General features: G+C 43.4%; 2 protein-coding genes across 12 annotated transcripts; both read left to right on the top strand.

Moving 5' to 3' along the window:
- Positions 1–11,097: 11,097 nt before the first annotated feature.
- On the top strand, positions 11,098–40,940 carry POU6F1 (POU class 6 homeobox 1). 6 transcript variants are annotated; one of them, XM_032348211.1, is made up of 12 exons: positions 11,098–11,597; positions 15,864–15,916; positions 23,513–23,606; positions 25,828–26,023; positions 30,593–30,714; positions 31,627–31,852; positions 32,371–32,633; positions 33,310–33,438; positions 34,060–34,263; positions 36,855–36,996; positions 37,482–37,650; positions 38,617–40,940. In XM_032348211.1, exons 3-12 carry the CDS (start codon positions 23,559–23,561, stop codon positions 38,960–38,962), a joined length of 1,845 nt encoding a protein of 614 aa, XP_032204102.1. In that variant the 5' UTR covers positions 11,098–11,597; positions 15,864–15,916; positions 23,513–23,558; the 3' UTR covers positions 38,963–40,940. The 6 variants fall into 6 exon arrangements, with proteins under 6 accessions (XP_032204102.1, XP_032204107.1, XP_032204101.1 ...); XM_032348216.1 differs by lacking the exon at positions 15,864–15,916 and having other exon boundaries at positions 32,374–32,633; XM_032348210.1 differs by lacking the exon at positions 15,864–15,916.
- Positions 40,941–47,589: 6,649 nt separating this feature from the next.
- TFCP2 (transcription factor CP2) lies at positions 47,590–105,431 on the top strand. 6 transcript variants are annotated; one of them, XM_032348191.1, is made up of 15 exons: positions 47,590–48,602; positions 86,307–86,458; positions 86,972–87,048; positions 87,947–88,052; positions 91,638–91,744; positions 94,167–94,319; positions 95,177–95,287; positions 95,627–95,715; positions 96,966–97,032; positions 97,431–97,524; positions 98,687–98,777; positions 100,510–100,619; positions 101,051–101,193; positions 103,483–103,534; positions 103,921–105,431. In XM_032348191.1, exons 1-15 carry the CDS (start codon positions 48,481–48,483, stop codon positions 103,956–103,958), a joined length of 1,512 nt encoding a protein of 503 aa, XP_032204082.1. In that variant the 5' UTR covers positions 47,590–48,480; the 3' UTR covers positions 103,959–105,431. The 6 variants fall into 6 exon arrangements, with proteins under 6 accessions (XP_032204082.1, XP_032204081.1, XP_032204085.1 ...); XM_032348190.1 differs by having other exon boundaries at positions 100,510–100,631; positions 103,924–105,431; XM_032348194.1 differs by having other exon boundaries at positions 47,591–48,602; positions 96,966–97,014.
- The last annotated feature ends 4,075 nt before the right edge of the window (positions 105,432–109,506 follow it).

Here is a 109,506-nt window from a genome sequence, read left to right as displayed (position 1 = left end):
TCTCTCTCTGCCTGCCTCTCTGCCTACTTGTGATCTCTCTCTGTCAAATGGATGAATAAAAAATCTTTAAAAAAAATAAATAAAATAAAAAAATAAATAAACATATTAAAGGATGTTCGGCTTCACTCTTAATAAGAAAAAGGCAAATTAAAACCACACAAACACTATTATCAGTTTCGTAAAATCCAAACATTTGCTAACTTTATTTGCAATGCTGTGAATGAACACTCTAATTTATTTATTTTTGTTTAAGTTTTTATTTTAATTCCAGTTAACACTCAATGTAATATTATTTTTTAAAGATTTTTATTTATTTATTTATTTGACAGAGATCACAAGTAGAGGCAGGGAGAGAGAGGGGGAAGCAGGCTTCCCACTGAGCAAAGAGCCCAAAGCGGAGCTCAGTCCCAGGACCCTGAGATATGACCTGAGCTGAAGGCAGAGGCTCTAACCCACTGAGCTACCCAGGCACCCCACAATGTAATACTAGTTTCCGGTGTACATATAGTGATTCAACACTTCCGTACAACACTAGGTGGTACTCAGCACAAGTGTGCTCCTTAATCCCCATCACCTATTTCACCTATCCCCCACCCCCCTTCCTCTGGTAACCATCCCCCCACCCCCTCCCCACTTCTAGATATGATCCCTACAGATATATTTGCATTCCTGAGAAACACTGTATAAGGTGTTCACTGCAGTATTGTAATAGCAAACAATTAGAAATAACCCATATGTCCATGGTGAAAAGTGAGACTTTTCACTCTATGCCTTTTTTTTTTTTAATTTTTGAACTATGTGAGTGCTTACCAAGTCAAAAAATTAAAACAGTATTTGCACACGTATTTAAATGGCTAATATAACAAGCCTGAATATTTCAAGTGTTTGAATGTCGAGCTATTAGAACTCACACTGCTGATAAGAGTGTCAAATGGTACAACCGCTTTGAAAACAGTATGGCAGGATCTTCAAAAGTTAAATACACCCAGAACCACCCTACGACCCAGTAATTGCACCACCATGTATTTACTCAGAGCATACAAAACTACTGATTCGAAGGGGCACATACACCCTGATGTTTACCGCAGCATTATCGACAACAGCCCAAGTATGGAGAGAGCCCAGATGTCCATCAACTGACGAATGGATAAAGAAGAGGTGGTATGTACACACAATGGAATATTACTCAGCCGTAAGAAGGAATGCAATCTTGCCATTTGCAATGACGTGGATGGAACTAGAGGGTATTATGCTAAGCGAAATAAGTCAGAGAAAGACAAATGCATTATGATTTCACTCATGTGGAATTTAAGAAACAAAATAGATGAACATAGGCAGGGGTGGGGATGAAGAGAGAGGCAAACTGTAAAACAGATTCTTAACTATAGAGAACAAACTGAGGGTTGCTGGAGGGGAGGTGGGCAGGGGGATGTTTTAGATGGGCGATAGGTATTAAGGGGTATAAATAAAATAAAAATTTTATTTATTTATTTGAAAGAGAGATCGCAAGTAGGCAGGGAGAGAGAGAGGCACCCTGCTGAGCAGAGAGCCTGATGCGGGGCTTGATCCCAGGACCCTGAGATCATGACCTGAGCCAAAGGCAGAGGCTTAACCCACTGAGCCACCCAGGCGCCCCAGGGGTGTACTTAAAATAAGCAGTGTGTGTTGTGTGTAGGTGATGAAGCACTGGATTCTACTCCTGGAACTAATACTGCGCAGTTTGTTGACCAACTGGAATTTATTTTTTTTTTTTAAGATTGACTTATTTAAAGAGAGAGAGCATGCATGTGTGCAGGGCAGAAGCCGGGGTGGGGCAGAGGCAGAGGGAGAGAGACTCTCAGGCAGACTCCCTGCTGAGGTTGGAGGCCACACAGGGCCCTGAGAACAGACCTGAGCCGAAAGCAAGAGCTGGGTGCCACCCAGGTGCTCCACTAACTGGAATTTAAATAAAAATTTGAAATTAAAGAAATAAAATAACTTTTTTTTTTTTTAAATCCACATACCCTATGATCCAGCCATTCCATTCCCATTAACCCAAGAGAAATGACAGTCTATGAGCAAACAAAGACTTACCAGGATATTTACCACAGCTTTATTTGTAACAGCTCCAAACTGGAAATGACACAGATGACTCTCAGTAGGTGAATGGATAAACAAATCGTGGTATTGCCATACAATGAAAATAAATGAACTATGGATCCACACAACACGGATAATGTCAGTTATGCCGAGTCAAAGAAACCTGACCCCAAAAAAAAGGATGTATACTGTAGGATGCCATTTATATAAAATTTTGGAAAATACAAATTAATATGTGGTGAGAAAAAGCCTGGGGGAGAGGGAGGGACAGGAGGGAGAGATGGACTCTGAGAAACTTAGGGGGTCATGGATATGTTCATTATCTTGATTGTGGAAATGGTTTCGTGGGTAAGTACATATGTCAACATTTATCAAATTGTCCAATTTAAATGTAGCTTATGTGTCCGTTACACCTCAATAAAGGTATTTTTTAAAAATAATGTTGGGGACACCTGGGTGGCTTCGTCAGGTAAGTGTCTGCCTTCGGCTCAGGTCATGATCCCAGGATCCTGGGATCCAGCCCCGCATAGGGCTCCTTGCTCAGTGGGAAGCCTGCTTCTCCTTCTGCCTGCTGCTCCTCCTGCTTGTGCTCTCTCACTCTGACAAATAAGTACATAAAATCTTTAAAAATAATAATAACAACAATGTTAGGATGAGGAAAAGGGAAAGCCCAGGATGATGGTTAATGAACTGTTGATGTGCCTGGTCAGACAGCTGTGGGAGCAAAGTTAGGGCAGAGCTCAGTAAGTGCTGCAGTAGAGATGGGTAAGCTGTGGTCTGAGAATCATCTTGCCTCCTCCTGCAGGGTCCCTACTCCCAGTTAATCAGGCTGGGCAGAGCATTTTTATGTACCTTTCTTGAACACCTATGTTTTCTGCTCTTGACTCATGTACCTGGAAGAACAAAATCACCTCCCATTTTCCAGCCCAAAGAGGGAGGGCAGAGGTTTGTAGAAGAATCCAATCAGGCTCTTTGAAGCAGCCTTTTCAAAGCTTTGGCTGGTGTTTTGTTTTTTTTTTTTTGTAACTAAGGGAACAAGGATTACAAGATATATGACTCAGAAATGGACCCTCCTTTCTTCTTCAGGCCAGCATTTGTAGGAGAGGCACTAACACTGCTCTGCATGGTAATGCAATGGGCTAACTCCACCGTGGCAGGGGCAGCCTAGTAAACCCCAGGGCAGTGTCTCTTCCTCTGGGGTTTCCATCCGTTTTTTTCAATGTACCTGCATCAGAATCATCTTGTGCTCATTAAAAGTGCAAAGTAATGGGAGTCATACTAACACATCGACATTCGCCGGTTTGGGGGTGAAGATTTCATTTTCTTCTTAAAGGTGTGTGTTTGTGTTCCAGAGGTTACTCACTTTCCAAAAGACAAGAATAGAGCCTCATCTGCATCTCAGTCTGGCCAAGAGACTGGAAGGGTTCTGGACTTGGATCCCGGCCTTCCCTAGATCGTTCTGCTGGGTGGATTGTGTGCCAAAGCTCACTGGGACACACGCTCTGTGGCGCTTTTCACTGGTTCCACCACACACACACACACACACACACACACACACACACACACACCCCCATTCAACTCTTCCGGATCAAATTGTCAGATTTAGGGAAATGAACTCAGGGCAGCTGAGGAACAAGAGGGAGGAAGGGCCTGGGGCTTCCCAGAAAGAAGTGGAGGTTTGAAGGAGTTTGTAGGGAGGGAAGCAGACCTGAGGACAGGGAGTCAGGTTAGGGTCTGGGCTACATCCATGAAAGGAACAGACCCTTTAATATCAAGAGTGAACTTCTCAGCTGTTTTTCATCTGGATTATGGGGAAAGTTAAAAGCAAATTTTTAAGCTTTCCCTTATTCCCTGAAATTCTCTTTAGTCTTCCCCCAACCCTCCAGTAAAGAACACCTTGTGTAGTCATGTTGGGGAGAAGTCACAGCTCTGCCTCACTGTGAATATAGTTGCATTTCATCAAAGGAACCACACCAGGTGTGCTAGATTGTGATCAGCAGCCAAGTTAGTGGCCCAGGACCAGAGGGAACAGAAGGTGAAGCAGAAGATTTGGGAGACAGGCATGAGACAAACCTTGCCTTGCGTTCCACTTCCTCAAATACACTAGAGAGAGGTGACCCTTAAAATGGAGGGAAATAAAGAAAAAGAAAGAAAAAATTTTAAAAAGGGACGTAAATGCTGACACTTGGGTTTTAGATACATTATCTCCATCAACACTTATAAAACCTTAGGAGTGAGTGTTATTTTCATTTTACAAATGGGAGAGTATGGCTTAAGAAAGCTAATTTGCCCAAGGTTACACAACTAGTAAGCGATCATGGTCGTGTCTGAACACAGATCCTGGATCTGATTGGATTATGTCTCCTACTTACTCCTGTGGCGATAGCGGTTGGCAGTCCTAGCAGCTCATCCAGAGGCAGTAGGAAGACAGACTATGAAGAACATACTGTGTGAAAGAAAATGTAGGCTCTACTCCTGGTCTGTTCCCTCACCAGCTGTTTGGCCTTAGATAAATCACTTAACCTCTCTGAGCCTCAGTTTCTCATCTTGAATATTATTCCTACCGCACAGATTTGGTGTGAAGGTCAAATAAGAAGATTAATGAAAAATAGGTCTTGAGCTGTAGAATGCAACTAACTATCAGATTTGCTGAAGCTGCTCTTTTATTGCAAGGAAGGGTAGCCCCTCCAGCCACTTCCTGGGCACAATCTCTATGCAAGCAGGAATCAGGGGCCTTTAGCCAAGTTAAATGAATGGTGGGTGATTCTGCCAATTTATTTCCTACTCCAGGCTTGCTTTCCCACTTACCTACACATCTGCATGTCAGGAATAAATTTATTTTTCCTACAATATCATTTTTTGATGGAAACTTCCAGACTTACTCAGATGGGAGAAAGGGTGGGGGGAGAACAAAAGACCACGTTTCTTCAGCATTTCAATCAACAACCTCATTTTCTTCTAACAGTTGAAGTGAACTTCTTATGAATAATGGATGATGGCCTGATGAATATGCACACAGCCTATTATGCCTGTGAGGTTTGGTAAATAATTTATGAGCTAAAATGTTCCTCACCTTGTTACTGTACAAAAATTATGGGGAAAAAAACCCACATATTTACCCTTTGAGCTGGTAGGGTGATCTGTCAGAGTGACAGCAGCCTAGTAATACAGTTCTACTACATCATTGCTAAAATTAAAGTAAATAGAATAAAATACACGCATTTCAGGGTGGGAGGTCTTTAAAAAAAAATGGAGTATGCACAGCCATACTCTGTCACATACAAGTTTTCAAAAACTCTGGCTTCTCAAAAAAAAAATTTTTTTTTTGAAAAAAAGAAGAATATTAAAAAACCCTTCTGGCTTCTCACCTTAAAATATCCCGCATTGTTAACAATACTCAGGGACCTTCTCCTTCATCACCCATTCTCACAAGGGCTGCAGTATGACCCAGGTCAAGATGGACAACAGCTTCCTTGTTTTTGTGAAAACCGGCCAACCACTACAAGCTATAACGTGGTAAAATTGAACACTCCAGAGGTTAAAAAAAAAAAAAAAAAAAAAGCCTCATAGCTTTTGGAGAGAATGAGCAGGTAGCACAGAGGGGAAGACACTGGCAGAGAAGTACTTGGAAATGCATCACTGTCTTTCTCTTCTCTTTTCCTGCTGACCAACCTGACTCCCCGCTGTATCGTCCTCCAACTCACTCTTACCTGCCCACGCCTCATTCCCTTAGCAACAGCAGTGATGCCTTTAATCTGGTGATTAGAGAGGGGGAGGGGCAAGATTAGCTATGGACGCCAGGAAGGTGTTGAGGAGAATATGCGTGGATCCTGGGGAAATTTGATTGTTCCCTGACCATTTCTGAAGACCTGGAACTGGGTTAGTTCTCAAGGCGGGGAAGATGGGACACCAGGGATTATTTGCTCAGATTCCCAGAGCTTTCTAGGAATGGAGTGCAGTGTCACGGGGGACTCTTCCTGTCAACAGTCTCTTGCTGTCCGCCTGATATGCTAAGTGCTTGGAGGGGATCAGACAATAGAGGAAACATAAGGCCCTGCCCCACATCTGTTGGGGAAACCAATATATTCTCCAGAAAAAGAATGATGGCCTATAAACTACAAATTATATAATGAAGTCACTGGAACAATGATGTAATTAAAATAATACTAATTAGAACAATGTGGTATCATTCAAGAAGGTTTTTGGGAGGAGATAAACCTTGAGTGGAGTTTGCAAAGTAAGAATGAACCTATTAAATGGAAAGATTAGAGGTGGATATGACCAGGCCTTCCTGATGCGGGCCCTATCTTCCCAGCCCCATTCTGCGCACTCTCACTTGCCGTGTTCCAGCCATATTGGTCCTCTTTCAGGTTCTTGAACGCCAAGTTCTTCCCTGCCTCATGGCCTCTGCCCTGCCTCTTTTTCTGCCTTTGCTGTTCCTTCTGCCTCCTGCTTATACTGTCTTTTACACTTTGCTTTATATTTGACTGCTTCAGAGGTCTGCCCTGCCCCTCCCCCTCACAGCATGACTCTTTTGTACCACCTTGTTTTCTTAAACATATGTAATGTGTAATGATAGAGTGTTTATTTTTTGTTTCATGTCTGTTTCCCTAGTAGACTATAAATTCCAAGAGAGCAGTCTGTTTTGTTTTCCACTGGACACTTAGCACACAGCCCAGTGTCTGGCATACAGTAGATAATAACTATTTGTTAAAGAAATGCAGGCTTGGAAGGCATGGGAAGTGGGAGTGCAGGAGAAAAAAATGTGCTGGGCTGAGGATACTGCTGAAGAGCTTTCTTTGGCATGGGAAGCAGAAGGAAGCCACTGGCAACAACTCTCTCCACCCATCCATGACAATATTTATATTGTTGGAGCTTTTTTAAAATTATCAAATATATACTTATTCCAAAAAAGACTGCACTGCAATATTAAAAAACAACAACAACAACTGTATTACAAGTATTAGAGGGGATGTGAAACAACTAGAATTCTCATATGTTACTACTAAGGACATAAATTCATTCAAACATTATTGAAAATGCAGACTCGATGAAAGTTAAATATATACTCCAAACCTAGCAATTCCACTCCTCAGTATTTACCCAGGAGAAATGAGTGCATATATTCACCAAAAGACTTGCACAAGAATGTTCCTAACAGCTTTATCCATAGAAGGAACAAAAACAGGAATAGCCCAAATGCCCATCAATAGTAGACTGTGGCATAATTATGCAATGGAATATATACAGCAATAAAAAAAGAACAAATAGTACTGCTAGACACAACAACATGGGTGAATCTCAGGAACATATGTTGAGTGACAGAAGGCAGACACAAGAGCCCATACTGTCTGATTCCATTTATATGAAGTTCAAGAACCAGCAAAACTCATCTGTGGGGATAGAATTCAGAAGATTGGTAACTGGGAGTTTATTGACTATCAAGGAGCACAGGAGAGTCTTCTTGGGTTTTGAAAATGCTCTTTTCTTTTTTTGTAAGTAAGCTCCACATCCAATTTGAACTTGCAACCCTGAGGTCAAGAATCGCATCCTCACTGACTGAGACAGCCAGGTGTCCAGAAATGCTCTATAGCTCGGTGATTTATAATTATGTAAAAATTTAAGTTGTACATTTAAGACTTAGGTGCTTTACTGTGTGCCCATGTTAGACCTGAATTAAAAAATTAAACATATGGGGCGCCGGGGTGGCTCAGTGGGTTAAAGCCTCTGCCTTTGGCTCAGGTCATGATCTCAGGGTCCTGGGATTGAGCCCCACATCAGGCTCTCTGCTCTGCGGGGAGCCTGCTTCCTCCTCTCTCTCTGCCTGCCTCTCTGCCTACTTGTGATCTCTGTCTGTCAAATAAATAAATAAAATCATTAAAAAAAAATTAAACATACAAAAAAGTTAATGTATGCTTATCATAAAAAATTCAAGCAATGCAGGGCTCCTGGGTGGCGCAGTTGGTTGGATGACTGGGACTGGGAGTCCCAGGATGGAGTCCTTTGTCTGGCTCCCTGCTCAGCAGGGTGTCTGCTTCTCTCTCCCACCCGCACCCCCATCTCATGCTCTTTCTCTCTCAAATAAATAACATATTTTTTTAAAAATTCAAGCAATACAGAAGTATACATAGGATAAATTAAAGGTTTCCTTTTTCCAGAGAAAACCACAATTGACATTTTGGTGTATGTCTCCCTCAACCCCTTCCATCACATCTGTTTCTTTCTTCACACTATCTTTTTTTTTTTTTTTTTTTGACAGACAGAGATCACAAGTAGGCAGAGAGGCAGGCAGAGAGAAGGGGGGGAGGCAGGCTCCCTGCTGAGCAGAGAGCCTGATGCGGGGCTTGATCCCAGGACCCTGGGATCAAGACCTCAGCAGGAGGCAGAGGCTTTAACCCACTAAGCCTCCCAGTGCCCCTCTTCAAACTATCCTTGACAGGACACCTGGGTGGCTCAGTTGGTTAAGCAGCTGCCTTAGGCTCAGGTCATGACCCCAGCATCCTGGGATCCCTGCTCATCAGGGAGTCTGCTGCTCCCTCTCGCCTTGCTTCTCCCCGCTGCTCACACTCTCTCTCAGTCAAATAAATAAATAAAATACTATTTTTAAAAAACACTCAATTTTTTGGGCGCCTGGGTGGCTCAGTGGGTTAAGCCGCTGCCTTCGGCTCAGGTCATGATCTCAGGGTCCTGGGATCGAGGCCCGCATCGGGCTCTCTGCTCAGCAGGGAGCCTGCTTCCCTCTCTCTCTCTCTGCCTGCCTCTCCATCTACTTGTGATTTCTCTCTGTCAAATAAATAAATAAAATCTTTAAAAAAAAAAAACATTCAATTTTTTTTGAATGACATTCAAGTCATTCAAAGCATTTGATGTGTGTGTAGCACCAAACCAAGTCCCACAGACTAAGAGTTTCCACTTTTGTTTGTTTGGTTTTTTTTTAATTTTTTTTTTTTTTTAGATTTTATTTATTTATTTGTCAGAGAGGGAGAGAGAGCGAGCACAGGCAGAGTGGCAGACAGAGTCAGAGGGAGAAGCAGGCTCCCCGCGGAGCAAGGAGCCCGATGTGGGACTCGATCCCAGGACGCTGGGATCATGACCTGAGCCAAAGGCAGCTGCTTAACCAACTGAGCCAGCCAGGCGTCCCCGAGTTTCCACTTTTGTATGACAATGATCCATAGCAAGACTGTGCCCCTCCTTCACACAGCGTAGTGGGAAATACAACACAGCCTTTGCTCCTGAGGAATTTACAGTCTGAGGGGAAGAGCCTATAGACAGACCAAACAAAATTCCCAAGAGAAATAATACCATGACGTGTCAGAGTTTCACAAAGCCATTAATACGCATGCAACTATGGGACACTTGGGTGGCTCAGTTGGCTAAGTGTCTGCCTTTGGCTCAGATCATGATCCCAGGGTCCTGGGATAGAGTCTCAAAGGTGGGGGTCACCCGTAGCAGGGAGCCTGCTTCTACTTCTGTCTGCTGCTCCCCTGCTCTCTCTCTTTCTGACAAATAAATACATAAAATCTTTTTAAAAAATGGATGTAACTATCATACAGATATCTTACAACATTATAGAGCTTATAGTTTTCAAAGTGCTTTTACATACAGCCTATTAAACTTCTTAATCCTATGAAGTAGTGATTATAGATAGAACCCTCATTTTATAAAGTAATGAAGAAGTTAAATTACTGGCCTGGACTGTGAGTGGAAGAGTTGGGACTCAAACCTGAATATTCTGACTCCTAATCCATTGGTTTCTTATAAATCTGTTACCAGCCGTATCTCCTCACCCTCAGGTACAAACAGCAGAGGGACAGAACCAGAGCCCTTCTGGCCAGGCAGATGATAATGTTGGGCCTCCAGGGGGAAGCTTCTGTGACCAGGACCTCTGGGTGTGAGCATGCTCCAGGCAACATTCTGGAAAGTGTGTAGGAGTGATGGTGTGAGGCCACTTGGCACCCACTTCCCCACTTCTCTCCAGCAATGTATTCCACCAGGGGGCTTACAGTACAGTCCTGGGAGGGCTGGGGCTCCACTTCCATTCCCCTCAAACTATACTAAACTACACTAAACAACTCTCTCCCCGCTCTCCATTAACCAGCAAATTGGCCGGGGTGGGGGCAGAGGGGGTGCAGTCCAGACTGATGGCCGGAGGCTGCAATCACTGAATTTCCAGTCTCCCTCCTCAACTCTCCTCTCATTCCTTCTCTTCTACTTTTGTCTTCCAACTCCTTCCTCTTCCACTTGTCCACTACTTCTCCAAACTGCTTTACCCTCGGCCCCAAACTCGACGTCTTCGAATCCCTTCCCCTTCCCCAACCTCAAGAGCCTCCAGGTAAACCAAAGCCTCCGTGCCATCACCACCAGCAAAGCAGAATCTCCATTCTACTGAACTGTCATTTTCATTCTTTCTCTCTCTTTCTTTTTCTTTTTTCTTTCTTTTCTTTTCTTTCTTTTTTTTTTTTTAACATTTTCTTGTCTACTTGGACAAGAAGGCAAGGAAGTTTTCTTTAGACAACACAGCCCACAACCAACCGCCACTGGAGTGAGGGCGGAGGGAGCATTCAGGACCAGGGTCCCCTCCCTGAAATGGACCCAGGGCACAACCAATTGGAGGTTCGACGCTGGCTGAACGCCGGTTAAGTCCCCCCACCTCCGCTCCCGTCTCGCACTGGGGTTCTGGCCTGGGGCTCGGGAATGGACCTGAACTTGACTTTCCACGATGAGGAGTACAGTTGACTAACTAGGGAGGAAAGACGGCGGTGGCTGGGAGTCACCGCCCAACCCTTGGCTGCACGGAATGTGGCACAGGTCCCCACTTCGGACTCCCGTGCTCCTGCTCCCCCTCTCGCACCTTCCAAAATGAAACCACCTCGAGCAACCCCTCCAAGGGGGGGCTGCGTGACCCGCCTCACGGACCCTCCACTCCAGCCCGGGAAGAGAGCCCTGGGGCCTCCCGGCGTGACCAACTGCGGAGGGTGCCCACCCCACCCCCACCCCTCCTCGTTCCCGGCTCCCCAGATCCCCTCCCTTCCTCCACCGCCCGCCCAGCCCGCCGCCCCCGGCGGCTGGCGCGCGCGGTGCAGCATGCGGCAAAGCTCTTTGCATAAATTATGCTCATGACGCAGCAGCTAAAAAAATCCAAGTAGCAGAAGGAGGGAAAAAAGGGGGGGGGAGGAAAAAGGGGGGGTTGTGGAAGGGGGGAAAGAAGAAAAATATATATACCTGCCGGCCCCCCCCCAGCTCCCCCTTCCTGCTTCCCGGCCGCCCCCCCCTCCGCCCAGCGCAGCCCGCGGAGTCCCCTTCGGCTCTGCCCAGCCCGGCCTGGGGGCCCGGGGGTGGCGGTGGGTCCCGACCGGCTCCCGGGCCGAGCCGAGCCCAGCCAAGCCGCACTGGCTTCTTTGTCTGCGGGCGGCGGCCGCCCGGCCCCGGCCCCGGCCCCCTGGCCCGAGCTGTGAGATGAATCTCTAATCGGTGGCCGCCGGGCACCGGGGGCGAAGGCGGCTCGGGCTCGGGCTCCGGTAAGTAGCGGGGTCCGGGGCGGGGAGGGGTTTGCACGGAGGGGGAGGGGGCCGGGCAGGGGAGGTTTCGGGTTTGGTTAATATGCAATGCCCGTAATTAGCATAATTTATATATTTATGATAAAGAGAAAAAATGCCGCGGGGCCGGGGTGCCGGGATGCCGGGCCGGGGCGGCGGGTAGCTCTGGGAATGAGACTGCGCGCGGCCGCCCGCTTGGGGCCGGAGACCCCTGGGGCCGCGCCCTCGCCCGCCAGCCGGCCGGCGGGGACCCGAGGAGGGGAGGGGGCTGCCGCCAGGTGGACCCCGTGGGGAGCTTGGACCGGGCCCCTCCCCTGGAGCCCAGGTGGGATACTGACGGGAGCGGACGTTACAGACACTGACCCGGTGGCGACCGGGAGCGGATTCCCGCCCCAGGGGAGAACCCGGACGCCTGGGTTCCCAGCGGTGAAGGTCAACTGAGTCGGCCAGGGCGACCTGTCACCATTCTCCCCAGCGACAGTACACAGGGAGCACTGGTGGGACTCGGGGTTAGGAACCTAGCCGTTGCTGGAAGCGTGGAGGAATAGTGGGAGGGTAACCAACGATCAGAGCATGAGCACTTCATAAATATTTAATAACAGTATTATTATTAATAAATATCATAATAATGGGCCAGATTTGTGCTTCCCTGCCATTCTCACCTGGCAAGGCCAAGGGAGCGCCAGGGTGCCTTGTGATCCCCACTTTAGCGTTGGGATCCCCCATTCCGCGGTGGCTGGAAGCCTGAAACCCCAGAAAAGCCTCGGCCGCAGGGCAGGGGGAAATAAAACAGGATCAGGAAGCCTTTCCAGACAAATGGAAAGAAATTCTTTGCAGAGATTGTAGCCTCATCTGCTTTTCCAGATTCCTTGCTCCAAAAGTAGAGGCTGGTCTTGAATTGTTTATGGACATATATCCCTCCACCCCTTATCTTGGTATTCCGAGGCAGCCAACAGGAATAAGCAGGGCTTTCTGAGGAAGAATCCCATATATTCCATTTGGATAGAAGCCCTGGTGCAGGGTGATATTTCTGTGACCTGTTTTCAAGTTTGTTCATTTTGTTTTTGAGTATGTGCCGGAGAACTTCATTGTGTTCCTTGGTCAAACAAAAGTACCTAGTATGTGCCATGCTCTGAGCAATACAGATAGAACTTACCCTGTCATGGAGTTTTCAGTTTAGGTGGTGGTGGTGGCTAGGGGGTCCAGGGAAGGCCAATCATAACCATGAAAGCTACAAAGTCATACCATAGAGTGATATCGTGTGTGTGTGAGTGAGAGAGAGATGAGCTATTTCTTCTCTTTTGAAGGTATATCTAGCAACTAAGAAAAAGTGAATCAGAAGAAATTTGCTTCTCTAAGGGTTCTCTGCATAATGAAGGAACATGGGATAAGATCATATCCCTCTCCCCAAGATTTATTGCCTATAAAATCATAATAGTAAGCTTTCTATTTTTAACACTTTACAATTGAAAACATTTTTATATACATACTTTATACTTCAATTAAAAATAATAACATTATTTTTATATGCCATGGGTGGTTCTGTCAGTTAAGCATCCTGCTCTCAGTCTCAGCTCAGGTCTTGATCTTAGGGTTGTGAGTTCAAGCCTTGCACTGGGCTTTTTGCTGGGCATGGAGCCTACTTTAAAAATAGTAATAACAATAGTAGTAAGTGTTACATAGTGTTTGCTGTGTGCCAGGCCTAGTTTTAAGTGCCTTACATAAATGTTACCAATTTAATCCTTAGTAACCCATGAGGCTGGTACTATCCTTTAGCTCCATTTTACAAATAAGAAAATTGAGGCTTAGGGAGATTACTTGAGGGGAAGCAGTGCTCAATCTGGGTCTTCTGCCTTTAAGCTCCAAGCTCTTTCTGTGTCAGAATGAGGGTCAGTGAGGCCACAGAGGGAATAGGAGGGAAGCTGGATTGCCACATTAGGAAGGGGTAAGTGTGGTTAGGGTTCTCCAGAACTTATTGCTACTTCTTTGAAACAATTTTTTTTAATTGATTCCTCAGTAATGTATCTTTTTTTCTTTTAAAGATTTTATTTATTTATTTATTAAAGATTTTATTTATTTATCAGAGAGAGAGAGGGAGAGAGAGCGAGCACAGGCAGACAGAATGGCAGGCAGAGGCAGAGGGAGAAGCAGGCTCCCTGCCGCGCAAGGAGCCCGATGTGGGACTCAATCCCAGGACGCTGGAATCATGACCTGAGCCGAAGGCAGCTGCTTAACCAACTGAGCCTCCCAGGCGTCCCTTTATTTATTTATTTGACAGACAGAGATCACAAGTAGGCAGAGAGGCAGACAGAGAGAGGAGGAAGCAGGCTCCCTCCTGAGCAGAGAGCCGAATGCAGGACTCGATCCTAGGACCCTGGGATCATGACCTGAGCTGAAGGCAGAGGCTTTAACCCACTGAGCCACCCCGGCACCCCTCTTTGAAACAATTTTTAAGTAGTCCTAGAACTGTGAATGGGAACAAAAAAAAAATTGAAATAGGGTCTGTGTTTCAAGGGAGAAGGTAGGAAGTATGAGGAGGGCAAGTGATATGACCTGATTTCTTAGTTTATATTTTTGGCTCATAGACACACACACACACACACACACACACACACACACACACCCATTATGTACCAGGTATTATACTAGGCACTGGGGCATGTTAATAAGTGGGTGGATCTTCTTGGAGTTTACAGTCTAGTGGGGAAATACACCTACTCTTTATTTTTCACATTTCATTTGCCTCCTCCCTTCACCCTGCCTGGGATGAATCATGTTTGGGCACAAGGGCATGGGAACAGGAGGAGAAACTAAATCTAAATGTGTCTTTATTAAACTAGTGTTTACTGTTAGCCTATATATGTCTACGATTATACATGAGAGTTTGGAAAGGGGGAATTAAAGTTATTTACTGCTTTCCTATCTTTTTCTCCTTCACTTTTTTCTGGCCCATGTGAATGCCTAGCTGGTCTGTTAGCAGTTTACCAAGCTATTAATCTCTGCTTGTGGATGGAGGGCGGGGTGGGGAGGTGGAGAGGGTTGTCTGGAGGAGAACTGAGAGTTTTCATTTTCAATGTGTCCTGATCCTTGGGGCCCCAAATTGGCCCCTTACCATTACGGAGAGAAAGTTCTTTATTGTTATTGTTATTTGTTATTGTTAGGAGGATACCTGTCTGGGACATGTGAACACTGTGTTGAATTTTGAGTCTGCCATTGACTTTTCTGTGCCCTTGGGCAAGTCACCTGAGCTTTCTCTCCTTCCATTTCACTGTCAATAAAACTAGGATCATAATAAGAGCACCATGCTACGCATTTCACTTACACAATCTTGTATCACCGTTATAACAACCGCATATTTTCCCATTTAATCACTGTTTTAAAGATGAGGAAATTAGGGGTGCCTGGGTGGCTCAGTTGTTTAAGCATCTACCTTGGACTGGGGTTATGATCTCAGGGCCCCAGGTCAGGCTCCTTGCTACATGGAGAGTCTGCTTCTCCCCCTCCTTCTGCCCTCCAACCGGCTCCCACTAATGTGTGCACACTCTCTGTTTTGTTCTCTCCCAAATTAATAAATAAAATTTTAAAAAGAAAAAAAGATGAGGAAATTAAGCTTCGTAGAGGCTAAGATCACACCGAGATCATACAGCTATTTCATGGCCAAACTGGGATCTGAGTCTAGGTTTCCCTCCAAAGCCCATACCCTTACCTCTCTTTAATCCTCAACTTTCTATCTGTAAAAATGGGAGTAATAATAACCAATTGTCCCTAGTGTTTTATACAATAATTCTGAGGTAAGCTCTCTTATTATTTATCCCTGAGAAAACAGAAGTTACCTTCCCCCCATGTGGAAAGTCACACAGTTGGTTCGGTTTCAGTATGGGTTTGCACTATGGTGTGGGGGGCGCCGGTGTCAGAATTGAATAATAATAGTTAAGATACGTTGAACGCTTATGCCATTTACTGTCACACTAGCCCCGTTTCAAATATGGTAACTGAGGCATAGAGAGGTTAGGTCCTTGTCCAAGGTGTCACACTGAAGACATCTTAAAACTGAGAGATGAATCTAGCTTCTTAATTGCTGCACTAAACTCAAATGAGATAATGTATGTAAATTAGGATAATAGCTCCCATTTTCTGAGCCCTTACTGTGTGCCAGGCATCGATCTAAACTTTGACATGCATTAATTTATGCATTAATTTATTCAGTCCAACCCTATGAAGTTGATGCTATTTCTCTCATTTTTTCAGATGAAGAAACTGAGGCACCAAAGTTAAGGCATTTGTCCTGAGGCCCGCAGCTGGTAAATACCAAAGCTGGGATGATGAACCCTACAGTCTCTGTCTCCAGAGGGTGCTTGCTATAATACTATGTATAAAGGGCAGGGATCCCGATAAACTGTAAATGATTATTCTTCTTCAGCACGTGTAAGCAGGGAAATCTGTGTCCTGGGACCAGAAGTAGAGAAGGATGGAAGGGCATGCAGAAAATCCATCAGGCAGTAATGACTTAGAGGTGGAAGCCTCTTTGGAGTCTGGCAATTTAAGAAAAGGGCTGATTATAGTTGTATGCAGGGATGTGGTGGTGTTCCTTCACACCAGGTATGAAAGCTGTGTGGACCGGCGTGGCAGTGTTAAGTGGGGGAATTCTGGGCATCCTGGAAGGGAGAGCCTGTAGGATTTGGTGAAGGAGCAAATGTGAGCCATAAGCGAGAAGGCAAGGATGATGGCAAGGTTTTTGGCCTGAGCATCTGTGGAAAGATGAAGCTGCCCATAGGCCAAGATGGGGAAGGCTGCATGCAGGTGGAATGGGTTTGGGGGCGCCTGGGTGGTGCGGTCAGTTAAGTGTCTGACTCTTGATCTCAACCCAGGTCTTGATCTCAAGGTTGTGAGTTCAAGCCCCATGTTGGGCTCCGCATTGCACGTGGAGCCTACTTAAAAAAAAAGACAAAGAAATTAGGAGTTCGGTTTTGAACATGTTGAGTACGAGATGATATGAACAATTAGTAGGCATTTGGATATCTGAGGCTGAACTTCCCAGATACAGTCCCAATTTGATCCTTGTGTGACTCAGTGAGCCCATCTAGGGAGGAGGTAAAGCCTTGACGGCACCAGTGAGCTCAGCCCTAGTTCCCCATCTCTGCCAGTACCCTGCTGTCCTGTCATTGTGGCCTTTCTGAATAGCAGCTTTGCAAGAGGTAAGTGCAAACATGGTTTAAATACAAAAGAAGCCTAGAGCTGGAGATGCCGATGTGGACAAACAACCCTGAGAGAATTAAGTCAAATTTCTGAAAGGTGATTTCCCACAGTAAGTGTGGCTTTCTTTCAGCTGAATACAGGTAAAACTAATTTCAGCTTAACCAGCCATATTTTAGAGTCCACTGACCTCATGAAGAGGAGATGCCTGCTGCAAAATCGAATGTAGAGTGAGAAGGTATTTTACACCTTGAAAACCTCAACCACATGAAGTGTTAAGGGAGGGATGAAAACCACAGAAAGGAGTCTGTGTTAAAAGTAGGCATCCTGGGCCACCTGGGTCGCTCAGTGGGTTAAGCCTCTGCCTTTGGCTCAGATTGTGATCTCATGGTCTTGGGATCGAGCCCCGCATCGGGCTCTCTGCTCAGCAGGGAACCTGCTTCCCTCTCTATCTCTCTCTCTGCCTGCCTCTCTGTCTGCTGTCATTTCTGTCTGTCAAATAAATTAAAAAAAAAATCTTCAAAAGAAAAAGTCAGCATCCTGCACAAGAATTTCCATTTTCCTCCACATGGCGTAAGATTCTGCATACATAACATTTCATGTTGGAACCACGTGCCACCCTGGAACGAGGGAGAAGGGACCACCCCAGACTGCAGCAGGTATCCCTTCGGTGGATCCTCTAGCCCTTGTCTATCCACCATGACACTGAAACATACTGTACCACAGTTCTCTCTGTTTCCTTAACTCCATGTTAGACTGAAAGCTTCTTAACAAAGCCAGGAAAGGGTTTCTCCCCCGTTGTATCCCCAATGTCCAGCACGTATAGCCACTGAAATATTTGAATAGATGAAGGACGAAACATTTCAGGATTTTTCCTAATAGAATCTCAGGCTCCTCTAGGGGGTTTTGGATGTGTTTGAGATTTCTTTTTTTTTTTTTTTTTAAGATTTTATTTATTTGAGAGAGAGAGAGAGAGCATGGCAGGGGAGAGGTCAGAGGGAGAAGCAGACTCCCCGATGAGCAGGAAGCCCGATGTGGGACTTGATTCTGGAACTCCAGGATCATGACCTGAGCCAAAGGCAGTTGCTTAACCAACTAAGCCACCCAGGCACCCCAAGATTTACTTTTTTTTTTTAAGATTTTATTTACTTATTTGACAGGGAGAGAGCACAACCAGGGGGGACAGGCAGGCTCCCCGCTAAGCAGGGAGCCCAATGTGGGGCTCGATCCCAGGACGCTGGGATCAGGATCTGAGCCATCCAGGTGCCCTTGTTTGAGATTTCCTAATGCTCCTCCTGGGTGCCTTGGAACGTTGCTCTAAGCAGGTCCAAAGCAATTGCCAAAGGAGGTCCCCTGACTCCATCCCCTCCACTGGAACTCCTGGATGGTCCCAGACCTCTGGATTTTCGGATTGTGGGCAAATGCCTCGGCACCAACAGTTCACTCTCCCCTCAAGGTTACCTGTGTTTTTAGATGTTAGTCCAGGAAAGCGAGGGATAAATGAACTCTCTGGGAACCAACTGAGGTGCTTTGCCCGGTTTGAGTCAGGTGTGTTTCACTCGTCTCACTGGAGAAAGAAGACCCAGGAGGAGGCTCCAGGTGGGCTCTGGCTCCGGTCCCAGCTTTACCCAGAGCAGCTCCGCTGTGCTGTGTATGGTGTGGAGTTCTACTGCCGGAGTGATCACAGGAGCCCCTTCTCTTCAAACAGACCAAGGATCATCGCTTCTCACTGGCTCTCAGGCTGTGGACACGGCATGGCATCGTGAGCTTAAAGGAGGCCGTTCACCCCAGTCATTGGGGAACTGGTCAAAATACAAACTAAAGATGGCTGCTGTCTCGTCAGTGAGGCCAAGCACAGACTTAGGCTTGAAAAATGTGGAAAGTTCCTGGCAGGGGCCTGGGACCTGGTGCAGGGGAAAGTCTGCACAGATACTGAGCTAGGAAACACACAGGACAGCGTTCAGAGTCAAAATGCTGAGTGTCTGCAGATTGGAGAGGTGTTTCCATCACATGTATCTCTGATAGGAGCCATCTAAAGCCAAGACGAAGGGAGATGAGTAAGTTCTGGGGTCTGAGATGAGGGAGGCATTTGTCTCTGTACTGCATGCCTTTCTGGGGGGCAGAAGCCTGGTCAGTTGGTTGGTCAGAGTGTGCCTGTGTGTGGGCAGAGGCTCTGAGCCAGGACTGCCTTTTCCCTTGACACAAAGGACTAAATATTGAGGAACCAGGTCCACATAAGGTCATAGAATTTCGAGGATGGAAAGGATGTTAGGATTACCTGAGCCTCTGTACTGCTTAAATCCCCCTAATAACACAGTCACAAAGTGGACACTTGCTTAATCACTCCCTGTGAGTGGCCGTGGTTGGCCCCAAGGGACCAGTGGCCACAAGACTGGGAGCACACTTTAAGCCCCTCTTGAACAGATGGCCCTTGCCCCACAATGACTGGCTACGGATGCCTCCCACCTGAAGGCCTTTGGAATTGGAAAATCCTTTCCCCGTGAAATGTGTGTATCAAGCTATAATGGACCCAAATTTACTTTGCACACCTTTCCGCTCTGTTTTGTCTCTGCCTTTTATTTGAATTTGCAGATGACTTGCTAACTGACTTCTGTATGTTACAAATTTTTTGGCTCATCCCAGTTCCCATCCCAAAGTGGTGGTAAGTTGCCAAGTTGGCAAAACTCACAGAAGATTCCCATGTACAAAATCTGGAGGAGGACATCACCCAGGGATGAGGCCAGAGTCCCAGTGAGGGTGGAAGGTGCCTACTAGGTCTTCCAGCAAATTCCTCTCCCCTTTCTGCCCCACCTTGTCCTTCCTGAAGAGGGGAGCCTTATTTACTCCTTTTTCAAATTGCTAGGTGTCTTGAATTTCTTTTTTTTTTTTTTTTAAGATTTTATTTATTTATTTGACAGACAGAGATCACAAGTAGGCAGAGAGGCAGGCAGAGAGAGGGGGAAGCAGGCTCCCTGCTGAGCAGAGACCTCCCCCCACCCCCCGATGCAGGGCTCCATCCCAGAACCCTGGGATCATGACCTGAGATGAAGGCAGAGGCTTTAACCCACTAAGCCACCCAGGCACCCCAGTGTCTTGAATTTCTTGCCTTTCCTTTCATCCCTAAGCTAGATGGTTAGGGAAGGAAAGGGAGAAAAGGAACCTCGTGGTCCCCCTTGCCTTCTTGGCCAAGGAACATTCTGCCATAGAGTGAGGACCCTAAAACCTATGCCATAGAGTGAGGACCCTAAAACCTCTAAGCCAGCAATTACACTCTTAGGTACATATGCCAAAGAATTGAAAACAAGCGTTCAAACAAAAACTTGTACGGAAAAATTCACTGAAGCCCTATTCACGCAGCCAAAAGGTAGAAACAACTGAAACATCCATCGACTGATAAACAGATAAGCAAAATGTAATATATCCATACAGTGGATTTTTTTTCAAGACATGAGTTTAATTGCCTATTAGACCATCCAGATGGAAATATGTGGTAAATGAATGGAAATCAGGGTCACAAATTAGGAGAGAGGCAGGCATTTTTAGGCCAGTTTAGGTTTAGACATTCACCAGGTTGGACCTTTTTTTTTTTTAATTTAAAATAAAACTTTTTGCCATAATAAACAGAACAATGTATTAAAACTGACTTCCACAATTGTCCAAATTATTTAATCACGATTAAACTTTTTTTCACATTTCTTTAAATGTCACGCTTTCTTTGGCAAGTTTATTCAAAATACTGAATTTTCATTTTATGACTTAGTTTCTCTAAGAGTGCCCTACACTGATGGTCATCAGGATAACTTTCTCTAAGCCCTAATGGTTTATATCTTCCCTTTAAAATGCATAAGGATCTTCAAGGGTGGCTCAGTGGGTTAAGTCTCTGCCTTCTGCTCAGGTCATGATCTCAGGAATGGATGGGATCAAGACCCGCATAGGGCTCTCTGCTCCTCAGGGAGCCTGCTTCCTGCTGCTTTCTCTGCCTGCCTGCTTATGGTCTCTCTCATCTCTCTGTGTCAAATAAATAAATAAAGTCTTTAAAAAAAATAAAATGTATAAGTATCTTCAAAAAGTGTATAAATATCTTTTAATTACATTATCATTTTCAAAAAAATCCTAGGGGAAAATTATAAATTAAACACCGTTTTTTCCTTCATTTCTGCTGGAGTATAGCAATTGGTCATCTAACCCATAGTGGGCTAGCAGCTTAGCAAGGCTGAGTCTTGCTGCCAGTTTCAGCCGGCTGCCCATCATAAAGCAACAGCTGATTACAGCTTCTACACTCCTTTTGGAGCGACCCGTAACTGACACAAGTCCTTCTTTGGTCCGTACATAATGCTAGTTTCTGTCCCCGAAAAAGGTCTTCCTTTCCCTGAACCTGCTTCATCCAATTTTGCTTGTTCTTCATTTAATCCGTGTTTGGGACAGCCTCACTCACAAAACCGTTTTGGAGATCACCGTGTGACCCAGGATCGAGTGCATAGATCCACGTGCATCCATATCCTGAAACGTGTTTTATGGAATACGTCCTTTCTTCACCTTTGCGATCTATGTGTTTTAATTTTTTTTTTTTTTTTTTTTTTTTGGGGAGAGAGAGAGAGAGAGTGAGCATGAGAGGGGACAGGTCAGAGGGAGAAAGAGACTCCCCGCCAAGCAGGGAGCCGGATATGGGACTCAATCCCAGGACTCCAGGATCATGACCTGAGCCGGAGGCAGTTGCCCAGCCAACTGAGCCACCCAGGCACCCTAAAAATGTTCTTAAAATTACAAATAGTTTTTTTCTGGTGAAGATACTGGTTTCTTTGAAAAGGTCTGATAGGTTTACTTCATTCTCTACTTTAAGACATTTTACCATGCTGTAATAGGGATTAAATGAAGATCTTGTTTTCCTTACTCATGAAGTGTTGCACTTAATAGGTTTTTGTCTTGAACTGCTTGTGCGAGGAGGTGCTGGGTCAGGGCCTGGGCCAGGGGAGAACTCGGTAAAGTCACCTCTGAGCTTGATAAACTTTCCATCTTGGAAATTAAATCTCTATTTGCCTCTCCCTGAGCCCGCGCAGACACTGCCAGGAGCACACCCCCGCCCCCAATATTATCGGCTATTCCATAGCTATAAAAAGGATTAAAGTCTTGGTACATGCTACAACATGGATAAACCTTGGGAAAATTTTGCTAAATGAAAGAAGGCAGACATAAAGGCCATTTATTGTATGATTCCACTTATGAAATATGGAGACTAGACAAATCCATAAAGAAAAAAAGCAGATTCGTGGTTGCCAGAGGCTGGAGGTGGCAGAGAAAGGAAGTAACAGCTAATGGGGTTTCCTTTGGGGGATGATGAAAATATCCTGGAACTAAATTGTGGTGATGGGTGCACAATATTGTAAATCTATTATATTCTACTGAGTTTGACACTTTAAAATGGTTACAGTGGTGAATTTTACCTCAATCAATAAAATCATAAAAAAGGAAGACCGATCAACCCACCCACGGTTGAAAGAGGGAGAGAAAGATCTAGAATCTAGAACATGTCTCTGAATTTACTTTCCTCATCTGCACCTGGGTCATAATAATGCCCCCTTCCCCCAGCTGGCATGAATAATGAGCAGGAATAAGTGTTACATAAACACTTAGCAATAGAGGCTCTCAACTCAGTGTTAATTGCCTACTTTTCTATGTAAGTATCTAAACCTGTTTGTCCCCTTTATACCTTTATTTCTTTTTTTTTTTTTTAAATTTTTTTTTTTTAATTTATTTGACAGAGAGAGAGAGAGAGAGAGAGAGAGAGAGATCACAAGTAGGCAGAGAGGCAGGCAAAGGGAGAGAGGTGGAAGCAGGCCTCCGGCTGAGCAGAGAGCCCGATGTGGGGCTCGATCCCAGGACCCTGAGATCATGACCCGAGCTGAAGGCAGAGGCGTAACCCACTGAGCCACCCAGGCGCCCCTATACCTTTATTTCTTAATGACCCTACCAGTTTATGGCTCCAGCCAGCCAATCTGGTCTTCACAGGGGTTCCTCCCACTCCCTCTCCCTGCCTTTGGCCGCTGCTCCGAGATCTGGGAGGTTGTCCTGCCTCTGGTGTTAAAGGCCAGTAGTGTCCTTAGGCCACTGCCACAGAATCACTTGCGAGCTGATTTTGTGGGATCCACCTGCTGAATCAGACTCTCTGGGGATGCTTGCTTCAGGGGAATCTGGTGTCTGTATTTTTAGTAAGTGCTCTAGATGATGATCGTGCATATTCAGGTTGGGGACTACTGTTTTAATATATCCCTGTTTTCACCATCTCTCCCAGGAAGTCTGCTCAAACTTGTCAAAGTCTGCTCAAACTTCCCTGAGAAGCCCTCTGATTAGCCAGAGGGCTCCTTCCCTGTGTCTGAGGTTCTCAGTGTCCGGGCCAAAATCAGCTTGGGTTCTGCTGGGTCTGCCCTCTCCCTGCAGACTGGGGGAATCCCAGGGACAGATACCTGCCCTTCTCTTTCTTCTGGTCACCCTGGCTCCTCCTGAGTGTAGATCCTCCTGGGATGCTGTAGGAAGCGAGACGCTTTAGTTTTAAAGTCCTTAGAATCCTGTTTACTTCTATAGACACCTGAGAGAACTTAGGTTCGCTCTCTTCTTACCATTCTACTCCTGACTTTTCAAGGTGATACAGAAATTGTATGACTACATCACATCAGCCTTTGCTTTTCCTGTCCCATGTCATCCCACAGATGTGCTAGGTGTGGGCTGGCCCCCACCCGACCCTGACAACTGACCATGGATCCTGGAGCTGGGCCAGAGTCATCTCTGACTGTCAATGAGCAGGTATATGCTGGGGCAGGAAGAGGCGGGGGGAGTGAGGGTCATGGACCTCAGCGTGTGTCCAGGGGGAAGATTCCAGAGAACCCATCAGTACCTGTTTCTTACCAAATTCATGGTTACTTCACCCATCCAGATGTAGTTACCAGCTAGGATTTCTCATGGACTGAGTTCGGGCCTTTAAGCTGTGACTATATATGTATATATATATATATATATTTTTTTTTTTTAAGATTTTATTTATTTTTTTCAGGCAGAGAGAGAAAAAGGGAGAGGGGGCATGAGCTGGGGAGTAGGGGCAGAGGGAGAAGCAGGCTCCCCACTGAGCAGGGAGCCCAGGTGTGGGACTCTATCCAAGGACCCTGGGATCATAACCTGAGCCGAAGACAGACGCCTGACTGACTGAGCCACCCAGGTGCCCCTAAGCTGTTTCAAAAAAGTGAAATTAAAATATACAAATATGTATGGGGCACCTGGCTGGCTTGGTTGGTAGAGCATGTGACTCTTGATTTTGGGGTCGTGAGTTCACTTTACTCTTTAGAGTTTACTTTATGGGGCACCTGGGTGGCTCAGTGGGTTAAAGCCTCTGCCTTTGGCTCAGGTCATGATCCTGGGGTCCTGGGATCAAGGCCTGCATGGCGGGGGGGGGGGGGGGGGTCTCTGCTCAGCGGGGAGCCTGCTTCCTCCTCTCTCTCTGCCTGCCTCTCAGCCTACTTGTGATCTCTGTCTGTCAAATAAATAAATAAAATCTTAAAAAAGATAAAAATAGAGTTTACTTTAAAAAATAAATAAAAATTAAAAATATATATATACAAATATGTGTATATTTACATAAGGAAAGATTTGGGCATCATGTCATTTACTCTATTTTTTCTTATAATTTTTTGTAGTGAACATATTTATTATATCATTTTTTATTATTTATTTATTTTTTAATAAAGATTTTATTTATTTATTTGACAGAGAGAGATCACAAGTAGGCAGAGAGGCAGGCAGAGAGAGAGAGAAAAGGAAGCAGGCTCCCTGCTGAGCAGAGAGCCCGATGCGGGCCTCGATCCCAGGACCCTGAGATCATGACCTGAGCCGAAGGCATCGGCTTAATCCACTGAGTCACCCAGGCGCCCTATTATATCATTTTTTAAAAAGAAACAAAAAGACTAACATCTCTTAAAATATAATCAGACTGAAGTCCCTCACAGGTCGAGTTTGCATCGGAGAGGGAACTGCTTTTGGAAGTGTATTTCCCTCATCCTTCCTTGATGGGTTACATTGTCACTTTTTCCAGCAGTCTCTGGCTGGATTCAGTTTTCAGGCTTCAGCACTGTGTGGTAGGAATGCCTTCAGGTACAGGCCAAGTGCAAGGCAGGCCCAACAGAACTTTTGAGTACACAGTGTCCCTGACTCTTGAATGGCCCGATTGAAAGCCAGTCAGTGCTGGAGGTAAAGAGCCAAGGAGTGCTGGCTGTTTGAGCAGGAGATGACCAGAGGTTCTGAGGAGGCCCTGGGTGCTGCCTACACCCCTGGGTGTGGAAGCTCCCTTCGAGGTGGGAGCACGCCCACAGATGGCACGACTGGACCTGCAAAGCTGCCACCTCCAGGATTCCTGACCCACATTTCAGGAAGTTAGTGCACAGGGAAATCTTGGCCTTTCTTCCCTGGGGTTTGGGAAATAAAGGAATCATGAGCTTAGAACGTTTCTCGACAATGTGGAGCTTTCATTTTCCACCCCCTATATCTTTGAGGGAACTTCTATATGGTTTCAACAGAAGTGAAGAGGGATTTGCTTCTTGGCCCAGCTTAGCTGTGGATGCTGTGTCAGGGGCCTTCCTCAGTGCACTCCAATATCCTAGCAACTGAGAGGACATCCTTGCAAGGCTGTGGGTTAGGCCACTTACCACTCCCTGAACTGAGTCCCTAAAGGGGGGCACATAGAAATATCCCCAAGTGTTTTGGTTCTATGGGGCTTTTTTCAGCCCATGTCAAGTCCTTCCCCTGTCACCAGGCTCCCAGGTCCTTTCAGAAGCTCCTCTCCTGGAATCAAGGAGCTGCAGCCTGCTCCAGGCTGTGGAATTGGCCCAGAGCACGCAGCCCTCAGGCGGGAGGTCGAGTCTTGGAGGGCCGACCTTCTCCGCTCTCCCCTAACCGAACCCAGAGCTCTCCTCCCCGGGAGCTAGACCAGCCGCTCCGCCCGCTCCGCGCCAGTGAAGTCCCTGTGCTATGTTTGCAGGTCATCGTGATGTCAGGCCACGAGACCATCCGCGTGCTGGAAGTTGGAGTGGATGCCCAGATCTCGGCCGAGGAGGAAGGCAAAGGGCTGGAGGGCATGGCTGCTGAGGGCTCCCAGAACAGAGGCCCTGGTGAAGCCAGTGAACCTGCTGGTGAAGCCGGGCCAGACAACCCAGACTCTTCTGCAGAGGCAACGGGTACGAGGCCATCGCTCCCATCAGGCACTGCTCTACCTGAGTCCCTTCCTCTGGCTCCTTGGAGAGCCAGCATGAATCCCTGGGCCTAGGCAGCCTTTGGGTCTTGTCTTCCTGTCCTCTGGACAGCCTCTGGCCACAGCTATCCATCTGCTTAGCTGCTAGGGCTGTGGTGTCCTCCTTGTCCCTGGAGCTCTAGATCTGGTTTCAATCACTTCCACACCTGAGCAGGGATGGGCCAGGGTGAGGTGGGCAGAGAGAGGCAAGGCTCAGTTGAGGGGATTGAATTCACCTCAGAGAGGGAGGGCTCTAGGTCTCAGCCAGCCCAATGCAGAAAGTACTAGACCTTCAGGATCCTAACAGCCCTTCCAGGAGGCCCTGTCAGGAGGTTCCAGCAGCTGCGGGTAGGAGGGCATGTTACTTACCCAGGACTAAGGGGTTGGGTTCTGTGGGACGTTACAGAATCCTAGCTCCTTACTTCCTGCTGGGCTGCTGTGAGTCAAACCTGGGATCTTACTTCTTTTCTTTTTTTCTTTAATTTCTCTTTTTTTTTTTTTTTAAGATTTTATTTATTTATATGACAGAGAGAAAGCGAGAGAGGGAACACAAGCAGGGGGAGTGGGAGAGGGAGAAGCAGGCCTCCCACTGAGCAGGGAGCCCAGTGCAAAACTTGATTCCAGGACCCTGGGAGCCAAAGGCAGACACTTAACCGACTGAGCCACTCAGGCGCCCCTGAGCTGCCCTCTGAAAAACAACTTTAGGGCAAGAGTGTGATTCTCTTGTACCGGGAATGGAGAGAGATGATCCCCCCCTGCACAGTCTCCCCTAATACCCTGCAGGGTAGCTGTGACACGACTAGGGAGGGCTGTTCTAGAGACTGGGATGGTGCCAGGTGTGGCTCTCTGGCCATGGGGCATCCTTTCCTGGATTTTCCTCACTGATACCTTATGGAAGAGACATCTTTTGCTGGAAACCTGGGACCTGGGACTTCCCTAGTCATCCCTGACCCCAGAACTCCAAGATACATCTCCCTGAGCTGCTGCTTATCTCCCCTTCCCTAGATCTCTGGGCTGATAGGAGTGGACCCAGAGGAGGAGCCAAGAAGAGAACAAATGAGGACAGGCTTTAGGGATTTCGAGCAACTCCTGAATAAGAAACCTGCAAGGCCTCACATCCCTTGCTCTACCCACATTCATTTGGGACCCTAGTAACCTAGGATTTTTTCTCTTTTTGAATAAAGGAATGGCAAGAGACATGACCATTCTCCCCTAGCCTGGAAATGCTCTACTCCATGTTGAGGCCAGGGTGGGCATTTCCTGGTCCCATGGGGGCAGTGCCCTGGAGAGCAGGCAGTCAAGACAAGGATGTTACACCTGGCCCCCCTCTTCTGATTCCTTCCCATGGTGGGGGTGGAGCCCTTTTTCAGAAAATTCGGGAGGTTTATCCCAGGTTTATCCACAGTGTCCTGATTTCCCTTTTTTTTTTTTTTTTTAAAAGATTTTATTTATTTATTTGACAGAGAGAGAGATCACAAGTAGGCAGAGGCAGGCAGAGAGAGAGAGAGAGGAGGAAGCAGTCTCCCTGCTGAGCAGAGAGCCCGATGCGGGACTCGATCCCAGGACCCTGGGATCATGACCTGAGCCGAAGGCAGAGGCTTAACCCACTGAGCCACCCAGGCGCCCCTGATTTCCCTTTTTACTCTTTTTTCTTTTTTCTTTTTTTTTAAGAGGAGTGTGGGGGAGGGGCAGAGGGAGAGAGAGAATCTTAAGCAGGGTTATGCTCAACCCAGAGCCTGATGTGGGGCTCAATATCAGGACCCTGAGATGGTGACCTGAGCTGAAATCAAGGGTCGGACACTTAACTGATGGTACCATCCAGGCTCCCCATCCGTTTTTACCCTTTAATCTGTCTTCCATATCTCCTTTCTTCTGGTGCCTTGATTCTGTTCCTTGTTCAAACCTGCTCTCAGAAATGGATCCTAAATCAACTATTTATACCCTAGCATGAGTGTTTATGGTAGCGCGTGTTTTCTTCCAGAGGTTTGTATATTTAGGCCTTTCATGAAAGTCCTGTTCTTTGTAAGGGAAATTTTAGTTATCATCTAGAAGGAAAGGAAGGCATTTTGACAGTACCACCTAAGAAGCTGCCAACGTAGACTGTGGCCTTGCTAGTCTTTCTAGATACGCAATAGTAAGAAGAGTTTCCTCTTCAAACAAAACTAAGTAATGGGAAACTTTTTCAGGATGAAAAAGATCGCGTGATTTATATCACTCTAAATTACTATCCTGTCCTTGTCACAGGTATGTATTTTTATGGTCGTGACCACCAAGGGTAGACTATAATAGGACACTTACCACCATATTATTCATAGGCCGATTTCCTTTTTTTTTTTAAGTAAACTTTTTTTTTTTAAGATTTTATTTATTTATTTGAGAGAGAGAGAGTATAAGAGGGGAGAGAGTCAGAGGGAAAAGACTCCCCAACTGAGCAGGAAGCCCGATGCGGGACTCGATCCTGGGACTCCGGGATCATGACCTGAGCTGAAGGCAGTCGCTTAACCAACTGAGCCACCCAGGCACCCCCATTTCCTTTACTGGCATAGATTCACACACCTGATTCTGGGCTTTGCTGTTGACAAACTGTTTGGGTTTTCATTGTCATAACCAATGCTACATTGAGTATTGAGTGCCTTTGTTCTGGTCCTTTGAGAATTTTTTTTTTTTTTTTTTAGATTTTATTTATTTATTTGACAGAGAGAGATCACAAGTAGGCAGAGAGGCAGGCAGAGAGAGGGGGAAAACAGGCTTCCCGCTGAGCAGAGAGCCTGATGTAGGGCTCGATTCCAGGACCCTGGGATCATGACCTGAGCCGAAGGCAGAGGCTTAACCCACTGAGCCACCCAGGCGCCCTGAGAATTTTTTTTCTTTGAGGTATAGTCCACTGGGATTCCTTTTGAAAAGAAGTCAGATGTATGTGTAGGAGGAAGTCATCTCGTGGGAAAATACAAAATCTCTCAATGAGAATTCAAGTAATTGGTGAGAAGGTACCACATACCTGTTAAGCCAAAAAAGTAAATAGTGATAAGACCTAAATTGGGGGCATGGTGGAGAAATGGGGACATTATTGACAGTACTGTGAATTAGTTCAGTCTTTCTGAAATGCAGTCTCACAGGAAAGGACCTAAGCTAAAGGCAGTCAGCCCTAAATGGATGCAAACCCTTGGACCCTGGGTCCTACCTGGGAAATAAATCCTAATAAAATGAATATCTCCTTTCTTTAGATAGTAAGCTTTTCACCATCATGTTAATCACATTCCCATTTTCCCACTTTCCTTTTTTTAATTTTATAAAATTTTGTCAAGCAACATCTTTTTTAAATTTTCATAGATTCAAAATATCCCTGTGCTCTCTGATTTTTTCCCAGTGGGTAGAACTGTATTTCCCTTCCGTGGGTGAGATAAACCTGCCATTTAATTTTCTGTTTGAATTTTAGAAGGCTTTCGTTGTTGCCTATGTGTCTCCTTATTTCCTTAAACAATTGGATTTTTTGTCATTGTATACTGTGGACATCACAGTCCTGAGTTAGGTTGCTGCCTTTCCTGATTAACAGAGGGTCTGGGAATGCTGGGTTGGAAGTTTATCTATTCCATGCTATGTCACAAGTGAGCTTAAAAGAAAGAAGAGAGAGTTCGCTGCCTCCACTCCCGGGCATTCTGATCGGAGAGGCCTTGATTAGGGCCTAGAAGTCTATGCCCATCCCGTATTAAGAAGCCACCAATCTGGTCTAAGCTCCATCACCCCATCCGTAGTCTCACCACGTGTTAAATAATAAGCCCCCTCCTCATTGTTCTGTGGCTTTGAAGAGGTTTCCTGGTGGGGGTCCCCAATACCTATGTCAAGGGAGCAGGAGGGGGCTTTAATGTGGGCGAAAAGCTCCAGTTCAAGCTCAGTGAAGCTTCTCTTCTGGATGTCAGACCTCAGGCCCCGGCAGAGAAACATTGCCCAGCCTGGAGCGCCCCTGGGTTCCGGAGTCCAGTTTTCGGGGCCTGTCACTTCAAGGACTTGCCCTTACGGGAATCCTGGTAGCCTTCCCCCAGGCTAGCAGCTGCTTCCAAAAAGTAGTCCACAGGTGTTGTGAACGGTGATTCCATTACCGGATGAGCCAAGGAGAGTTGCTCCCATCTGTTCTAGGTCCCTCCCTCCCCGCCAGCCTTCACTGCAGGCCCTTCTACTGATTATGTGATAGGTCACCTTGTCCTAAGGAACCGGGAAATAGAAACTGAGAGCCAGCTGTGCACAGGCCTGCGTTTACTTCGACTAGAGGTGGGAAGAGGGTGACCTACCTTGCAGGTCGGGTACAGGGCGCGCCGGCCTCCTGTTCTCGAGACTGGCAGCACTGGGGGAAGTGGTCCCTCCCGGGCCAGGGAAGGCCAGCGATTGACCTGGGGTTATGCAGAAGTACAGTGTGAGGCTGAGAGTTGCCACCTCAGGGTGCAACCAGACACTCTACGCCGGTGACCCCTGTGCATGTACCAGGCTCACTCCTTGTCCTTTCTCTCCATGCCACGTGAAGTGAAGTCTCTCCCGGGGATCCCTCCGAGCCCTGCCCCTGCCGTTGCCACCTTCAGCCAAGCCCCGAGCCAGCCTCAGGCATCCCAGACGCTGGCGCCCCTCGCTGTACAAGCTGCCCCCCAGGTAAGGGCCACCCAGGGAGCTGAGCAGCGGGCCCTGGGCAGGAGCGAAGCATGGGACAGCCAACGTGGGGTGGCCACGGGATCTGGGAATTTCACGGGCAGAACAGGGAAGGGGCTGTGGCTTAGAGGAGGGCTTCCCCTTCGAGGTACCCCTGACCTGTCCCCTACCCCAGATCAGGCCTTCTGGGAAGATCAGATGTGTGTTTGCCAAGTCTTATCCCTCAGCCCAGCAAGGACTGTAGGTAGGGATAACATTGACTCTTTGGTACCCCAGGTATCTCTGTTTAATCTCATGACTAAATGAGCGGGTGCCCTTGTCAGCCCCTCCAGTGGATGCCTGGAAGAGTTAATAGGTCATTCAGAGTCCTCTTTTAGAGCCAGGGGGCAGCCCCAGCACTGTGAAAAGCTACCTCCTGGATCCCCGAGCCGTGCTGAGCTCCGTGTGGCCTTCTGCTTCAGGCACAGATCCGCTGGGCACCTGGCAGGGGTATCTTCCATCAGAGCTTCCCAGAGGCCTCAGTAGGCCCTTGACCACTTGGTTCCACCAGCCCCCACCCCTGCTTCCTGGCCACAAAGCCCATGTCCTGTGGCTAAGGGCCCAGGAAAGGCCTAGGAGCCGACAGGCCATGCCTGGGCCCCTTTGGTTATGCTGTGAGCAGGGCCAGGCCCTGTCTCCAAGGGGGGTGGGCAGCTTCTCTGAAGGCAGGCTGGTCAGGTCCAGGCAGCCCCTCAGGGTTGGGCCTCTGGCTAGGGCTTGTCTCTTCCCCACCCTCATGTGGCCTTCCCCCCCACCCCCCATGCCCTCAGAATGCGTTGTTTGTGCTCATCCGGGTCCTAGAGACCCGGCGTTTGCGCTGTCAATGTTGATTTTTTATTTTTTCTTTTCTTTTTGAAATCTTGTTTGCTTTTGCAGGTCTTGACTCAGGAAAACTTAGCCACAGTTCTGACAGGAGTTATGGTTCCAGCAGGGGCAGTTACTCAACCTCTTCTTATCCCCATCAGTATTGCAGGTCAAGTGGCTGGTCAGCAGGGGCTGGCCGTGTGGACAATTCCTACAGCAACCGTGGCCGCCCTCCCAGGACTGACAGCTGCTTCTCCCACGGGGGGAGTTTTCAAGCCACCTTTAGCCGGTCTGCAAGGTAACGGCCACTCTCCCCAGGACTGCACCAGGCCCCCCCACCACCCTATACTACTCTCCCTGCACGCGCGCTGGCCATGTTGGACTCAGAACCCGCGGCCCACCGGGGCCCCAGCCCTGGAGTCTGGATCCGGTGTCCCAGGCACCCAGCCACAGAGCTGCAGCACCACCTCGGGACTCGAGGCCATGACACCGTGCTGGCCCAGCAGGCCTCTCTTACTTCAGCCAACTGAGACTGCCCCTCTCCCCCCACGCCAGAATTCACCCCATGACCAGCCTCGGGAGAAGGACCGCAAGAAGATTCATCTTCTGGTTTTGAACCTCCAACACCTCCAGGCCCAAGGGAGGGGGGATGAGAGATGTTGTTCTGTGCAAGGATCAAGGGAATCGCAGCCGCCTGTCCCCTCTGCCCCGCGGTCCCAACTCCCCCTCATCCTTGCGCCAGATCCCCTGGGATTGGAGCCGCTCTGGGGCTGCGGCTGGGCGTTTGAGCACCCCTGTCTCTGCCTTGCTCCGTAGCAGCTGCCGTGCTGAACGCCGCGCTCCCGACACCTGTCCAAGCTGTCCCGCCGCAAGCGCCAGCACAGGCCTCGTCGCCCACCCAGCCCCGGCCAGCAGCCCCGCCCCAGACGCTGTTCCAGACCCCACCGCTGCTGCAGACCACACCTGCCATTCTCCCGCAGCCCCCTGCTGCCACCACGATGGCTCCCACACCCAAGCTGGCGGACAACCCCCCACAGATCACCGTCCAGCCTGCGGGCTTCGCGCTAAGCCCGGGAATTGTAAGCCGCTGCCCTCACCCAGGGCTGACCAGGGATGGACCGAATCTCGGGCCAAGGGTGGAACTGGCCCTTCCCACAGGGGAGGAAGGAGGTGGAGGACCAGCCCCCTGAATACGGCTCTTTTCCAACACATCGGCAGAGATGGCTCCCTTGGAGGCCTTCTCCTTACATCTGCCAGCCCGTCCGTCCCAGACAAGAGCGGACAGCCTCCGCCAAGAGGGCTGGGCCAGTTCTCCAGAACCTGAACCACTGGATCGGCCTTGGAGGGTGGGATGGTGTTTAGGGTAGCACGCTTGTGAGCTCTGGCTAATGTGGAGCTGGAGGTGTCGGCCCCACCAGTGTCTATCCAGTGTGGCTCCTGGCTTGGCAGGGGAGCTGTTAGATGTGACCAGAATCACATCGGTCCCTCCCGTCTGGACTTTCTGTCCTCCCAGGCCCGGCCTGAGAGATTAGCCAGAGTTACCCTTCCCTGGTGGCAGCCCCACCCCTCCCCACCAGCCCCCTACAGCCCTGGGCCCTGGATGCTCTTTAGCTGGTGGACCTGGGCCTACAGCCCACATTCACATCTGCCCAGCACCTGTATCGCCCCGACCCGCCAGCCCTCAGCCTTCCCCTCTCTGCCTTGGGCTCTTTCTTGCTCCTTGGCCTCTGAGCAAGGCTCTTTCTCCACCCACAGATCAGTGCTGCTTCCCTCGGGGGACAGACCCAGATCCTAGGCTCCCTCACTACCACTCCAGTCATTGCCAACGCCATCCCCAGCATGCCGGGGATCAGCAGTCAGATCCTCACCAACGCTCAGGGACAGGCAAGTGGTCAAAGGCAGGGCTGAGGGTTGGGGGCTGAGGAGAAGCCGGGGTTGGGGCAGGGGGGAAGATGACACATGCTAAGGGTTAGAGAAACTTGAGCAGGGTGTCCTGTCCCTCATGTGGCAGCCACCTACTGATGCTGAGCTCAGGCAGGGGTGTAGCCACTCCCCTGCCCTCTAGGGACTCCCTCTAGTTGGGTGGCTTTCTTTTGTGGATCCCCCACTTTGTGGCCCCTCTCTGTGTCAGGTGCCTTCTCATACATGACGTCACCTCACTTTGAGTACAGGCCTACCAGGTGCAGATTCTCATTCCCCTTTCACAGGGGAGAAGGCTGAGGTACAGAGAAATGAAGCCACCTGAGAAAATGTGGCGGGGCAGGGATTTGCAACCAGGACTGTGATTCATGGGTGGACCTCTTCCTGCCCCGCCACAGCTCTGGAGGTGGAATAAAGGCGACAGCTCCTAGAGGATGAATCCTCTTTACTGATGAGGAAACTGAGGTCCAGAAGGGTGAAATGATTTGTTTAAGTCCCTTTGCTTGCCAGTGCGGGGTTTTGGGTTGGGGGCGGGACTGGGCACTGGCCTCACCCCCCCGGGGTCCCTGCGTTGTCTTCTCCCAGGTTATTGGAGCCTTGCCGTGGGTAGTGAACTCGGCTAGTGTGGCAGCCCCAGCTCCAGCCCCGAGCCTGCAGGTCCAGGCTGTGACCCCCCAGCTGTTGTTGAATGCCCAGGGCCAGGTGATTGCAACCCTGGCCAGCAGCCCCCTGCCTCCACCTGTGGCTGTCCGGAAGGCAAGCACGCCTGAGTCCCCCGCTAAGAGTGAGGTACAAGGGCTGGGTTGGGGTGAGGGCAGGGGTTGGGGGGGGTGGGCGGCAGGCAAGGTTGTCTGGCGTGGGCTGCCTCCCTTGAGACTGTGGGGCAGGACAAGGTAGTCTTCTGAGGTCCCTGGGAAACAGGGCACCTCTCCAAAGTGAGGGGAAATCCCAGGGTAGAAGGCACAAGCGAGTCTGCTCATAGTCTGTCCAGGGAAGGAGCACCCCCTAGCTCTCCCCACACACATCCAAGATGCATCTTTGTGCCCTCAGAGGCCAGTGGCGGCGTGCTGAGAAGGCCAAGGAGGTGGTCAGAGTAGACGGAGCCTTGATTAGGCCTTGATTAGCTCCAGGATGAACAGACCACCAGAAGAGGCCCAGAGAGTGATTCTGCACCTCCTCCCACTTCACCCCTTCACTCTGCACTGTGGCTTTGATGATTCCTTTATTTGTTCGTTCCAGGAGCAGTGTTTGAGTGCTTACTGTATTCCAGGTGCTGACGATCTAGAGATGAGTAAGATGGACTTCCTAGCCTTACTTAGATAGCCCAGCGCTGGAGATGGCTGCAAGCCAGCGGGACTAGGATTATGATAGGGACTTGATAAGGTGCTGTGGGGAGCTGGAGAAGGGAGCGCCTGACAGACTGGGGAGTTCAACAAGGCTTCCTAGAGAAGGGACGGTGACCTAACCCAAAGGGATGAGTAGTGGGACTACCTTTACATAATTGCAGGAATGATAACGTGCCAGACAGAGCAGGGGTTCTCAAACGGGAGTGGGTGCCAGAACCACCCGGAGGGCTTGTTGGAATGCAGATTCCCAGCACATGCACACATGTTCCCCCACCCCTGAAGTTCTTATTCAGCAGGGCTGGAGTGGAGCCCAAGAGTTTGCATTTCTGGCAAGTTCTCAGGCAATGTCGAGGCCATGACTCTCAAATGCGGTGTGCTGCTTCCAAACTTTGTGAATAACCCCTTAGCCTCCTCTGTAGCATGGAGATTCTCAGAGTGCCAATTCAGAAGGTTATGAATGTTAACGGGCACGTTATACATGAGGCAGTTAACACTCTGGTACACAGGAAGCACCGGGAAAATGGTGCTTTTATTTCATCACTGTTATTATGTAGGAAGGGTTTTTAGTAGGGAAGCAGCTAGATGCGTATTAAACAGAAATTATCCAGGTGGCAGGGGGAGGGGGGCGTGCCTGGGTGGCCCAGTCAATTAAGGATCTGACTCTTGGTTTCAGCTCAGGTCTTGATCTCGGGGTTGTGAGTTGAAGCCCCACGTTGGATCCACACTGGACATGGAGCCTACTTTAAAAAAAAAAAAAAAATTAGCTCTTGTCCAGGTGGAGCTAGGAACTGAACCATGGTGAGACTTGAGTCCTTGTTACCTGTTAGGAGGCAGCCGAAACAGTTCTAACAAGAAATGAGGAGCCCTGACCAAAGGCTAATAAGATTCTGGGGATAAAGAGGGAATGGACTTAAAAGCTAGAGGGAATCCAGGAATAGGCCTCATCCTAGAGAAATTTGCACTTTTCAGGAAGTTTTTTTTTTTTTTTTTTAAGAAAAAATCATACTGGGGCGCCTGGCTGGCTCAGTCAGTAGAGTATGTGACTCTTGATCTTGAGGTCATGAGTTCTAGCCCCATGTTGGAAGTAGAGTTTACTCAAAAAAATCATGCAAAAAATACTAATTAGTTTTTCTTGATGATAAATATGATACATGAGTTTTATAAAAATTCCAATATTAAGTGTAACGGAAAAAGTAAAAATCCTTTCAAGTTCCACCTCCAGAGATGACTTCTGTTGACAACTTGATTTTTAGGCCTCAGATTTTTTTCCCTGGAAGCTCATACGTATTTTTAATAGGAATTATTCTCTAAAAACTGTTTTCACTTTACTTTTTTTTCCACTTAGCACTGTGAGCCAGAGCTCTTTGCATGCCAGTATTTAAAAGATTTACTGTACTCTTTTTATGTTTTGTTTTGTTTTGTTTTTTAAGATTTATTTATTTGTGAGAGAGAGAGAGAGCATGAACAGTGGGAGGAGCAGGCAGACGGAGAAGCAGGTTCCCTGCTGAGCAAGGAGCCCGATGTGGGACTCGATCCCAAGACCCTGGGATCAGGACCTGAACCAAAGGCAGACAATTAACCAACTGAGCCACCCAGACATCCCTGTACTCTTTTTAGAAGCTGCGCAAAATCTCTCTGTAGGGGAGTCCCAGGAATCACTTGCCGGTTCCCTATTGATGGACATTGGGGGGAGGCCCTAGAATCACGTTTCGGTTTCTGCTCTGAGGGAAAAGATTTGAGAGCAGTTATCTCAAGGGGGAAACTTGTGGGGGTTTTGACCAAGGGTACTGAATCTTTCTGAGCCTCTGACCTGCCGGTGTCACAGGTGCCTGTGAGCCTCCAACTTGGTCATGATTGTGGGGTGGGTTCTAATAAGTAGTTTCTAGTCATGCTTTGTGATGGCACATAGGTAGGAGTGTGTGGGTGAGTGAGGATTTCGTGCCCATTTTGCCCTGCCTCTGGTCCTTTCAGGGACTGCAACCCGCCCGAGACAGGCAGGTGAGCAGTAGGAACTCACTGGCTCTCTTCTCATAGGTACAGCCCATCCAGCCCACGCCAGCCGTGCCCCAGCCTGCGGTGGTCATCACCAGCCCAGCCCCAGCAGCCAAGCCATCTGCCTCTGCTCCCATTCCAATCACCTGCTCTGAGACCCCTACTGTCAGCCAGTTGGTATCCAGTAAGTGGCTCCTGGGGAGGGTTGTGGAGAAGAGGAGAGGAGGCATTTACTCACCTACCCCAGCACCTCTAAATGCTGCTCTCCTTAATAAACTTTCTAGAATCCAAAGGGGGAAGGCAAAGGCCCAACACCAGGGATTGACTTTCTTAGTTTCATTCCTGCTGAGCTGGATTCTAGGCATGATGATAGTGGAAGCTGCTTCTTTGAGAACCCAACCCATTGGCTGTCTCTCCTTTGGTCTGTCACCCAGTATCTGAGGAATGTGGATAGCTAAGGTGTGCTTGGGGCTAGCAGTAGGGAGAATGGGGGTGGGTCGGCCATTAGGGCTAGAAGAACCTGAAGGGGTGATGAGGGTAATAAGGGTACATGGCCCTTGTGTCAAATGTTCTCATCTGTCGCTACTTTAGCAGTCAAGGCCAATAAGCTAGATAAGCAGTGATATCATCTGTCTTACACACTCACCCCAATCCCTTCCTCTGGCCTAGAGCCACATACCCCAAGTCTGGATGAGGACGGAATCAACTTGGAAGAGATCCGGGAGTTTGCCAAGAATTTTAAGATCCGACGGCTGTCCCTGGGCCTCACACAGACTCAGGTGGGTCAGGCTCTGACTGCCACAGAAGGCCCGGCCTACAGCCAGTCAGCTATCTGCCGGTGAGTAAGTCCTGCTCAGGCACCTGATGCCGCTAGGCACTCAGTGGGACCCAGGTGCATGGCTCCTTTCCATATTCTTCCTTGGTTCTGCCTCCTTCCAGACCAGGAAGGCTGTTCTAGGGGTCAACATGAGCACCTAGAGTAGCCAAGGACTGATCCAGTCTGCCTGAGGGCCCTCCGCAGTTTATCCTCCAATCCTGAGCATTTATGTGGTCTTTTGTTTGGGGGAACCCAGGACCCTAATCCATTCAGGAACCCTACAGGGAAAGAGGTACAGCTTATGAAGTTAGTCACAAAACTGGGGCTTCGGTACTGACTTAGCTCTCAACCACGTCCCCCTACCCCCCTTATGCTCCCATCTCCCCCTCCTCCAAGGCATGCCTGTAAGGGGATGGAGCTGACTTTTCTGTGTGCAGAACTGGTCTCAGCATCAAAGCAGGGCAGGGGGTTTCAAACAAGAATGAGCACGTGGCTCAGGGATGGCGAAAATGTGCCTGCCGACTCCTTGATTAGATGAGAGTGACCGTTAGAGCGGGCACCATGTTGGCAGTGATGTAGTCACATCTGGGCTTGGTCAGAAAGAGTCGTCTGACCTCGGGAAGCTGCTGGGAGGCTGACTGGAGAGGTGGCACTCATGACATCCAGATGCCATCTCTGAAGGCCTCTCTAGACAGCTCCTCAGAGGACCTCACTCCCTTGGGTGTGAACGTTCTGGAAGAGTCATTCAAAGGGCAGTTGCAGCACTGAACTGAGGCCATGGGAATGGTCTCCCTGGTGTGACCTGGGACCCAGGACAATCTGAGGAGGCCGGGCTTGGCTGGGCCAGGGTGGTCACGGTGGGGGCGCTGAGGGGAACATTTAGTCCTGTGTCACCAGCCCTGAGGGGAGCAGCCCCTCGTGGAGAGTACTCACACCCAGGTGTAGAGAGTTCTTACCATCCCTTCCGTGGGTTCGGGTCACCCACAGGTTTGAGAAGCTGGACATCACACCCAAGAGTGCCCAGAAGCTGAAGCCAGTGCTGGAGAAGTGGCTGAATGAAGCCGAACTCCGGAACCAGGAAGGACAGCAGAACCTGATGGAGTTTGTGGGAGGTGAGCCCTCCAAGAAACGCAAACGCCGCACCTCCTTCACCCCCCAGGCCATAGAGGCTCTGAATGCCTATTTCGAGAAGAACCCGCTGCCCACGGGCCAGGAGATCACTGAGATCGCTAAGGAGCTCAACTATGACCGGGAGGTGGTGCGGGTCTGGTTCTGCAATCGGCGCCAGACACTCAAGAACACCAGCAAGCTGAATGTCTTTCAGATCCCTTAGGGCTCAGCCCCCAGCCCTGCGTTCCAGCACTTTGTACTTTTTCCTTGGCCCCTGGCTGCAGCCACTGCCATGACAGCACCTGTCATTCTGCCGCGTGCAGCTGTGCTTGTCCTGGGTCATGAGGCTCCACTGTGTGCATGTGTGTCCACTGCCTCCCTCAGCTCCTCCACGTATCTCACAGCATGGAGAGGGCAGAGGGGCCCGCTGGAGAGCTCCAGGCTCCAGCCAGTCACGCCAGGGGACCCCTCCCTTAAGTGGTGTCACTTAAAGAAGCACTTTGCTAATGTGGTTTTCCAAGGGTGAATTCTGGTTGGGAACCAGACACTCTCCATCCTTGGGGCAGGGCTGCAGCTGCCCCCAAAGGATCCTTGGCCCTTAGCTCTTGTTCTTGATGGCATTCTCTCTCCTCGCTGTCTTCCCCTTTGCTCCTGTGTGTAAGTGTGGCAGGTACAGCCGCTTGTCCCGTGGAACCGTGGAACCGCAGCCTCACCTCCCACTCTTTGCCTGTAGGCACACTGTCTCCCCAAAAGGACCCAAGGGGCACAATTCCGAAAAGTGTGATGAGCTGCTCAGAAGGTCAGGCTCAGTGTCTGCCTTGCCTTCGAGGTCAGAAGGTTCGCACAACCCTGGGGCCAGAACATGGGATCTCCTTTCCCACTCTCCCTGATTCCTTTTGGGGGGAAATTGCACTAAAGCGGAACCTTCTCATTTGTAATCCATGTTGGAAGGAAACAGCTTTGAAACTGCATTCAGACCAACCAAACCTTCCGAGTGTGGTAAGAATGAGAAAGCAGGCAGGCGCCGTGCCTGCCCCAGCCTCCAATATGTCTCCCAAGGGGCAGGCTCAAGTTTAAGGTTATCTAGCCCATCTGCATGAGATGAGGACCTCACCTGTGAGAGGCATGCCTAACAAGTTTGCAGTAAGAAGAATTAAATATCAGGGTCAGTAAAGGATTCAGTGGCTTACCCTTCAATGAATTAGAGAGAGCCAGGTTTTCACCCTCAAACGCTTGCATTCAGATATGCTTTCTTTTTTGGGAGAGACAAGTGGGTCACAGCTGGAGCCCAGGGAGTAGCATATAATCCGGGGGTGGGGGTGGCCGGGGAGATTCAGGAGGATCCCATCTGTCCTGGTCTGGGAAAGGAAAAAGATAATGAAGTTCTGGTCTAAATTAGGCCTGGCCATGCTTTCTCAGCTCCTCCCTTTTCTAAATCTGTCTTCCCGAGCCTGGGCTAGAATGAAACCATTTTCTCCTCTCCAGGAAGGATGGATCGATCTTTCCAAGGGACAGAATTTTTGCAGGATGAATTCCCCAGGCAGGGGGGGGGGCACGGAGTATCCCTGAAATGGCCCAAGGCAGAGCTCACAGGCTCCCTGTCTCTGCTCCTGCTCTCCCACTGTCAAGTCCTTGGGGAGCAGTTATCTGTACCTGAGGTGGGTCTTCTGCTTTGTTCTGGTAGCACCACGCAATGAAGGGAATTTATATAACGTTTGTTTTGAAAGCACCTTTCTGGACAGAAGCCAGAGCTTACACAGGAGAGAGGGCAGAAATTATTTAAATATCTGCGTGTGGTATTGTTTGTTTGGTTTTGTTTTAAATGAAAGAAAGACTGGAACTTTTTATATGGCCCGGTGAATCAGCTGGGGGCTTTGACCCTGCACTCTCCATGGCATTGTATCTAGTGGGGGCCCAGGAAAGAATTTGGCCAGGTGGATTGAGGAACACACTTGAATTTGGAATGAGAGAGACCCTGACATTTTTTGTGTCCTTAGACCCGCTCACCCTCCTATGCCTAGATTATCTTTCTGTCTCATAGGCCAGGCTCTGACACTGAGGTTCTGACTGTCCCCTGACAAGGAGCAAAGCCTGCTGAGGGCTGGAGTGAGGGGTGGGGAGGGGAGAATGGGGAAGAAGCACTTGATGTAGTTGTGTGGAATAAACAGTATTTTTCTTTTGTATGGGCCTGCTTGTTGATCCTTTACCGGGGGGAGAGGGGAGTATGGCTAACAGAAGCCAGGGAGGTACCAGGGAGCTGTCTCTGCTATCCGAGCTTGTAGCCTGGAAAACCCCATTGCAAGAGGGTGAGGGTCAGTGCCCTGACCTTTCACTGCAGAAAACCCTGCCATGACCCTCCAGCCAGGATCCTCACCAGAGAAGGCTAGGTCAAGAGGACATGTCCTTTCTCCTTCCAAGACCTTAAAATTCCCTGCAAAGCCCACTTCCCATTCTCTCTTCTCTGGGTCTTGACAGACTGTGCTATGGGTGTGCACAGTCCTAGGCCCACTGTCAGAGAGCTGAGTGGATAGACTTTGGATATGCAAACTGGAGTGTTTTATACCCACAAAGCCCCTTGCCGTGGGAGGTGGGGCTGCCGGGGGGAAGTGAAGGCAGACTGTCGGCTGGGGACCGACACTGTGGAACATTCTAACACAGAGCTTCAAGGAGAGCTAGAAGTTTAAACTTAAATGTTGGCCTTCCAGGTTATTATGAAGGTAGGCTTATCATGATACAAGGCTAGACCATTCACACGTAACTTAGACTTGATACAAATTTAGCTCTGTAGTGAGTGGATCTTCATTTGTGCTCTTCCTTAGGCCTGTAAGGTGAGGGGCAGGCCTGGCATTTGGGCTCAGAGCAGGGAGAGCATGACGGTACTACGGGCCCCTCTCTTTACTTGTCTGCCTCCAAGGAGTTGGGTTCAGGCCATGCACTGCTCTCTCCTCCCCCTTCCACCTAGCTGAATTGGTGAGGTCTGGGCTCCATCATCAAAACTGATGAGAGCAAGGCATCACCTTTGATTCCACTCAACCAACATCCCTGAGCCGGGCCCTGTGCTGGATTCTAGATTGTGCTCTACCACTTCATCTCTGCCCAACGGACCACTGGTGTCTAATATTCTGATGCAAGGTTTAGGGATCCAAGGAGCTTGACAGCATTCTGAAATAATAGGGCAGAGGAGTCAAATAGAAGCCAGCGCTTACCTCTGTGTAGATCTCACAACCCTAATGTTAGCTGGCCACACCAGGCTGGGACTCCTCAGTACCCAGGCCAGGAGCACAGAGCAGGTGCTTGATGAACAACAGATAGATGACTGAATGCACTTCCTGTCCTCTCCTTCAAGGAAATCATAAAAGCTGAGTCCCTGACTTCATGCTCCTGGAAGAAAGGTACAGAGGATTCTGCTTAGCTATGTGGGGTTTAGACTGTGATATGTGGGAGTGAATGGAATCTTGGCGGCAACCGGCCCTCACCCACGAAGGCAGCTCCCACTAGGAGAGTTGGTAGAAGCTCGTATCTCTGGCTCAGACCAGTTGAATGTGGTTCCTGGCATTTGGCCCAGGACAGCCTGAAAAAAAGAGGGGTGGGTTTGTTGAGGACTACAGTTTCTATTCCCAGGTCTGAGATGTTCTTTTGGGTTCCTGGACCCAATTCTGATGTGTGTGTTGAGGCTGGGGTAGGGACACCAATAAGCAATTCTCAGACACCAATAAGGTATCCAAGAATTCAACTCAATTATGACACTATCTACCTGAAGATAGCATCACATTCCACAGGTAAAAAGCTCAGTCCCACAAGACCACCCTCCACTTCTGACACCATCACATGCCCAGGTTGTCACCTGTGCTTCTGACTGCCCTGCTGCAAATTGGAGGCTCCAATGGTCCCCTTCCAGCAGGATACCAATTGTGAGTATAGGTTGTTACCTGTACTTCTGACCAACTGGCCATAAATTAGAGGTTCCCATGACCTCCTCTTTGGGTTGAATTAATTTACTAGAATGGCTCACAGAACTCAGGGAAACCCATTCACTCACTAGATTACCACTTTATTACAAAGGTTATTAAGGGATACAATCAACATCCCCACGAACAGAAACATATGGCAAGATCCAGAACAAAGGAGCTTCTATGTTCATAGAGCTTGGGGCCCTGGCACAGTGGCACATAGAACTATTGTATTTCCCAACCTGGAAGCTCTCTGAACACCCTCCTTTGGGATTTTTATGGAGGCTTTCTTACATAGCCATGGTTGATTAATTCATTGACCACTGGGGATTGATTCAAACTCTAGCCCCCCTCCCTTTCCCAGAAATCAGGGGGTGGGACTGAAAGTTTTTTTTCCTGGCAACAGTCCCCATCCTTACATGCTTTCCAAAAGCCACCTTCCTCAACAAACGCGGCTGTGGTGGAAAGGAGCTTATTATGAATAACAAGACACCTGGTTCACTTTCATGGCTCTGAAGCATTTTCAGGAACTGAGGACAGAGACCAGATATCACAAAAGATGCTCCCATAGCTCTATTGTTCAGGAACCTCCAAGGGTTTTAGGAAGTGTGAGCCAAGAACAGTGGGTGAAAACCAAATATATATGAGACTGTATTTTGGTCATCCGGAGAATGAAAAAAAAAAAAAATATATATATATATATATATATATATATATCTTATAAATCACAGTATTGCAGATGTCCACTGTGCTGAGGACTGCTGTGAAGAGGGAATTGATCTTCTATGGACTGGAGAACTGGAGAAGATGTGGGCTGATTTCTGGATTACAGATAAGAGATGCAGGCTACCAGAAGTTGCTTGGAGCTGCATGACTGTGAAAGGCTTTGATTTCCTTTTGTCTCAACTACAGAGTCCTTTAAAGAAACCAGACTGGGGCTCATAGGGCTGTTGGGGGTGGGGATGGGGAGGGATGTTTGAAGACATGAAGAGTTAAAATTAGGTGGTCAGTCCCTCAACAAAGCCTGCCTAGATAATGGTTTCTTCCTGTATCTAGAAGAAAATGCCCACTAATTGACTGGGGAACCCAGCAACAGTGTCTAACTTCAGTATTTGAGTGAGAAGGGAAGCCTAGGGGATGGATGGGTGCTGACCCAGAAGCTTGAGCCCTCAAGCCTCTGAGAGAATTGGTTCGTCTTGAGAAGTAGGCAGGACAGGTGCTAGCATCCCCTTTGTGTCCATCATAATAGCTAACCCTTACTGATCACTGACTATATGCCCGGTACTCTTCTAAGTACTTAACATGCATTATGTCAGTTAATTCTCACCATAATTCTGTAAAGTAAGAACTACTATTATAGTAGTTGAGGCACAGAGAAGATGAGGAACCTACTTAGGGTTGCTTTGTTTGTGAGCTGCAGAACCAGGTTTTGAACACAGGTTAGTTGCTCTAAAGCCTGTGTGCTTAATCTTACCCCATACAGGATAGGACTTGGGAATTGCTTTTCTGTCCTGATCTTATTGGTAGGATTTTCACATGTTTTTACCACCCAGGGTCAGCTCTGCTGTGTTCTGTAGAGGAGGAAGAATTTTTCCTTTACCCTTTTAGGTTTTTTTGGTGGTTCTATTAATCACATTGACATGAAACACACTAACGGCAGAAAACCAAATCTAATTACATATGTACAATAGCCCCATAAGAATATGAGGCCCAGGTCAGGCAATTGAGGGTAATATGCCATCCTGAGCTACGGGGAAGGGGGCTGGGGTCTGAGACTTCAAAGTGGAGGAAGATAATTTACAGGAAGATGGGAAGAGCAAACGTTTGGTAAGCAAATGTTTGCCATGGCATGCAGAGACAATGGAGCCAGAAAGGAACCTGAACAGACAGGCCCTATCGAGCTTCCCATAGCTACCATACTTAGTTCATCTTGTTTGTAGTTATCTCTGATGACAGTTCTCTTCCTGTACTAGGCCCTCTATCTAAATTATTTTAGGCAGTTAAAGGGAAGATAGAAGCTCTTCTTCAACCTTTTCAGACCTTGACTGACTTTAGCTCAAATTAATCCACAAGCCAAAAATGCACATTTTGGGGAGACTTGTTCTGAACACCCTCAGTTCCACCTAAACAGTGTCTTGTTTCAGGACATAATCTACGGAAATGAGCCCTTTGCGGATAAGCCTAAGCTCTATCCAGTGGTCCAGAATACTGAATTTGGAGCTCTGTGCCACAGGTGCTCTAATTAATGTCATATTTATTATATTTAATAAGAACCATGATTTTCGCTGTGGGATGAATTTACCCATACAAAATTTGTTGTATTGATAGGTGGTACTGGATTTCCAGGGGAATACCTGGTGATGTTTTCTTGGAAGGAGAGCTCCCAGGGCTGTTCCTGAAATCCCTGTTTCCAGCCCTCGCACTCCAGTTTCACGCTTAGTTATAGTAAGAAAGAGAGAGGAAGAGAAAAGTCCATTCCCCCAGTCATAGCATTCCAGGAGTAAATAGTCTGCAAAATCTTTTCTCCACAGTGTGGAGAAAAGTTAAAATTAGGTGGTCAGTCCCTCCAGATTTACATCTGGAGATTGTAAATCTGGACACTGATCTGCATTCCACTTGGGAGGGACCAAAGCTTAGGAATTACTTCTCATCTTACCCAGTTTATTTTAGAATTAATAAATGGTAAGGAGGACTTCTGTGGCTGTTAAATTTTTTTAAAAATATTTTATTTATTTGACAGAGAGAGAGACAGCGAGAGAGAGAACACAAGCAGGGGAGTGGGAGAGGGAGAAGCAGGCTTCCTGCTGAGTAGAGAGCCCCATGCGGGGCTCGATAGATCCCAGGACCCGGGGATCATGACCTGAGCTGAGGACAGCTTAACAACTGAGCCACCCCTGTGGCCTTTAGTTTGGTTCAGAATTTAAACTTAAGCTCAAACACGTCTTTTTCTAAATATTTTCCAAAGGAGAGGGCTCCATAAGATTCCTGAATATGATAATTATCTCTTCCAAACATCTAATATAAATATTCCTTGTTTTATTGTAAATCCATTCACTTTGAGCCATTTTTCTGTATATTAAAAAAATGATTCATCCAAGATATCTTCATGTGTGCAGTTTGATAATTCAATATTCTTACCTCCACAAGCTTCAGGAGTCACTTCCGAAAAGAATAGGTAGGAAGCAGATCTTTTTTAGGTTAAAACCGTCCACAGAGAGAGTGTCATGATGGTTAGATGTCCAGACTGTGAGACTGGTCAGGCTTTACCACTCAAAAACTGGGTGATCCTGAATAAGCCAATTAATTTTTCTAAGCCTCAGTTTCCTTATCTATGAAATTAATCTAATCATGGTACCTTTCTGACAGGAGAGATGAGAGAATTAAATGAGCTTCTATACGTAAAGCTCCTAGTCGAGGCTTTGGCACTGAGGAAAGGTTCAGTAAATGCGAGTCTCTCATTATTACACCAGAGATTTAGAGTTACTTGCCCAGATTATGCATGTAGTGATGAAGCTGTTAATTCAAGGAGGCATGGTTCCACCTAACAGGTATGTAAAAATACTCTGGATATAATGTTTGTTTACAAAGGATTTTGATTATGGCATCTCTCTTTTGGTTTTTGAGCCCAGGACCAGTTTGGTTAACTTATAGGCACATATTTTGAGACAAAACCTGGCTTAAGGGAAGAAGAAATGGTTTGGAGAGATATTGAATGTCCCAGGAATGAACCAAGATTTGGATGCCAGGGCTTATTAAAGTAAGCCTTGAGCCCTCAAAGAGAATCTTCTGGCTGAAACTGGGGGCATGCTGTTAACATCACGTCAACCTCTTTCCTTTCTTTCTTTCTTTCTTTCTTTCTTTCTTTTTTTCTTTTTAACAACAAAGATTTTATTTATTTAACAGAGAGAAATCACAAGTAGGCAGAGAGGCAGGTAGACAGAGAGGAGGAAGCCGCGGAGCAGAGAGCCCCATGTGGGGCTCCATCCCAGGACCCTAAGCCAAGACCTGAGCCAAAAGCAGAGGTTTAACCCACTGAGACACGGAGGCACCCCAACCTCTTTCCTTTCTTAATTCAATCAGCATTTTTTAGAAAGTCCTATTGAATGTAGAAACTATACTAGGAGATATGTAGAACACAAGCCTGAAAAATATTTTTTTCTCTTATTTAGGAAATCACAGTCTAGTGAAAAAGGCAGATATATACGACTCGAGACAAAATGTAAAAAGTTCAGTAATGGAATACAACAATGAACCAATACTTTAACATATAGGCAACATTTTATAGTAAAAAATATCAGACTTTGGAATCAGTTCTGAAGTTGGCATGGCAATTTAGCTGTGGCAAATTTCAGCCCCCTAGGCTCCTTTTCCTATTGGTAAAATGAGGTCATCATCCTTAGCTTTAGGACTATAATTCTAAACACAAGGTTGTCTTGAGGATTACTAATAATGTCATAAAGTTCCTGGTGTATAGTTGATGCTTGATCAACAACGAAGGAAGGTGGAGCAGGGATGATTATCCCTACTTTTCAAATGAGGAATCGAACTCAACGAGATTAAGCGATTATGCGAGAATCACCAAACTAGTAAATGAAGACGCCAGCCTAAATCCTTATCTTCAGACCACGACCTTTTAAAAACTCCAACTTCCACCCATCTCATGCTTTTCTGCTCAAATTTATTAGGGAGAACGCGGACGATGAAGGTAAGCGGAGTCTTAACCTTCCAAGAGGCGAGTTTAAGGAAAAAGATTATTCCAGGAGCAAAACAACACCTACAGGGAGCGCGAGGGAAACAGTGCAGACTCCTCCCCGGGCAAGAGTAGGTTGGGTAAGACCAGAGTGAAGACTCCACCCACGCCCTAGAATGAAGACTCCGTACCCAGCGGAAGGGAGTCCTTCGGTGGCCACAGAGAAGGCCATTTAAACCCGAGACACCTGACGCACGCCGGGTCCTCTCCCGGACCGCCCAGCCCATCCTCGGGGGCGGGGCCGTGGCGCAGCTAGCCTACTATCGCTGGCGAAGCCCACGAACTCTCTTCCTCATTGGCGAGCCGCGGGGTGACGTCACGCTCTCCGGACCCGCAAAGGAAGAGGGCGCCATGATTGGTTGGCGCTGGGGCGGCGGGCGGTGGAGGACCCTGACGAGTCCGGGTTTCCCGTGGGTGCTGGACTTTCCCCTTCCATGTTCTCAGGCCGTGGGGCACTGCAGAGGGCGGGGAGTTGGCTCGGCGGAGACCTGGATTTGGTTCTAAGAGCCTCGGGGTTGAGAAGGGGTGACCGGAAGTGATCGTGGGACTGACCGGAAGCGAGGCCTGGAGGGGAAAGAGAGAGCGGGTCCCCAGAGGGAGGGGGGCTTCCCGCAGAAGGGGATAGGGGGGGAAAGGTGTGAAAGCGGCGTGGAAGCGCCGGCTGGGCAGCGGGTCGCTGCTGCTGGTCTGTTTGGAAGGCAGCGAGTGACCCCCACGAGCTCAAGGGGAGAGCCCAAGGATTGAGAGTACGGGAGTCCAGGGCTGCCTCGGGGGAATCTGGAATAGTTAAACCAAGGGCCCCGCGCGCGGCCTCAAGAGATCTGGGTGGGAGGGATTTTGGAAGTCGAGGCAGGAGCTAGGAGCCGAGGGTACGGCAGATTAGTTGTGCGGGCAGTGCGGTTCAGACTTGGGGTTGGCCAGAGGGAACTGCGTGGGAGATCTTGGTTTGGAGTTTTCGACAGTCTTAGCCCCACTGGGTAGAATCACACTACTTGCCTTTGTACAAGAAACGGTGTCTCCTGGGGCAAGGAAGGAGCCAGCATGGCCTGGGCTCTGAAGCTGCCTCTGGCCGATGAAGTGATTGAATCTGGGCTGGTGCAGGACTTTGATGCTAGTCTGTCCGGGATCGGCCAGGAACTGGGTGCTGGTGCCTATAGCATGAGGTGAGTGAGATTTTTCCCAGACCCTGCACCTTCTAAGTAACAAAAGCAGGAAAGAGAATGGCGGGGAGGTGGGGGGATGAGGAGAGGTATTTAGTTAAATAAGCTGTCTGCGGTTAGGGAACATTGACTTGTTTCATTGTAGCTTTGAATAGTGACTATTGTGGAAGAAATGGAACAAGAGATTGTAGGCAGTGTCAAGTCTGTGCAGGATCAGTGGAAGAAGCAAGAAAGGCCCTTGGTTAGCAAAACAGATGAATGTTGAGAGGCTGTTTGTTGTGCCAATGTGGGAGACTTGGAGACCAATAGGGTGGTGTGTATGTGTGTGTCTGCGTGTATGCGGGTAGGTTGGACTGAAGTGTGTGAAGGGGCCACACTGAACATATTAGGGATGTCTGGGAGTTGGGAGCTGGGGCTTAATGATGAATATGGTTGATTGCTTATTGGAAGGAAATGTGAGATGTTGGTTAAAAAGTCCACACATCTGTGCTTTAGCCAGCCTTTTGTGGATAATTGTGGGATGTCTGCCTTTTGAAACATAAACTATGAAAAGAAAAAGTATCAGGGAACTTTTAGATACTTAGAGACTTTAGTGTATCAAGTCAAATGTTGGTAATAAAAATCTCCTGTGAAAGTAGCATAACTTCCCATGTAGTTTATTTGCATGCATTAGCTACTTCATTCCCCCAGTATAGTTTGTTTCATTTATGAGATGCACAAGAATCATACCTGGAAATGTTGAAACATCTGCACCTTAGGGTTACATGGAATATAATTGGGTTTCCAAATGCATTATAAGGCTCAGTCTAAGTAAGTGAGGCAAAAGAGACTTTAGAACGTCAGTTTGAATTTATGAGTTTATAGGGAAAGTATGTTTTTTAATGGGGAAAGTAGACACATTTTGTATTCTGATAGTGAGATCCTTTGAGAGTTATGTAATGTAAAATTCTTGTCTTTTTCCCTGCTAAACCAAAATGGATTTTTTTCAGTGAAGTAAAATAATGAGCTAGAACTTAATACTTCATCTTTAGGAATCTTTGCTTACAGTTAGAATAATAAAGGCTATCCTTGTATACACATTTTAGTGATTTTTCAGGGAAATTTAAGCGCTATCACTCAATGTTCATAGTGTTGGGAAATTTCACTCTAGTTTTGCCTTTCCTTGTTTACATAAGGCTACCCTTAAAAATAGAGATTATCTTGGTCTGAAAGTAAATGTCCCAACCCTGAGCTTGCACAGCAGTAGCTGACATGGTATTTGACAATTCATGCTGTTGTTCATGTAAAGACTAACAGCAGAAAGTTAGGTTTTCTCTGGATTATCAGAGGGTGAAGTTATTAAATATAACTGTACTTGTAAAAATAGTTGACACATCAGCACACTTTCTGTGCATCTGTTAGGTGCTTTCTGTACCAGGCAACCTTACATTTAAAAATGCCTTCCTGTGTCATATCCTCAGTGGTCTTCACTGGTATTAGCACAGTGATTGGTGTATTTACACATTTTTAATTTTTTTCCAACATCAGTTGTACAAGAGTTTTCGGACATCACTTTCTCTTTTCTCTAGAGCACAGTGTGCCAAAATTTGAAGTATTTTTCTTTGTTTTCATCTTACTCTTTTTTATGCATTTTGCTCTTTTCACTCTTCTCTTGACTCTGATACGAATTTAATCATTTGTGTTAACGCATTAATTAGACATCAATTCTCAAACTTTAGTATTCATGAGAGTCATCCAGAGTATCTCTTAAAAATAGTTTCCAGGGTGGAAACTATTGGGTGGCTCCGTGGGTTAAAGCCTCTGCCTTCTGCTCAGGTCATGGTCTTGGGGTCCTGGGATCCAGCCCCACATTGGGGTGGGGGGGGTCTCTGCTCAGCAGTGAGCCTGCTTCCCCTCTCTCTCTGCCTGTCTTTCTGCCTACCTGTGATTTCTGTCTGTCAAATAAATAAATAAAATCTTTAAAAAAAAGACCAAACAAACATAGTTTCCAGGGATATCTGGTTGGCCCAGTGGGTTAAGCATCTGCCTTTGGCTCAGTTTGTGATACCGGGGTCCTGATGGAGTCCCACATCAGGTTCTCTGCTTTGGCTCAGTTTGTGATACCGGAGTCCTGATGCAGTCCCACATCAGGTTCTCTGCTTTGGCTCAGTTTGTGATACCGGGGTCCTGATGGAGTCCCACATCAGGTTCTCTGCTTTGCCAGGAGCCTGCCTTTCCCTCTGCATTTGCCTCTATCTCTCTCTCTGTCTCTCACGAATAAATAAATAAAATCTTAAAAAAAAAAAAAAAGTTCCCAGGGCCTCATCTTTAGTGATTTTCTGGGGCACAGGCCAGAAGTCTGATTTTCAAAACAAGTTCTTAGATTTTGGTGCAGGTAGTCCAAGGACCACATCTTAAGAAACACTGACTGGAGGCGTTTTCATACACAAAGGCGAGGATTCTTTACTCTTTGTGTTTCTCCCTTTAATTAAACCTTGTAATCAATTTTCCTACACCTTTTTAGGGAAAAGGTGCTCTTTGACAAGCTATTTGTTTTGTAAAATACATTCCCTGATGTATTCTTTTTACCCTAGTTTGTTTTTTTGTTGCATCTTACAATGGTTTCACTTCAAATCTATTGATTTATATTTTACAAAGATTCATCTTAACCAGATTTGTTTTGGACTCTCGGTCTGCCATTGTATTCAGTAATGTTCTTTTTCTAAGTGGTTCTTTTTTTTTTTTTTTTTTAAAGATTTTATTTATTTATTTGACAGACAGAGATCACAAGCAGGCAGAGAGGCAGGCAGAGAGAGAGAGAGGAGGAAGCAGGCTCCCTGCTGAGCAGAGAGCCCGATGCGGGACTCGATCCCAGGACCCTGAGATCATGACCTGAGCCGAAGGCAGAGGCTTAACCCTCTGAGCCACCCAGGCGCCCATTCTAAGTGGTTCTTTAATATTCTTATTTTTCTCCTTACATTTTAATACATGGAACAAGTTTTATAGTTGAAATAAAGGAAGTTCCCTGAAAACATGTTAAGGGAAAGGAGCCAGTCAAAAAAGACCACACAACATATGATTCCACTTTTATGAAATGTCCAGAATAGACAAACCTATAGAGACAGAAAGTAGAACAGTGGTTGACTAGAGCCTGGAGAAAGAGGTAATGGAGAGTGACTCCTAATGGTACTAGGTTTTTTGAGGGGGGGGCGGAATTAATAAAAATGTTCTATAATAGTGGTGAGGGGAACCTGGCTGGCTCAGTCGGTAGAGCATGTGACTCTTGATCATGAGTTTGAGTCCTGTATTGAGTGTAGAGATTACTTAAAATGCATATGTACATACATACATAAAATCAGTTGTCATAGTTGCACAATTCTGACTACACTAAAGACAAGTGAACTCTACACTTTAGATAGGTGATTGTATAGTATATGAATTGTATCAAAATAGAGCTGTTATTATTATTTTTTAAAAGATTTTATTTATTTATTTGACAGAGAGAGAGAGAGATCACAAGTAGGCAGAGAGGCAGGCAGAGAGAGAGGGGGAAAGTAGGCTCCCTTGCTGAGCAGGGAGCCTGATGCGGGGCTTGATCCCAGGACCCTGAGACCATGACCTGAGCCGAAGGCAGAGGCATAATCCACTGAGCGGTCACTCAGGCACCCCTGTTATTATTATTTTTTTAAAGATTTTATTTATTTATTTGACAGAGAGATCAGAAGTAGGCAGAGAGGCAGGCAAATAGAGAGAGGGAAGCAGGCTGCCTGCTGAGCAGAGAGCCCGATGCTGAGCTCGATCCCAGGACCCTGAGATCATGACCTAGGCTAAAGGCAGAGGCCTAACCCACTGAGCCACCCAGGCACCCCAAAATGAGCTGTTATTGAAGAAGCGCTCTCTCTTGGACTCTGTCTCACATAAAATCTTTTTTTAAAAAGTAAAGAGAATTAAATTTTGTAGTTTAGTTTGTTTATTTGTGTATTTATTTATGGTGGGCAACAGAGCAAGGTTCATTGAGAGTACAAAGCTCCTGAAGAAGGAGGGGACCCAAGAGGTTTGCCTAGATTTTGTAGTTTGAGAAGAATTCTCCATCTTTCATTTTTTTAAAGTTGAGGTGGAATTCACATCTTAAAAATTAACCATTTTAAAGTGAACAATTCAGTGTTATTAGTATATCCACAATGTTGTGCGACCACCACCTCATCAATCCAAAAGAAATCCAAAAGTTACTCCCCGTTTCCCCCTCCCCTTTCTCCCTGGAGTCTGTAAGGATTTACCTATTCTGGATATTTCATGTATATAGAGTCATATAATGTGTGACCTTTTGTGTTTGGTTTCTTTGACTTAGCATGATGTTTTCAGGGTCCATTCAGGTTGTAGCATGTCTTAGGACTTCTGTATTTCATTCCTTTTTATGTCTGAATAATCCGTCATATGTCTGTATCACAGCTTGTTTATCTCTTCATCCATTGGTAGATGTAGGGGTGGTTTCCACCTTTTGACTGTTAAGAATAATGCTAATTATCGTGCTTATAAAGGAGATCACCTTGAAATGTTTATAAGCATTTATTTACAAATTCCCATGTAGATTTCTTTTAATTGAGGTATAACTGATATATAACATTGTATTAGTTTAAGGTGTGGAACATAATGATTAGATATTTGTATAAATTGCAAAGTGATCAGAACAGTAAGTCTAGTTAACATTTCATCATACATAGTTTAAAAAAATTGTCTTCTTGTGATGACAACTTTTAAGATCTACTCTCTTAGCAACTTTCAAATATGAAACACAGTATTATTGACTGTAATCACCATGCTGTATTAGACATGTTTTCATTTCTCTTGGATATATTTCTAGGCCTGGAATTGCTGGGTTGTATGGTAATTCTATGCTTAACTCTCTCTTATTTTTCATTTGAAGACTTTTAGAGCAGTTTTAAGCTCACAGAAATACTGAGAGGAAGGTACAGAGATTTGCCATATACCCCTTGCCTGCATACATGTATACTCTCCCCTTTCACCAGCAGCCCTTACCAGAGTAGTCCACACTCTGTACCTATATTGATGAACCTACGTTGATGTATCATAATCACCCAGAGCCCCTAGCTTAACCTTAGAGTTCACTCTTGGTGGCATACATTCTATGGTTTTGGGAAAATATATAATGACATGTATCCATCATTAGAGTATCATACAGAGTATTTTAACTGCCTTAAAAATCCTCTTGTGTTCTGCCTGTTCATTCCCCCACCCCCACCCAACCCTGACAATCACTGATTTTTTTTAGTGTTTCCAGTTTTGCCTTTATAGAATGTCATATAATTGGAATCATGCAATATGTAGCCTTATCAGATTAGCTTCTTTCACTTAGAAATATGCATTTAACATGCCTCCATGTCTTGTTATGGCTTGATAGCTAATTTCTTTTTTAAGTGCTCAATAGTGTAGTCCGGATGTATCACAGTTTATTCATTCATCTACTGAAGGATATCTTGTTTCTGTTCAAGTTTTGGCAGTTATGAATAAAACTGTTATAAAACATCCATGTGCAGGGTTTTGTGTGAAGATAGTTTCTGACTCCTTTGGGTAAGTAATAGCAAGGAATGCAATTCTAGATTATATAGTAAGAGTAGGTTTAGGTTTTTTGTGTTTTTTTTCCCCTGGTATTTACCCAGCTTTTTTTTTTTTTTTTTTAACTTTTTTTTATTAACATAATGTATTATTTGTTTCATGGGTACAGGTCTGTGATTCATCAGTCTTACACAATACACAGTGCTCAGCACAACACATACCCTCCCCAGTGTCCATCACGCAGCCACCCCATCCCTCCCACCCACCTCTACTCCAGAGTATGTTTAGTTTTTGTAAGAACCTGCCAAATTGTCCTCCAAAGTGGCTGTACCATTTTGCATTCCCCCTGGAAATTAGTGAGAGCTCCCTTTGCTTCACATCCTTGTCAGTATTTGATGTTGTCAGTGTTCCAGATTTTGGCCATTCAAATAGGTGTGTAGTATATACTAAAGAACTATGAAGTTCAGGAACTGTCAAGCTGTTCAGTTTATGTTCCACCAGCAATGTACGAGTGGTCCTCTTTCTCTACACTCATGTCAGCCCTTCTTATTTCCTGTTTTCTTTCTGTTGTTGTTGTTCTGATGAAATCCATCCTAGTGAGGGTGAAGTGTGATTGTGTTTTGCTATATTCCTTTGTGACCGTGCAGTTGAACATCTTTTCATGTGCTTGCTGGCCATTGGTATCTGTATCTTCTTTGGCGATGTCTGTCTTTGTTTGGGTTTTTTGTTTTTGTTTTTGTTTTTTTAAGATTTATTTATTTTTAGAAAACGAGAGAACAAGAGAGGACATGCATGAGAGTGAGCACCTGGGGAGAGGAGCAGAGGGAGAGAATCTTCAAGCAGACTCCTAGATGAGTGTGCAGCCTGTAGTGGGGCTTGATCCCACCACCCATGAGATCATGGCCTGAGCCAAAACCAAGAGTTGGCCACTCAACTGACTGAGCCACCCAGGTTGCCCCCACTTATTTTTTTGAATATTTTATTTTTAAATAATCTCTACACCCAACATGGGGCTCAGAGTCACCACTCTGAGATCAAGAGTTGAATGTTCTACCAACTCAGCCAGCCAGGTGCCCATCAGCATATGGTCTCCAACTTATGATGGTTCACCTTACGATTTTTTGATTTTGCAGTGGTGTGAAAGTGATAGGTATTCAGTAGAAACTGTACTTCTGATTTTGAATTTGAATTTTTACTGGGCTGGGGAAATGCAATACAATAATTTCTCATGATGCTAGGCAGTAGCAGTTAAGCCACAGCTCCCAGTCAGCCAGGCGATCATGAGGGTAAACAAATAATACACTTATAAATATTCTGTCTGTATACAATCATTCAATTTTTTACTTTCAGTACAGTATTCAATAAGTTATATGATTTTCAACACTTTATTATAAAATGGGCTTTGTGTAAGATGATTTTACCCAACTGTGTGCTAATGTATTTGTTCTGAGTACACTTAAGGTAGTAAGCTAGGCTAAGCTATGATGTTGGTAGGTTAGATGTATTAAATACATACTTGACTGACAATATTTTCAACTTAGGATGGGTTTATTGGTACATAACCCCATTTTAAGTCAAGGAAGATCTGTATGTGTCTTTCATATCATTGGTTAAATTAACTCATGCGTATTTTATTCTTCTCGATGCTATTATACATGGAATTGTTCTCTTAATTTCCTTTTTGGATTGTTTATTGCTGGTCCCTAGAAACAACTGATTTTGTGTGTGTGTGTGTGTGTGTGTGTGTGTTGATTTTATATCCTGCAACTTTGCTGAATTCACTTATTAGCTCAAGTAGTAGTTTTCTGGATCCTATGGGATTTTCTATATGGAGAATCATGTATAGTTCACTTTTACTTTTCCTATTTGTATGCGTTTTTTTTTAATTTTTATTTTTCTTGCATAATTGTTCTTGCAAGGACTTCCAGTACCATGCTGAATAGCAGTGGTGAAAGTGGGTATCCTTATCTTATTCCTGATTTATAAGGAAAGCTTTCAGTCTTTCACCATTGAGCTGTGAATTTTTCATAAATGGCCTTTTTTTAAAATTTTTACTTTTTTAAAGATTTTATTTATTTATTTGACAGAGATCACAAGTAGGCAGAGAGGCAGGCAGAGAGAGAGGGGGAAACAGGCTCCCTGCTGAGCAGAGAGCCCGATGCTGTGCTCAATCCCTGGATCCTGGGATCATGACCTGAGCTGAAGGCAGAGGCTTTAACCCACTAAGCCATCCAGGCGCCCCATAAACGGCCTTTTAATATTAAGGAAGTTTCTTTTTATTCCTGGTCAGCTTTGTGTGTGTGTGTGCGCGCGCGCGTGTGTATGTGTTTTATTGTGGTAAAATACACGTAAAATTTACCATTTTAGCTCTCTTTAACTGTACAGTCAGTTCAGTGGCATTAAGTACATTCACACTGTTGTGCAATTATTACCAGCATCCATCTCCAGACTTTTTTCATCATCCCAAACTGAAACTCTCTACTCATTAATCACTAACTTGCCTAGTCCCTGGCACCACCATTCCTCTTTCTGTCTCTATGAATTTGACACTCTAGGAATCTCATATAGTGGAATCCTATAAATTTGTCCTTATGTGCCTGCCTTATTTCACTTAGCATAATGTCATGAAGGTTTTAGCTGGTGTTTTTATCATGAAGGTTTGTTAAATTTTGTGCAGTGCCTTTTCTGTGTCTGTTGAGATGATCATGTGGTATATTACATTGATTTCCTTATGTTGAACCATCTTGTATTTCTGGGAAAAATCCCGCTTAGTTATAGTGTATAATCATTTTAATGTGCTATTAGATTCAGTTTGATAGTATTTTGTTGAGGATTTTTATCTTTATTCAGGGATATTGGTCAGTAGTGTTTCTTTCCCCATGCTGTTTTTGTCTGGCTTTCGTGTCGAGATAATGCTGGCCCTGTAGAATGTTAGAAAGTATTCTCTTTTTTTGGAAGAGTTTGAGCAAGATTGGTGCTCATTTTTTTTTTTTTTAAAGATTGGTGTTAATTAAATGTTTTGTAGAATACACCAATGAAGTCATCTGCTTCTAGACTTTTATTTGTTGAGAGATTTTGATTACTGATTCAATCTCTTGTTATAGGTCTGTTGAGGTTTGTTATTTCCTCAGTCAATTCGGTGTTTTGTTTCTAGAAAAAGTTTTTCTATCTAAATTATCTTATTTTTTGGTGTAAAATTGTGCATAGTATTCTCTTACAATCCTTTCCTTTCTGTAAAGTTGGTGGTAATAGCCCACTTTCATTTCTGATTTATTTGTTTGTGTCTTCTCCCTTTTTTTCCTGGGCAGTCTACCTAAATGTTGTCAGTTTTATTGATTTTTTGAAGAACTGACTTTTGGGGTGCCTGGGTGGCTCAGGTCATGATCCAGGGTCCTGAGATGGAGCCCTGCCTTGGGCTCCCTGCTCAGCAGGAAGCCTGCTTCTCCCTCTCCCACTCCTCTTGCTTGTGTTCCCTCTCTTGCTCTCTCTCTCTCCTGAATAAATAAATAAAATCTTTAAAAAAAAAAAAAAGAAAAGAAAAGAACTGGCTTTTGGTTTTGTGGATTCACTACTATTTTTTTTTCAATTTTCTGCCTAATTTTCCCATCATCATCTTTATTATTTGTTTTCTTCTGCTGGTTTTGGATTTAGTTTGTTTGTTTGTTTGTTTGTTTTTCCTTAAAATGTAAAGTTAGATTATTTTATTTGAAGTCTTTCTTCCTTTTTATGTAGGCATTTGCAGCTGTGGATTTCCCCAAGTACTGCTTTCACTGTGTCCTATAAGTTTTGGTATATTGTGTTTTCATTTGTCTCAGTATTCTCTCTCTCTCTCTCTTTTTTTTTTTTTTTTTTTGTGATTTTATTTATTTATTTGACAGTGAGAGAGGGAATACAAGCAGGGGGAGTGGGAGAGGGAAGCAGAGGGAGAAGCAGGCTTCCCGCTGAGCAGGGAGCCCAATATGGGTCTCTATCCCAGGACCCTGGGATCATTACCTGAGCTGAAGGCAGGCACTTAATGGCTAAGTGACTCAGGTGCCCAAACTCAGTATTTTCTAATTTCCCTACTGATTTTTTTCTTTGACTCATTGGTTGTTTGAGAGTGTGTTGCTTAATTTCCACTTATTTGCAAATTTTACAGTTTTCCTTTTCCTTTTATTGATTCCTAGCTTCATTCCATTGTGGTCAGAGAAAATTGGTATGATTTTGATTTTTTAAAAGTTACTGAGAATTGGTTTATGGCCAAACATGTGGTCTGTCCTGGGGAATGATTTATGTGTGTTTGAGAAGAATATATATTTTCCTGTTGTTGGTTGAAGTATTCTGTATATGTCTGTTAGGTATGGTTGATTTATAATTGTTCAAGTTGTTCAAGTCCTCTGTTACTGATCTTCTGTCTAGATGTCCTATTTGTTATTTAAAGTGAGAGTACTGAAGTCTCTAACCATTGTAGTAGAAATGTCTATTTTTACCTTCAGTTATTTCAGTGTTTGCTTTTTATATTTGGGGGTCTCTGTTATTTGGTGTGTACATATTTATATTTTCTTTTTTTAAGATTTTATTTATTTATTTGGGAGAGAGAGGGAGAGCCCATGGGCGCACAAGCAGGCAGAATGGGAGGTAAGAAGCAGGCTTCCAGCTGAGCAGGGAGCCCGATGTGGGGCTTGATCCTAAAGACCGTGGGATCATGACCTGAGTCAAAGGAAGACATTTTACCGACTGTGCCACCCAGGAATCCGTATAATTATATTTTCTTAATAAATTATCTTTTAAATCAATATAAAAGTTCTTCTTTGTCTCTTGTAACAACTTTTTTTTTTTTTTTAAGATTTTATTTATTTATCAGAGAGAGAGGCGGGAGAGAGCAAGCACAGGCAGACAGAATGGCAGGCAGAGGCAGAGGGAGAAGCAGGCTCCCTGCTGAGCAAGGAGCCCGATGTGGGACTCAATCCCAGGACGCTGGAATCATGACCTGAGCCGAAGGCAGCTGCTTCACCAACTGAGCCACCCAGGCGTCCCCTTTGTAACAACTTTTGACTTAGGTTCTGGCTTCTTTGATACTTGGTTAGTTACTGCAGGTCTCTTTTGGTTACTGTTTGCATGGAATATCTTCTTCCATTCTTTTACTTTTAGACTATTTGTGTGTTATATCCAGAGTGAGTCTTCTGTAAGCACCATATGGTTGGTCATTTAAAAAAGAATCTGTTCTCTCAATCTGTGTCTTAATTGGTAAATTAATCCATTTGTACTTACAGTGATTACTGATACTGAAGGACTAATTTCTCTCATTGCGCTGTGGTTTTTGTTTTGTTTTGTTTTTGTTTTTTAAGATTTTATTTACTTTAGAGAGAGAGAGAGAAAGACTGACACTCAGAAGTGGGGGAGGAGCAGAGGGAGAGTGACAAGCAGACTCGGTGCTGAGCACAAAGACTGACACAGGACTCGGTCCCACAACACAGAGATCATGACCTGAGCTGAAATCAAGAGTTGGACACTCAACCAGCTAAGCTCCCCAGGCGCCCCAGTGCTATTTGTTTTCTATAGGTCATATATTTTTGTTGTTGTCGTTCCTCAATTACTCTTCTTTTGTGTTTGATTTTTTTCTAAAGCACCATTTTAAGTCCCTCTTTATTTCCTTTTTTTTCTTTTTGTATATTTTTTAAGTTATTTTCTTGTGGTTACTGTGGGGATTACAGTTAACATCCTAAGTGTATAGCAGTCTGATTTGGTACTAGCTAGACTTATTGTGGTGATCATTTTGCAATAGATATAAATATGTATATATCGAATTGTTATATTGTACACATGAAACTAATATACTCTGGTTTCTTTTCAGATCATATAAATCTTTCACCTTTTACATCTCAATTTTAAAAAACAGCATACATTAACTCTTTTCCTATCCAATTCTGTTTCCACTTTTTATGTTGTTTTTGTCACCAGTTATGTCTTTATACATTGTGTGCCTATTACCATAGATTTATAATCATAGTTATATTCATTTGTCTTTTTTTTTTTTTTTTTTAATGTGAGCTCTCTACCCAACAGTGGGCTTAAACTTACAACTCCAGGATCAAGAGTCATGTGCTCCACTGACTGAGCCAGTCAGGCACCCTTATGCATTTGTCTTTAAATCATAAAGGAAACAAAAAGAGTAGTTATATACCAAAAATTCAGTATACTAGCCTTTATATTTACTATGTGACTTGTGTAATGATCTTTTTTTCTTCATATGACAGTGAGTTACCATCTAGTGTTCTTTTGTTTCAGGCTGAGGGATTCCATTTAGCATTTCTTGTAGGGCAGATTTGCTAGTAACGAACTCCCATAGCTTCTGTTGAAAACAGCATAATTTTTACATCATTTTAAAATTCTTGGCTTTTAGTTTCAGTGCTTTACACATGGCATCCCACTGCCTTCTGGCCTCCATGGTTCTGATGAGCTGTTGACTGTTAATTTCATTGAGGTTCCCTCAAAGTATGATGAGTCACTTTCTACTGCTTCGAAAATTGTTTTCCAGTACCTTGAATATAATGCACATCGGTGTGGCTTTCTTTGAATTTATCCTTTTGAAGTTTGTTGAGCTCCTTACATGTGTAGATTTATGTCTCTCATCAATTTGGAAAGGTTTTTTTTTTTGGTTGTTGTTTGTTTTTAATAATTTTTTTAAAGGTTTTTTTAGATTTTGTTTATTTGACAGACAGATCACAAGTATGTGGAGAGGCAGGCAGAGAGAGAGAGGAGGAAGCAGATTCCCTACTGAGCAGAGAGCCCGATGTGGGGCTTGATCCCAGGACCCTGGGACCATGACCTGAGTGAGCCGAAGGCAGAGGCTTTAACCCACTGAGCCACCCAGGCCCCTGTTGTTTTTTTTTAAATAGATGTTATTTATTAGAGAGAGAGAGCACAAGTGGGAGAGGGCAGAGGGAGAGAGAGACACAGATTCCCTGAACAGGGATCCTGACGGGGGGCTTGATCCCAGGACCCTGGGATCATGACCCGAGCTGAAGGCAGATGCTTATCTGACTGAACCACCCAGGCATCCCAATTTGGAAAGTTTTTAACCATTATTTCTTCAAAAATTTTCACCCTCTTCCTCTCCCTCTTCTCCTAAGACTCCCATAATATGCACATTGTTACACTTGATGGTGTATCATAGGCCTCTTAGTTTATATTCATTTTTCTTCATTCATTTTTCTTTCTGCCCCTCAGTCTGAGTAATCTCGGTTTGCTGTTTTCAAGTTTGATGATTCTTTCTTTTGCTGATCTGGTGTGAATCCCTGTAGTGAATTTTTAATTCTAGCTATTGTACTTTTGGGTCCAGATTTTCTGCTTGTTTCCTTTTTGTAACTTTCATCTTTTATTGCTTTCTTTAAATTGTTCATACCTTGTTCTCCTGATCTTCTTTAGTTATTTGTTCATGTTTCCATCAGCAATTTGAGCATATTTCCATCAGCAATTTGAGCATTTAGTTATTTGTTCATGTTTCCATCAGCAATTTGAGCATATTATTAAGTCTAGTATCTGGGCTTGCTCAAGGATAATTTCTCTTTTCTTGTGAATTGGCCATGCTTTCCTTTGTCTTTATATGTTTTGTAATTTTTTTGTTTAGAACTAGACATTTTTGAGTATTGTAATATGATGACTCTGGAAATTATATTCTACTCCTTCCCTAGAGATTACTGTTGTTACTTGATTAAAGCTGAGGTCATATGTTTGTTTAGTGACTTTCCCAAAGTATTTTTGCAAAGAGTATGTTCCTTGTTTTATGTTGTCACTGATGCCTTTTCCGTTACCCTTATGGTCAGCCAGTGATTTGACAGAAATTTTCTTAAATGTCTGAATCTAATAAGAAAAGAGGGGAAAAGAATGTTCTGTTTCTTTAAATCCTCTTGTCTGACTCTGCTGAGGAAGCCACATCAGGCATGGGGGTTGAAACAATGGCCAGCCTCTGTGGCAGCTCCTCAGCAATCAGAAGCAGTGATCAATGCTTATAACCTTGATTTTTGGAGGACAGGGTCCCCATTGCCCACCCTGACACCAGCGCCTATAACAGGATCTCTGTCTACTTTCGGCCAGAGAGCTGCGGGCAGATAGATGGTATGCCGAATGCTGAAATTCACTAAAATTTACCAGCTTCTTTCTTCATCAAACATAACCTTGGATGCTGCTGATGTTTGACTAGATTCCAGATTTCCAAAACACTTGGTTCAAGCATTTCTTGCCAGCTCAGTGGTTACTTTTGGTAGAGGGACCAATTCCTGGAGCTTCCTACTTTGCCATCTTTCATGACCTCTGTCCTTAGTATTTAGCAGTCTTTTACTTGGTCCAGTCTGGCTTCCAGCTTGTCACCCCCACAGCCTCTTCTCTACATAGAAACTTTTATAAGTGAATGTGTATTTTGTTCATAAAAAACAGTAATTTCAGACTGGAAGATTTGCAAAAACACTACAAAGAATTTGTAAATACTCTTCACCAGCATTACTCAGTTGTTAACATTTTGCTATATTTGTTTTATCTTTCTCCCTCCTTTTCTCCAACACCTATAATTTTTATTTTTATTTTTTTTCTGAACTGTTCAAGGGGTACCTCAGTACCCCAGTAGCTCAGTTGGTTAAGTGTCTGACTCTTGATCACAGCTCAGGTCTCGATCTCAGGGTTATGAGTTTGAGCCCCACTTTGGGCTCCATGGGAGCCTCCTTGATTGAAAAATAATAAACCATTTAAGTTGCAGATGCAGTGCCTCTTAACACCTAAATACTTCAGTGTATTTTTTTCTTTAAGATTTTATTTATTTGAGAGAGAGAAGGAGAGCATGTGCACGTGTGGGAGGAGGGCCAGAGAGAGAAGCAGATTCCCCTGCTGAGTGGGGAGCTCGATGTGGGGTTCAGTTCAAGGACCCTGAGGTCATGACCCAAGCTGAAGGCAGACGCTTAACCCACTGAGCCACCCAGGTGCCCCTTCCATGTGTATTTTTTTTTCAAGATTTTATCTATTTATTTGACAGATCATAAGTAGGCAGAGAGGCAGGCAGAGAGAGAGGAGGAAGCAGGCTCCCCCCTGAGCAGAGAGCCCAATGTGGGGCTCAATCCCAGGACCCTGAGATCATGACCAGAGTTGAAGGCAGAGGCTTTAACCCACTGAGCCACCCAGGCGCCCTCTGTGTGTATTTTTTTAAAAAACATGAAATTCTCTTATGTAACTGTAGTATAGTGATCAAAATTAGGAACTTAGCACACAATATTCTGATCTAATCCGTGGACCTTATTCAAATTTTGTCAACTGTCCCAATAATGTGCTTTATAGCAGAAAAATAGCCAAGATCTTGTATGGATTCAGTTGTCATGTCTCTTGTGTTATTAAATCTAGAATAGTTCTTGACTCTTTATTTGTTTTAAAGATTTTACTTATTTATTTGACAGACAGAGATCACAAGTAGGCAGAGAGGCAGGCAAAGAGAGAGGAGAGGAAGCAGGATCCCTGCTGGGCAGAGAGCCTGATGTGGGGCTAGAGCCCAGGACCCTGGGATCATGACCCGAGCTGAAGGCAGAGGCTTAACCCACTGAGCCACCCAGGTGCCCCTTGACTCTGTAATTTTTTTTTTAAACTTTATTTATTTATTTATTTATTTGACACACGGGGGCGGGGGGTACGGGGAGAGCGCGCACAAGCAGGAGCAGCAGTAGGCAGAGAGAGGGGGAAGCAGGCTCCGACTGAGCAGAGAGCCTGATGTGGGTCTCAGTCCCAGGACCCTGGGATCATGACCTGAACCGAAGCAAGACACTTAACAATGGAGCCACCCAGGAGCCCCTGACTCTATTTTTATGACACTAATAACTTGATGAGGACAGGCCAGTTATTTCGTAGAATAGCTCTCAGTTTGGGTTTGTTTGATGTTTGCACATGATAGATTCAGGTTACTCACTTTGGATGGTACTGCTTAAGACGGGATGCTGAGTTCTTCTCTGTGTATCACATTAGGATGCATATGCCGTTCCCCTATTGGCAGTAAGTTCTGACTCTTAAGTTAAGGTGGTATGTACCAGTTTTCTCCATTATAAATTTATTATTTTGCTTTCTGTAATCAGGAAGTATCTTGTGGGGATATATTCTGAGACTATGAAAATATCCTGTTACTTTCAAATTTCACCTACCAGTTTTAGCATTTTTGGATGAATCTTGCCCTAATCAGTTTTATTTATGATGATTGCTAAATGATGATATTCTAACCATGTCTTTCCTTCTGCATTTATTGGTTGGCTTTCTGCTGTAAGAAGGAACTTTCCCTTTTTATGTATTTATGTTTAACAGTGTTGCCTTGGAGATTTTTGCTTTATTCAGCATGTTGTAATCTTCTACTACCACTATATATTTTGATCAGAGTGTTCCAGATTTGGCCAGAAGAACCCCTCTAAACTGGCTGTGCAAAGAAGCTTTTTAAAATTAAGGTCTTAAAAAAAATTAAGATCTTAAGATCTTGTTGTCTGTTGTCCTGAGATAACCCTATTCACTCACCAAAGTATCCCTGTTTAAGTGATACATTTATGATCATTAAATCATCAATAAGGTGATATGATCACCTTATTTAAAACGTAGTAAAAAAATGAAATAAAATGTAGAGCAGATCATTTTACTTTTCTCCTGAAAGCTCTCTAGTGATTTTGCATCTCAGTTTGAATTAAAACCTCAGTTCTGGTACTGACCTGCGTGGAGCAGTTCTGGTCATCCTTCTGTATGAACTCTTCTCATGGCCTGCTCTGTCCCAGTCACCTCTGGCCATCTTAAAATTCCTGAAATGCTATGCAAACTCCCACCTCAGGGCCTTTGCATTTGCTGTTACTCTTTCTGAAACCATCTTCTACTTTCCCCACCTCCATTAGGTTCTGCTCAAATGTGGCTTTATCAGAGAGAGGTTCTGTAGCCAGCTTCACATAAAATAGCAAGCGCCTCCTTCTCACCACTGCTCTGCCTTCTCTCCTTCTCTCTTTTTCTGAACCTCTGATGTCTTACTCATTTATTTGGCTCTTTCCCCAACTCGAATACAGTTAATGAAGGCAGTTAACCCCTAGTGTTTTAGAAGGACGTACCTAACAGGTAGTTTGTGGATTTATTGGGTGTGTGAACTGAACTCACTCACTCATTATTTTGTTTTAAAAGCAACTAGTGTAGCGGTTTCTGAGGCAACTATTTCTCTTTATCAAAACTGAGTTTCGGGGGCGCCTGGGTGGCTCAGTGGGTTAAGCCGCTGCCTTCGGCTCAGGTCATGATCTCAGGGTCCTGGGATCGAGTCCCGCATCGGGCTCTCTGCTCGGCAGGGAGCCTGCTTCCCTCTCTCTCTCTCTCTGCCTCCTCTCCATCTACTTGTGATTTCTCTCTGTCAAATAAATAAATAAAAAATCTTTAAAAAAACAAAACAAAACTGAGTTTCGTTCTTTTTTGCTATGATTCCTTTTCACTACTGCTTGCCTTCTCTTTTTCCCTCTTCAGCTATTACCTATCCATCTTCTAAATCCCCATCTTTTTTGTCTTAGAGTTGGTCAGTTGTTACTGACCGTTCCTTTATTTTCCCTTTTATTCTGGGTTTCCTGTGATGGACAATGTATTTAGGTGAGATTCCTCCCTTTGCCACAAAATTTATCACTACTTTGAAAAAAATGGCATGATGTAAAAATATAAAGAACTGTGTAAGGCACCTGGGTGGCTCAGTGGGTTAAACATCTACCTTTGGCTCAGGTCATGATCACAGGGTCCTGGGATTGAGCCCTGCATTGGGCTCCCTGCTCAGCAGGGGTCTGCTTCTCCATCTTCCTCTCTCAAAGTCTTTTAAAAAAATGAGTAAGAATGTTTAACTCCAGATTCAGGTCACTGTTGCCTCTGGAAATTGGAGGGGGATATAACGGAAGAAGAATACAGAGGGCTTCAACTGTTAGTGCTCTATTTCTTAAACTGAGTGGAGTATACATAGATATTGGTTATACTTTTTTTACCTTTCTGTATGTCTGAAATACTGCATTATAAATTTAAGTGAAAAAGTGTCCAGCGCATAACAATTGCTGGAGAGCTTCCCTCATCTTTTTTTTTTTTTTTTTTTTTTAAGATTTTATTTATTTGATAGAGATCACAAGTAGTCAGAGGCAGGCAGAAAGAGAGCAGAGAGCACAAAGCGGGGCTCAATCCCAGGACCCTGAGATCATGACCTGAGCCAAAGGCAGAGGCTTAAACCCACTGAGCCACCCAGGTGCCCCACTTCCCTCATCTTTTAAAGTTGTCCTATCATTCATTGCCTTTTTTACCAAAGCGTTGTAGATTTTTCTTTGCTTCCTTATAGTTTCTTGCTCTCATAATTCCTAGGAAAGATGACCTCCAGTCAGTATTGCCATTCCTTCCTTCTCCTGCTTTGTTGCCTTCTTTCTTTTTTCCACCTCCTCCTACCCTGCCCTCCTTTTTTGTCCCCTTTTTGGCAGTAATTCCCATTTGTACCTGAGGGTTGGTTCTCCTGATGCATCATCGAGTAGAATCTGGGAGAAAAATAGATTGGGGACTTTGGATACACAGATTGATGTTCTGATTTTCCTTTCATTGCTAGCCCATGCTTATATGCTCATCAAGTCTTGGTTGATTCAGTCACTCAGCAGATTTTTCTTCATTCCACGAATATCTGAGTGCCTTTTGAATGCTAGGTTTTGTACAGCTTGATTGTGTAGCTTTGAGTCTTTATGATATGCTCCTCTATGCAGTGCAGTGTCTACTGCTATAGGATTAAAAGACAGATCAAGCAGGGTTTTGTCTCTCCTTGCTTACAGTTTGCTGGAGAAGATAAGGCATGTGTATAAATAGGTATGATACAGGCTAGAAAGTGATATGCCCAAACACTTACAAAGTGTTGTAGGAGTTCAGAGCATAAAAAATACTACTTTTACTTCCTAAAGGGGCATCTGAAAAAAGAGTAAGGTTTGGTCATGACAAAGATGGAGAAAGAAGATACTCAAGGCAGAAGAATTGTAGGATTAGTGTAATTCCTGGATTATGAAGTTTGTATATTTTTATACAAAATAATACTGAATTGTTTTCCCTGATATACTTAGGAATTTAAGTGTTTATGTCATTTTACATCATAACTAATACTTCTTTAGTTAGTGTTTTAATTTTTGTCAGTTAGTGGATGTGAATTTTATTGTGGTTTTATTTGTATTTTCCTGATTTTTTTTGAGTCTGAGCACCTTTTCAATATGTTTACTAGCCATTCATGTTTTCTCCTGGGAAATAAGTATTCAGGTTTTATTGGTGTGAGGTGAGGTTGGTCTTTATCATTTTCCCTTATGGGAATTTTAAATATATTTTGAGTCCTCATTTTTTGTCAGTTATCTGTATAGCTGCTGTTCTCCCTGTTTATGGATTGTCATTTCACTTTGTGTCTTTGGTTCCAGAGTTCTTAATTTCGTGTATTATAACTTAATCTTTTCCTTTATGGTGTATGATTTTTATTTCATTTTAGAATTTCTTCCTACTCTAAGGCCATAGAGTTATTCTCCTGTTATTGTCTTCTAAACGTTTTATATTTCTGGGCGGCTCAGTCTGTAAAGTGTCAGACTCTTGGTTTCAGCTCAGGTCATGATCCCAGGGTCGTGAGATCCAGCCCCAGGTTGGGCTCTGTGTTCAGCATGGAGTCTGCTCAAGATTCTCTCTCCCTCTCCCTCCTCTTCCATACCCCCTCCCACCTCCCCTCAACTTGTGTTCTTTCTCAAATAAATACATAAATAAAATCTTTTAAAAAATAAATAAAAGTTTTACATTTTCATTTTTCATCGCTTAAGTCTTTAATCCATTTAAAATTAAGTTTTAAAAATAATGATTTTCCTACTGGGTGTTGGTAAGGATCCAGTTCCACTTTTCTTCCCATATAGATGTTGACTTTTTCCAACATTATTTTTTGAAAAGCCCAAACTTTCTTCACTGATCAGTAATCTGTCATAAATCAAATTTCTATATATAGGGTTGTTGTATGGGCTCTGTATACTGTTACATGGGTTAATTTGAATCAATTCCATGATGTTTTAATTACTAATGCTTTGAAATAATTATTGATATCTGACAGGGTAAATCTTTTTTTTTTTTTTTTAAGATTTTATTTGTTTATTTGACAGAGAGAGACAGAGAGGTCACAAGCAGGCAGAGAGAGAGAGAGAGAGAGAGAGGGAGAAGCAGGCTCCCCGTCAAGGAGAGAGCCTGATGTGGGGCTTGATCCCAGGACCCTGGGATCATGACCTGGGCCGAAGGCAGAGGCTTAACCCACTGAGCCACCCAGGCGCCCTGACAGGGTAAATCTTTAGTCCTGTTCTTCTTCCATAATAATTTGGCTGGAGGTGCCTGGGTGGCTCAGTTAAGCAACCGACTCTTGGTTTTGGCTCAGGTCATGATCTCAGGGTCATAAGATCAAGTCGTGCATTGGCCTCCACTCAGCTGAGTCTGCTTGTCTTTCTCCCTCCGCTCTTCCCTCTCTTGGTTGGGTGCATTGTCTCTCTATAAAGAAAAGAGTATCTTGGCTCTTCTTGGCTTTGTTTATTGGTACACATTTTTAAATTAACTTGTCAAATTAAATCTGTTGATTAGAATTGAATCTGTAGATCAATTTGGGAAAAATTGACATCTTTATGATATTCAGTCTTTCAGTTCTTGAACATGGTAGAGCACTCCATTTAGGTCTCTTATCTGAATATCTTTTGAATTTGTCTCGTTTGTCTCCCTACTCTCACTGCTGGTTCAGATTCTCATTTCTTACTTGGACTGTTGCATTAACTTTAAACGGATCTCTATATCTTTAGTCTCCTTTTTGCAAGAGGCAGCCCAGCGTAGTGAGCTCTGGAACCAGATTTAGGAGCTTGAATTGTGGTTCTTTCAGGATTGGGCAAGTTACTTAACCTCTCTTTCTTTAATTTAAGAGATAATAATTCTTGCCTCTTGGGGTTATTATAAATATTAAATGAGTTAATAGATATAAAATAATTAGGGCAGCATCAAGCAAACAGTAAACGTTCAATAAATGGTAGCTATTATTACTGTTGTGATTTTTTTTTTTAATTTGTTAGATTTTTTTTATTTATTTGAGAGAGGTCAAGCCCCACATTGGGCGCGGAGCCTAGTTAATTAAATAAATAAATAAAAATAAATATTTAAGTAATCTTTGCATCCAACATGGGGCTCAACCTCACAACCCAGAGATCAGGAGTCACATGCTCTACTGATTGAGCCAGCCAGGTGCCCGTAATTTGAGCATTTTGGTTGATCATATTACCATCCAATACAAGGCTGGGAAACATGGCAGGGAGGTAGGCTGGGTGGGAAAATCAAGACTTCTCCTTTGAATCTGGTCCATTTGATATCCCTGGGGGGCATCAAGGAGGTAAAGTTATGTAGGTATTTAAATATTTAAATCTAGAATTCAAAATAGGAGTGTGGACCTAGTAGGTGTGTTTGGAAGTCATCAGAATAAGGTGATTTTTTTAAAAATATTTTTTAACAAATTCTTTTTTTTTTTTTTAAGATTTTATTTAAAGGCAGGCAGGCAGAGAGAGAGGGTGGAAGCAGGCTCCCTGCTGAGCAGAGAGCCCAATGTGGGACTCGATCCCAGGACCCTGAGATCATGACCTGAGCTGAAGACAGAGGCTTAACCCACTGAGCCACCCAGGCACCTGGTGTTTTTTTTGTTTTGTTTTGTTTTTGTTTTTTTAAGATTTTATTTATTTATTTGACAGAGATCACAAGTAGGCAGAGAGGCAGGCAGAGAGAGAGGAAGGGAAGCAGGCTCCCTGTTGAGCAGAGAGCCAGATTTGGGGCTCCATCCCAGGACCCTGAGATCATGACCTGACCTGAAGGAAGAGGCTTTAACCTACTGAGCCACTCATGTGCCCCATAAATGTGTGAGAATTAATGAGCTCCTGGGGGGGGCAGGATCTCACAACCTGAGATCAGGCATGACCTGCGCCAAAATCAAGAGTTGGAGGCTTAATGGACTGAGCTAACCAGGTGCCCTGCTCCCAGGAATATTTTGAACAGGTGCTGCATTATGCCAGTCACTGAGTAATAATAAAGGACAAAATGTGGATAGAATTTGTTTACTCTTTCCCCACTGCATGAAACAGTGCCAGCCAGGCATGGAAGTGCTCACAGAAGAATTTATTGAATGAATGGATGCATAAACTTGGATTTGTATCTGCTCTTCATGAGCTGTGTAACCTTTGGCAAATTTTTGACATCTCATGTTACTTGACTCTCAGTTTCTTCAACTGGCAAACAGGGAGAGGGAGGCAGTTCCTCCTGCCCCACAGCATTGTTATATGGGTTAAATGTGAATTTATGTGTAAAAAAAAATCTGTGGCAATATCTGAGGGGTAGTGAAGGAGAACAAAAGAAAGGAGCTACAGTTTGTTGGCTGGAACTTTTAAAAGGGGAACAGAGACGTGGGGTGTATAATGAGAGATGAGACATGAAAAGGTACTCTGGGTCCACTTCCGAAAGACCTTGGGAGCCCAGTCAAGGAGCTGGTGTTTTATCACGATTTCTCAGGGAAGTGATGAAGAGTTGTAAACAGAGTACTGACATTTTAGCTTTACATTTTTGAAGGTTATTCTAACGGCAGGTGGAGGATAATGATAAAAAGCTAGTTATCATTCCTGAGAAGGGTCAAGCCTAGTGAACTGGGTATCTTCTGCTCTACATATCTTTAGAAATGCAAATTACTCTCGTTTAACTACTATCCATAAAAGAAAGGGAGCAAATAACAGTTCTGCTTTGATTACATCACCAGACCTAATTTGAGATACCTCCAGGGAGTGCTGGCCATTTTAGAATACTGGGCTTTCGTCAAAAGTATTGTCTGAAGAAAGAACAGTTTTTGTGCATCTTACAGCTGTGAACATGAAGGGGAGAGCGATAGCTCAAGCCTTTCTACCATTTCCTAGGACTCATGCTCCGGTAGTTTTAGGATTTTCCCAGAAGTCATTAACAATTAAAGCCTTGAAAACGAACAAACAAAAAATCCTTGCTTATCTTTCACTGTAGGGTGGAATGGGAGGCGAGGAAGATTAGGGGACTTTGAAGTTAGGCTTGGTAGTGGGGATGGAATGAGCAAGGCAGAAGAACCCCAAAAGATAGGTGGTGAGTGAGGCTTGCCCATGAAGAGGGAGGGAAGCTGAACTGGAGGAGGGAAAAAGAAAACTGGTAGACATTTGGACCCAAAAAGAAGTTTTGAGGCTCAGCACCATAAGGGTCTGGGTCTAAGTGTGGTTTCCCTTGGTCACTTGTAGCCCTTACTGATGGTAGATAGCAGATTTTGAATACTGAAACAGGAGTTCTACTTTCTGTATCAAAAGTGTCAGATTTTTGGAATATATAACCCATAAATACTGTTACAGCTTGCCATTCATCACCTAATGGGAAGAGACTGTAATTTCAAATTTAATAAAAGAGCCTGGTACTAATGATGCCACAGGTGATGTTTTCAATTAGCAGTGTCTTAATGAGCTTATAGGCTCTTAAGAGCTAATCCTGTAATGTAGGAAAAAAACTGAGAAGGCAGGCCTATATCTGGCAAATCTCCTGAGGTAGGACTTTGCTGATTCAGATTTCTTTGATAAAACTTGTAATATCTTATGATTTTTATGGAGTTTTATGGAAGTGGAGCAGTATCTGACATTGGTCTGATATTTTTCAGCTTCCAAAATAAGTAAGGCTTGCAGACAGGTTTGAAGTGAGAAGTTTTTAGTGACTTCCTAGGCTAAAGGAAAATAAAAAGCACATTGCTTATAGAAGTATAAATAAGTCGTAATTGGCAAATAATTCAGTGGAGTAGAAATGAGGAAGATTCAGAGACTGAGGTGGAGCGAGAGAAATTCACTTCATTGGGGTAAACTTTTAGATACACATCATGAATGACAACTTTCAAACCGCTGGTCTCTCATAACTGTGCTGAAGAAACAGAGTGGTTCATAGCTAGGAGTACTTCTTAAAATGCTTAAAGAACAGTAAGCCCCGTATGGAGATCTAGAAAAAGTTCTGTTTCTAAAGAAAGACTTGTCAGATGACCAATCTCTCTATCAGGGACAGTATCAGCATAAAATCTAGAAATGGTGTTTTTATCTACTGCTGACTTGGCATTTTAATGTCCTACTCGCTAGACAGTCTGTACTCCAGGTTTGAAGTTGGAAGGTTGTAATGGGGTTATGCTACTCAGGGCAGAGCTGTATAAAACACCTGCTAGAGATATTCTAAGCTTTCTTGACTCATATCATTTTTGCTCTACATTTTAAAAGGATTTGCTTATGCTTACTAGAGTATTTGTAATACTGTAAGGACAATGAACTGGAATGTAGGAAAGTAGTAGGTATTTACAGAATAATGCAGTATGATTCATTGCTGTGCAGAGATAGCAACTTAGACAGTGATGCAGTACTGTATAAGGGGACCTCATCTGCAACTTGATTACTGTTCTATCCCTGACACCTAAAATAGGCCCAGAAGATAGTAGGTGCTCAAACACTATTTGCTGAATAAATTAAAAAAAAAAAAAAGAGAGAGAGGAAGAGAGAGAGAGGTTGAAGAGATTTAGTGATTCAATGGGGGAGTGTTTTCCCCCTAGTAGTTGGATTTGATGATACATATGCACAGACTTGAACAAACTCCTTTTGCCTTAGAGATACTGTTTCAAGATGGCTCACTGAGGACCTCTGTAAAATCAGATTTTAGTATAGAGAGGTGGTCATCCTAAATGACAGCGATCAAACCCATTACCCTGGCTTATTAAGACATAGCACTTAGTAATTAAGCTCACAGTCCCTCCTCCCCCTTCTGAATTAATTGGCCCAGGATCTGGACTGGAAAGGTATTTGAACCACTGCTCAACCCCACCATTGATTGTTTCTTTGTTTTTGTTTCTGTTTTTTAAGATTTTATTTATTTGAGAGAGAGAGAGAGACAGTGAGAGGGAGCACGAGAGAGGAGACGGTCAGAGGGAGAAAAAGACTCCCTGTGAAGCTAAGAGCCCGATTTGGGACTCCATCCCGGGACTCCAGGATCATGACCTGAGCCAAAGGCCATTGCTTAACCAACTGAGCCACCCGGGCGCCCCCATTGATTGTTAATATTCACCCAAGGTTAACAGCCACAGATATTTATATACGTTCCATACAGACCTGACTCCTTTAATTTAGTAATTCGGTCTACAAGTTACAGCAGAAAATGACTTGACTACTATTTTACTTCCAAATACTTTCTTTCTTTTTTTTTTTTTTAATATTTTATTTATTTATTTGTCAGAGAGAGAGGGAGAGAGAGCGAGCACAGGCGGACAGAATGGCAGACAGAGGCAGAGGGAGAAGCAGGCTCCCTGCCAAGCAAGGAGCCCGATGTGGGACTCGATCCCAGGACGCTGGGATCATGACCTGAGTCGAAGGCAGCGGCTTAACCCACTGAGCCACCCAGGCGTCCCTACTTCCAAATACTTTCTTACTTAAAAAGCGGAATTGGGGATTACAGTTTTTAAGACAGCTTTCAGTGTGAACATGCTGGCCGTTAGATTTGGCAGTGCTCTCTGTTGCTTTGTGGTGGAGAGTTACGTGTATAGGAGTTTAAAAATGAGAGAGCTAAGGGGAGCTAATGAGAATGAGTTGAGGAAGAGTTACTTTTCCATGAATACTGTCTGTGTTTACTGTCTGTGTGAGTCTGTAAATGTTTAATTATCTCCTAGAGTAGATAATATCCCTGTTCTTTTTTTTTTTTTAAGATTTTATTTATTTATTTGACAGAGAGAGAGAGAACACGAGATCACAAGTAGGCAGAGAGGCAGGCAGAGAGAGGTGGGGGTGGGAGGAAGAAGGCTCCCTCCTGAGCAGAGAGCCCGATGCGGGGCTTGATCCCAGAACCCTGGGACCGTGACCTGAGGCGAAGGCAGAGGCTTAACCCACTGAGCCACCCAATATCCCTGTTCTTAAGTAGTTGAATGACAACTTGATCTGAAAGATTTGTCTTTTATTGTGTTAGGGTTTTTTTTTTTCCTTAAGATTTTTTAATTTAGGGGAACCCTCTCGGGTCCCCTACCTCCTCGGGAGCTTTGTACTATCACTTTACTATCGCTCAATAAACCTTGCTTTGCTGTCCACCAAAAAAAGAAAAAAAAAGAAAGAAAAGACTTTTTTATTTGAGAGAGAGCACACCAGTGGTGGGGGGCTCGCAGAGGGTGAGGCAGAAGCAGACTCCCCACTGGCAGGTACCCAACTCAGGGCTCAATCCCAAGACCCTCGTACCATGACCTGAGCAGATGCTTAACTGACTGAGCCACCGAGGTACCCCATACTCATTTTTTGAATACTGATAAAGGGACTGCAAAATAATTTAATGTAGTGCAAAGTATTGTTTTTTAAGATTTTACTTATTTATTTGACAGAGAAAGAGAGCACAAGCAGGGGGAGTGGGAGAAGGAGAAGCAAAGCAGCCCACAGAGCAGGGAGCCCGATGTGGGGTCAGTCCCAGGAAGCTGGGATCATGACCTAAGCTGAAGGCAGATGCTTAATCAACTGAGCCACCCTGGTGCCTCTTTAGTGCAGAGTTTTGAGGAAAAGATGAGCAGCAGTGTTTTTCAAACTGCTAGTTGTGGTCATTTAAAAAATGAAGTCAAATAGAAAATACTGACATTAATAAGTATTATTTTGTGAAACTTGTTTCAGTTCTGTAGACACATGTACTGGGTCATAATATAAAAATGACTTGGTGGGGCACCTGGGTGGCTCAGTGGGTTAAAGCCTCTGCCTTCTGCTCGGGTCATGATCCCAGGGTCCTGGGATTGAGCCCCACATTGGGCTCTCTGCTCAGCGGGGAGCCTGCTTCTCCTTCTCTCTCTGCCTGCTTGTCATCGCTGCCTGTCAAATAAATAAATAAAAAATCTTTTTAAAAAAATGGCTTACTTCGGGTGTCAGGGTGACTCAGTTAAGCATCCAACTCGATTTCGCCTCAGGTCATGGTCTCAGGGTTGTGAAATGGAGTTCCACTTGAGGCCTGCTTTAGATTCTCTCTCTACCTTTTCCTCTGTTCCCCACCCCCAAATGACTTACTGAAATGGGTTTCAGACAGATTTGAGGGATCCCTGGGCGCCTCAGTTAAGCATCTGCCTTTGGCCCAGATAGTGATCCTGGGGTTCTGGATCAAGTCCCACATCAGGCTCCCTGCAGAGCAAGGAGGGAGGGAGCCTGCTTCTCCCTCAGACTACTTCTCCTCCTGCTTGTGTGCAGGTGCGCCTGTGCTCTCTGTTTCTGACAAATAAATAAAATACTTGAAAAAAGAAAAAAGAAAAGAAATCTTGAAAGCCATAGGACTAGAGCATGTGGAAAAGATGGAGGAAAAGAGGTAGCTGTCCTATCATTCTCATAATGGGGCAGACTGATTATTATGCACATTTATTTTCTCTCTTTTTCTCTTATGTCTCTCACTTTTTTTTTTTTTTTTTTTTTTACCCAGTTGCTTATTCTTTGGATCTGACCATATTGTTCAAATTCTTTACTACTGTTTCTTTCCCAGAAGAGTGAAAATAAGTGTGCTTCATTGGCAGTGTAGTTTTTATAGCATTAACTTGTTTTATTTATTTATTTATTTATTTATTTATTATTTAAAGTTTTTAAGTTTGAGTATAATTGACATCCAGTGTTACATTAGTTTCAGGTGTATAATGCAATGACTCAACTTCGTATGCTATGCTGTGCCCCCCAAGCTACCATCCGTCACCATACAACACTGTTAAAATATTACTGACTGTATTTCCTGTGCTGTGCCTTTATTCCTGTGACTTATTCTTTCCATAACTGGAAGCCTGTATCTCCCACTTCTCTTCACCCATTTTGCCTATCCACCTCCCTCCCCCTCTTCAGCCTCTGGCAGCCATCCATTTGTTCTCTGTAGGTCTGATTCTGCTTTTTTGTTGGTTTATTCATTTGTTTTTTAGACTCCAGATATGAGTGAAATCATACAAGAAGATTCCCCAAAACACAAAAATGAAAGCTGACTATCCTTAAAGGTTACTCCCGGGATGCCCGGATGGCTCAGTCTGTTAAGCGTCCGACTCTTGATTTCTGCTTGGGTCCTAAGTCAGTCCTAAGTCGGTCCTAAGTCAGTCCTAAGTCAGTCCTAAGATTGACCTCTGGAGTCTGGCTCCAAGCTCAGTGTGGAGCCTGCTTGGGATTCTTTCCCTTCCTCTCCCTTCTGCTCAAGTGTGTGTGCATGTACTCTCTCTCTCTCAAAATAAATACATAAAATCTTAAAAAAGATTCTCTCTCCCTACCCCTCTAGCCCGCCCAGCTTAAAAAAAAAAACAAAACAAAACAAAACACCCCACCAACAGTAACAGCAACAAAAACAAGGCTACATTTGGATCATCTAGAATTTCATTTATTTTCATTTCTCCCCCACGCTCTGTTCAGCACTTGCTCTGCTATAGATAGGAACTGTCTGGCAACTGTTTAGGTGTAAGTTAAGCATAAATGAAAAAGAACTTAGTAAATTGGTTAGGGAAAAGTGAGTGCAGGATGGGGAATAGATGATGTCATAAACTTTGCATTAAAAATGTTGCAGGGACTCAGAGTTTGTACCACTCATCGCCTGTTACTGAAACATGGAAGACCAAAGAAAGGGGGAATAAAAGAAGAAAGAAGGAAAATAATTACATTTTTAAAAATTGGTAGTTTTAATACTTAGAATAGTTATCTGGGACTAATAGCTACTCAATAAATGTTTGAAAGAAAAATTGAAGTTTTCTTTTTAAAAAGGGAGTTACCAGTACCTCAGGAAACTTGTATTCTACTTAACAGCTAGTTCCTACATAGTTTAGAAGAATGTATTCTTTTTTTTTTTTTTTAAGATTTTTATTTATTTATTTGACAGAGAGAGTAAGAGAGGACAAGCAGGGGAAGCTGCAGAGGGAGAGGGAGAAAGAAAAGCAGACTTTACACGGAACAGGGAGCCTAATGTGAAGCTCTATCCCAGGACCCTGGGATCATGACCTGAGCCAAAAGCAGACACTTAACCTAAACTGAGCCACCTGGGTACCCCAGAAGAGTGTACTCTGAGAGCATAGTTTATTAGAATCATCTTTGGCTAAATAAGATGGGGGCTTTTTCTAAGAATTCAAAACCTTTGTATATTTTGACTTTAAATGAGAATAATTTGTTTTTTAAAGATTTTGTTTGTCAGAGAGAGAGAGAGCACAAGCAGGGGGAGTGGCAGGCAGAGGGAGAAGTAGGCTCCTCACTGAGTAAGGAGTCGGATGCCAGACTTGATCCCAAGACCCTGAGATCATGACCTGAGCCAAAGGCGGGTGCTTAACACTTAGCCACCCAAGCATCTGGGGAATACCATTGTTAGAGTTTGTCTGTTGCTAAAGAAAACTACAGCGATGAGTCTTTTGGATTTGGTATACAGAAGAGTTTGCATGCCTAGATGTTGTCAGTGCCATTATGATGATTCATTTAGACCTTGTTTTGTCATGGCAAATACACAAGGGTCAAAATGAAATAAAAAAATAAACTGTATATACAGGTTTACAAGCCTGTTGGTCTAGCCAGCATATAGGCTTGTATAGTTACCATTCGACTGCTGCTTTGTATACCAGATGCTGTAGAATCTATGTTGGACTATAATCACAGGGAAATAGTGAGATTTCCTGTCTACTAGAGGCTACTGTATACCAATTAGTACTTTGTAATAACCTGTAGGATCCCTAAGCTTACTTATCCCAGTGCAGCTTCTAAAACCCAAATAGCCTTAAAACAGTTATTCTTTTTAGAATAATAAAATAATAGAATTGATTTGAAGGACTTTTTTTTTTTTTTTTTTTTTAAAGGTCAACTTGTCCAACCCTGAACTGATGATTAAGTCTCTTTATGGAGCAGACCTAACAAGACTTTGCTTTCGACAAACATCCTCATTTCCTTCACTTACTCTTAAAATGGCATGACTCTAGGTCCCCTCATTCTTTTCTTAGATTTTTTAAAAAAGATTTTTATTTATTTGACACACAGAGAGAGAAATCACAAGTAGGCAAAGAGGCAGGTGAAGAGAGAGGAAGAAGCAGGCTCCCCACTGAGCAGAGAGCCCAATGTGGGACGCTATCCCAGGACCCTGAGATCATGATCTGAGCCAAAGGCACTGAGCCACTTTTAAAGTCCTCTCTCTTGCTCTCTCTCTCTCTTTTTTTTTTTTAGGATTTTATTTTTATTTATAAGAGGGAGAGAGATCGGGGGGAAGAGCAGAAGAAGAGGTACAGGCAGGTTCCACGCTAAGTGCAGAGCTCAGCTTGCGGCTAGATCATGACCTGAGACAAAACCAGAGTCAGACACTTAACTGACTGAGCCACCCAGGTACCCCTTAAAGTCCTCTTTTTAAAGTTTCACACTCAGAACTAAGCACAGTACTCAAGTGTAGTCTGATTTGCATAGAGATGAATGTCATTTCCTTTATCAGACTTTGTTTTTAATGAAACCTGCTATCCACAGTTTTGGCAGCCATGTTATGCCATTTGTCTCATTGAAATAGATTTTTTAAAAGCTCTAGTCTATCTCACGTATATTGGCCCATTTTGCTGTTTTTAGTTCTAAGTGCATGACATTATATTCATCCTTACTAAATCTTACCTCATTAGATTCAGCCTCCTGTTCCAGCCACCTAGAATTACTTTTTTTTTTAAAGATTTTATTTATTTATTTGACAGAGAGAGAGTGAGATCACAAGTAGGCAGAGAGGCAGGCAGAGAGAGGGAGGGAAGCAGGCTCCCTGCTGAGCAGAGAGCCGGATATGGGGCTTGATCCCAGGACCTTGAGATCACGACCTGAGCTGAAGGCAGAGGCTTAACCCACTGAGCCACCCAGGCGCCCCTAGTATTACTTTTTTTTATTAAAGACTTTTTATTTATTTGAGATAGAGCGAGAGAGAGAGAGCACGAGTAGGGGCAGGGGCACAGAGGGAGAGGGAGAAGCAGATTCCCCGCTGAGCAGGGAGCTCTGTATGGCCTTGATCCCAGGACCCCAGGAACATCACCTGAGCCGAAGGCAGAGGTTTAACCTATTGAGCCACCCAGGTGCCCTAGACCTGCTTTAAAAAGTTGAAGAATCAACTTTTAAATCAGTGTGTAAACCTGGCGATTCACAGACCTGTACCCCTGGGGATAAAAATACATTATATGTTTATTTAAAAAAATAAAAAGTAATAATTTTTTAAAAAGTTGATTCTGTCATACAGGATATTTGCTTTCTCATCCTATCATTTACATATTTGATCATCTTCCTCTTCAGTGTCCTCATCCAAGTCATTTAAAAAAATTTTTTTTCTTTAAGATTTTATTTATTTGAGAGAGAGAGGGAGAGAGAGCACAAGCAGGGGGAGTGGGAATGGGAGAAGGAGAAGCAGACTCCCCACTGAGCAGGGAGCCTGATGGGATCAGGACCTGAGCTGAAGGCAGACACTTAACCAACTGAGCCACCCAGAAACCCCCAAGTCATTTTAAAAAATGTTGGAGAGGACAGGTTTCTCTGGGGTCCTGTGACGTACCACTAAACCTTCTAGACTTACCTGTACTCTTCAGGTATGGTTACATAGTGATCTATGAAGCCAGTTAACTACTACAAAATTCATATTTTTCACCTTGGAAATCCAGAAGTATTTATGTTTACAGGTCATACTATATTAAAAAAAAGAAAATGAGTTAGTTTGGTTATGGCTCCTAGTGTTCCTTGTGTCCTGCCTGAATACTCATTATTAGTATGTTAGTGTTTTAATCAGTAGTACACTATTTACATCAAAGAGTAGACCTGTGCCGCCTTGATACTTTTTGTAAATCTCAGCATATTCTGGGTTTCAGCTCAAGCTTTTTATAGGTCAGTTCCATTTTTTTAAATAGTTTCTTTCCTTTTATATGTATTTTTGGAGGGCATGTTCTTCTAATTCTGAGCAGACCGTTTTCCATTTAGTCTCTTTAGGTACTTCCCCACTTTTTTCCCTCTATCTCAGATAATGTGAGATGGGCAACATTTCATGCTTGGGTCCTATTGTCATTGTTTTTTGAAGCCTGTTCTCCTAGACACTAGGAAACACACCTGGCTGTGTTCTTTGTTCTTTTTACCTATCTGGCTTAGCTGCTTCCTTTTCAGGTTCCCACCATTTCCTGTTTTCTGAGCAGTTTCTTCTTGGTCAAATTCAGTTCAGAATTAAAATTCTACTCATTGGGGCGCCTGGGTGGCTCAGTGGTTAAAGCCGCTGCCTTCATTCAGGTCATGATCCCTAGGGTCCTGGGATCGTGCCTCGCATTGGGCTCTCTGCTCAGCGGGGAGCCTGCCTCCTCCTCTCTCTCTCTCTGCCTGCCTCTCTGCCTACTTCTGATCTGTCTGTCAAATAAATAAAAATCTTTAAAAAAAAATAAATTAAAATAAAATAAAATTCTACTCATTTTTTCTGCCTTCTGGGTGATAGAATAATTAAGGCAATTAAAAATGGCTTTATTATAAATAAATTAAAAAGATAAAGAAAAGATTTATTGATTTCTTTATTTTAGAGAGAGAGCATCCCACTGCAGTGGAAGAGGCAGAGGGAGAGAGGGAGGGAGAGAAGCAGATTTCCTGCTGAGCCTGGAAACCACGTGGGGCTTGATCTCACAACCCTGAGTCAAAATGAAGAATCAGCCACTTTACTGACTGAGGCACCCAGGCACTCCCAAGGCGGATTTTTTTAGGGAGGAGAGACGGCAGAAGGAGGGAGAGAGAGAGAATATCCCAGGCAGCCTCCATACCCATGGATGCAAAGCCCATTGTAGTGCTCAATCTCATGAAACCAAGAGTCAGACACTTAAGCAACTGAGCCACCCAGGGACCCCAGCAAGGCAATTTTTTAAATATATGCTGCTTTTTAGTTGAATGAGATTTTTCAGCAGATGTTCAGATAGTAGGAATCTTTTATTACTTTTTGTGACAGAGGGCTCCTACCAGAAAGTACTCTTTCTTTACCATTTCTCAGTTGTAAGGACATTTCACTGGCTTTGTGTTAAGACTTGCAGGACCATCCCTTCTTACCACGTCCCTGATCTGCCCTGCCAGCCTTCCTACAAATCCCTGAAATCAGTCTGCTTCCTCTCTTCTTTCAAGGTGCTCTGACTAGTTTTTTACTGGACTTTTTTTTCTCTCTTGAAGCTGGCCTAATGAGTAAACTGTAGTGCTTGCCCTTTCCCGGTAGGACTGTCACGGGGTATTTTGTGTTTTGTTTCAGATGTTTTCATTATGATGGAGTCTAAATGAGGGCATAAATAGGGAAGTTAGAAGTTTGGGACCTCATATTATGCCAAGTTAGTTTCTAATTTTCTTTGATGCTTTGGACAACTTGTCTACTTGCTTCTCTTGCTCAAAGAAGAGCTCATCAAACCTTTCCCTCTCCCTTCTTAGGCTCTCTAGAAGAGGAGATTTAGCAGATGGTAGGCCTGAGGGAGAAGATTAAATAAAGCATAGTTGTGAATTCCTACAGACCTTGCAGAGGCTGCCTTATCTCAAAAGAGTAGTTTATGCCTCAGGAGACCATGAAGCAACTCTTCATGGAATCCCGGTTACATACAGGAAATATCACTCCTGGTCTTGCTTCTGTTCCTCTGTTACTTCCACTTAGATGCTTTCTGCTGTTTCCATTCTTGGTGTGAATTTCCACTTAGCAATGCACGTTTTTAACATATACGCAACTTATCTTTTTTATCAGGTGAGATTTCCGTATCCTAATATTTGATCAGATGTCATACTGCAGAAATGTGCTGAGTGTTCTGGAGAATGCAAACAAAAGTATAAATCACATCAACAAATATTTACTAAGCACAGAAAAGAGAATTTACTCCTTCCAATAGCTTACATTTCATTGGAATGAATTAAATACATGAAGCAGGGGCAACTGGCTGGCTCAGTCAGTGGAACATGCAACTCTTGATCTTGAGGTCACGAGTTCAAGCCCCACAATGGGTGCAGAGATTACTTTTAAAAAGTATATGAAGCACCTGGAGAAGGTCGTAACATGCTAAATTATACATTGGTACCAACTACTTAGGCTTCATAACTCAGAGTGGGTTTTCCTAATCAATGCTCAGTTTACCTCTAAGAAGGAGCAGATGTCTATATTTCTAAAATTGTTGCTTACTTAATCTGTTACTGTTTTTGCTATAGGCAGGGTCCTAGAACTCTGCTCACCAGTGACCATCAGCCTTCATCTCTAGGAACGTGGAACTGAATGGTACTCTTGCTCCCACAGCAGAGTACAAGAAATGTGTAGCAAGAACATGAGTAATTAAAATATATTTGAGGCTTTTGGATCTTAAAATCTCTGATGAGAAAATACAGTTTTTTTTTTTGTTTTGTTTTTTAAAAGATTTTATTTATTTATTTGACAGAGAGAAATCACAAGTAGATGGAGAGGCAGGCAGAGAGAGAGGGAGCAGGCTCCCTGCTGAGCAGAGAGCCCGATGCGGGACTCGATCCCAGGACCCTGAGATCATGACCTGAGCCGAAGGCAGTGGCTTAACCCACTGAGCCACCCAGGCGCCCCGAGAAAATACAGTTTTGTGTATTTGGTTTGGCTGTTTTGAGTCAATTTTATTATTTATTTATTTTTTTTTTTTTAATTTTATTTATTTATTTGACAGAGATCACAAGTAGGCAGAGAGGCAGGCAGAGAGAGAGAGGAGAAAGCAGGCTCCCTGCCGAGCAGAGAGCCCGATGTGGGGCTCGATCCCAGGACCCTGGGATCATGACCTGAGCTGAAGGCAGAGGCTTTAACCCACTGAGCCACCCAGGCGCCCCTGTTTTGAGTTAATTTTAGATGTAACTTTTAGAAACGGTTTTTGAATTTCAGCATCAGATTGCTTAGTCATGAGAGATTAGGTATAAAGCCACATTATATTGAGAAAACTAGGGACTCTTGCTATGTATTAACCTTGCTAGGCAGTAATGTTTGAGAAGAAAAGAAAAAACTGCCCTACATTCTAAAAGGTTGAGCAGTTGCTATGTTGCAAAATCCGATTTGCCTTGATTCCTGATAATCTTCACTAATGTTTCAAAGAATCATCAGATGTGGTGTATTTGAGAATGCATGTATCCAGATACTTGTTGAGAATGATAAGCAACAGAGTCTTTCAAAGACTAGCATCATGGTTCTGAAGTTTTGCAGTGTAGTGCCTTATTTTCTGTACTGTTTGTTGTGGGAACATGGGTAGCTTCCTGATTTGAGAAGTGGAAGAACTGGGTTGAAGTCCTTTGCTAGAAAACCCAGTGCTGCTTCGGTTTTATATAGTCTCCAGGGATCCATATATATTTTGCCTGACATTAATATAGACAGAAAGAAGAATTCTTCACTTTCTCCACTCAACTCCAACCCTTTGAGCAAAGCACATACCTCTAGACCTCAGGGAGAGGAAAGCACCTGTTGTTTTTCTAGCCTTTGAAATACTTTTTAGCAGTAAGAAACCTGGGTTTCATTAAAGCTGGTTTGTATTGGGGTGCCTGGGTGGCTCAGTGGGCTCTACCTTAGGCTCAGGTTATGATCCCAGAGTCCTGGGATCGAGACCCCACACCAGGCTCTCTGCTCAGCGGGGAGCCTGCTTCCCTTCCTCTCTCTCTGCCTGCCTCTCTGCCTACTTGTAATCTCTGTCTGTCAAATAAATAAATAAAATCTTAACAACAACAACATCAACAACAACAACTGGTTTGTATCTCAGGTGCCCAGATTCAACTAATAACATATAGCCTTGCTATTTAGACATCAGCAGAAAAAGAAATTTCTTTCTTTTCTCTTCTCTAACCTCCCCCCCTCCTTAAAGCATTTATGCCATTAAATTTTTATCACTTCTATGTGGATTGTTAGGACAATAATCAGAACATTTTCTGCTTATTTTGTTTTCCTGTAAGAATTTATAATGTCTCTAAGATTTATAGGAGTTCAGCCATTTTTCTATCAATGGTTCCTTTTGCCTGAATGTCATGATTCTGTAATGTTTGGAGAGAATGTATTCTGCTGAAGGTGCATAGAAAGAATTGCCCTGTGGCCCACACACTTAGCGTTCTATAGAACATTTTTACCTCCCGAGAAAGTACCCTTGTCTATATCTTCCAGGTCAATCTGTGTCCTGCCAGGAAACCACTGTTCTCAGCTTTGTGTGTTTTAGAACATCACAGAAATGGAACCGTACATTGTACATTCTTTGTATCTAGCTTCTTTGGTTTAGTAATATGTTTGTGAGATGCATGCATGTTGCATTCCTTCATTTTGCTGACTGGTATTCCATTGTACAAATATACCAGTTTGTGCATTCCGTTCTCTTAATTACAAACATTTGGATTCTTTCCAGTTTTTGCTTTGATGCTATTAGCATTTATGCATAAGCCTTGAATGGACTTATATTTCCTTTTCTTTTGGATAAATACCTGTGAGTAGAATCGCTACATCAAAGGGCATATAGATACTTACTTTTTTAAGAAACATCCATTCCTTTTTCTACATTGGCTGTGTTATTTTACACTTGTGCTGGTGAAGAATAGGAGTTCTGGTTGCTTCACAGCCTTGCCAACATTTGGGTTGTCATTCTTTTTAACTTCAGCTGTTCTAGTGAGTACAGGTACAAATTCTATAAGTGAATTAAAATATGTTTTGAGAATTTTGTGGCATGTCTTGGAATAATTAGAAATTTGGTACATCTCTCTCTCTCTCTCTTTTTAAGATTTTATTTAAGAGGGGGAGAATGAGCAAGAGAGAGAGCATGTTGGTAGGTGGGGGAGCAGAGGGAGAGGGAGAGAAGCAGGCTCCCCACCAAGCAGGTTGTCCAATACAAGACTCAATCCCAGAACTCCGGCACCATGACCTGAGCCCAAGACAGACGCTTACTGACTGAGACACCCTGGTGGCCCTAATTTGGTACATCTCTTAAGATTCTTTTAAAGTTTGGTCTGGGGGTACCTGGGTGGCTCAGTGGGTTAAGCTTCTGCCTTCGGCTCAGGTCATGATCTCAGGGTCCTGAGACTGAGCCCCGCATCGGGCTCTCTGCTCAGCAGGGAGCCTGCTTCTGCCTTCTCTCTGCCTGCCTCTCTGCCTACTTGTGATCTCTCTCTGTCAAATAAATAAATTAAATCTTTTAAAAAAATAAAAAATAAAGTTTGGTCTGGGGCAAATGTTGATCACAACAGTTTAGGTCTCCAGGATAGGGCCAGGATATTCTCTCCTACTAATCCATGGCTAGAGTTTATAAGGGAGAATTATTGTTAGTCCTGTGTACATCAATTTTAGTCTCTTACAGTTTCCAAAATATTTTCTCACATATTTACTCTTGGCAGCAAATGTGATTCACATTTTATAGATGAAGGAGTGAAGACTAGAGAGCTTGTCTAAGATTTGCCCAAGGCTTTGAGGGACTGAAACACAGCACTTTCCGTTAGTAGCATTTCACAGAATGTAAGCTGACTTTGAAATATATCCTGGTCATATGTCCTTTTCAAGTGGCTTCTAGGAATTCTGAGTCTTGTTTTAGTCCCTAGAGTAGATCAGCTGATATGGTTCTAGAGATAACTGCAGTTGGTGCCCTTCGAAGAACAAAAACATTACTGAGTGTCCTAACTTGACATTTTGGAACTCTGCGTATAATTTTCAGAGCCCTTTTAGGAACCCCTGTCCAAACTGTTTTAGCAGTGACTATCTGTTATTGCCCATGATGTGGTGGTGAGGGGGACAGCACAGCAGGTAATCTGAACTGAGTATTTGGGAAGAGACTCCATCAAAGTGAGTAATGTTCATAGTTTTCCAAACCAAATTGCAGTTCAAGTGTTTCTTTCTTTTTTTTTTTTTTTTAAGATTTTATTTATTTGTCAGAGAGAGAGAGGGAGAGAGAGCCAGCACAGGCAGACAGAATGGCAGGCAGAGGCAGAGGGAGAAGCAGGCTCCCTGCCCAGCAAGGAGCCCGATGTGGGACTCAATCCCAGGACGCTGGGATCATGACCTGAGCGGAAGGCAGCTGCTTAACCAGCTGAGCCACCCAGGCATCCCAGTTCAAGTGTTTCAACATAAATCCACTTTTGTACCACTGTTAGGTATTAACCTAAGTTGTTTGTTGTATTTCAGTGATGTCCTTGCATTGCCCATTTTTAAGCAAGAAGAGTCAAGTTTGCCCCCTGATAATGAGAATAAAATCCTGCCTTTTCAATATGTGCTCTGTGCTGCAACCTCTCCAGCCGTGAAACTCCATGATGAAACCCTGACATATCTCAATCAAGGTTAGATGCTTCTTTTCTTGTTAGTATTATTGAAAATTGGTGGATTGATGATATTTTATTATTTTATGGTAAAAAGTATATCTATCTAGTGTGACCTGTCAGAGTTGAAGTCTTATGTCAAAGATTTTTCACTTTTATGTCATGTTGGATATATATCAGTGGCTTCTTCTGTGCACCTGCCTAGTTTTAGTTCCTGTCTCCCTCCTTCTTTCTAATCCTTACCCAATTCTGTTTACCAGTTGTGTGACTTTGAACAAATTACTTAAACTCTTTGTGTTTCAATTCCTTTATCTGTAAAAATGGGATTGATAATACTCTTGAGAATTGTATCAACTGATGATATAACATATGAAAACACTTAGCACTGTGTCTGGCATATAGTTAAGGATTATAGTTGTTACTAATACTAATAAGATTATACTCTTGTATATTCAACCAGCTGAATTTTATTCTTTCTGAATATTACAAAGTTAACTTAAGATGGATATAATATACAGTTACTTTTTCTTCCAGGACAGTCTTATGAAATTCGTATGCTAGACAATAGGAAACTTGGAGAACTTCCAGAAATTAATGGCAAGTTGGTGAAGGTAAAAGAAAATGAGTAAATCATTCCTCTGCACAATATCCTTTTACCGACTCTTTTTGGGTTATGTTCTTTTGCTTCCATAAAGGGCTTGGTGCTGTCTCTTAGCTACTATAGTTTGCTGGCAGAGTGGTAAACTATTATTTCTTTGGAGTGAGAGTGAGCCCCCTCCATTCACATGGACTTTTCAGAGTTGCTAAGACAGAAGGCTTACTACTCCATGTCCCAGTAGTCTCCCGGTTCAGTGAACTTCTTTGGGGTGGAATAGAGGGACCTCCTTCAGATTTTTAGAGAAACTCCAGGGTCTTCTTTGTATATGCGGTCTAGTAGCAAGAAAAACAGGAAGTTCTGTTGACAAATAGCAGTTTTCTTAGTCTAGACTTACAGCATTGAATTCACAGCACAATTGGAACAGAGAAATTTGATCAGCTACGATAAAAGTTAGCGGGAAGGCTATTAATAACCACCTCTAAAAAGTAAGAATAACAAAAGGAAAGTTGATAGATACAACCCCTGCTTACCCTCAGTGCTGTGTAGTGGGTTAGCGAGCAGGGAACTTGTTGAGCTTTTCATATACACCCGAAGAGCTGAGCTGAATATTACATGGTAACAGTAGAGACAGGTAGAAATGCTTCCAGTAAGAGTCCTTTATGCTTAGTCCATGAGGACTGATGTTTTAAATATGGTACCAGTTAACTATAAAGCTTATATCTGAGCAATTATAAAATTTACCCTCAAATAGAGTTTGGGATGGGATGGGTTTTAGAGTGAAACAGATCTCAAGAAAAATAATTTTAGATTGTATCTAGAAACCAACTGGAGGTGACTGCTGGTAGTTTTCCTTTATCAGCACTGATTTTTAAAGGATCCTATTATCATTTGATTTCGTTGCTTCCGTTTAGAGTATATTCCGTGTAGTGTTCCATGACCGACGGCTACAGTACACTGAACATCAGCAGCTGGAGGGCTGGAGGTGGAACCGACCTGGAGATAGAATTCTTGACATTGGTGAGTTAAGGGAATCTCTTGCCCAGGAAATGTCTATCGGTATGGTCTGAGAGTTGGTTTTCTTTACTTGATGTTTACATTGATGCAAAGAGCCTCAGGGGCTCAATCAGCATAAACCCTGAAATGTTATTGACTAAGCATAAAAAAATTACTGGGATGGTCATACCAAAACTGAAGTTGGAAGTGTAGACACTTCAGTTCCATAACAATCACATCTGTTCCTTTAAGGTGATTTTATTTTTCTTTTTGTTTTTTTAATTTAGTTGTAGATATATATAACATAAAAGTTAGCATTATAAAACATTTTGAAGTAAATAATTCAGTGACATTAAGTGTATTCACATTATGTAGCCATCACTATCGTCCATCTCCGGAACTTTTTTCATCTTCCCAAACTGAAACCCTGTACCCATTAAACAATAATGCCCTATTCCTCTTCTCCCCAGCCCCTAGCCACCACCATTCTACCTTTTGTCCATATGACTGAGACTACTCCAGGTGTCTCATATAAGTAAAATCATCCAGTGTTTGTCTTTTTGTGATTGGCTTATTTCACTTAACCTAATCCTCACGGTTTAGCCAGATAGATAGTAGTATGCATCAGAATTTTCCTCCTTTTATTTATTATTATTTTTTTTTAAAAAAGATTTTATTTATTCATTTTACTGAGATCACAAGTAGGCAGAGAGGCAGGCAGGGAGAGAGGGGGAAGCAGGCTCCCTGCCAAGCAGAGAGCCCAATGCGGGACTCGATCCCAGGACCCTGAGGTCATGACCTGAGCCACCCAGGAGCCCCAGAATTTTCTTCCTTTTAAAGAGTGTATAATACTCCATTGTGTATTTTTACCACATTTTGTTTATCCATTCATCCTTTAGTAGATACTTGGGTTGATTCTACCTTTTGGTTATTGTGAATAATGGAGTTTAGGGACATGGGTATATCGATATTTATTTCAGTCTCTGCTTTTAGTTCTTTTGGGTATATACCCAGAAATGGGACTGTTAGATCATGTATGGTATTTCTATTTTGAATTTTGGGGGGAACTGTCATACTGTTTCCATAGCAGCTGCATATTTTACAATCCCATCAGAAGTGAACAAGGGTTCTAAATACTTGCCCTTCTTGCTAACATGTGCTATTTGTGTTAGTTTTGTTTTTTTGTTTATTGTTTTTTGGGTTTTTTGTATTGTAGCCATCTTAATGGATGTGAAGTGGTTATCTTATTGTGGTTTTGATTTATACTTCACTAATGATTAGTGATGTTGGGCATCTTTTTGTGTGCTTATTGGCCATGTATGTATCTTCTTTGGAGAAATGTATATTCAAATCCTTTCCTCATTTTTGAATCCGATTGGTTGGTTTTGTTCTTGTGTAGTTGTGAGTTGTAGGCATTCCTTATGTATTCTAGATATTAACCCCATATCAGATATGTGATTCGCAATATTTTCTTCCATTGTGTGTGGGTTGTCTTTTCACTGTGTTGATAATGTCCTTTGATACATGAAAGTTTTACATTTTGATGTAGTCCAGTTTATTTAATAATTTTATTGCCTTGCCTATGCTTTTGGTGTCATAGCTAAGAATATTGCAAAACCCAATGAAGCTTTTCCTGCTATGTCTTCTGCCAAGAGTTTTATAGTTTTTAGGCCTTAGATCAAACATTTAGGTGTTTGACCCATTTTTTAGTTAATTTTTGAATGTGGTATAAGGTAAGAGTTCACCTTCATTCCTCATATGTGGATATTCAGTTTTCCCAGCACCGTTTGTTGAAACAGCTCTTCTTTCCCCACTGAATGGTCTTGGCAACTTTGTCAACCATCAATCGACCGTGTTTGTCAGGACTCATTTCTGGGCTCTCTCTTGTGTTCTGTTTGTCTGTGTCTCCATCTTTATGCCAGTACCACTCTTTTGATAACTGTAACTTTGTAGTAAGTTTTGAAATCTGGGAATGTGACACCTTCAACTTTACTTTTCGTGATTGTTTTGGCTATTCAGGGTCTGGTACTTTGTTTTGTGTGTATGTAAAAGGGGCCAGGTTTTTTCCCCAAATGCTGCAAGTTCTTTATTTTACTAATACCCGAGAGGCAGATTAGTGGTTTTGTTTTTTTTTAAAGATTTTATTTATTTATTTGACAGAGAGAGATCACAAGTAGGCAGAGAGGCAGGCAGAGGGGTGGGGGAAGCAGGCTCCCTGCTGAGCAGAGAGCCCAATGCGGGACTCGATCCCAGGACCCTGAGATCATGACCTGAGCTGAAGGCAGAGGCTTTAACCAACTGAGCCACCCAGGCGCCCCAGTGGTTTGTTTTAACTAAAGTAAGAGACCTGGCATCAGAATCTATGTCTCTTGATTTGCAGTTTAGGTTTTTTCCCCTACTGCTCTGCTACATGGAGTAGAATTTATTTTTCTTAAATCATAGGGCTTAAGGGAAGTTCCTTTACAAACATACATGCAGTCACTCTTCATGAATGTACTTTTATTCCTGGTATCTATGTCTTTGATCTCTTATTGGTCATTATCTCCTACTAGCAAACATAGTTGTTAAACAACTCTAAGTACCTACTAATTTTACCAGAGAAAACACTGATTCTTTTTTTTTTTTTTTTAAAGATTTTATTTATTTATTTGAGAGAGAGACAGTGAGAGAGCATGAACGAGGAGAAGGTCAGAGAGAGAAGCAGACTCCCCATGGAGCTGGGAGCCCGATGCGGGACTTGATCCCGGGACTCCAGGATCATGACCTGAGCCGAAGGCAGTTGTCCAACCAACTGAGCCACCCAGGCGTCCCAAGAAAACACTGATTCTTGTACAGATAATCCTAATATCCATTTGATAAATTACCCTTAGGATAAATCCAACACAACTAACACTGTTGGACCCACCTTGTTGTTTGGATTGACAGTAAAACGGTAATATAGTGATAGCACAGTATGATCAGAAATATCAGCCTGGCTTTCTCTCTCCAGTTGGAATATTAATAGGGGAAGACAGGAAATTATATTTAAGTATATGCTATGTAGAGTGGAAAGCAAAATTCTACTAGAGCTCATTCATTTTTGCTTCCTTCTTGAGTATCAGATTTGTTGCTCTGTTACAAGGTTATTTGATGACTTTAAGGCCAGCATCAATCTCTGTGTTAAATTTTTCCCACTTTTATCTGTAATACAATGCTTCTGCCTTTATTCAGACACTCCGCTTTATCTTTCTATAGCAGTCTTGTTAGTGTACTTCTGTCAGTAACACTAAACCTAAAACTGTAAGTGAAGCAGATTATATTACAATTTTCATGACACTAGAGCTAGTCTGTAGACTAAATCTGTCTTTAAGTAGAATTTTGGCAGGTTAAAAGGAAACTGTTTAAATTGTCCTATTTTAAAAGCCTTTTAAAATGGAGAAAAGATACTCAGAAGGAAAGTACTTAGGTCAATTTTAGCTCTAATCAAACCTTTTTATTGCCAAAAAGAGGTTTAGGGTGTGATACGTAAAAATCTTGGTAACTAGGGACCAATAATAAAACAACCCGTGCTATCTTATTTAAACCCAGTAACCCTTGGAACTGTTCAGTGATTACCATTTTGTTTCTCAGATATCCCAATGTCTGTTGGTATAATCGATCCTAGAGCTAATCCAACCCAACTGAATACTGTGGAGTTCCTGTGGGACCCGGCAAAGAGGACATCTGTGTTTATTCAGGTAGGGCATTGCAGATGGGGTTCCAGTTATGAAGAGCATCTCTTACTACCAGTTTGTTTCTTTTTCTTTCTTAAAAATATTGATCTATTTAGGAGAGAGAGAGAGCGCATGAACACAAGCAGAGGCAGGGGCAGAGGGAGAGGGAGAGAGAGAATCCATGCAGACTCCCCGATGAACACAGAGCCTGTTGCAGGGCTCCATGGCTCCATCCCAGGACCCGGAGATCATGACCAGGGCTGAAATCTAGAATCAGATGCTTAACCTGCTTAGCCACCCAGGTGCCCCTACCAGTTTGTTTTTTGAAGGATAGAACACATTGAATTTGAAATCTTTACAGGGTCGCATCCTGACTGTCAAGTCCAGACTCTTCAGTACTTGCCTGAGGGCAATGAGGAGTGTCTGAATGGCCCTTCTAACTTCCCCAATTTATTTGTATGATAAAATAAAATTAAAAACAAACCAACCAACCAACCCCCCCCAAAAAAAAAAGCTTGCTAATGGCTGTATAATATTTCATTCTTTAGATGCACTATAGCCTCACATTTAGATTGTTCTAAATTTTCTCTATTATCTATAAAGTTGTTTTGAACATCTTTATGCTTTAATTTTGTTTTACATATCCAATTATGTCTGTTGGGTAGACTCCTTTTAAAATTTTTATTGGTAGTAAAGAAAACTATAGTTTATTACGTCCCATTAGATAGTCACTCTGTTAAGTAAACAGTACGTATATGTGATTTTATTTAAAACTTTGAGCAATAATCCAGTGGAGTAGAAATAGTTTTTTTTTTTTTTTTAAAGATTTTATTTATTTATTTTACAGAGAGAAATCACAAGTAGATGGAGAGGCAGGCAGAGAGAGAGAGAGAGAGGGAAGCAGGCTCCCTGCTGAGCAGAGAGCCCGATGCGGGACTCGATCCCAGGACCCTGAGATCATGACCTGAGCCGAAGGCAGCGGCTTAACCCACTGAGCCACCCAGGCGCCCCGAGTAGAAATAGTTTTTGAGGCTTAGAGAAATTAACAACTTACCTAAGCTAATATTTGGTCACTCAAGGTTTCACTGTTCAGATTCACCAGGGTCGTCACTTTATGCAGTAGCAAGCAAGCCTTTGCAAACCTTTCTTTCCCCACTATTGCCCGTGAGTTTTCATATCTGCTATTTTCCCAGCATGGATGGTGCCTGCGCTTTCTAAACTCTACCTTAAAGTCCAAGAAACTTTTACTAACAGAAATCATTTTTCTTTTATATTAACTCTGTATTAATGAATTTAGTTCCTCCCAGTAGCTTTTAGCATTGAATCTGTATATTTACTTTTTTTTTTAAGATTTTATTTATTTGACAGAGAGCAAGCCAGAGAGCACAGGCAGGGGGAATGGCAGAGGGAGGGAGAGAGGGTGTGGGACTCGATGCCAGGACCCTGAGATCATGACCTGAGCCAAAGGTAGATGCTTAACTGGCTGAGCCAGACAGGCTCTCCTACTTTCACTTATAAATAATTAAGCTTCCTTATTTCTTCCATTAGAATATACATTCTTAAAAAAAAAAAAAAAGAATATACATTCTTTAAGCTCGAAAAGAGAGTAAAAGTTTTTTTTTTTTAATTTTTAAATTTTTTTTTAAGGATTTTATTTCTTAGAGTGAGAGAGCACTCAAACACAAGCAGGGGGAGGGACAGAAGGAGAGGAAGAGAGAGAATCTCAGAGACTCCGAATTAAGTGCAGAACACAGGGCTTGATCTCACTATCCTGAGATTACGACCTCAGCTGAAATCAAGAGTCAGAGCTTAACTGAGGCACCCCTAAACTTTTTTAAAAAGATTTTATTTATTTACTCATGAGAGACAGAGAGAGAGAGGCAGAGGAAGAAGCAGGCTCCCCGCAGAGCAGGGAGCCCAGTATGGGACTCCAGGATCACAACCTGAGCTGAAGGCAGGTGCTCAGCCAACTGAGCCACTCAGGAGCTCCTAAAAGTCTTTTTTTTAAAGATTTTATTTACATAGATTTTTTTTTTTAATTTAAAGATTTTATTTATTTATTTGACAGACAGAGATCACAAGCAGGCAGAGAGGCAGACAGAGGAGGTGGGGGAAGAAGGCTCCCTGCTGAGCAGAGAGTCAGACACAGGGCTTGATCCCACGACTGTGAGATCATGACCTGAGCCAAAGGCAGAGGCTCAAACCACTGAGCCACCCAGGCACCCCTACATAGACATTTTTAAGTAAACTCTATGGCCAATGTGGGGCTCAAACTTACGATCCCCAAGATTAAGAGTCATGTGCTCTACCGACTGAGCCAGCCAGGTGCACCTAGCATAAAAGTTTTTTTATACGTGTTCATAGTGTTTTTAAAGGTTTTGCTGTTAGTTGCTCAGAAAATACTGTTGACTGATGTGCTGAAAGCTGGATGCTGTATTCCTCATAGGTACACTGCATTAGCACAGAGTTCACTATGAGGAAGCATGGAGGAGAAAAGGGAGTGCCGTTCCGAGTACAAATCGATACCTTCAAGGAAAATGAAAATGGGGAATATACTGAGCACTTACACTCAGCCAGCTGCCAGATCAAAGTCTTCAAGGTATTCCTGGACCTTCTGCTGTCCCTTGTATACTTTCCCCTCATCTTTCAGTTTTAACATTAGCTACTAAGTCAAAGGAAGCTTGTCTTTTTTCAACAACTGTGGAAACTTAGTCTAGGCTACAGTTCTTTAGATCATCCCTGAGATGCCTGGTAATGAATTTATATGGGGATGGGCATGGCAGAAGAGGAACTTGGACAGGGAGCCAGAGGCTAAAACATGGATTTTCACTGAAAGCTCTTAAAGTCTGTTGAGATTACAAGCTCTTGTAAAGGCTCACAAGATTATGAAATGTTAATAGTTTTGGTTACATTGGTACTTGGCTTACTTTTGTTAATTTGGTCTTTATTTGTTTTTATCATATGGATAAATGTATTATCATTGCAAAAGGTTCATTAATACTGATGTATTCAGACCGAAGTCCCCCTTTACCCCTTTTACCCTGACTTCCCACCCTTTCCTGGTGACCTGGCGACCTGGAGGTCGCCACTGTTACAATTTAGCATGTATCCTTTTGGTCCTCTTTTGTGCTTTTATATACCCATGTACATAGGTATACACATATTTTCTTCGAAACATCAATAGGATTGTATGGTATGAACTGTTACGAGGCTTGCCTTTTTTCAGTTAGCTGTGTGCTTTAGAGATCGTTCCATGTCCACAGCTATAGATCTCTCATTCTTTTTCAGCTCCATCACACAGTTAAATTTGCTATTTCAGACTTCGATGCAAGGATACATCTTGTCTTTACGTCATTGTACCTACATCCTTGTTTCACATGGGACTATTTAAGCTCTTAGAAAGAATATTGTTGGGTCAAAAGTTGATGAGTCAAAACAAAACATTGCTCTCTCCAGCCCAAAGGTGCAGACAGAAAGCAAAAAACAGATCGGGAGAAAATGGAGAAACGGACACCTCATGAAAAGGAGAAATACCAGCCTTCTTATGAGACAACTATACTCACAGAGGTGAAAAGATTTCTTCCGGTGATGATGTCAGTCAGTACTTTCTATTTTTAAAGGAAAATCCCATCATATCACACTGTATATGTATATCAAATCGTTACGTTGTACACCTGAAACTAATACAGTGTTGTATGTCTATTATATCTCAGTTAAAAAAACAAACAAACATAACTTCTAGCCTGGTCAAGATTTACTTGTCCTGGGTATTTTGTCTCTTCATTATAGGGACCTCTGTACAATTAAGATATGCCAATCAAGATGTGTTTCTCAAGTAACGATGTTTTGGGGGGACACTGGGGTCACATGCACTTTCTCCCTGTTTAAGTTGTTCTTTGTTTTTAGTGTTCTCCATGGCCTGAGATCACATATGTCAATAATTCCCCATCACCCGGCTTCAACAGTTCCCACAGCAGTTTTTCTCTTGGGGAAGGGTAAGTATGGGAAATGTAGTTAGGTTGTGTTTATCCTAAATATGTCTTCTTTCATTATCTTCTCATATAGAAACATTTTCTAAATCGGTTAAGTTTTCCTACTTGGTCACTCTTTGATGGATCCATGGATTCACTGAGGTTTGGAAATCTTCAAAAGTGACTGAAAAGAGTTTTATGCAGTCCTTTCTCCTCTTTTTTCTTCCTATTAGAAAATAGCATTTAAGGGCACCTGGGTGGCTCAGTGGGTTAAAGCCTCTGCCTTCGGCTCAGGTCATGATCCCGGAGTCCTGGGATTAAGCCCCACATCGGGCTCTCTGCTCAGCGGGGAGCCTGCTTCCTCCTCTCTCTCTGCCTGCCTCTCTGCCTACTTGTGATCTCTGCCTGTCAAATAAATACATAAAATTTAAAAAAAAATAAAAATAACTATTTTGGTTTTCATTATAAATGTATGTGATCACATGGCATTGCATAAAGTTTCTTTTGGTATTTTTTTTCCTGTATATGTTTGTGTGTATATTTATATATTTGATACAGTAGTAATATATTGATTACTTTTATCTTCTGATATTTTTATTTCTGTTATAAATTTCTTACGTTAAATATTCTACATGCCATAATTTATCTGATAAATCCCAATTTACTGAAATTTTTATATTTTTTCAATTTGTCCAATAATTAAAAAAATGTCACAAGTGACAGTTTCTTCCCCTCTCCCCATAATCTTTTTTTTTTATTTTTTTTTTTAAAGATTTTATTTATTTTTCAGAGACAGAGGGAGAGAGCGTGAGCGAGCACAAGCAGACAGAGAGGCAGGCAGAGGCAGAGGGAGAAGCAGGCTCCCTGCTGAGCAAGGAGCCCGATGTGGGACTCGATCCCAGGACCCTGGGATCATGACCTGAGCCGAAGGCAGCTGCTTAACCAACTGAGCCACCCAGGCGTCCCAACTCTCCCCATAATCTTAATGTTACTTTAACAGATAATAGAAAGATTGACTATCAGACTAAGACTACTTTATGAGAGAGTACAGATTCCTTTAAATCTCTAGCTTGAGGGGTGCCTGGCTGGCTCAGTCAGTGGAGCACTCAACTCTTGATCTCAGAGTTGTAGTTTTAGGCCCCACATTGGGTGTGGTGATTACTTAAAAATAAAATCTTAAAAGAAAAAAAATCTCTAGCTTGAGACTTACTGTGAGATGATGAACCCTTGTATGTGTCACAGACTCATCCTTTTCATTTTCAATGTTTCCTTAGAAATGGTTCACCAAACCACCAGCCAGAGCCACCCCCTCCAGTCACAGATGTAAGTCTAAAATTAAATGTAAGTCATTTGCAATGTCTACTAATACTTTGATTACTGTGCAGTTCAGTAGAAATGCCCAACTTTTAAGGAGTAATAGTTATTCACTTACTGGAAACAGACATTTATTGAATATTGACTGTGAACTAGATACTATGCTGGGGATCAGAGAAGTGAAAAAAGCTATTGCAGGACCCCTGGATTTAAAGCGCTTATGGTCTAGTAAGGAAGATAAGGATGGAATTCCATGGGCTTCTTGCATGGTTAGGGAAAGAAGATTGATGAGGTATAAATAACTTCCAAGCAAACTAGGCCTGAGTGTGGGTGTGTTTAGCTCTGTGTTACCTAATGATGTAAGAGATAAATTTCTTTAGTTAAAAAAAGAAAGAAAATGAAAATGTGTGCTTTCTCTCTTTCAGAACCTTTTGCCAACGACCACACCTCAGGAAGCTCAGCAGTGGTTGCATCGAAATCGTTTTTCTACGTTCACAAGGCTTTTTACAAACTTCTCAGGTTAAATTTATTTTGTCCTTTTGTCTTTCCCAACACAGGATATTCCTTTACATTCTAGAGCCTCCTAGTATCCATATGAGGGCGTGTGTGTGTGTGTGTATGTGTGTGTGTAAGAGAGAGAGAGAGAGAGAGGAAGGGAGCGAGTGAGGGAGGGAAGGAGAAATCTTTGTACATTTTTAGGATTAAGTGAGTTTCATAGAACCCTTCAGACTTTCTCACCAGCAGCATCTGTGCTGTGAAATACTTAAAAAGAGATACTTCTTAGTTTAAATTCACTTTAATTTAAAAATATTTATTCTATACAATACTTTTTAAAATGTATATTCTATACAGTGTTTTATCAAGGGTGTTTGTAGGTAGTCTGAAATTTCTCCCTTGATATCACTATATTGTATTTTATTTAAACATTCCACTTTTATTTAGCACCTTCTGGGTACCAGGTATAGTAGGAATACACAAACGAGTAAGGCATCCTTTCTCATCATTCACCATCTAGTAGCAAACAAACAAACAAAAACAAAAAACAAAACCCCAAACCAAAAACCCAAATAAAATTAAACTAAAACCCTGAAAAAGATAAGTAAATAGCTGTGACGCAGTAGATAAGTGGTACGAAGCAGGGTATTGGGGGAGTGTCTGTGTTTAGGGAACACGTGTAATGCGCTAGGTAAATCTTGGGGGATGAGGAGGAGTCTGTCGGTCAGACAGTGGAAGGATATTTCAGGGAGGAGGAACAACTTGCTCTTTGACGTCATCTGTATGATGGAAGCATAGGGCTAAGTGGATAAGTTAATTGGGTGGCAGTTGAGGTGAGAGAGGAAACAGAGGCCAGATCTTGGACAGGCTTATATTACCATGCAAAAGATTTGGACTATAAGATAACAGCCACTTTAGGGGCACCTCTGTGGTTCAGTGGGTTGAGCCTCTGCCTTCAGCTCAGGTCATGATCTCAGGGTCCTGGAATCGAGCCGGCATCAGGCTCTCTGCTCAGCAGGAAGCCTACTTCCCCCTCTGTCTCTACCTGCCTCTCTGCCTCCTTTTTCTCTCTGTCAAGTAAATAAATAAAATCTTAAAAAAAAAAAAAAAAGATAACAGCCACTTCAGTGGTCATTAACAAAGACCGCCTTTGCCTTTATCACCCATTTTCTTATATTTATTCCAGGGGCAGATTTATTGAAACTAACTAGAGATGATGTGATCCAAATCTGTGGCCCTGCTGATGGAATCCGACTTTTTAATGCATTAAAAGGCCGGTATGTAATTAGTGTGAAAATATCAGCGAGGTTGAATTTCAGATACTTTGGGATTAAGGGACTCTTCACAGTACTGTTTGCACAGCTCACTACATCTTGTCAAAACATTCTTTTTTTGAATGCCAGCTATGTGCCAAATAAACGAAGATGAAAAATATCATTTCCTACAGTTGATCCAAGGAATTCCTCATGATATCCCATTTTTTCATTTCTAGGTAGTTTTCTCATTTGATAAATACTTATCATCCCTGTTATGAGCCAGGTACTATTGTAGGCTCTAGAGATGCATTGGTGAGCAAAACCATCAAGGAACCCATTATTATGAGTTTGCTTTCTAATAGGGAGAGAGATAAAAATATGAACAGTGAATATTTTCAATAGTGATAAGTGCTTTGAAGAAAAACCAAACAAATAAGCAAAAACAAAGTTATAACCTGTGGAGTACCCAGAATATGGTCAGGAAAGACCTCTGTGGGGTGGGGGTGTTTAAACTGAATGAATTATGAGAAGGATAGAAGCTATGGGGTCATATGAGGGAAAAGCACTCCACGCAGGAGGAGCAACAGGTGCAAAGGTCCCGAGTCCATTTTAACTAGAGATGCGGTCATTCTTGAATTAGATAGGAATTACTTAAGTGTCCACTTACAAATTGTAAAACTGAGTAATTTGCAGTCTCAAGTAGGATTTTTCAGTTTCAGGTAGGTAATAGCATTAATGGGAAAAACATACAGCTTATTGCCACCGTACCAAATCAGTGACCAAATAATGAAACAGATTGTGAATTGTTCTGGTTGGGTACATCACAAGGATTGTTGAATCAGGTTGGCTCTAATCTTGGAAATTTTAAAGAGGAAAAATTCAGAGGTGGATGATCTGAAGAAAAAAAAAATTGGATCTTCATTTTTTTAACATATTATTTAAAGAGCATTTAAGAGGCGCCTGAGTGATGCGGTCAGTTAAGTGTCTAAGTCTTGATTTCAGCTCAGGTCATGATCTCACTGTCGTGAGATTGGGCCCCTCTCTGTCCCTCTGCTCCTGCCCCAGTAACCCTCCCACCCGCTTATGCATGTACACATGTGCTCTCTCTCTTAAAAAATAAAAGAGCATTTTAAAATAGGAATGAGATGATCAGCTCAAGAGGTAATTGAATACCATTGTCTAAGAAGTAAGAAGGGACAGAAAGCTCAAGCTACTTAGGAGACGGTAATGAGGGAAATAAGATTCTCTGTTTTATAGTGGCACTTCGAAGGAGAAGGTGTATGTTGAACCAGACCCATGCAACAGTGGCTCACACGTTTCAAATATTTCTAATGTTTACATCAAAGGTCATAAACCCAAATGACACAGAGGCCACACATCAACGAGTGACAGTCGAATCTGGAGTCTGCTGAAGAATGCATACATCATGCAAGGAGAACACCCAGTCGTTTCCTTGTAAGAGTAAGGGTCTCAGATTGCCAAATCTGATTTTTCAAGAAAGGCCGAAATTGCAGAGGTTTATACGATGTTGGAACGAATTCAGTTAAAATGCACGCACGCACATGTGCACACATGTACGTGCACACACGTACACCCCAGTGGAGAGCTAAGGAGACAGCAAACGAGCTTCCTTGGCCCACGGGCTGCCAGTTTTCAACTCCACTCTCTAGTGTTAACCTAGACACACAAGTTCTCCCTTAAAATGTGCTTCCCACGAAAACTGCAAGACTAACAGCCTTGTTTTCCTCCTCAGGATGGTGCGCCCAAGGCTAACCATTTATGTTTGTCAGGAATCCCTGCAGTTGAGGGAGCAGCAGCAACAGCAGCAGCAGCAGCAGAAGCATGAGGACGGAGACTCAAATGGTACTTTCTTCGGTAGGTCGTTCTGGACAGGCCAGGATGCACATTCCGGAAGGGGGAGGAGGTGACGTGTAAGCCCATGCGGTGGGAAGTCCTCAGACGGCAGATCCAGCATTTGCTAGAAGAATGGTCCTTGCTCACGTTTATTGAGTTCCTCATACGTACCGAGCACTGTTCTCAGCACAGTGACATGTTTTAATTTTTACAACCAGTATCTCTTCTCTGCAGTACATTTACTGTTCTCGCCAGATGGAGAATGAGGCTTAGGGATGTTAAGTAACTCACCCCAATCCCACAGCCAGCAGGTGGCCAAGCCAGGGCTTGAACTCAGGCAGTCTGTGAGTCCTTTAGGAAGGTGGGCATTCCTCGTGATCGGGTTACCTTTAAGAGCAGAGAAACCTGCACTGACTGCCTTTGCTTTGTCCCTTTTGCAGTGTACCACGCCATCTATCTGGAAGAACTGACAGCTGTTGAACTGACAGAAAAAATCGCTCAGCTCTTCAGCATTTCCCCTCGCCAGATCAGCCAGATCTACAAGCAGGGGCCAACAGGAATCCATGTGCTCATTAGTGATGAGGTAGATTTTCAGTACAGCTGAATCACCACATAACAGTTTGTCAGAGCACGTGACGGAAGCAAGAGCCGTTCTCCTGGGGCACAGGCCCTGTTTACAAGACCAGGGCTTTTCAAACGTTTTTGCTTACTTACTTCCAAAATAATTTTTAAAAACCATGTATCCCCTTTCACATTTTTAGGTTGACTTAAAATTTTTTGTTTTAAGTTTAAATAGTTGCAAAATATGTCATTTCTGGGCATATTATATAACCTTTAAAAATGAAATGGTTACATCACTTTTCTAACTATATTCCATGTAACCGAAATAGAAGAGTGATGTAATACCACCATCACTGTCTTAAAAAATACATGAATATACTTTCCTTTGAGTTTTTTTTTTTTTTAAGATTTTATTTATTTATTTGACAGACAGAGATCACAAGTAGGCAGAGAGGCAGGCAGAGAGAGAGGAGGAAGCAGGCTCCCTGCTGAGCAGAGTGCCTGATGCAGGGCTCGATCCCAGGACACCGGGATCATGACCTGAGCCAAAGGCAGAGGCTTTAACCCACTGAGCCACCCAGGCGCCCCTCCTTTGAGTTTTTATATCATCTCTTTGTTTCCTTGAACTCCTATTTCCATTCTCTTCTCCCATAGAATTTTATCTTACCATAACCTGCTTTTATGCGCAAACATCTTTTGTTAATTATCTTACCATATTTCTTTGAAACAAATTTGCTTCAACAAAAGAATTCGTTTTAATAAAAATTTAAAAATTATTTCTTCTGAATAGAATGACCACCATAATTACATAATCAATAAACATAAATGTTTTGGTAAATTTTTAAAGATTAAGAAAAATGTGTTAGAAGTGTATCTGTTAAAGAGATGGATGGGATTGTCTGATTCCATACTTGCTCTGCCCACATTAATTCATGTATAGATGAGTACTCTCTACTGGTTTCTAGAATGAAATAGTGTTCAACACCACTTCCGTTCTGTTTTATTCCCACTAGATACAATGCTATGGAATCTGATTCACACAAATTGACAGATGGGAATGGATGGAGTTTTTTTAAAAAACAGCACTGGGTTTTTTTTTTTTTTTAAACTTTGGAGTTAGATGCCAAAAAATTAGATAGTGACGTTACAGAGAATTATTTTGAATCACCTATCATTTGACAGTTTGTGATTAGGTTGGTCTTCAGTTTTGGTGCAAGGAAAAAATTAGAAACCACATGACTCACAAAAGACTTTGTTACCCAGTCATTAAGGTTCACATTGTCACAGTTTGGCATCCTGGAGGCTTTTGTACACTGGAACAGGGCATCTTGGTAGGATTCCAGGATGGTAAAACTTCTGCCTTTATTTTATAAAATGGGAGAAGGAAGTCTAGAAGGCAAAGTAGGTAGGGAAAACCAAAGAGGTGCTCGGGCAGTTTTGGGAAAGTGTACATATGGGAGATGAAGCCCTGGAAGTGAGTTCTCCCGAATGGGCCTCCAGTGTCTGTGTACCCTTGCAATGTCTTGGGGTTAACCCAGGAAAATGGGCTGGGCGCCTGGGTGGCTCAGTTTTTAAGCTTCTGCCTTTGGCTCACGTCATGAGCCCAGGGTCCCAGGATCAAGCCCTCTTTCAGGCTCTATGCTCAGCAGGAAGCCTGCTTCTCCCTCTCCCACCACCCCTGCATGTGTTCCCTCTCCCTGTGTCTCTGTCAAATAAAAAAATTAAAATCTTAAAAAAAGAAAAAAGAAAATTCCAGGAAAAATGGATCCTATAATTTTAAGATCACTTGTTTTAGACTGCTTAGCTTTTATTTTATTTTATCTTGTTTTGTTTTATTTTATTTATTTAAAGTAAGCTCCAGGGGTGCCTGGGTGGCTCAGTGGATTGAGCCGCTGCCTTCGGCTCGGGTCATGATCTCAGGGTCCTGGGATCGAGTCCCGCATCGGGCTCTCTGCTCTGCAGGGAGCCTGCTTCCTCCTCTCCCTCTCTCTGCCTGCCTGCCTGCCTGCTTGTGATCTCTGTCTGTCAAATAAATAAATAAAATCTTTAAAAAAAAAATTTTTTTTAAGTAAGCTCCAATGCCCAGCAGGGGCTTAAACTCACGACCCTGAGATTAAGAGTCACATGCTGTAGCAACTGAGCCATCCAGGCGCCCCTAGACTGCTTAGCTTTTATAACTTAAAACCTGAATGGCAGAAAACAAAGGATTATTTTTTTTCCTTAAGTCCAATATAATAAAAAGGCATATAGTCTCAATAACTGCAGCAAATCCAAGTTTTTAATAATTAGCACCTTTTCTTGCTTTTCTCAGATGATACAGAACTTTCAGGAGGAAGCCTGTTTTATTCTGGACACAATGAAAGGTAATAAAATAGTAAGACAGATGCCTCTCTCTGAGATGTTTAAGAGATGTTTTTCATGATTGACTTCTTTGAGGAGGGAGGGAAAGTATCAACCACTGTATCTGAGGTAGAGAAAGTGATGTCTTTGGAGATTGTTCCTTTGCATGAATTGCATCTTGCCATTATCAGAACAGACTGATGACTCTGCCCCTCTCCCACCTTCCGTGGACATGTTGTTTTTATAGTGTGTATTTATTCTTAAGTATTATGTTATAGTAAGTATGTTGTCCTTTGTCCTGCTGGTGGGTTTTTTTGTTTCCCCCTTCTCAAAAGATCCTTACCATATTTTTTTTATCTCCCACTGTGTTTTAGAGGTGACTAAAGATTGCTCTCTCTCTCTTTTACAGCAGAAACCAATGATAGCTATCATATCATCCTGAAGTAGGTGCCGGGCATTCTATCCTCAGTGGCTGCTGCTTCCTTCGCCCCTCAGAAGCTTCCCTCCTGAAGGGAGTCGCTAGCTAATGGAGATTGGAAGGTCTGCAGGAACCTGACCCATCTGACTGTGTGTGGGGGAGTCCAGGTCGTGGAGGCAGAATCCCAGCCATCCCTCGGCCCAGGCTCTTGTGGCACACACAGATTATTGCCCAACATGCATTTCTGCAGCTATATCTTAGTTAAAATTTATGGACTATGTTGTTGTTGCATATCATTAGAAACTCCACACCATTTAGGGTGTTCGTAGGGCATAACGATGATGAGAATTGTGTGATGTTTAATGGAAAGATGTTAAATTTTGTGATACGGAGCCATGTAATTTTTTTTCTAATATAAAAGTGAACATCTATATTCCTAAGACTAGATCCTCAGTCTCTTTTGCATCATACATATTGGCTTTTGCCACAGTCGGCCCCTGAAAACCTCATCAAAGAGGAGAAATACAGAAATAGAATAGAATTTTTCTTTTGGTTGCCCTGTGATACCAAGACTAATAGTAATTTTAGCTAACATTTACTGAGCATTTACTTGTGCCTCGTAGTGTGATAAATTCTTTAAGTGGATTACCTTGTTTAACTCCTCTTTAATAATCCTCTATGAAGTAGGTAATAATGATCCCTAATTGAAGGTGAGGCCATGGACATAGAGCGGCTAAAGGGCTTGCCGAGCAACAGGCAACCAGCAAGCATAGTCGCTGAAATCCAAACCCGAGCAGTCTGGTTTGTCTGAAACGCCAGTCACGATGCCACCCTGTGCTCGCTGCCGTCTCTGACCGTGGCTCTGCCGGCAGATAGGACGCAACGCTGCGTGACAGCTGAGGAATTAACCACTGACAGGGACAAACCACACCTAAATAATGGAGAACAGATCAAGACCTACAAAACCTGAGAACATACGTGCTTCTGAAGCATCATCGGTTGTCAGAGTCACAGACTGAGGTGGTGAAGATGAAGAGTGGTCCGTGACTCCCCAAATTCACTGTTCTTGACTGAGCTTCTCAGACTGTATTTATTCATGCGTTTGGCCAGCCCCTGCTTTCCATTTCCCCTCTCTGCATCTCTCCTTGGCATAGGAAATTCTTTTACTTATGTGGTGTTCTTTTATATAAGCTTCATGAGAAATTAATTCCGACCCTTGTCACACTCTTCCCATTTATTTTAGTTCCTACAGACTGCGTGTGTGTGTCTGTGCGTGTGTATGCGTGTGTATGTGCACACATGTGTAAGACTACGGGTTGTCTTTATTCACATGTAGAGTTTTATCCAGAAATCCCCTTTACACATTATGTTGAGGTGAAAAAAGATAATGTTCCAAGATTCTGTAATGGATTTGGATCTGTGCGTGTGTGTTTTTAAAGCATTTGATAAAGTTTAAATGTTTTTATACAGAGAATTTTGTTCATTAAAAGCAACCCACAATATGGTCTGATTTCTTTTGGTTTGAAACAAATGGGGAGGACTTTGAAACTGGAAAATGAAGTCAAATGACTTTTAAAAACTGACCAGGGTAACTTGACATATTAGGCTAAAAATACTTTTTAAATGAAAGTATTGATTACCAGATGTCCCTTTTCAGAAAGGGGACATTTCTGGTTGTATTATGTTCCTGGGACTTCTCCATTTCAGTGAAATCACTTCTGTCCTCAGCAGACTGCTGTTAGTTCTTTGGTTTTGGTTGTTTTGGTTTTGGTTTTGGTTTGTTGGTTTTTTTTTTTATTATTCTGTCAATATTAGGCTGGGAGGGTTGGACTAGATGACTTTTAAGGTTCTTTCTGAATCTGTGACTCTTCTTTACTGCAAATGACATACAGAAGTCTTTCTACTGTATTTACCACAAATTACATTATATTTACTTAGGGTTATTAGAGTTTTTCAGAGTAATCTTCAAATTTACTGTAGAAAAAATACATACATATGTATATTTTTTAGAAATTATAGGGGTGCCTGCATGGCTCAGTCAGTCCAGCGTCCAACTCTTGATTTTGGTTCAGGTCATGATCTTGGTCGTGAGATCCAGCCTGGCATTGGCATCAAGCTCCTTGCTCGGCAGGGAGTCTGCTTGAGAGTCTCTCGCTCTCTCCTCCTGCCCCTGCCCATCCCCACTTGTGCATGCTCACTCTCAAATAAATCTTTAAAAAAAAAGAAATGAATTTATACAAGTTTGCAATCACGGGTCCTAAATTAACCAGGAATTTGTTTAGGCTTTCTTTAGCTCTATAAAGTAGTTATAGGGCCAATGCTATACAGTTGGTAAGAATTGGTATATTGATAGAACATTGTGATCATTCAACTTGCTTTTAAGAATCACATCCATTTACTATTATTGATCCATTTCGATTCAGTGAAAATCTTAAATTAGCTTTTGTTATGAAAATAATACACAAAATGATAAATTCAAACAATAAAGAGGAGTATAACTTTTTCTACTTACCTCCTAGTTCCACTGTAAAGAGATAATCATTGGGCATCTGGGTGGCTCAGTGGGTTGGGCATCTGCCTTCTGCTTGGTCCTGGGATTGAGCCCCGCGTTGGGCTCTCTGCTCAGCGGGAGCCTGCTTCTCCCTCTCCCTCTGCCTGCCTCTCTGCCTATTTGTGATCTCATTCTCTCTGTCAAAAAAAAAAAAAAAAAAGATCTTTAAAGAGAGAATCATTGCAAAATAAACCCCCCTCTCTCTCTCTCCCTCTCTCTTGCACACACACACACACACATACACACACACTCAGATGGGATCATGTTACACTAATGGCCCATTTGCTTTTTGTATTTAACATAGTTTGAACATCTTTCTATTATTAGAATTTATAGTTCTACATCATTCTTTTTTAAAGATGGCCATTCCCTATAGATGTTGTTTAGATTAAGTGCGCTTTGAAAAATGTAACTAAGTTTTTTTTTTTTTTTTTTTTTTTTTTTTTTTTTAAAGATTTTATTTATTTATTTGTCAGAGAGAGAGCGAGCGAGATCGAGCACAGGCAGACAGAGTGGAAGGCAGAGTCAGAGGGAGAAGCAGGCTCTCTGCAGAGCAAGGAGCCCGATGTGGGACTCGATCCCAGGACGCTGGGATCATGACCTGAGCCGAAGGCAGCTGCTTAACCAACTGAGCCACCCAGGCGTCCCTGTAACTAAGTTTTTTGCATGTGCCTCTAAGATATAGTCCTAGGATTTTATCTTTTTAACAATGTGCCAGTTGATATTTAAACTGAGTAGATGGTTTACTGGCTTTGTTAGAGTGATGGTATTTGAGAAGGAGGATGGTTCAATTTAGACCCTCCTGAGGAGTGGAGCAAGCTTCTATTTGAGTATTGTGTGTACTGTTCCCTTCAAGGGGTATGTTCTATCCAGAAGAATCAGCTATATAAAGACTTAAGAGTTAAAAGGGAGTTACTGGAAAATGAAAGGGTAGGTAGGTCATTGCAGGACTCCCAAGGATTAAGTCCTAGTCATTACAGAAATACGGCTATTAAAAATAAGATTGTCCAATATTATGGCCTAGTAAGAATGTTTACCCACATAAGTGACTTATTCAGGAAGCTATTTCATGGGTGGGGGAATGAAAATGGTCACAGTGGCTGGAAAGAGAGGACCTTACATCAAGTACAAGACAAGCAGAGCCTGAGAGACCAGAGAAGGGTCCACACGAGGGGGCAGATCCTCTGATTCCTGGACTCTAGGCAGAGTCAGGCACTAGGAATGCTGTGAGGGGTAGCACATGGGGAAGCTTGGTGAGTGAAGAGGGCTTGGCAAAATGGAACTAGTCCTTTCTAATTTATGCTAATAAGGAGTGTTCTGACAACCCTTTGTCCTTAAGTATTCTCAGCAAATTTTTTTTTTCTTTTAAGATTTTATTTATTTACTTGTCAGAGCACAAGCAGGGGGAGTAGCACACAGGCAGAGGGAGAAGCAGGCTCCCCGCTGAGCAAGGAGCCCAATGTAGGACTCAATCCCAGGACCCCAAGACCATGACCTGTGGGGAAGTCAGATGCCCAACTGACTGAGCCCCCCAGGCTTCTCAGCAAATCTTTTGGACAAGATTGCTGCAGAGATTTGGGCTGTTTTGTAAACTACTGGGAAGGATTGAATGAAGGTCAGCTTTTGGTTTTGAAAGTAACAAATTTGGGGTACAAATATTTGAAGTAAAGACTGATATTTCCCTCTTCTCTGTAGCTTTTCTTTCCAGCCAATGCCTAACAATGCTAGATAGCTTGATCAGAGAGCTGAAATTGAGCCGTTTTATCATTTTAATGAATTGTTCTGCTTCTTTGGCTATGGATGGTTCCTCTATAGGAATTTGATCTGTTTGTGGCCTCTACTGTGGTCTGTTACGAGAACACCAATTTCAACAGGAATGGCACAAATGCCCCACCTAGCTGTATCACTTATGTACTAATTCATAGAGAGTATCCTGCATCATTCTTCTGCTTCTCCTAAAAATGATCTATGTTCTCATTTGTAGGCTAAGGCTTTCCCTAAAGTTAGACTATTTATTTTTAGTTTGTGGTTAAATTTTTGTTTCATTACCCAAGCGCTAAGGTTTAAATGAGGAAGAATTTACTACCACTGCAAAATGGAATGGAAAAAAGGTGCCCTATGTGATAACAGCATCTATTTTTCTCTCTGAGTTGTTACCTCTTTATTTCTCCTTCTTGCTTTGTTTAATGACCTTGTATTTACCTTTGACCTTAAACGTCCATCTATTTCCACTTCCTCCTCTTTTTCTTCACCTTTCCTTTTTACTTCCAGGTCTCCTCTGTGTTATTCCTTAAGAACAGAGGCCTAATCAACAAATTGTACCTAAGTATAGTATTTGCATTCTCAAATTCAGAGTTTTAAAAGTTCTACATGTATTAAAATTTTCAATTGGATTAATGTAAATTATAAGGAAATTTGCTTTTTAATTTGCTATTTGTTTTTTAAAAATGTGATTGTATTTATATTATTGTACTATTTTGTACTGTATGGGCTCTCTGGGGGTATGAGTACTAACCAGTCTCTCTCATGGAATCTGTGTTTTCATATATTTGTATAAGATGAGGTAAGCATTCTTCTTTTTAATTGCTACAGATTCCTGTTGGGTTTTTTTTTTTTTTCCCCTGAAACCTGATTTAAAAAAAAAAAAAAAGATTTTATTTATTTATTTGACAGAGAGAGACACCAAGAGAGGGAACACAAGCAGAGGGAGTGGGAGAGGGAGAAGCAGTCTTCCCACCCAGCTGGGAGCCCCATGTGGGGCTCAGTCCAAGGACCCTGGGATCATGACCTGAGCCACTGAAGGCAGACGCTTAACGACTGAGCCACCTAGGGACCCTCTGACTGATTTTTTAATTTGTCTTTCCCTACACATCTTTCAAACTTCAGACTTACACTCACTTCCTCTGTAAATTCACCCCTGCACTCTACCCCCTTAAACCTGATTGTTATTTTCCCTTTTTAAAAAGGGTGTGTATTGTGCACATATATAGATCAACTTGTGTGCATCCTTTTTGAAATCTTCCTGA

The sequence above is a fragment of the Mustela erminea genome, chromosome 6 (assembly GCF_009829155.1).
Source record: "Mustela erminea isolate mMusErm1 chromosome 6, mMusErm1.Pri, whole genome shotgun sequence".
Taxonomy (NCBI): Eukaryota; Metazoa; Chordata; class Mammalia; order Carnivora; family Mustelidae; genus Mustela; species Mustela erminea.
Note: the sequence above shows the minus strand (reverse complement) of the source record. Positions and strands in the feature narration are given on the sequence as shown.

Excerpts from the sequence above, each read along its gene's own strand:
- POU6F1 (XM_032348210.1), top strand. The coding sequence starts at position 23,559 with ATGGATCCTGGAGCTGGGCCAGAGTCATCTCTGACTGTCAATGAGCAG. Across the intron at positions 31,853-32,370 it reads ACCTTTAGCCGGTCTGCAAG|CAGCTGCCGTGCTGAACGCC; the intron begins GTAACGGCCACT and ends CTTGCTCCGTAG. Across the intron at positions 36,997-37,481 it reads TGTCAGCCAGTTGGTATCCA|AGCCACATACCCCAAGTCTG; the intron begins GTAAGTGGCTCC and ends CCTCTGGCCTAG.
- TFCP2 (XM_032348189.1), top strand. The coding sequence starts at position 48,481 with ATGGCCTGGGCTCTGAAGCTGCCTCTGGCCGATGAAGTGATTGAATCT. Across the intron at positions 91,745-94,166 it reads GGACATCTGTGTTTATTCAG|GTACACTGCATTAGCACAGA; the intron begins GTAGGGCATTGC and ends TATTCCTCATAG. Across the intron at positions 95,288-95,626 it reads AGACAACTATACTCACAGAG|TGTTCTCCATGGCCTGAGAT; the intron begins GTGAAAAGATTT and ends CTTTGTTTTTAG.